This window comes from Citrus sinensis, chromosome 3 (genome assembly GCF_022201045.2).
Source record: "Citrus sinensis cultivar Valencia sweet orange chromosome 3, DVS_A1.0, whole genome shotgun sequence".
Taxonomy (NCBI): domain Eukaryota; kingdom Viridiplantae; phylum Streptophyta; class Magnoliopsida; order Sapindales; family Rutaceae; genus Citrus; species Citrus sinensis.
The window spans coordinates 24,987,501-25,106,919 of record NC_068558.1 but is presented as its reverse complement, the minus strand read 5'-3'; the positions used below and the strand labels follow the sequence as shown (position 1 = coordinate 25,106,919).

At 33.3% G+C, this 119,419-nt stretch overlaps 11 protein-coding genes across 28 annotated transcripts; 4 read left to right on the top strand and 7 right to left on the bottom strand.

The window, feature by feature from the left end:
- The first annotated feature begins 21,358 nt into the window (after positions 1–21,358).
- LOC102629007 (uncharacterized) lies at positions 21,359–27,121 on the top strand. Of its 3 annotated transcripts, none has more exons than XM_006478096.4 (6): positions 21,361–21,942; positions 23,195–23,314; positions 23,463–23,516; positions 24,181–24,344; positions 25,718–25,894; positions 26,782–27,121. In XM_006478096.4, exons 1-6 carry the CDS (start codon positions 21,556–21,558, stop codon positions 27,005–27,007), a joined length of 1,128 nt encoding a protein of 375 aa, XP_006478159.2. In that variant the 5' UTR covers positions 21,361–21,555; the 3' UTR covers positions 27,008–27,121. The 3 variants fall into 3 exon arrangements, with proteins under 3 accessions (XP_006478160.2, XP_006478159.2, XP_006478161.2); XM_006478098.4 differs by having other exon boundaries at positions 21,768–21,942; positions 23,239–23,314; XM_006478097.4 differs by lacking the exon at positions 24,181–24,344 and having other exon boundaries at positions 21,359–21,942; positions 23,463–23,539.
- A 10,863-nt stretch (positions 27,122–37,984) lies between these two features.
- Positions 37,985–39,859, bottom strand: LOC107177006 (uncharacterized). The gene has a single exon (XM_015530205.2). It carries the CDS (start codon positions 39,857–39,859, stop codon positions 37,985–37,987), a length of 1,875 nt encoding a protein of 624 aa, XP_015385691.2.
- Positions 39,860–42,712: 2,853 nt separating this feature from the next.
- On the bottom strand, positions 42,713–44,643 carry LOC102628735 (probable aquaporin TIP3-2). The gene is made up of 4 exons (XM_006478095.3): positions 44,634–44,643; positions 43,912–44,307; positions 43,471–43,721; positions 42,713–43,306 (listed from the first exon to the last, which is right to left on the bottom strand). The coding sequence occupies exons 1-4, from the start codon at positions 44,641–44,643 to the stop codon at positions 42,920–42,922; spliced, it is 1,044 nt and encodes a 347-aa protein (XP_006478158.3). The 3' UTR covers positions 42,713–42,919.
- Positions 44,644–45,568: 925 nt separating this feature from the next.
- LOC102609008 (probable leucine-rich repeat receptor-like protein kinase At1g68400) lies at positions 45,569–48,163 on the bottom strand. Its single transcript, XM_006478171.3, has 3 exons — positions 47,016–48,163; positions 46,483–46,872; positions 45,569–46,316 (listed from the first exon to the last, which is right to left on the bottom strand). The coding sequence occupies exons 1-3, from the start codon at positions 47,890–47,892 to the stop codon at positions 45,718–45,720; spliced, it is 1,866 nt and encodes a 621-aa protein (XP_006478234.3). The 5' UTR covers positions 47,893–48,163; the 3' UTR covers positions 45,569–45,717.
- Positions 48,164–63,583: 15,420 nt separating this feature from the next.
- On the top strand, positions 63,584–65,892 carry LOC102610236 (sm-like protein LSM8). Its single transcript, XM_006491504.4, has 6 exons — positions 63,584–63,749; positions 64,287–64,385; positions 65,049–65,089; positions 65,204–65,278; positions 65,428–65,480; positions 65,591–65,892. Exons 2-6 carry the CDS (start codon positions 64,349–64,351, stop codon positions 65,679–65,681), a joined length of 297 nt encoding a protein of 98 aa, XP_006491567.2. The 5' UTR covers positions 63,584–63,749; positions 64,287–64,348; the 3' UTR covers positions 65,682–65,892.
- Positions 65,893–66,596: 704 nt separating this feature from the next.
- Positions 66,597–73,040, bottom strand: LOC102628138 (peptidyl-prolyl cis-trans isomerase FKBP43). 15 transcript variants are annotated; one of them, XM_052437686.1, is made up of 17 exons: positions 72,875–73,040; positions 72,699–72,772; positions 71,654–71,889; positions 71,128–71,267; positions 70,370–70,468; positions 70,140–70,238; positions 69,910–70,008; positions 69,680–69,778; positions 69,215–69,548; positions 68,729–68,929; positions 68,177–68,377; positions 67,704–67,977; positions 67,369–67,456; positions 67,218–67,259; positions 67,035–67,083; positions 66,933–66,955; positions 66,597–66,818 (listed from the first exon to the last, which is right to left on the bottom strand). In XM_052437686.1, exons 1-17 carry the CDS (start codon positions 72,885–72,887, stop codon positions 66,760–66,762), a joined length of 2,130 nt encoding a protein of 709 aa, XP_052293646.1. In that variant the 5' UTR covers positions 72,888–73,040; the 3' UTR covers positions 66,597–66,759. The 15 variants fall into 15 exon arrangements, with proteins under 15 accessions (XP_052293646.1, XP_052293645.1, XP_052293650.1 ...); XM_052437685.1 differs by having other exon boundaries at positions 66,597–66,955; positions 72,875–73,039; XM_052437690.1 differs by lacking the exon at positions 69,680–69,778 and having other exon boundaries at positions 66,597–66,955.
- A 9,386-nt stretch (positions 73,041–82,426) lies between these two features.
- Positions 82,427–83,923, top strand: LOC127900672 (uncharacterized). The gene is made up of 3 exons (XM_052435861.1): positions 82,427–82,482; positions 82,639–83,219; positions 83,307–83,923. The coding sequence occupies exons 1-3, from the start codon at positions 82,427–82,429 to the stop codon at positions 83,921–83,923; spliced, it is 1,254 nt and encodes a 417-aa protein (XP_052291821.1).
- An 8,552-nt stretch (positions 83,924–92,475) lies between these two features.
- Positions 92,476–97,271, top strand: LOC102627661 (hypothetical protein). 2 transcript variants are annotated; one of them, XM_006478092.3, is made up of 5 exons: positions 92,476–92,741; positions 93,819–93,955; positions 95,040–95,379; positions 96,186–96,595; positions 97,088–97,271. In XM_006478092.3, the coding sequence occupies exons 2-5, from the start codon at positions 93,846–93,848 to the stop codon at positions 97,197–97,199; spliced, it is 972 nt and encodes a 323-aa protein (XP_006478155.2). In that variant the 5' UTR covers positions 92,476–92,741; positions 93,819–93,845; the 3' UTR covers positions 97,200–97,271. The 2 variants fall into 2 exon arrangements, with proteins under 2 accessions (XP_006478155.2, XP_006478154.2); XM_006478091.3 differs by having other exon boundaries at positions 93,819–93,975.
- Positions 97,272–99,035: 1,764 nt separating this feature from the next.
- On the bottom strand, positions 99,036–101,559 carry LOC102627159 (hypothetical protein). The gene is made up of 6 exons (XM_006478089.4): positions 101,435–101,559; positions 101,233–101,303; positions 101,046–101,094; positions 100,735–100,841; positions 100,078–100,160; positions 99,036–99,939 (listed from the first exon to the last, which is right to left on the bottom strand). Exons 1-6 carry the CDS (start codon positions 101,481–101,483, stop codon positions 99,684–99,686), a joined length of 615 nt encoding a protein of 204 aa, XP_006478152.2. The 5' UTR covers positions 101,484–101,559; the 3' UTR covers positions 99,036–99,683.
- A 3,913-nt stretch (positions 101,560–105,472) lies between these two features.
- LOC127900671 (putative pectate lyase 14) lies at positions 105,473–107,063 on the bottom strand. The gene is given in 7 exon segments (XM_052435860.1): positions 105,473–105,560; positions 105,562–105,638; positions 105,719–105,808; positions 105,810–105,861; positions 106,197–106,257; positions 106,260–106,548; positions 106,650–107,063. Coding segments are annotated over 7 exon segments (1,071 nt in total).
- Positions 107,064–114,970: 7,907 nt separating this feature from the next.
- On the bottom strand, positions 114,971–118,096 carry LOC102607841 (abietadienol/abietadienal oxidase). Its single transcript, XM_052438454.1, has 9 exons — positions 117,858–118,096; positions 117,068–117,406; positions 116,835–116,985; positions 116,346–116,585; positions 116,157–116,243; positions 115,964–116,042; positions 115,737–115,858; positions 115,431–115,558; positions 114,971–115,125 (listed from the first exon to the last, which is right to left on the bottom strand). Exons 1-9 carry the CDS (start codon positions 118,085–118,087, stop codon positions 115,014–115,016), a joined length of 1,488 nt encoding a protein of 495 aa, XP_052294414.1. The 5' UTR covers positions 118,088–118,096; the 3' UTR covers positions 114,971–115,013.
- Between the last annotated feature and the right edge of the window lie 1,323 nt (positions 118,097–119,419).

The following is a 119,419-nucleotide window of genomic DNA, read 5'->3' as shown; positions in this document are numbered from 1 at the left end:
TATCCATTAAATTGAAAATCTAATAAATTGTTTTTCTTATCAAAACTTCTAGGGGCCCCACTCAATGTGCCAAATGATAACAATATTGACTTGGAAGAGGAGATGTTTCATATGCTTTGAAATTATTATGGACAACCTTTTAACGCGGTGTTCAGATTTCCTGCATTATATTTGATCCTTATTTAAATTTTATAAAGATCAACCATAAGTTTGATAGAAGAGGAGATGTTTCATATGTTTTTAAATGATTACTATTGGACAAATGAGTAATTTGATTTGTAACCTAATTAAGTTTAGAGGAAGGTAATGTCCCCAATCATCATGCAACATTAATAGCACGTGGGTATTGGTAGCCTACTAGCACGAATTCATGCGCCCCCGCCCCCACCAAAAAAAAAAAAACAAAAAAAAAAAAACATTAAGAAGACAAGCAAAGCAATACCAAGTATCAACCAACCAGACTTACATGACTTAAACAATTTTTACTAATCTCCACAATTAAACAATTGTAAATAATGAGAAAGGAGATATATCCGCTCTCAATCTTACTTACATCACTTTAATCCCCCAAAATAGAGTATCAAAGAAGGTACCAGAATTGATGCCTATGAGCTTGTTCAATATCATATCTATAAAATTGTTACTAATTGTATTGCTAATAGAATGACTGGTATTCTTGGAGAATACTAGTTCGCATGATCACTTAGCTTTAATTCATTCACTAACGCTTAATTATAGACAAAATTGTTATTGGGTATTTGGGTTTACACAAAATCAGGTTTATTATATTGAAAAGAACTCCAAGCTATTATTATTTAGTTAAAGCAAAGTTTGATTATTTAAGTGTTCGAGGAGTGGGTACTAGTTAACTAGTTGAGTTGGAAAAATCTAATATTAGAAAAAGAGAGATATGAGATTCGAACTTTTCTCAAACAAGTGGGGAGATGATTGAGTCGTTGGCTAAATTTAAAAAAAAAAAAATGCCATTCGAGAAAGCAATATCTACAAGTCAACAAGTTACTTATCTTATGAGGAGCAGTGATGTTTAATTGCACAAACGGGGTGACTTAAGGGTGATAAAATAATGACTTGAAACTACATAGTTTTGCCTTTTTTTTTTTTTAAATTAACAATCAAATGAAGTTATATTGTCGGAGATTTGGGCATCTTTACGTTGAGCTCGAGATAAAGAAAAGTACAAAATTTGGCATCAAAGACTATCGGGCCATGGTAGCAGTCTACCACAAATTGAAGTGGCAGATGGAAGCCGGTGGCGAGGGACGATGAATCATGGTGATTATTAGATTTCAATTCGTTAATTAAAACAAATAAGTCATTTTTTTTTTTACTTTATTAGAGACTTAGAAAAGTATGGACCGGACCCGCTCAAGTCTAGGGAGAGGATCAACAAATAAATAAATAAATAAAACATTTTGGATTGCCTATCAATTTTTATACTAAATGCGTTTCATTTTTCATTTTTAATTTTGTTAGACTGCGAGCCATTCTCTTATTTTAGGGACGACTAGTGGGCCGTGCTGGACCCACAGGCCCATGAAACATGAGTTTGTCGTGGCACAGTAGAGTCCCATGGCCAATCAATTTAGCCCATCGCCCGTGTTGTGCTCAGATACGAGTGTACGACAGAGGTCGTGCACATGCACGGCAAGTGCTTGTTGTGCCGGCCTTAGTCCACCCTAATTTTTTAAAAATATTTTTTGTTAGTTTCTTATGTTATTTTGCTATAGAAAGTTAAAATACAAATTTAAAAAATTGACGTTCAAACTTTGAAAACTAAATTTAAGACTTCACATTTATTCTAAATTTCTAATTTCACACTGATAATTTAAATTTAATTGAATGATTTAAATTATTATTACTCAATTAAATTAAAAATATCAATATTTATAATTGTTGTTCAACTTAGATGATAACTTAGATATGGTTAAAGACTTAATAAAATCCAAAAAAAAAAAAACACTAAATTAAGGCCCGTGGATTGGTCCATGACCTACTATGGGTGTACCATGCCAAACCTCAAATTTAGCTCATGTGCTTGGCATGATTGGTGATTAATACTAGAAAGTATACATTTAATAAATATTAAAATCATCATTTTGCACTTACAATGTTGATAACACTAACAATTTTATTACATTTACAAATCCCGAACCTTATTCTATAATCTGTTTATTTTTATTCGTTTTTAAGTATGATTTTTTTGTGTTTTGTAGGAAATCCCTAAATCTTATGCTTGGATCGAAAATTTGGATGTGAAATTTAGATTTTGGATTCTCAAAATCCTTTGGAAGAATCGGTAGCCCTTTGATCTAGCATTATTTTTGAACGATTGAGATCGTGCCCATGACTGAGCTCCTATGCATCTTATTGTACTAGATTTAATACAATAAATTGGGTAGATCAACAACCTTGACAAATGAGCTCAACCACGTATACACATGAGCAAAAGGAAAGTCTTGCTTTGGCTTCAATTGTAGCCATTGATTATATTAAATCCAATGATCCATAATGGTTGCAATTTTCATTCTTTGGATTGTGCTACAAGAACTCATCTAAATATTGTGGTTGCAAGCTAACAAAAAATATCGTGTAAATACCCACACTTGATTACTCAAAATTTGCCTATATACATGCAAGAGCTCTCACAAATTAGGTATGCTAGATTTCAAAGAAAGAACGAAATGAGAGAATTATGTGGTGAACTTTAGAGTGAGTTTTTTAGGTGTAAATCTAGAGTAAATTTTAGGGGGGGGGGGGGGAATCTCTTTGTTTCTTTTTGTTTTCAATTTTTTTCTATTGTACTTCACAAGTTTATTAAATAAAATGAGCATTTACTTTCAAATATAAGTGGCTAATTTTTTAGGCCCAGTTGAACAATGAAGCTCAAGGATTTAGATCATGGAATTAATTACCCATTCAAGTACGTTTTAAATTTATTTTATTTATTACATATTTATAATTTGTATTCCTTTTTACTAATTTTTTTTATGTCATGTCAATTTATAGATCTAATTTCTCTTTTAATCAGTATGATATTTTGACATGATGTCGACACTCCGATATAGCTTTGACAGATTATATACTTGATCTCATATTAATCCATACAAATAGTTAGTTGAGAATTAAATGGCATAATAATTAACTAGCAAAAGAAATGTAAAATATAAATATGAGAGAGTATTATAAACATAATTTTAAAAATCAAGAGCGGATTTCTTAACCTTAACACTTTTCTAGACTGTTTCTTATTAATTTCATTTTCAACAATTATTTTATTTAATAATTGACTACTAGCTTTTTAAATTCCTTGTGGTTCGACATTGGCTCAGTAAATTATATTATAACTAGACACTCGTATACTTGAAATAATCAAAACTTTTGAGTTGTGTCAATTGGGCTATGCCATGCCATCTTTATCTTACATATTGACTTAGTTTGCTTAAAAAAGGAGTATTATGATCTTTCTTGGATCATGTTTTGTCACAAAATGTCCTTGATCAATCTCCAATTCTCTCTTGTTTTCAACGAGAGCAAAATGCCACTTTAACAAAAGAATTTGCTTGATCTTGAGTTTTGTTCTTTGCCATATCTCCAAAAATGGATATGGAGGATTTTGGACTTGATTCAACAACTTCTTCATGGTTTGAGCAGAAATGCATAATCAATGGCTTTGATAACATACTATATTTATTTGCTGAAATGAAAGTGGATAGTATAAATTCCTCCTACTCCCAAATGAACGTTATGTAATAGAACCGTCATTGTAAATGTTAGATTATTTTGTATTTTTAATAACATTTTTTACTGATTATTATATAATAGAACTATCATTGTAAATATTAGATATTATGACGATTCATATAGTGACGGTCATCAAATACTTTTAGTGATAGCTGTTGAGAAAAACCACTCTCATTGTTTTGTATTCTTGTAGTAATGTGGTTTTATGGAACCCAGCCATAAAAGAATTAGTTTGAAACCCTTCCGAAATTTGCAACCAATCCTCTGCGCCAATGACATGATACAAGATTGGTTCGACCCGTTGTGTTGGATTTGGATTCAATCATATCAAAAAATGACATTCAGTTGGGTATATGCATAAATTCAATGATGAAGATAAAGGAATTTTTTATATCCGACTGATCATGTTGAGGTGTATGCACACAGCACATACACAAAGTAGTAACAATTGGAGAGTTTTAAACAAGCAGATGAATTCACTAGAAGTGATTTCGCTTACATAAATGAATTTTGTTACTGGATTGCGAGTAAACTTAAACTTGATAATATCGGGAATGGCATATTAGACAGGATAATCCTCTCATTTGACGTGAGTGGCCATAAGTTTCAATAGATACAAGAGCCAGTTTATAATAAACTCAAGCATAAATTTGAGCATTATTATTGTATGATTGGTGTATACAATAAGCCCATCTCTCATTATTATTTGGGGAATGGGAGGTTGTTAATTTTTTTCTTTATTGAAACTAATATATACCATTTATCTTTGTTTTTACAATATTAAAAAATTCCATGGCACAAAAAAAAAAAAAAAGGTAAAAAGGAGTAAATGGGCTATTTTCTTGATAATTTATCTTGAGAATATAAAATATATATTTAATATAAGAAATTTTTAAAATAATAAAAAGTACAAGAAAAATATCATATTAATTTTTTAATAAAAAAAGAAACTTAATATTAAATTTTTTTTATAAAAAATAGGAACATAATGTTAAAACAAATATCATAAAAGTTTAACTTATTTTGAATATTAAATAAAATGATTTTAACATTATTAATACGTGAGATACATTTTATTAATTGTAAATCGTAGATCTATTATAACAAATATTTATAATAAATTTAAGTTTATCATTTGAATAAATATAATAATTTCTTAAATATAATAATCACGTTAATTTAATCATAGTCAAGATCTTTCATCTATATTCCATGCAGCTCGCATGGATTAGGTTTGGATATGTGCCACAAAATATGAAGTCCACATAAACTGAGCCTGGATAAGAGCCTAGAAAAATTTATAAATAAAAAATATATCAAATTAAAAAAACTAAAAATATTAACTTAATATTTTTATATATTAATATTTGTGATTTATTATATTTGATTTATTATATTTGATTAATAATATTTTATGTATTAGACTATTAAATAATTATCCTTAATTTAAAATTTTTATTACTTTTTTATATTTATTTTAAAATTAATGAAGGCGTAGGTCTGGCCAAGCTTAACCCATTTAAGTTTGGATATATTTTTAAAGGACGTGAGCCAATTCTCAACAACTTGAGAAATGTTTCTTTTAATGATAGTGTATAGGTAAGAATTTATTTTTTATTTTTTATTGGGTAATTATCCACCGCCCACCTGTTTTTTTAATTTTTTTAAAAAATACAAAAATCTTTTTTTTTTTGCAGCACTCCACGTGAAGTTAACATTTTTTTCACTGATCCACTCCCGTTATAACACTATTAGAACTTTGCTGAAATCATAAGGGTAAAATTGTCATTTTACAATGACACACTTTGAAGACAGAAGTGAACAGATGCAAAACAATATAACTTCAAGTGGAATTCGGCCAAAAAAATAATAATTAAGAATTGTGTTTTTTGAAAAAATGCAAAAAAAAAAAAAAGGTGATCGGTGGATAATTGCCCTTTTGCATTTGAAGGTAAAAAAGTCATTTATATAATATTCACTTAGTTCTCTTAACAGTTTGAAGATGAAAGTGGACAAATGCAAAATAATATAACTTCAAGTAGAGTTTTAAAAAAATTAAGAATTGTGTATTTTTTGAAAAAGTGTGAAAAAATAGGTGGTCGGTGGATAATTACCCTATTTTATTTATTAATCACCAATCATTATTTAAATTTTTACTAAAAAAAAAGTTCAGATAATGAAAGAATCACGATTTATTCTAGCCCTATTTTACTATTGGCTTCTTAATCATGTTTATAGATTTGTTACATCAACACATGCCGGCCCTATTTTATTCATTAAACGGAGAGGCAAGTTCTTTTTTTTTTTTAAAGCGAAAAAAAGGTTGCATAGCCATTGAACGTATTGCCAAAATGGCAATGAGGTCAGTGAGGTCATAGCAGTACATGCTTTTAGATGATTTAGGTATAGATAAATAGAACACGTAGGTTTTTCGCTAATATATATACTCCTCCCCATGTTGATCCTCTATTCTGCTGCTAATGCACTTGACTAGTCTCTGTCTTTCTCTGGTAGAAAAGGAGATCCTAATAGAACAACAATGCTTGTTTATTGCTATGGTTAAGTAGAAATCGTTTTGAGAAAACTCGTCTGGCGGCAGGGGTGTCGGCCTTCTGTGAGCCCCTTGGTATCTTTCAGCTGCCCTCACATCCCTGGAAGATCCTATGACATTTTCTAACACACCCGTGCTGATAGAGAGCCAAGGATATCAGCAAGAGTTCCTAAGCCTAACTACAGATATGATGGCTATGTATGAGCTCATGTAAACCATGCATGTTGCATGCAATACTTGTTCTACGTGTGGATTATGAATAGTTGTTTGTTGGAGCAAAGCAAGGGATTTACCACGTCAATTGAACGTTGCAGATTGTATGGGATTTAAATCGTGTTTGATTTTGATTATGTTTCTAGGATATTTATTTGATATTGCTTTATTTATTTTTATTTTAGCCGTGAATATTGGCTACAAATCATAAGTAGTGTTTATGTTAACTACTATAAATAACCTCCTGCTATGAATAATAAGGGAATCTGAAAATTATCTCAAACTATTATCTTGGTTGTTTGCACCATAAGCAGAACAATAGAAACTTAGCCATTGTTAGCACGTTTCTAATTGGTACCTATCATTGGTATTATAGCAAGGCTCAACAATGTCAACCAACAAGGAGCGAATTGAACGTGTCCACTCAAAGATTAGAAGTATGCAGGATAGCATGAAACAAGTGGAATTGGGCATTAACGACAAGTTGCACCACTTGGAGGGGGTAATTAGCAAACTGGCCAACTCAATTGGTAGATCCAAATGAGCAGTGAGTCAATATGAGCATGTAGGTTCATCACAACCTAGCCGAGAAGAGAATGAGAGGGGATGTCAACAGTTTCCATCTAGAGCGGCCAAGCTTGAATTTCCGCATTACTCAGGTGATGATTCCACTGAGTGGTGTAATCAAGTAACCCAATTTTTTTATTACTAGGAAACAATTGATGATCAACGAGTGGTATTAACATCCTTTCTTCTTGAAGGCGAAGCCAACCAGTGATGGTAGTGGTTGCGTAGGGCATACTAGGAAGAAGGGCAACTGGTGACTTGGGAAACCTTTGTAGAAGAATTATGGGCTTGCTTTGGACCAAGAGAATGTGAAGATTTTGATGAGGCGTTATTGTTGGGTATACTTACTAATGCTATTAGTGTCAATGTGCAAGTATACAAAATAAGTAATATAATGATAAATATTCAAGATCGTCTCAACAGCAAGAATTATGGGCTCGCTTTGGATTGATGTTATCAGACTTGCTATAGCAATTTTAACAGTGCAGATTTTGTTCTAAATTAAAATAAAACAATTAACGAAACTAATATACTAATTAAAATAAGAACGCAATAAATAAAATGCAACAAAGTAAATTATCACGTCAAACTCAAGGATAAAACCAATGAGAATATAGAGTAGTTGAGTGAATAAACTCTCTTAATGGTTTTGACTATTTTTCTAATATTTGGCTCGGTTTCTACAGCATTTGTTACAGTACTGGGCAGAATCCTTATGTATCCTCAGCTGTCGCATGTTAGATATCTTATATCTATATGCAACCTAACAGTGATCAGTTGTTATGTCAACATAAGATATTACATTAATGCTTACGTTCTATTTACCCTACAAGTGAATCCATATGTCTAGTTCATCACTAATTTTAGATTAAGTATGGTCTTTTTAGGATAAGTTAAACTCAATCTAGGAAACCCAATCTAAAACAAAGTATTGCTCTGATATGTTCCACTAAGATAGACCATTTTGTGGCTCTCTCCTAATTTGTATCATTAAATGGGTGATCAGCCGAAATAATGAATAAAAATAAATGCTATCAAAACAAAATGCTACAACAAACATGCATCAATACATATTTTCAGTCAATAAACCATCACGATTGTTTATCACTCAATTACAAATAAATTTAGTTCATGATTTGCAAAAAAAAAAATAAAGAACAAAGTTTTGACCATGAAACACATCCCTATGAATAAATAGAAAACACGAAAATAAGAGAAGGATAAGAAGGATTGAGCTCCCAATTGATCTCTGCAATTTTTCCTCTTGTGCAACCTTTAATATCTCTCTTGAATCTTGTTTTTCTTTTGTTTCTTTGTGTTTTTCTCCTTAGGTAACGGCTCTCTCTATTCCTTATGATGTGGACTTATTCTATAGCTGAAAATTAGGGTAAACAGAAGCCTAGGGCGTGCATAAGTCAGATTAGGAAACTGCAGATCGCAATTATGCAAGTATCTCACGCGGAATTTTCTCTGTCGTTGTTCGAGAATTGCTACAGCAATGGTTGCTACAGCAACTGCACTATTCCGGATTTGTTTCAATTCTTTTGTAGCCAAGTTCTTTTCCATCTTTTGCAAGCCTATTGCATCAACATTCCTTCCTTAAAATTTGAGCTTCTAGACACCTATAATTATGCATATGATTTAAGCACACAAATTATTCTAAAACAATTCAATTTATAAAAAATAAACTAAAATAGTTATTCATGCAAAATAAAACTAAAATGCAATAAAAACATATCATTTACTCTCAAAGTATTATTGATTTAAGTCTAAAAGTATTATGATAACTCTCATTTCGCAGAGTTATCAGCTATCACGAGTAAAACAAACTGGCTCGCTTCGAGAATACCAGAAGGAATTTGAAAGATTGGGCAACCGAGTGCATGGATGGACACATAGAGCATTGGTGGGGACTTTCATGGGTGGACTTAAACTTCAAATCTCGGAAGAAATATGCATGTTCAGGCCAACGACACTGAAGGAATCAATCAACCTAGAACGAATGAAAAATGAGCAACTTATACACCAAAAGAAAAGTTACTGCGACCAACATTCAGCAGCTGTGCACCATTAACACCGCTAGCCACCAACAGAAACATACCAGTTATACCTTACAAGAGATTGACATGGGAGGAGATGCAATGTCGGCGAGCACAAGGCTTATGTTTCAACTGCAACAAAAAATTCACGGCAGGTCATAAGTGTTCAAAAGCCCAACCCTTGATCTTGGAAAGCGAAGTAGCACCAGGGGAAACTGTTGAGGAGATTAATGAAGAAATCATCCGAGGAGTTGATCAAGAGGAAACCATTGATCCCAAAATCACCTTTTACATCTTTATAAGTTGGGTAGCACTTCAAACGATGTGCGTGATAGTGAAGATTGGACCCCTATGAGATCGTTGTGTTAATCGACAACGAGTCTACATATAATTTCATCAGTACCAATTAAACCCACGACAACGTTCTCAGTCCGAGTTGCGAATAGGGAAAACTTGACGTGCCAAAGGAAATATGAAAAGGTACAAATTTTGATTCAAAACATTTCTTTCCCGCTAACTATCTACGCACTGCCAATAACAAGACTAGACTTGGTGTTGGGCATTTAATGGCTTGAAAAATTGGGAACCGTATAGTGCAATTGGAAATCGCTCACTATGGATTTTAATTGGGAGAATAAACAATGACACTTACAAGGGATCAATCCTCAGTCATTGCAAACAGCTTCTATGATGGAAATCAACAAGGAAATACAGTAGGGACATGAGGTTTTTGCAATTTACTTGCGCATGAATTTGGAATAACCCATGGCACCGTAAGCATGTAAAAAATATTGAAGAATTTTGCTGAGTCATTCCACGAACCAACGCAAATACCTCTTAAGTACGACATCGACCACTGTATCACACTTAAGGAGGGAACCAAACCCGTCAATGTCAAGCCGTACCGGTACACTTATTTTTGAAAGGTAGAAATTAAGAAACATGTACATGAGATGTTAAATTCGGGATTAATAAGGCCTAGCAGCATCTCTTTTTTCCTTGCCGGTGTTATTAGTAAAAAAGAAATATGGTAGCTGGAGGTTTTGCACGGACTACCAAGCCTTCAACGAAGTCACCATTAAAGACCAGCTCCCCATAGCCGCCATGGACGACATGCTTGATGAATTACATAGGGCTGCCTATTTTACCAAGCTGGATTTACCTGCCGGTTATCACTAGGTACGAGTAAATCCACTTGACATTCACAAAACGACATTTCGCACTCACAACGGACACTATGAATATTTGGTGATGCCGTTTGGGTTGAGCAACGCGCCGTCGACATTCTAAGCCATAATGAATTCCATCTTTCGGCCTCATCTCAGGAATTTCATTCTTATTTTTTTTATGACATATGAATTTATAGTCCTACTTGGAGTTGTCATCTTGAACATGTCAAACAGGCTATGGAGATTCTAAAACAATAGAAATTTTTCGTCAAAGCTAGCAAGTGCATATTTGGCCAACAGGAGCTGGAGTACTTTGGGCATATCATCACTTGTCATGGAATTAAGGTAGATGAAAAGAAGATTGCTGCCATGGTGTCTTGGCCTAAACCAAAAACTATAATAGAGTTGAGAGGATTCCTTGGCCTAACCGGGTACTACTGCAAGTTTGCACAAGGCTATGGCATGATGGGTCGACCACTTACCAATCTACTCAAGAAAGGACAATTTGGCTGGAATGAAAAGGTAGATGAGGCATTGAACAAATTGAAACAAGCCATGACTAGTGCAATCATATTGGCAATACCGGATTTTTGCGACACATTCATTATCAAAACATATGCCTCTGGAAAAGGTATCAATGTTATTCTATAGTAGAAAGGGAAGCCCATTACCTTTATGAGCCGAACCCTTGGGGTATAAAAAAAGTCATGGTCCACTTACTCAAAGGAGATGCTGGCAATTATTGAAACAATTCGGATGTAGAGGCCATATATTCTAGGACAGAAGTTCATAATCCAAACTGACCGGCGGAGCTTGAAATACGTTTTGGAACAAAAAACAGCAACACCAGAGCAACAGAAGTGGCTTGCCAAATTGATGGGGTACAAGTACGAAATTCTATACTGGCTAGGCCATGATAACGCAGCTGCCGACGCTCTCTCATGCCGTCCAGACAACTCTACTCTTAACTACTTGTTTGTGCCACAAGTGGCTTTTGGGAAGAAATTAAATCGGTTGCTAAAGAGGATGAATATATGAGAAATATTGCTATGATTGCTCAAAATCAAGTAGCGGGTCTTTACTATTCACATAATAGATTAATGTTTTTTAAAGGAAAGGTGGTGGTCCCTCACAACATATGCGCGTACAAACGCTTGACACAATAATTTTATTGGCCTTAGATGTTTCATTCAGTTCAGGACCTACCAGCGCAATAAATCTACAACTCTTAAGCCTACGAGACTCCTTCAACCGTTATCCATTCCTTGTCAGGTATGGGACAACATTATATTAGATTTTATTGAATGATTGCCATGTTCCCAAGGCAAAAATACAATCTTGGTGGTGTCGTAGACTCATAAAATTTGCCCACTTTATGGCTCTAGCCCATCCATTCTCAATAAAAACAATAGGGGAAAGGTTTGTTAATGGATTTGTGAAATTACACGGTATGCCTAAAACTATAATTATTGATCGAGACTCTATCTTCATAAGCAAGTTTTGGCAGGAATTCTTTAAGATGCCAAGCACACAACTGAAGATGAGTTTAGCATACCATCCCCAAACCAACAGTCAAACGAAGGTGATCAATCGTTGTCTCGAACAGTATTTGCGGTGCTTCGTTTATCAATGGCCACGTAAGTGGCATGAATATCTTCCATGGGCAGAATTTTGGTATAACACCACTTATCACGTGTCCACGGGCATGACACCCTTCAAGCGTTGTATGCAGAGACCCTCCAACCGTTCCAATGTACCATGTGGGAACTTTGCCTGTACATGAGGTTAATAAGGCCTTATTGTCGAGAGATGAATTGTTATCATAACTGAACAAAAACCTAGTAGTAGCTAAAATCAGATAAAACAAGCGGCGGACAAACATCGGCGAGATGTTGAATTTCAGAAAGATGATCTAGTATTTTTTAAGCTTCAGCCGTACTGCCAAACTTCTGTATTTAAATGGGCTCATCAAAAATTGGTCAGTAGGTTTTTTAGGCGATACTGGGTTCTTGAGAAGGTCGGTTCGCTCGCTTATAAACTACAGTTACCGGAGAGGGCTCGAATTCAACTCGTATTCCATGTCTCTTTGCTAAAAAAGGTGATGGGTAACTTACCTCATAACAATATTGAGCTACAACCCATTGATGATGACGGCGTGATCATTCTTGAACCTGACTCTATTATTGACACTTGTTGGCTTAAACGAGGGAGCAAGCTCATTGAGCAAAGTTTGGTTCGTTGGAAAAAATTACCAGCTGAAGAGGCAACTTGGGAAGATACGATATTAATTCAATAGCAATTTCCATCTCTGACCATTTAGGACAAGGGTCATCATTCAGAAGGGGTATTGATAGAGACCCAAAGAGATCAGCAAGAGTTCCTAAGCCTAACTACATATATGATGGCTATGTTTGAGCTCATGTACACGTCTCATGCAAGCCATGCATGTTGCATGCAAGACTTATTCTACGTGTGGATTATGAGTAGTTGTTTGTTGGAGCAAAGCAGGGCATTTACCATGTTAATTGAACGCTGCAGATTACGTGGGATTCAAATCATGTTTGATTTTGATTCTGCGAGCAATGTGCATAATGCAAATCAATATTTGAAGACGGTATAGCTCTGTCACAGTGACTGGATATGTTTTTGGTTTCATCATATGTCATTGTGTCACGATCTGCTCAAATGACTTGACCTCAGCCCCTCCATTTGCCCTTTCCTCGAGCTATGTTGCTGTAACAAGAGTAACAGTGGGAAATAATGATAGAACAGTTGATAATATAATTAAGTTGTGAATTTTCTCGATGCCTTTATTGAATAAACTATTTTGAATTTATACACTGCAAGACTTTGCATCTTAACAACGAAAGCGCAACTAATAGCTAAAAAATAGTAACAGTAGCTAAAAAATGGCAAATAAATCAGACTTGTGCACATTATTCGGAGTAGTGACCAACTACTTTGATTGACTCAATAGAATAAAAATAAAGTGCTGCAGACTCGTAACATTCCTCCCCCCTTGAATAGGTTCTTGTCCTCAAGGACTCTTAAAGTGAATGAACCTTACCATAAAAGAATGTTCTTCCTCGCAGGTAGATTTTGATGTTGAGAGACCATCCCATTGAATCAATATTTCACACTTGTGTCCTGTCCTACGGTGTTTCAGAATTGCTGAAGGTTGGGGCTGAAGTTCTCTATTTTCATCTGTTACAGATGGAAGGCTAGAAAAGTTCGATCTTGGGTACCCAGTTGTTTCTTCAAGAGAGAGACATGAAAAAAATGATGGATTTTACTTCCAAGCGAAAGATCGAGACGATAGAAAACTAATCCAATTCTCTCCAACACTCAATAAGGACTATAAAAGCGGGGTGAGTTTATTTGACGATCTCAGAGCCAAAGAGGTCTGCTGGTAGGGTTGTAGTCATAAATACACCCAATCCCCCACAGAAAATTCTCTTTCCACTCTTCCACGATCATATGCAGCTTTCATTCTATCTTGTGCTTGTTGGAATTGAGTCCTTAGCTCTCGCATGACCCGATCTCTAGCTTGCAACGTTTGGTCTACAGCTTCTACTCTAGCTGTGCCAGGAACATAAGTTAACAAGTTAGGCGCAACTCGCCCATACACCACTTCAAAGGGAGTCTTTCGAGTAGAAGTGTGAAGACTAGTGTTATAACATAATTCTGCCCAGGAAATCCAGTGAACCCACTCGTTTGGCTTGGTACTTGTGAAGCATTGCAAATACATTTCAATAGTTCGGTTCACTGCCTCAGTTTGCCTATCCGTTTGTGGATGATAAGACGGGCTGAAATTGAAATGAGTGCCCTGTAAATTGAAAAGCTCCTTCCAAAAAGAACTCAAAAAAGTGGAATCCCGATCACACACAATTGATCTCGACATGCCATGAAGCTTAAACACATTCTCAAAAAATACTTGTGCCACTTTAGGAGCATAATAAGGATGAGACATTGGAATAAAATGGGCATACTTAGACAACCGATCCACCACTACAAAGAGAATTGATTTTCTTTTAGATGGGGGTAATCCATCAATGAAATCCATCGAGATATCAGACCATACCTCTATTGGAATAGGTAAAGGCTGAAGAAGGCCTAAGGGTGATTGATGATCAACCTTGTAACGTTGACACAAATCACACTGTTTAATATAATTCTTAAGCATCTCCTTCATGTGCTTCCAATAGAAAACTTCTCTGATTCTGTGGAAGGATTTGTAAAACCCCTCATGACTGCTATCATGGATCTCTTGGATGATTGTTGGAATTAATGGTGAGTTTTCAGGTAAGTAGATCCGTTCTTTGAAGAATAAAATGCTATCTTGACTTTCCCAAGGTCCCACTGCCTCGCCTTGCTGTAGATTCTCATGTATTTGTTGAAACTCGAGATGCGACTGATTTTCCTCTCGAACCGCCTCTAGCTATTGTGGTAAAAGGCAGGAGATAGAATTGATTTCGCCTTGCACGTCCCTTCTAGATAATGCATATGCTGCTGCATTACTCTTTCCCTTATTGTATTTGATGGAAAAATCATATCCCATCAGTTTGAGTAGCCACTTTTGTTGAGGTTCTGTCATTATTCTCTGCTCCCACAAGTATTTTAAACTCCGTTGATCAGTTCGAACTACAAAATGGCACCCCAACAAGTACGATCTCCTTTTCTTTACTGCTAAAACCAGTGCCATCAGCTCCTTTTCGTAAGTAGAGAGTAATAGATTTTTTCCTTTTAAGGCAGTGCTAAAATATGAAATTGGTTTTTGTTCTTGCATTAAAACAACACATAAACCACTCCCAGATGCATCACATTCAACAATGAATAAAAAGGTGAAATTTGGCAAGGCTAGCACTGGAGCATGAGTCATGGATTGTTTCAACAACTCAAAGGCCATGTCTGCTTCTGAATTCCAAAAAAAAAAAAAAGAATTCTTTTTTAGCATAGACGTCAAGGGAGCGGCTATGTTGCCATAACCCGCAATAAATTTTCTATAGTAACCTGTGAGTTCCAGGAAACCTCTTAATGCCTTGACAATAGATAGTTTTGGCCAGCCTTCCATTTCTTTAATTTTGTCAGGGTCAACCTTTACACCATCATTACAAATAATGTGGCCCAAGTATTTAACTTTGGTTTCCCCGAATTGGCACTTCTCCCTTTTAACAACTAAATGATGAGCTCGCAAGATCGAGAAAGTAATTCGAACATGTTTTTTATGGTCATACCATGATTTACTATAAATCAAAATGTAATAAAAAAAAAAACTAGGATGAATTTACGTAAATGAGCTTTAAAGATATCATTCATGAGGGACTGAAATGTAGAATGTGCATTAGAGAGCCCAAAGGGCATTACCAGGAATTCGAAATGTCCATGATGGGTTCGAAAGGCCGTCTTATGCACGTCATTTGGGTTCATCCGAATCTAAAAATAGCCTGACTTGAGGTCAAGCTTTGTCAAGAACCCAACACCACACAATTCGTCTAATAGTTCATTGATCACTGGAATTGAAAATTTATCTTTCACAGTTTGTCGATTAAGTGCTCTATAATCCACACAAAACCTCCAACTCCCATCATGTTTTCGTACTAATAATACTGGTGAAGAAAATGGACTCTGGTTGGGACGGATTATCCCTTAGGACAACATTTCTTCCGCCAATCGCTCAATCTCTTATTTTTGAAAATGTGAATATCGATAAGGACAAACACATATCGGCCCAGTTCCTGGTTGAAGAGGAATTTGATGGTCTTGGGAATGCAAAGCCGGCAGCCCTATTGGAGTTTAAAAAACATCACGAAATTCAGTAAGTAAGAATCCCAAATCATCATTTTGTGTTACCTCACTGGTTGCTGTTGGTTCTTTATCCACTGAAATTGAGCAAAATTGTAAAATGATCCCACGGCCTTAGTTTTTCCTCAATGTTTTCTGAATTGTGTCTCCCTCAATAGCTTTAAGTTCTGAAGTAGTAGCACCCCGTAATGTCACCTGATGCCCATCTTTAGTAAACTGCATTTCCATTTTGTCAAAGTCCCAAAGGATCGATCCAAGGGTGCATAACCATTGTGCCCCTAACACCGCATCACATCCTTCTAGAGAAAGGAGGTAAAAATCTGCTTCAATCTGAGTCCCCTGCAACTGTAACTGTACTCCCTTACAACGACATGGACTAGTCAATTTCTCCCCATTTGCAACTACCACACTGAGCAGACACCCTGGCTCCGACTTAAGTCCCGTAATTTTTGCAAATTTGTGATGGAGAAAATTATGAGTTGAACCAGAATCAATTAAAATAGTCAAAGAGGCTTTACTAATACTTGACTGAAGTCGCATTGTTTGTGGAGATTGGACCCTAGCTAGAGCGTGCAAGGAAATAGCGGGAGTCTCTTGTGTAACGTCTTTCTCCTTTTCATGTTCTTTTGGCTCGTCCCCCTCTTCTGCCTCAATCAAAAACAATTTCTTGCATTTGTGCCCAAAGGTATACTTCTCGTCATAGTTATAGCACAATCCTTGTTCCCGCCGACGTTAGAGTTCTGTTGGGGAGAACCTGCGAATTGGTAGTGTGCGGACAGCAGTAGAGTTTCTGGAGAACTTTGTTGTGCCCAATTGTGTGTTAGAATTCCGTCCAAAGTAGGAGACTGGTGTATTCGTAGGTCTTTGGGTCTTAAATTCATAAGTTCAGGTCAACCCAATAGCTGCACTTAAATTTGGAGGATTTTGTACTTGCACATCAGTTCGTAACCCATCTTTTAGCCCACTGATAAAACACTCAGCTTCTTGTTTGTCTGTTAAGTGACCCGCTCGTGCTAGTAACCTTTCAAATCGAGTTTGATACTCTGACACCATTCCTGTCTATTTAAGTTTGCACAACTCACCGAATGGATCTTCATATTTAGTGGAGCCAAATCGCTCTAACAAGCCTGCCTTTATGCCCTCTCATGTCATAAGATGCCCTTGATTCTTACGACGTTGGAACCATAATTGTGCATCCCTTTCCAAGTGATATGCTGCTAATCGAACCTGATCATTAGTAGGGTTGGCAATAGGACGTGATGGAATGGGATTTACCAATCCCAGTCTCATCCTGTATATGCAAATAGGATGAAAAAATGTCTCAATCCCGTCCTTATTTTTTTTTGGGACAAAAATATGTCCCAATCCCATCCCAATTGAAAAAATTGCCATTCTTAATCGGTAATGAGACGGGATGGGACGGAATTTGTCAATCCCACTCCCGTCCCGCATATGTAATTAGGATAAAAAAAATGTCTCAATCTCGTCCCTAAATTTTTTTATGGGACAAAAATATGTCCTAATCCCGTCCCAAATGGGATGGGATCCCGTAGGATCCCATCCCATTGGGAAAAATTGTCATCCCTAATCATTAGGAGCTGTTGCTTGAAAATTGAATAATTGCTCCGCCCTGCAAATCCATAGTGTTGGATCTTTAGAGCCATCATAACGTGGAAAATCCAACTTGGTAAGCTTTGGAGCCATCCAACCACCCACTTCACCGAAACCACCCTGTCCCTGTGGTCCCTGATTCCTATTGACGAACCCTTAATCTAGCATGTTTAATCGGGAGTTCATTGTTGTCATCATCTCCTCCATCTGTTTCAGAAGTCGTTCTTGCCCAAAACGATTCTCTATCTGATTCTCGAGTCGTTGAAGGCGCTGATCATCTGCCATTGGCGGCTCTGATACCAATATGTCACGATCTGCTCCAATGGCTTGACCTCGGCCCCTTCCTTTGCCCCTTCCTCGAGCAATGTTGCTGTAACAAGAGTAACAATGGGAAATAATGATAGAACAGTTGATAATATAATTAAGTTGTGAATTTTCTCGATGCCTTTATTGAATAAACTATTTTGAATTTATGCACTGCAAGACTCTGCATCTTAACAACGAAAGCACAACTAATAACTAAAAAATAGCAACAGCAGCTAAAAAATGGCAAATAAATCAGACTTGTGCACATTATTCGGAGTAGTGACCAACTACTTTGACTGACTCAATAGAATAAAAATAAAGTGTTGCAGACTCGTAACACACTGCCATCGCGTACGATCGATCAATAGGACGTCGTAGCTCTGCGATCAAAATAAAGACTGTGAAAGGAATGAAACTAAAGAAAGAAGTAACGATAACGAAGAAACATGAAGTTCTACAATGAGCAATCAACAAACTTTAGTCAAAATATGAAAATATCATGTCTCTCTCAAGTCTTCAACCTGATGGGATGGTGGAGGGCATGGGGTGGCGGAGGTGGTGGCATTGACATATGTTGCATCGGGGGTCTTCCAAGTAATTGTTGTGGAGGTGGTGGCAGTTGTAGCCAAACCGGGGGTTGTGCACCCGTTCCTATTGGTTGTGGAGCGGCTCCTTGCATAACTGAAGCTACTTGAGGAGGTGGCGGCGGCATATTTGGTGGTGGCCTGAACATCATATGTGGAGGCGTGACAGGTGGTGGAACACGTTGATGTCTGGTTAATTTTTTTATTAATTTCTTCAAAGTGATTAGAATTTTTTTTTAATCTGGGCTCATATTAGTTTTTAAACATTTTGTGGAATGCATCTAACAATAGTGTATAATAGGAGTTAACTTTTTAATTTTTTTATTTATTAAATACTAATTACTATTTCAATTTTTACTCAAAATAAGTTTACGAGAGAATCATGATCCTTAAGGCCATACCAACATCAATTTGCTTCTTGAAGAAATCTTGCCTTCTCCACGACTTGCCCAAGGTGTGGTTTTCTATTCTTTTCTTCTTGAAGATGTAGTGCAGGCATTGATTTTTTGACCTTCATCTTGATTTCTTGGGTGCCCATGTCTCTCGTTTGGCTGGTCGATTCTACCGTTCAATTTGCTTTGCAAATCGAATGTTTTGTTGTTTGGTTGGAGGATTTTCTTTCTGGTATTTTTTTTATACTTTGCTTACAAATTTTTGTAAAAAAAAAAAAAAATTTCTACAGCACAAGATTAATTGATAAAATATTATATGTGCTATTCATCACATAATTTATTTCTATTCAATCAATTATGTTATATTATTTTTATTTTGTTTAAACACGCATCTATTAAAGTTTATACTCAAAGTACTGAGATTCAAAACAAAAAAAAAAATCACTTTTTAGAATTAGACCTTTAACTTCCAAAATCAGTTATATTCTATTATATCATTTTATATAAAAATAATTCATAAAAGAGTTCATAACTATAATATTAGCCTGCGCGCCCTTAAAACCAACGGCAAAGCAAATTTATTAAATTATTTTAAAATTAAGTGATTTTATTGATTATTAATTAAGATGACGTAATAGCATTAGGATCCTTAATGTTTTAAATTATTTGCTAAATGGATGTAGTCTTCTAGTTTATATCAAATAGCTTCCCAATCTCTTTGCTTGGCAAGGGGCTCCAAGACCGACCCGAGCATGACCTATGATTAAGATAAAGGGTCTTAATCTTTAAAAAGTCCGACCCTTCAAACTAAGGTCAAGCCAAGCCCCAATTTTATCCGATTGAGCTCAGGCTCAATCGGTCTTTATTTGAGCCCAGCTATAATTTTTTCTTTTTTACTTTTTTTTTTAATTTTTAAATACTCTTTTATAATAGGATTTCAATTCTTCATTCTTTACTAATAATATTGTATCATTATTATTTCATTTTTATGTTGAGTTTGGTTCTAAGGAATTTAATAAATTATTTCTTATTTAGCTTAACAAAAATATAACATGTAATAATCTAACTAAATTACCAAATAAATAAATCAAATGCAAAATACTAAATTAATTCCAAATAAAAACAAATGTTAGTGGAGGAGTTGTGACTATATATGTGGAGTGTGTATTTTTAAGTGTTATTACCCAGGTCAAACCCCAAAAGTAATTGAAGCGACGTCGTTTCCTCTCTTTCTTTCTTTTTTTTTTTTTTTTTTTTTTCTCCCTAAACGACGCCATTTGGTTTAGTTAGCATCAGCCCCAATTGCTCTCTCTTCATCTTCGTTTCAGAACCGATCCCAAGTACTGCAAAACCCTTTAAGCTAAACCCACATAGATGGACCAACTGACTCCCAAAAAGAACAAAACACCCATTCATCTTGAGATTCTTCACTACTTTGACTCTTCTTGAATAATTCCAAAAGGGAAAAAAAAATTAGGTTCATGTCACATTAGAGAGCAACTTTGTACTATATATTCTTCGAGCCAAGCTAAGGAAACCGAAGTTCAAAATTATCAAGACAAATTTAGATCCATATACATTTATACACAAATGAATTATTAGCAGTAACGTGTCATTAAATTTTCACATGCACACATGCATGTTCTTTTTTGCAAAATGAAATGCACTTCATTTCTCTAAGCAAAAGCACTTCTTAGTTCGTTATAATATGCTTAGATTACAAGCTTAATTACTCTTGAATTATACCAAAAAGAAAGAAAGGAGAACTTGTTTCTAAATTTTACATTAAGTCTTGTTTCTGCCAGGCGTGATGGTTGTCGATGGTGGTGGTGACGATGGCTAGGTATGTGTGATGGTTGTCGGTGTTGGTGGTGCTGATGGATGGGTTTGTGTGATGGAACCCTACGTGATGGTGGCTGCCAAATTGATGGTTGTCGGTGGTGGTGGGTGCCGATGGTTGGGTATGCGTGATGGTGGGTGCCAATGGTTGTTGATCGCGAATGGCTGTGAAATGAAGAGCAATGGTTTTACAGAGAAATAGAAGGAGAATGACTATGAGACGAAGAGGAAGAGAAAGCAATTTAGGATTGTTGTGGTTTTGCCTTAACTAAGCTAAAACGACGTCGTTTTAGGAAAGTAAAATGAATGGAAAAAAAAAACTGAAACGGTATTGTTTATTAGTTTTGGGTTTGACCCGCGGTTTGACTTGAGGTAAATAACATTTTCCTTTTAAAAATTAATTTACGAGTAAAGGTCAAATTAAGACTTTTAATAAGGCCTTAGCTCTAATCTAAATATAATCGGACTTGATTTATTGAGGCATACTCTGAACTTAATCCCTTAAATTTGAGATAAAATCCTAAAAATTAGGACCGGGTCAATCGAGCCAAGGGTCCGGTCAGGCTTTTTGTCCCTCCCTACCAACGTTAAACGAAACTACTTATTGAAATCAGTAGCAACTAATTTAACGTCCAAATCGAGTGCGAACGAACATCTCGGGCATCAAATTGACAATCGAATTCTCTGGTATCTGAATTGGGTCGGATTCATTTCGAGGTCATGGTAGTGAAATTGATGCCTTGTTGTCCGAGCTTATCTCAGAAACCTTTACCCAAACAAGTACAAATCAGAACCCAAATGAAATACACAACAACGAGGAGGCCTGAGATTTTAACTTCTTCTGCAGCTGCTTCTTCGACAAGTGCTTCTGGGTTAAGGGTCTTTGTGCTTTCCGATTTGCACACTGATTACTCTGAGAACATGACTTGGGTCAAATGCTTGTCCACTACAAGACACAAGAAAGATGTTCTTCTTGTTGCTGGTGATGTTGCCGAGAAGTATGACGATTTCGTTTTGACTATGTCTCTTTTGAAAGATCGCTTTCAACGTGTCTTATTCGTGCCCGGAAACCATGATCTTTGGTGCCGTGGGGAGGAAAATGATTTTGTAAGAAAGTTTTTTTGTTTCTTTTTCTTGCTTTATGCTTTAGTTGTGTCTTTTTATTGTTTATGCTGTTGAATTGTATTTGAAATTTATTAACTTTATGTAGTTGTCAGAAACTTAGGATTCATGATTATTATCATACCTTATGATTCATGTTGAACCATTTTAATACAAGTGGATTGAATTTAGATTGGATTGATTTGTTAGACAAGTAGTTTGTTACTTGTTAGGCAAATATTTCGATGTGGAAATTCATCTAATTTGAAAACGAAAACATAATTTGAACCAAAAGCATGAATCTAGAACGTTTTTGGATTAGATTGATTCTTAACCACTTAAAGTATCAATTGAATCTTCTTGAAGTTAGATTGATTCTTGTCCACTTAGTGGTCAATGCTAGTTTAACTGAGTTTCGATATAATCCAGTGGATTTAAATTGAAAAACTCACCTAGGTAAAGATCAATGCATAGTGTATCAATTGTTTCTTGTTACATTTTGAGTAAATCAAGTGTTCTTGAGTCTTCCTTTTGTTAGGCCTTTTATTTTTCAGTGCTGTTAAGTGATGTCATGAATTTTGTCAATCTAAGAAGAGGCATAACAGGCTGCTTTAGCTGAATGCAGACTAAGTATCTCCACTGATACAATGCAGGCACGGTAAACTTAATTTTCTTCTAGACCATGCTTCTTCATCGTCAAAATGGGGTGGCTGTTCATTATTTTAACCCATCTTATGGATCTTTGTCTCACTTTAGTTGTGATATGTGCTCAATATGCATGGGCATTACGTGCATGGTTTGCAAGCAAAAGTGGAAGACTTGTTTAAGTTAATTAGAATTCTATTAGTTGGTGGTCTTAGTGGGTTCGGTTGGATAAGCTTTTGTTGCTGATTTTCAGCATGAATCTAGTCATGTTCCAGATTAATTTGCTATCATTTTGCTATTGATGTTCTATTTCTTAGCTTAGTGTGTGTGTAGAGTTTGGAGGCTATATATGCGTAATATGGAACGATTGGAGGGGGAATGGAAAGTTAAAAAGAATACTACAATATTTCTTCTCTCTTTTCTTCTTAAATCTCAGTTTCACTTCTTGGGTACAAATTCTACATATCAAGTTGCCATAGCTTTTACAACACTAGTAAAATTTTATCCAATGGCAGTTTGCAATCTTACAATTAGGAGAGCATTTGTTTCTTCTTGTTTAGGTTTCTGCTTTTAGAAAATGTTGTCTGAATTTATATTGTGCTTGTTCTTTCAGCCTGATTCTCTTGAAAAGCTGAATAAATTGCTTGATGCATGTAGAGGACTAGGAGTTGAGATCAATCCAGTGGTCATAGATGGCTTGGGAATCATTCCTCTGTTCTCTTGGTACCATGAGGTAATTAGTTAAGGAATTTGTGTTTCAGATCTCAGCTTCTGTTTGTTGATGACTTTATCAAAGCAATGCCTTTTCTTTTCTGTTGTTTCTGAATGTTTAAAATCCTTAATTGTGCATCCACATACTCTGTGTCTTCCTTCTTTTGCAGAGCTTTGATAGAGAAAAGGATATAAGTGGCATCCGCATTCTGCCTTTGGAGATGGTGATTCACTTTCTTTTCTCCTTGTAAGGTTTCATAAACCTTGGGATGGTGTTTGTTAAGGTTTCTTTGAACATAATTTTTCTTTTATTCTCCATGAGGTGCATATCATCTACAATTTCTCTTTTGTATTGAAGTTATTTTTGATGATGCATTTGGCATCAGATTTTTTTATTGTTTTTTATTTTACTAAAAAATGAATGCCCTTTTTGCAGTAGTTACCCACTGCATGATGACTGTAACAAACAAGTGTTACTAAATAGTGCTACATTTTTTATCAAAAAATTGTAATATCCATTAGTTAAATATAGGAGCCATGTATCTTTCTGGACAATTATGTTAGCTCATGCCAAATTTATAGCTGTTGGGCTATTTGATTTGCGTATATGGTTTTTGTGGTGGAAAATTTGATCTTCTTGTGCTGTTACTTTGGCTCTTCCTATCTGGCGATTAATTTTTATCGAGGCTTTTTCTGTCTTTATGTTTATCTAAATTTCAAATAGTTTTCTCAAACTCCTGTCTTGTACTAGGCTGTTTCCTTTCACTGTGTTTTCCATTTTCCTCCAATCCATTGCTTTTTTTTTTTTGTGATTTTTCAATTTACCAATCATGGTGACTACTGAACATTAATTCATGGGGGATCATTTTTCAATCTTTCAATGCTTAGGTATGTAGGGACTTTCACGCCTGCAAGTGGCCTGGTGATCTTTCAAGCCGAGATGCCTCCCTTTCTTTATACTTTGATGCAATGAATGAAAATAATCAGGAAGTAATCAATGAGATCCAGAGGACATGTGACCAAATAATCACGTTCTCTCACTTTGTGCCCAGGTCGGTCAAATGCTAGTTGAAATGCAAATATGTTTAGTGTTATTTATGTTCAACAAGAGGCATGCTGGTATAACCTTTAAGTATTCAAAAATGTCATTTTTTAAGATAAACCACAATCCATATTGTTCAAGTCTTAATTGTTCATTAACTGGTGTGGACATTACCAAAAACAGTGTCATATTTATCTCTCTTTCTTCTTTGTTTTTTTTCCACTTTTTCCTTTTTTCCCCCCCCCTCTTTGGTGAGGCTGTTATAGCTTTATTCTTATTCTTTGTAACCATAATGAAAAAAGTACTTGTGCAAGTTGGCTGAACATTCTTGACACTATTTGTGTGGAAATGGTGTCAGCATTAACTGCAATTACAATGGTGTGTTGGATTTGCGGGTGCAGGTAATGAAGGATTTGTCCTTGTAACTGGCTATGTTTTATGTGACCCTAGCATTAGTTTTGCAAATACTTAAAGGGCAGATCGATTCATCACCCTATATGTACTTTAGGGGCCCAAGAGAGATTAACAAACTTCCCACTTGAAGGATTAGACGGCAGAATTTTGTTCAGAACACATTGCAAATAAGCAGTTTCTTGTATTTGATTGAGCTTAAGTTTTTTGCATTTTTCTTTGGACTAGGGTTTCTTCCCATATGTTTTTAGAAAGTCCCGCTATCAGTTTTTAGTATTTGGTAGACGAGGATGATGCTTTTTGCCTTCTCTATTCTTTATCCTAGCTTGCATCAACTTATCAGACTTAGATTATGGCAGGTGTAGCATACTGATGACTATTTATTGTTTGTTGGTAAGTGTTTTTTTTTTACCCATTAACCATTTAATGTGTTGGAACTTAGTACAGTCAATTTGTGCGATATTTGGAGAGAAAGAAATAGTTGGAGGTTTTGAAGGATTTGAGCATGGGATTTTTAGGCTGGTACTCCCTTCCTTGAGATCTCTCCATAGTTGGGTGAATCAATTGTTTTTTGTTTCTGAATTTTCTTTTTCCTTTTCAAATCACTGTAAATAAAATGTTTAATGTACTCAAGGCAAACTGAATTCCCAAGAACCTAGTATTGGTCAAGCCAAAAAGAATTTTGAAGCTTCTAGTAGCATAGAGTCACTGCAATTGTTAGAAATCTGTCAATGCTCTTTTATAAAGTTTCTGGTGAATACATGTCACCTGATGCATTATGCAGTTTACAATGGTCTTAAGCTTAAGTGTAAACACTTAGAACCATTGTCAAATCAATTATTTGATCTTTAATATGTTCTATACCTTTCCAATAAAACTAAAGTTTTGTTCAATATGCCACTTTATTCAGATATATTCTGTTTTAAGTGCATCTGGGCACTGATTTATTGTTACATTTGTCATATCATCCAGGCAAGACCTATGTCCTGAGAAGAGGATGCTATTTTATCCGAATCTTCCAAAGATTATTGGCTCTGATTTTCTTGAGCTGCGTATAAGGTCTATACACGGGGCCATGGGAAGCACATCTGCATGCCATGTGTTTGGTCATACCCATTTCTCCTGGGATGCAGTGCTTGATGGAATCAGGTATTTTCTATGAACTTGGTTTCAAATGTTTTTCAATGATTTTCATTGCAATACTCTTTTTATTAGTTAGGAAAAGGTGTCAAAACATGTTACCCCTTTTAACGGATTCTCAGGTATTAGAGGTAGAGAATAATGTAGTAACTTATTCGGAACTATGATGCCTTTTTAACATGCATTTGTAGAGAAGTCTGCTTCTAATAATTGAGAAGTAAAAGAGGAATTTATTGTACTGATATCTTGAATATTTCACTCACTTCGCGCTCAGAATATAATCTCTTTATTGACTGCCATAGTGGATTCAGAAAGTATTGTTGATGAGCAAAGAATTTTGTGAACCTTCTTTTTCTTTCTTGCTTGTGTTTAAAAAACTTGTCCATGCCAGCAAATCATTTTTCTTTTCTCCACATTATTGTTGTGGAAGCCTTGAGTGGAAGTGCAGCGGGCTGAAAAAAATCACCACTTTGACTTGATGCAACAGAAAGGCTATCTAACATTAATTAGTCCATACTTTACTAAAATGAGCGCTCTCTCCCAAGAGGACTCTATGTAGCTCTCATTTTAATAAAGCTAAGATAAAAGACCAAAAACCATAAACGCCTATACACTATGTGAGTAAGAACTTCCGATTCATTTACTTGCAAATGAGATGATCATGTCTTATGCTGTGGGTGAGATTTGGCTGAGATAGTTTAGATATGTTCTTTTGATGAAATTGATAGAACAAAACCATAATCTTGTTAGCGAGTACTTTAGACAGCATTGATGATCTGGTGAACGTAGGCGCAAAGCGGCCAGATTGACGGCCAGTCATGTGAGATCAAGTGACTGCAAGCGAGCTGCGCCCAGGGTCTTATTGTTCTCATGGTTTGATTGTCTGTAAAATGCAGGTATGTACAGGCACCATTGGCTTACCCTAGAGAGCGGAAAAGAAGAATGAATGGAGGTGAAAATCAGCTTCCATATTGTGTCTATTCTGATGGGAAATTTGCTGATAAACTATCACATTGTTACTGGTCAGATTACTATGCTACTAATCCAAGATCACCTGACATCACTGAACTTGCTCCTTGGGTTGCCAGATTTTACAATAGAACTTGGAAATCAGAGTTCTAATACCAATAATCAGAAATGAATGTTAAATTATTTGTCACCATGACCAAACCCCTCTACAAACTGTATCTACGATTATGGAATTTAAATATTCAATGGAATTTAGATTTTCGTACTTTTCTTTTTTTTTTTTGAAAATTTTATTATTTTGCTATTGTAAAACTGAGCCCCCAGTATCGAATCCGCGGCTTCGCCAATACTAGCATTAATTGATTATGTACTTCATTAAGAGTTGTTTTATTTTTATTTTATTTTGGAGAAGATCGATCGTGAGAAACAGCCGTTAAGATAAAATACAAGTGCAGGTAGTACATTTTCCAGGAGGCTTTTGGAAAAATGAAGTAGAAAATTACAGGAGTCTACTCCAGCAATCTGGAAATGTACGACCAATAAGCATGCGCGTATTTTAGATGGTGGCTATTTTATTAAAATTACTAAGGTTTTAAGACTTTGAGATAAAAATAAGACTCTCTTTGAGATAAAAAATAAGATTCTTTTTTATATTGAAATTGGACAATTGTAGTTTAGACAGTACTAAAGTGTTTAATAAATACTAACTGTTATAATTTAAAAATTAAATTGGTTAATTTTATATTTATATGATGAAAAATTATATTATATATTTTTTTTAATTTTATCAAAAATTATTTAAAAATTATGTTTATTATATAATATTAATTTTTATTTAATAATTACAATTTTTTTAACAATGATTACAGGACTTCAACAACAAATCGGGGCTTAAAGCTTCACTTTTTATTTTTTTTAATCATGTATGTGTCTATATATATTTGATGTTGAGCCCACCTATTTTGCTGATTTTTGCTAATCTTTAATAGATCTAATGATACATACATGGCTTGATTGGTAGAACTTCAGAGTCGGAGCTATTGGTGGGTACCGACGGAAACAAGTATGCAACGATGCACGCGATTTAATTAAGCGTCGTTTTGGTATTTTTAAGAGATTGCTGATTAAAAGGCAATTTTTTAAAATTAAGCAAATGGAGTAATGCTTTTTGACCCTTTATGTTATCTCATCAGCCCATAATTTTTAATTTATCTTATTATTTTTTAAAATTATTTTTATTAAAAACAAAAACTTATTATATTTTATCCTATTTTATTTTCTTCTCTCTCTCCTCCCCCCTTTCTACTTAAATTGAATGTTGCTCTACTTAAGTTGAATGGTGGTTGTAGGTGCATTTTCAGAACATAATTTTTTTATGCTAAATTAAAGGATCCCAATCCTCTCTTAGATAATTTTTTCTTCTAATCTGCCTAACCATGCAAAAATCTATTGATATAAATTATAAATGAAATTAAGGTCTTATTTGGGATTGAAGTGGTGTAACTTTTAAAGTATAATTACTGTAAAAAAAAACTATAAATATGAACTAAAAATTAATATTATGTAGTAAATATAATTTTTGAATAATAATTTTGATAAAATTAATAAAGATATAATAAACTTTTCACCATACAAATATAAAATCGAATCAACTTAACTTTTAAACTATAGCAGTTAGTGTTTGCCAAACATTTTGGTACTGTAACTTAAAAACTACAGTTATTCAACCTCAATTCCAAACAGGCCTTAAATAGCTAAAGTTAAATCATACATTGAAATCTTTTTTTTTTAACTCATGGACCATGGTAACTCCAACACTTTTCTTTAACTATCACATTTTAAAGAATTCAAAACAACAGCTGCAAATCCAAAAAAGCAACTCTTTGTAGTTAAATTGGTGAACATTTTAATTTTCTCTTTGTTTATATATCTCATATAGTTATTCTGTATTGTGAATAGATGCATTTTGTTAAAATTTAGAACAGTAACTCTTTGTAGAAAAGAATTGGTTAAAGACGAGAATATGCCAAACCCCTTTACGAAAAGAGTTATGTAATGATTTATTACTTTAAAATAATTCTCATAAGATTAATTTTGGATGCCTTTCTCATAAAATGACAATTTTCTACATATCCCTTTTATAACCAACAAAATACTCCTCTTATTTGCCATGTAATACTCAGGAAAAATCTCTTTTCATCCCTAAGGTTTAATGCAATAACTCATTTCATCCCTACTTTTCAAACAATAGGCTAAAATATCCTTCCGTTAACTCACCGTTAGTGTAAAACCGTTAACTAGTTATTCATTGAGGGCAAAATAGAATTTTTCATTAAAGTGATATAAACTATATTAAAATAATTTTTTTACACAATTAAATAACACTACAAAGTATGCAAAATTCATTAACTTTTTCTTAAATAACATCAACGATGATATAATTTGATATATCTATTGAATAATTGTTATAATGAACAAACTGTAATTAACATAATATCTTTAAATCATTAGAAGAAAACTAAAAAATACCACCAATTTTTATGTGCTTGCATGTGCTGAGTACATTCTTTGTCTTCAACTCAATTCAAGCCATTTTACAGTACAATTAGAGAGTATACTTATATGAATAAGAAAATTGTGATATTTTTGGTACTTAGATATAGAGTTTATAGGGTTTTTATGCCGCCAAAATAGAAAGAAGTGAAAAAAGAATTGCTTGAAATATAAGTTTTTCATCTGGTATTTCCTATTTATTAGGATTAGATAAAATCATTTTAATTATATGTCAACTTTTATTTATTTTTCTCATTTTCTCTTTGATGAAAAATCTTTTTTTACTCTTAATGAATTACTAAGAAATGACATTCAACTAACGGTGAGTTAACGGAAGGATATTTTGGGCAATTGTTTAAAAAGTAAGAACAAAATGAGTTATTATATGAAACTCTAGGGATGAGAAGGGCTTTTTCCCTGCAATACTCCATAGAATCAGTAGAAGACAAAAATAAGAGAAGGATATTATAAAGAAACTTGCATGAGACAGTTAAACATCTTCAATGTTGCTAGTAAAGGCACATCTTAATGGTAGTAGTCAAGAACTAGTAATACGGATAAAAATTAAACATAAATTCTCCTATTAACAAATTGAAATGAAACACAATGATGCATAGGAAAGAAATTCACCATGTGTTTTCACATTTAAAATTAAAGAGGCAAAAAGAAATTACACGTCAATTTAATGGGTCCGTCTATGTTGCAACTGTGGCAACATACAACAATTTTTGTCCTTTTGTGTTTGATTATACTACACTACCTTATATTTTTGTAAAATTCAATAGGCACTAAAAGTTACAAACATTTACATATAAGTCCTTTTTTGAGATAAAATAGGATTTGAAAAGAATTTTAATTTGTTATTATTATTATTATTATTATATAAGATTATTGCTATTAAATTTTATTATTTTTATTATTATTATTTATGATTATTACTGTCATTATTATTATTATTAAAATTTTATTACTTTTATTATTTTAATTTTTATTATACCATAATTAATTCATTATTATTAATATTTATCTTATTATGATTAAAATTATTGTTATTATTGAAATATATTAATTTTATTATTTTAATTATTATTAATTATTGTTGTTATTATTTTTAATAATATTATTATAGGAAATTATCATTGCACCACATTTGTTTTGCATTATGTTCATCCAACCACCACAAAATTCTAACATGTTCTCTGCACCATTTTTTTTTTTCACATTTGTTTCAACTAGCCACTTTTGCACTAACATCGTTAAATAATTTTAATAAAATGATAATTTTACCCCCAAATAAATTAAAAGACTATGTTATCTTATAAAAACTTTAAAAAATAAAAAATTATAATCATAAAAATCCCTGGATTTAATAAAAAATAAATCACAAATAGAGGTGCTCAACTGATTTTTACTAAATTTAGATTTTACAAAATTTTAATAATTATTTTTATTAAAAATTATAATTTTGAAAAATTTTAATAAAAATAATTGAATTTATTTATTAAAAAATTATAATCTTGTAAAATTTTATTAAAATAACTGAATTTATTTCTTAAACGAATAAATCCTAAAATTTTAATAATTTAGGGGATTTTTATTAAATCCCAAAATTTTACAATTATTTTTATAATTATAATTTTATATTAAAATAATTTTTATTAAAAATAAAAATTCTAATTTTGGGATTTATTTTTATTAATTTAGGGATATTTTTCTCATTATAATAATTATTTTTTCTAATTTTTTATAAAATAAATTGGTCATTTAATTTATATGAGGGTAAAATTGTTATTTTATTTAAATTATTTAACGGTGTTTATGCAAAAGTGGCTAGTTGATACAAATGTAAAAAGAAAGGTGGTGCAGAAAACATGTTATAATAATTTGGTGGTTTGATCAACATAAGGCAAAACAAAGATGGTACAATGATAATTTCCTTATTATTATTATTATTAAAACTTATTAATAATTTTTATTATTTTAATTATTATCATTATTAATAATATTATTTCAGTTAATTTTGTTGTTGCTGTTGTAATTATTATTATTGTTAAATTTTATTAATTTTTTGTTTTAATTAACATTATTGTCGTAATTATTATTTTTAGTTTTATTATTGTTGTTGTTGTTGTTGTTTTAATTATAATATATACAAGTAATATTAGGGACACAATTAACAAATGATATTTTAATAACTTATAATAGTCTATTTCAATTCTAAAATAAAGTAAATACATCTATGAGAATGTTGTTCATTCCGATTTCGATTCCTACAGTTCAAGTAAACAACTTATTTTGATTCAAATTCCTTATTACGATTTTAGTTCGTTTTGATTCTTATTTAATAAATGCACCATTAGAATGTGTTTGGAATAGAGTATTGTATATTATTACAATATTGTTCACGTTAATTTATTGCTTACCTATGTTTGGAAGTTGTGAAAGCTAAATTGTGGTCAATTATATAATTCACTACAATGTGCTAACTTCTACCTTAATTGAAACATTAAATATATTTAAATTATATTTTTATTTTTACTATAATAATTATAATATTAAAAATAAGGATTTCTCTATGATGCTGTAATTTTTTTACAACATCAATAATATTTTAATTGTGTACCATTTGATTAAATCTAATGGTATACAATATTTGTACTAAAAAAAATTAAAAATAATAGTAAACAGATTGTTAACTGTTCAAGGGGTGGAGACATTTTGAAAAATAATTGTGACTACCCTTAGAGTTTGAAGCAATTTCACTTAAATAACATATTTTATTTAAAATTACTTTTCAACTCTCCTTTAAATTTGTATTGTGATAATCTTTTTTAAATAAATCTTTCAAAATCTATTACCATTAAGTATAAAATATAATATGAAGTATGTTATTTAACACAAATCAAATAAATAAGTTGCAATTGTAAAATTAATTATACATAATATAACACTAGTAAATAACACAACTAAATACATATACTTAAGTAAATGTCATAAGTACATCAATAAACTCATTGGTGAGATTGCTTGTAACCTAAAAAATACTTAATCACACATATTTTAATAAAATTTAATATCTTATACCAAAATATTCATTATTTTATATATTACTAAGGACTGTTGTATAATTGACTATGAAGTATATATTAATTTTAACACTCATTTAACATACCTATTCTATGAGCTTTTTATTTAGGATTTCTCTATAATATTGTATGAGTTTTTACAGCATTGATAATAGGATTGTTGTAGACTCTTAGATGTTAGGGTTTTCATGTTTACCATTCATTTGACATAGTGAATAAAAAATTAGTTATTTAAATCATAACAAGTAATCTTCATGTTGCAAGTAAATATATATATTTTTTATTTTTAATTAATTGATAAAAGAAAATTTATATTATAATGGATAAAAATCCCACGATCAATAATGGGATCATTGGATTTAATATTAGAATCTTCACCCTTAATTTAATTTTAATGGATAAGTATTTATGTAACAAGTAATCTGCAAGTTGTGATATTTTTTCATATTTTAAATTATTTTTTATCTAATCAATCGATAAATATTTTAAATCATCAAAAAATGAAAGAAATACAAATAATTTTGGAATTAAAATTATTATGTATTAATCCTCTTACTTTACAATTTTACATTTTTTTCACTTTTACATTTAGTATTAGAAATATATTTATTAGCATTGAAATAAATGTAATTAATAAGTAATGTTATTTCAATAATACTTTATATAAAGATATTACATAAAGTCTTATAATAATTTTTATTGTCTGAATTTAATTACAAACCATTAATACCTAAACAATAATGATAATAGAAGGGATTGTAATAAAATATTTTTTATATATTTTATTAGTAATATTATGAGTCACAACAAATGAGAAATATTTTATTCACCAATAAATATATATATATATATATATATATATGGCTATATAAATATATAGTGAGAAATATTTTGATTTAAATTTTTAACAAAAAATTAAACTATTAATTTCATGCAATTCAATTGTGGAGGATATGACAATATGAAATATTGTTTTGACTTTTAATATTAACCATTAAATTATAAGACATTATTGGCTCAAATATTGTGTCAAAATTTTAAGTTCAAGTATCCCAATCCATGTCTTTATAATGGAAATATAAAAACATGCAATGAATTTTTTTCTCATTTTGTCAATAAATATTATTGGATGTAATATTTTATTTATTTACTTATCATAATAAAAGCAATGACTCTTAGTAACATAAAAATTTTATAATTACAATCAAAGAATAACAATAAAATAATTTTTCATGATTCATAAACTAAAGTTAATTAGGAATATGTGTTAGATTAAACTTTTATGAAATTAACAAAGTGACATTTGAAAATAAAATCAAAACAAGCTTGTTAAAGTTAAATTTTATAAGGCTTGGATAATTTTCTACCATGTAAATAAAAATATAAAAAGATTTTCTTTCCTATTTTTTTCCACATAAATATTATTGGAGGCAATATTTTATTCATTGCCACTAATAATTACCGTAATGAAAGTAATGACTCTTAGTAATATAAAATTTTATAATTACAATCAAAGGATGTCAATAAAATAATCTTTTATGATTCATAAACTAAAGCTCATTAGGAATATATATTAGATTTAATTTTTATGAAATTAACAAAGTGATATTTGAAAATAAAATGAAAATATATAGCCTTGTCAAACTTGAAATTCCTATCATGTAAGAATATTAATTATACAATAAACAAAAATAATATATGCTTTATGATCAATTATACAATGGTCTTAGTATTATATAAAATAATGAGCATTTTAATATGCGATTTTAAATTTTATTAAAACATGAGTGATTAAATAGTTTTTAAGTTACAAGCAATCTCACCAATGAGTTTATTGATGTAACTATGACGTTTACTTGAGTATATGTACTTCGTTGTGTTATTTATTAGTATTATATCATTTATAAATTTTGTAATTGCAATTTATTTATTTGATTTGTGTTAAATAACCTACTTCATATTATATTTTATACTTAATGGTAATAGATTTTGGAAGATTTATTTATAAAAAATTATCTCAATACAAATTTAAAGGAGAGTTGGAAAGTAATTTAAAATAAAATATGCTATTTAAGTGAAATTGCTTCAAACTCTAAGGGTGGTCACGATGACTTTACAAAAATTTCTCCACCTCTTAAACAGTTAACAAATTGCTTACCATTATTTTTATATTTTTCTTTAGCAAAAATATTGTATACCATTAGATTTAATCAAATGGTACACAATTAAAACATTATTCATGCTGTAAAAAAAATTACAGCATCATAGAGGGACCCTAAAAATAAATTATATTATAATATTATTTTATTATATCATATTATATTTATATTTTAATAATTAATATAAAAATAATAATTAAATATAATTAATAATAAATTTAAATAATGAGAGTAGATCTAGAAATGATAGTAATAATTAGATAATTATGAAATATTTATAAATTTGTGGAATAAAGCAAACATAGGCTTTATTTTATATTTAACAGGTTGTGGCTCTTATAAACGAGTATTGAATCATGCATTGTAATTGCCTAATATTAATAATAAAAGTCCTCTTAAAATTTCATACTTCTTCTTTATTCATATTATTTAACAACTAAGTCAATAAATAAATAATAATAATTATGTTTTTTCCTGACATTTTAGAAAACAAGAGGGATTATAATGAAAATAACCTAAATAAATATATTGATGCCGTTGCATTTATTTTTGCCATTCTTGCCTTGGATCTAATGGCTAAATTACAAAAGGACAAAAGTAGTGGTATGTTACAAATGTTGCATGGTAATTTTTAAAAACCACCCCTGAGGTTTGCCTCTGCTACACCTAGAGAGAATATATGCATATATTGACAACATCCCCCTGGCCGTGTATAAGAGTTAGACATCTGTTAGGCAGTTGAGGGAATGTTCAAAAATGCCCTTCACAACACATTTCAAGGAATGACAAGATAATTTGATATTGTAGAAGATCTTTCTTTTTGGCACCAAATGGAAAAGAGTATTGGAAAGGCTATTATACCCTTATGAATTTATTTTTTAACATTACACAATCATATATAAAATAAAACTGAATTGAGTGTTAAAAAGACTGAAATGCCCTTTAAACCAAGTATTTTAACAGTAACAATTAGGTAGTAATAAGACAAATAGATTAAAATATTTTAAAGTAACTAATATAAAAGCAGAACTTATATTACCGTTGGTTACTGCTTTACTCTATTTAAATGGGCATAATTTGATTCTTTGTTTGCACAATACTCTTCATTTGCAAAGCATCTCAACTCTCATACTTGTCATGGCTTCAGCAAGTTCACAACAATCAATTGGATCAAGCAGTCAAGAAAGCAGAGGATGGAGGGATGAGATTAATGGCAACCTCATACGATATTCAAACAAGATATGTAGATGCTACAAAAGAGCTGCTTTGAAAGTGTCAGAATCGGATGACAACCCAAACAAGCTTTATTATTACTGTATGGATAGCAAACATGGTTGTGGCTATTTCAAATTCTGGATTCCATCTCCAAATGATTTCAACAGAGGTGCTATATTTGATGGTATAGGAACATGTCAAGCAAATTATGAGCTGCTGATGAGTATGCAAAAGGATATGAAGGAAATGAAATCAATTATGCAAAAAGCACAACAAAATAGAGTAAAATGCAGTGCTGTAAATGTAATCTTGTTCCTGAACTTGGTTTTTTTCATTTGTGCTATTGTAGTTTCAACAATAGGTGTAGTCATAGCTGCTAAATAAATGTTTAGTCAACAAATGCATTTAGTAATACCTAACGCAGCTAAATGAATATGCATTAGCAAACAAATGGATCATCAAATGCTCTTTTGTAAAATTTTTGTGTATCAATGCAGTAACTGCCCAGTGAAGCCTCCATTATACTCAAAATCAACTGAACTTAATCTCACCATCATCAACTAACATACTTCAAACTAACTTGTATCACTAGCCCACTTCAACAAAAAAAAAAAAATCACAATACAATCAAATCAAAGCACAACTGAGACTTGTTAAACTACTGGATGGTAAAGAAATTGTGCAGACAAGTTTCCATTCAACTCCAAATCAACTCAAAGTAATCTCGACATCATCATAAGATTGAAACAACAGGCATCACAACTAAATTATCAGATATTTAAAAGAAAGCGTATAAATTAAAAGTGACTAATTAGGCATAACCATCTAGATAAATTGCATTCTAGCAGAATTTAAGTTTGAACAGGCATTGTTTGGCTAGCTTACACTTAGCCTTTAAAAGAGACAGAAAGCACACCATATACATACTTACAAAAAAGCCAATTATCTTAGAAATAGTTTGCAATAACTAAGCCAATTGCTATATACATGACGAATGCAGTAACTTCACAGCGTCAGCCTATATTTTTTAACAAAATGTAATTAAAAAAAACTCAAACTTATGTGTTAGGTGAGGAAAAGATGATACATCATCTTTCGACGTCCCGATTCTTCAAAAAATGTTGCATCATCTGATCCCCGCAAAAAAATAGTGTATGGGGTCAGGTTATGTGCTTTGTCTTATCATAAATTTTGAGCATAATGTTCTACACACTGCTGGATGCTTTAAGCTTCAAATCAGACTTCATTCTTGAGTCAAATGTCCTACAAACATATTGCATATATTCAGATTCTAGAATGTTTATTTGACAACTAAAAAAACGAAGGCAAAGAATAGAGTTATGAGCTGAAGTATGTGAATTAAAACTGAGTGAATTGGTTTTAGTTACACAAGTTATATCTAATGATTTTGAATCTTCTACATAGTATATACTTTTGCTTTTAAGCTAACAATATAACTAACTTAGGACTCGTTAGCTAAGTGAGCTGGGCAGCAGTAATAAACTCTGCTAATTAGATTATGCTGAGGTTTTTCATTCTAGTTACCTTAACACATATTCATAATAAAACAAAGTGATCCAAATAAGGATATTATATCAGTTGGAAGTATTTTAAGGATTGAAGAGATACTATTATTCTGGGTAGATGACTGTGTTTGGCTGATTTGAATGTCTATATATTGTGAGCTCATATCAGAAACTGGTGCCTGCAAAATAGAATGAAAATCATATAATTATGTTAATATTTTACAAGTTAAAGCGTAATTACGAATACATCTAAGTATAATTTTTAACATTTACCTTGTCTTTTTTCATTTGATCGTTAGTTGCTCTTAGACAAGTTCTCTTGTTATGGCCCCAGTGGTCACATCGAGAGCACTTAACGCTTAAGCTTCGCTTGAATGTTGAAGATTCACCCGCTTCTCTCCTTCTCTTGGTTTGAGGTCTGACAATAGACCTTATAATTACCGGTGGCTGTAAATTATCATGAAGTAAAAGTGGCCACCTTTTCTCATCAGGAACTGGTATGATTTGATGCTTGTAAGCGGCAATATAAGCTGCCTTTTTCAGAAATGGATGTACATAGTCTTCAACATTATACCTCTTTGCATCTATGCATTAGAGGGCATGTTTGTAAGGCATTCCAGAAATGGCCCATTCACCACAGTCACACTTTCTCTTCAACAGATCAACAACAACAATCTTGGTCACATCTTCAAGGATCTCGAATGTCTCATTATGCCCAAAAATGACAGAAAGTGATCTTGCCTCTTCTCTTCCCTTAATAACCTTTCTTCTCACCACTGGTGGCAGCTCATTATTCCATCCAAGGGCTGCCTCATGCCTCCTATGAATCAAGCGCATAGTTTTCCTTCGTATCTCCTCAAACATCCTCACAATTGGTAAACCTCTGAAATTATTAATCCAATTGTTAAAAGATTTAGTCATATTATTGGTAACATGGTTGCATTTAGTATGTGGAGGGAATAGATGCTTTGCCCAACACACGGTGGGGATTTTCATGAGCCATTCATACCCTTCAGGAGTTATAGTTTTCAGTTCTTCCATATGGGAGTTAAAGTCGGCAGCATTTGAACTTCTACAGGCTCTCCAAAACACTTTTTTCAGCAACAATCCAGGAAACTTTTGCTTGAAGTTCGCATAGATGTGTCTGCAGTAATATCTCTTTAATGATAAAGGGAATATTCTATCTAAGGCATTGATTACACCCTTTTGCCTATCACTAATAAAGCATAATCCTTCACCACCATTACAACCCACTTGATCATATAGTTTATCCATAAAATATTGCCATGAGTCATTGTTTTCAGTTTCAGCCACACACATTGCCAAAGGGTAAATGCCATAATTTGCATCAATACTCACAACTATTAAAAGAACACCTCTGTACGGTCCTTTTAAGTGACATTCATCAACCCCAATCATTGGTCTACATCCTTCAAAAAATCCTCTTCTACCGCTATCAAAACAAATGAAGAACCACTTGAATATTGGAAACTCAGCACCACCAAACCAATCCATTTCAAGAGATACAGTAGAACCAGGGTTTGAATTCAATAAGGCATGCATGTATCTAAATAGTTTGCTGTAACTAGCCTTATGGTCCTGACCATGCAACTCAAATGCTTTTCTTTTGGCTCCATACAACCTCTGATTATTACATTCAATTCCGTACTTTTGCATTAAACCAGCTGCAATAACAGAAATCTTGATGTCGGGGTTGGCTTTGAATAGATGTAGATACGTGGCTGCTATCCAATTTGAAGAGGCTTCAAAATTATCATCAACTCTAGGACAAGTGTGGTCTGGACAATGAGTCTTAATCTGAAATGACTTCTTATTCCAATTAAGGCTTGCGTGGATTCTCCAAGTGCATCCTACTGTTACACACATGCATGTCACTCTTGTTTTCTCATTTTTCAGCCTCTTCAATCTAAATCCGTTCCTAATAGCAAACACTTTTAAAACTTTTCTAAACTCATACACACTGACAAACAACTGTCCAGGCCTCAATACTATCTCATCTCCAACAGAATTGAACTCAAAGCCACCGGCATTTTTTTCATATCTAATGCAAGCTTGTTCTTCAAAATCATCCTCTGAATCATCTCCACTGTCATCCCCAGATTCATAATCGTCAAGATCATTGTCACTGTCACTTTCACTTCCAAATAAATGGCTTGAATCATAATCATTTGGATATGATCCATCTACAGTAGCCTCATACTCATAATCATCTTCAAATTCATCAAGTTCATTTGCAAATCCAGCATAACCATAATGCAGCTCTTCATTTCCATCGTCAGCCTCATTATTCAATTGTTGTGTGAACTTATCTGCTGAGGTTTCATTTTCATTCAAATATGGAAGCACTTCTGTTGCTGCCTCACCGGTTTCATCATTATCCCCTTTTGACAGCACTTTTGTTGCTGCTTCACCTAGATATTTATGAACAATAGACATGGTATCCATAGCCTCTGCAAAGTCAATCCAATCGAACTCTATGTCTTTGTTTAAATGAATTGGGAACTAATCTTCAGGTGTGACACACTGATCAACATTAGCAGATTTGTTGCTTGCCTGGACCACTGATGAGAAAGATGAGACACAATCTTCATTAGCAGTTACTGCAAATTTAGCCCAGTTGTACCCTTTTACTTTTAGTTGATTACATGCCTCTAGCAAGTCCTTATCAGATAGTATTACTTGCTGCTCAGATTGCCATGGAAACATCACTTGAACCTTGATCCCATTTGCATCCCTAATAGGGTGACCCCAACAAACATCCGTAATATCAGTCCACATCTTGTGCAAACTATATTGCTCTGGAATAGCTAAACCAACTACAAACACTTCACCATCAATTACTGCCTCAATGTCAAAGTACACTAAGCTGCATAAACATTAACATAAATAATTAGCTTAACCAGTTCAATAAATGCCATCTTTTATATGAACAATCTTAAATGTAGCAATACAAAATTATATAAGTAATGGCATGAGCTCTAACATTACAGATTATACATGAAGAAAGATTATCATTGAACCTGGAAATATACATTTTGGCTGTAAAATTTCAATAAACATTCACAGATCATGGTCCAAAATCATCAAGAATTAATCCGTTTTCAGAGTTTACACAATATATCCAATGATTATCAACTTAAAAATCAGTTCATTTTCAGTCATTGCTTCAATTTGTAAAAATCTTAATTAACTATATAAAAAAGTCAAGTATCTAACTAGCAACAATTCAACAAAATCCAAGAATATAATAAAACCCAACTTCAGTTTTAACTTTTCACAGAAATACACACCTGCTACGCTCTTCAATCACTGGCTGTTCAGATGCCGGTCATTGCCGAAATTCAGATAGAAGCATAGTTGATCTTATAAACTTGTTAGCTAAGTGTATCACAAAGTGCCTCTGCTATTGCTAAATTCAGCAGGTGTTAAAGTTATGTTCAGAAAAAAGAAGAAGAAGAAATGAAGATAAGCATTGTCAGTGTCTTTGAAAATGGGTTCTACCCCCTCGGGTTTCACTAGCTTCAAAGCCATGTCCATTCTCTAGCTGCTCTTGTCTAATCAATTACTTTATATCAGCTTTTGTAAGATTTAAAAATAAAAAAATAGGCCACTTACGTTATTGCCCTCAACTGCCTGACGGATGTCTAACTCTTATACACGACCAGGGGGAATGTTGTCAATATATGCATATATTCTCTCTAAGTGTAGCAGAGACAAACCTCGGGGGTGGTTTTTAAAAATTACCCAAATGTTACAACATAGGCGTAAATTGATAACAATTCTATCAGAAGTATTTACCCGAAGCAAAACCCTTTGTAATGACTCATCATTATCATAAAGGATGGGCGATTTCTCATATTTGTTCTTGCAGGTTCATTGAACCTGTCTCGATTGTGGCGACGAGAGCTTTCAGGGATGCTAGCAGTGCTTGTTCTTAAATTAGAAAGGCGACTGGCAGCTAGCTAAAATAGCAAATTTGAATCCATCCAGTGCTTGTTCTTAAATTAGAAAGGCGACTGTCAGGCGTCAGCTAGCTAAAATAGCAAATTTGAATCCATCGCCAATATGCCTATTTTCTTTTTAATTTCCTCCGATATTTTAACGCAACTCTCATTTATTTCTATAGGATAAAAGAATTTTCAAAAAGATGTAATAATTAATCTACTTTATTGCTTTCGAGACAGAGGTTTTATCCTCTTCTTTGGAGGAACTGAGACATATTTATTATTAACATCAAATGTATGACAAATAGAATTTCGCAAAATATTAATGCCGCATGAAAAAACAAAATACGTGTGTCTTTAAATAGGGTTAATTCCCATCTCATCCCTACAATATGGTCCCGTACACATTACCTTCATATAGTTTGCCAGATAACTCAACACATCCTTCCTAAAAATATTTAGCATAATCTGAGAGTTCTGCGCTTAAGGGATTTGTAGAAAGGGTCAAAAACTATATCCAGAATTTTCTAATTTACATTAAATTTGGATAAATGAATACGAAACTTTATTTTCATTATTAAATCACAAAATACTGTCTTGAAAGTAAACACTCAGATATATTTTGCAGGCCCTAAATATTAAAAAATGATTTTTCTCTCTAATTCCTATGTATATATATTTTTTTTAACTTCTCTCATATGCTAAAAAATAAAAATCCCTCTTTTTTTCTAATAATATTTTGTCAATTTAATTTTTTAATTACGACCTTTTGTCACCAAGTAAAAAGCTTTCTTTGTCTCAATCTATTTTTTCCTTTAAACAAAAAACCAAGGATGAAGCATCTAAGTAAGTTCATGGTACGGTATTCTAATCTTAACAAGAATCGTTTGCTTGTGTTTCACCGTTAAAAAATCATATATCTCTATGTATCAATACGATTTTAAAAAATTGGGAAAAATTGTATACGATAGGACTACTTTTCATTGCTAGGCATTGAGAGATATATTATCAATTTTTTTTTTTTTTGTTTTGATGATGATTTCATGGAGAGTCATTTTGCTTGCCAATATGTTTATATTAAGATATTATGAAAATAGTGACAATGAGAATTTTTGCATGTATTTGTTCGGAAGCCATTGCCTGACACCATCTTCATCTGCTTAAGTGAAAATAACAGGCAATTAGCTGGTTGAAATGGGAAACAGCTTCAACTCCCTGACCAAATTTTTAGCAATTATCCTTCATCAAATTGGAATTTTTGGGTTGCCTCTCTTACAGTACTAGATTTTCATATTATCTATCATATAGAAACAGACATGCGTGTATGAGAAAGAACTGGAAGCAAATACGTAGGTAAAGAAAATAAGAGGCCCCCTTTTTTTTATTTTGATGGTAATATAAGACAGAAGATGACAACAGTTGCACAAAGAGAGAATAACAGGAAGAAGACACAGAAAGATTAAAAAAGATCAACAAACAAAAAAAGGTTCAAACAAAAAAAAAAAGGCCAGGCAGAGAGATTCATGTGCAAATGATTACAGAAACAGAAAGAAACAGATCACTAGTAATCTTCAGGAGCCAAGGGCTGGTGAGTGTGGATTGGTGGCTCTGTAGGTATCACTATGTACTCGTATATGAGTGCCGCAAGTCCTGCTCCAATGAATGGACCGACCCAGTAAATCCAGTGGTTCCTCCATCTCCAGCCCACGAGTGCCGGTCCGAATGCCCTGGCCGGATTCATTGATGCTCCGTCAAACGGTCCACCTACCAGAATGTTGGCGCCGACGATGAACCCGATGGCCAGAGGTCCAACTATCCCCAGGCTTCCTCTTTTGGGATCAATCACTGTTGCGTAGACAGTGTAAACCAAACCAAATGTCATCACTATCTCCAGCACAAGCCCGTGCCCTTCTCCAACCCCAGATGCCACATAAAACCCCACTGGTCTCTGCAAAATAGACCTACAGTTAATGCAACCTTCCTGAGCGCGATGCAAATTAAATCGATATAGGGCTTTATATATAGTCATACGGTTCACATAACCGTCCTGTGATATTATGAGCGCGATACAAATTTTATCAAATATACAGCTGTGTATATAGTATGTTTTACCATGCCATTGGTGGCGAATCTTAAGAGGAGGGCAGCAACAATGGCACCCAAGAGCTGAGCAATCCAGTAATAGATGGCGCGAACGACGGAGATTCTTCCACCAAGAAGTGCACCGAAGGTAACAGCAGGATTGACATGGCCACCGGAGGTGTTGATGCTCGAGGCCACCGCCGCAAATAGGGCTAAAGCATGTGCAAGTGCTATCACCACCAGATCAGAAGGTGATGTAGTTGTGGCCTTAGATATCTTGTCTGCATCAAGTTATTGCAAATTAATCTTGTTTAGACCCTCTCTCAACATAAAGTGTTGCTTAGCGTCTTTGCATGTGTGAGCAAAGGGTGTTACAAAATCAATCAAAATAAATATATATATAACGCTTTTCATATATGTAAAGGAGATGACGAAAATCAAAGAGCTAGGGTGAGCAATGCATATATGTACCTAGAGCAAGTATAGAGCCTTCGCCGGCGAAGACAAAGATCAGAGTGGAAACAAATTCAGCCAAGGCAGCTCTCATGGTGTCTGGATGAGCAGCCTCATCAGCCCTCCCAATTGCATATCTACGAGGTGGCATGTTGGCTATGTACACTCGTGTTGAAGTAATCTTTATATCAATTTTTTTAATTTCTTCAAAAACAACAATCAGATTATCCCCACCAAAAAGCTGCTTCTGCTTCTGCTTATGAGAGTTTGATTTTGAAGGTGAAAAGGTAAAGAGAGGAGTGTTAATGGATGATGCTGCGGCTTTTTTTAGTATTTTTATTTTCCTACTTCTGTTGTTGGGTGTGTGCTTGGAAGCAAAGTGGAAGTGTAATCGCTTAAAATGGCCAAAGGAAGCTTGGAGTTATGTGGGACACTTGGGGGATTGAAATGCATGAAAAGTGACACGTGCATGTATGTGTTAAGCAGCTGCTTGTCCAACTGGAGGCTGCATGTATGTACATGAAACGGTGTGTCTTATTAATTCTATATTTCTAATTATTATTATCATCTTTTTATCTCTATCTCTTTGGTCTTCCCTCCAATCCAGACTGTTGTTGCTTTGCTCTTAAGATATACATGGATTGAGTATACATGGACATGTTTGGCTACTGGACTAACTTCACTCATCCTAATCTTCACTCTTGATTTAAACCCAAAAAATAAAAAATAAAATTATTTACTGCTCTTCATTTAACATCATGCTACATTAAATATGCAAATCAAATATCACTCCTGCCTTCATAAGGAAATGATTCTCTTCACCTATTATGACTTCGTTGGCAAAGGATTAATTCATCCACTCTTATCCCGCTACTCGTTTAAGTCCCACTAAAACCAGATTGTCAGTACATACACAATAGTAAATGGGATTGGTTATATGATATAATAATGTATTCTTTTCATTTTTTTGTATTCTTGTCTTCAATGTTTGATATTGTACATTGAGGGTGGACTTCTAAATTGAATTTTTAACCCTTAAGATTCGAATTTGATGATTACAAAAAATTCAACCAAATTCTTGAAGACAATGCAAAAATTCAAATCCAAATTTTGTAAAATCTGGACATCTGAACCTGAGCATGACTTGAACTTTAAATACTAAGTCCTTATCTAGTAACTTCAAGATTTGGGTCACTTCATTGCACTGCATTAACTATCAAATTACTAAATCAAGGTGCCAAGTTATATTGCAAAACTTTTTTTTATTTTTCCAAGAGTTTTGTTAAAAACAAAGTACAGAATTCATTCTTATTTTCTTTTCTACAAGAATGATTAACTATCAAATTACTAAATCAAGGTGCCAAGTTATATTGCAAAACTTTTTTTTATTTTTCCAAGAGTTTTGTTAAAAACAAAGTACAGAATTAATTCTTAATTTCTTTTCTACAAGAATGATTAACGATCAAACTAGTAAAGAGCAATCACCAAACAATCATGTATTGGCTAGCCAATAAATTCATCCAGGCAAAGAAAACTACTCTGAGTGTTCAGTGTTCTGCTGTAGTATTATTTCAAAAGAACATATTACAAAAGTGAAAACACTATCTAGTCTAAAATATGCACTCAGTTTAATTTATTCTTACAGTTGAAATACAGAATATAATCACTGGACAGATTCTTGATTATTTTTTACAATCGCGCAGTTAGTACAGTTAGAGTTGAGTGTAAGCTGTGCCCTAATCATGAATTTCTTAGCGTTGTTTCCAGTATCTCTATGCAAGAAATGAATCCAAAATAATCAAGAACTTAAAAAATAAAAATGTTTCAATCATTTTCTTCAATCATTGGCTGAATCTCTTCAATTCTTCTCAACACTTCACTCATCTTAGGCCTCTTTTCAGGTGCAATATCTGTGCATTCTAAGGCCAACTCTGTCAGCCTCAACATTTCATTTTGCCCTTCTCTTGCTGCCAATATTTCGACATCCAATATATCCGTCGACCAATCATTGTCCACCACCATCCGAACCCAGTCGGAAAGATCACCCGACGTTTCATTGTTGCCAGGAGAACCATTCCCCGGAATCCTTCCAGTAATAACCTCCAGTAAAATGATACCAAAACAATAAACATCAGCCTTGTGTGTCAGCCTTTTTCCTTCAGGAAATTCTGGTGATCTGCCAATAGCTAGATTTTCGGAGGCTTTACGCGATGGAAGCAGAGGTAGGAATCCAAAGTTTGTGAGCTTAGCGCGATAAATGTCATTTTCGCGAAAGATCAGAATGTTTGAGGACTTCAGGTTTGCGTGAGGCACCTTGTGGGAATGTAAAGTTTGGTGAAGAAAAGCTAGACCTTTAGCTGTTTGTTTGATGATTGACAGCCTTGTAGTCCAAGCCAAAGGTATTCTTCCAACTCCTCTGCTTTCTAAAATCATTTTTACAAGTTTTCAGGTATTAAATTCCATTATAATTTTGTTGAATTAACATTGAAAATGAGGTTGAAGACATTGGCTAACAAGAAATATTTTATTTTAAAAAGAAAAGAAAAAAAAAACATAGTCAAATACAGCTATAAAAGAACCTGAACTCACCATGTAAAAGATCAAACAAGCTTCCATTAGGCAAAAACTCATATATGATCAGCTTCTCCTCTTTTGAATAGTAAAATGAGACAATCTTGGCAAGATTTTCATGCTTTAATTTTCCCAGCAGTTGCATCTGCTGAACAAATTCCTTTTTGCTCAATGCATTCATGTTCTTGACTCTCTTCACAGCAACAACAGCACCTGATTCCAATGTCGCTTTATATGTACTGCCTACTTTCCCCTTGCCTAACACTTCTGCTGATGCTCTTAGCAAATCATCCAAGTCAAATACCGGAATGGTCTTGTCGAAAAATTCCAATTCTACCCTTCTTTCTGGATCCTCCATGCTCCAAGAATCCGGCATTTTCTTCTCAGACAAGTGTGCTGATCCTTCCCCTGCCTCACAAATAAATCAAAACCAATAAAGTTCAAATAATGTACACCCAATATAAAAAATTACAATGTAAACATTTTTTAATATGCGGACATATGCACTAGTAAAAATGATTTCAGAACTTTTCTGTAAAAATTAGTAATACCTGCTTGCCCCTCATTTGACTTTTCTTTTTCATGAACTTTTTTGTAACAACACCAGAATAGAAGCATGACCAAGAAAGGAACCAGGGCTGAACCAGCTGCAATCAAAGCCACACTCCATATTTTCAGACTCTTCTTCTTGTCTTCCTTTGGCGGGGGAGGAGGAGATGGTGGTGGAATGGCCGGAGATGGAGGCGGAGGAGAGATTGGACATAATTTCTCCAAAGGTCTGCCACAAAGACCAGAATTATGCTCAAAAGAACTGCTTGGAAAACTCTGAACGACTCGAGTCTGAGGAATTGGACCGTCCAGATTGTTATACGAAACATTAAAATCTATCAAGCTTGTTTGATTAAAAGGAGGAATTTGCCCATCCAAGTAGTTTTCTTGCAGCTCAAGCTTTTTCAGCTTTGGCAGATCAATGTAGCCGAAAGGGATTCCATCCGAAAAGTGATTCTGGGAGAGGAAAACAGTTTCCAGGTTCACAAGATTGGTCAAATTCGGAAGAGAACCTGAGAGCAAATTGTTCCTGAGGCTGAGCTTATTCAAAAACGTAATGTTCTGCAAAAACCCTGGTGGCAGAATTCCTGCAAGTTGAATTTCTTCAAGCTCAAGGCTCACAATATGCCCGTTTGAACAAGAAACACCAAACCAATTGCTTACATTATCTATGCAAGGAGGGCCCGTCCAACGACTGTGCAAATTTGCGGTAGAATTGAGAGAGTCTCTAATCTGCAACAAGTCATATCTTTCAGCTGGGTAATAGTCTGCGATTTGCACAGAAGCTGCAACAAGCACAACATGTTTTGGCAACAGAACGGACACCATCATCATCAATAGAAGCAAATATAATGTTTCTGCAGCTGACAAAATATTCATGATTAATATGGGTTATTGGATTGAACATTAAAATAGCACTTTTGATGATGATTGTACCAAAAGATGGGTAATGACCTTTCTTGGTGATCAAATAAAAGCACTTGTGATTGCGAAGTATGCAAGGCAATGATTGCTTGAAATTGAATGGAGGGAACAAAAGCGGAGACAACAAAGGGAACATCAAAACAAAGACTTTGTAATAACTAAGTTGACAGCTTAGGCTTCATTCATTTTTGAGTTTTAAATCTCTGTTTTTATTATGTCTTTGGAACCGGGCTGTTCATGGGAAAACATGACATTATAAATTTATAATATTATAATTAATTAGTTATATTGTCCTTGTTGGACTTTAGGATTTGTCTTTCATGTGAAAGCTTAATCCATCTTAATTTGATTAAAATTTGAATGCAGATAAATTATGAATAAGTAAATATGCTTAAGCTTGTCAAAATCTTTTGTTGGAGCCCACAGTGTCCCCTAATCAATCAATTTTAAATTAAATATCCAATTGATCTTCTAATCATGATCACATTGAACCCACATCTCCCTGTTCATTTTACTCTTTTCGAGTCCTTGAGTAATATGAAAAAAAAATATTAAACTAGACTTTAATCTAATACTAATATTGATATAAAACATATGAAATAGATAATATATTGATAGAAGATATTAAATAGATGCCATATTGATATAAGATATAATTTTTAATTCTTTGCCATATTTTCGTGAGAAGCAAAGAATGTAAAAGGAGTGTATCCATGGAATTCTTGCAATGTAACAACTGGTTATTGGATGACCAATCACTCTTGCTAATGTACAGCTCAACATAATATAAAACTATACTTTATATTATATTATATGATTGTTAGAAAAATGAAGCGAAATTATAGATATGATCCATTTATTAATTATATTGGCCTATTTAACACATTTATATTAAAAAATTGAAAAAATTATTGAAAAAAATGACAAATTTGTCAACATTATTTTTAAATAAATTATAAATGGGTTAACATGAATTCAGTACATCTATGACATTACATAAATGAGTAATTCATGGGTAATATTAGTTATTCTTTTCAATAATATGATCATATATTAATTGATATTCATGTTGTAAATGGCTAAATGAGCTAAGGTAATTCAACACAGATACGACAAGATTATCTCTTGTTTTTTGTCATGCCATGCCAATTTATATTAAACTAAATTCAAAAAAATCATGTAATGTCCATGGATGTAACTGCGTCTTGACCCTAGTTCAATGATATAAAAATACTGATCATAATTAATAATAATAATAAATTTTTAGGAATATTTTATGTAACTTAAGTGTCTGTAAAAAGTGGAAATTCAATGAATTTCCTCGTTAAAGGCAAGATCTAAAATCTGCCATAATCAACAAATTATGAACGTTGTAAATGATTCGATTTCGTTAAATTTTGACTTTTGTGATTTTGTGATATTAATATTTAGCAATATAATTCCATAACTTTTTTTAAAACGAAAATTAATAGTTTCTTAAATCTCCTTGCCATTATTTATTTCATAAACAAAAGGTCAAGAATTCGAACAACTAAAATAATAATAATAATAATAATAATAATAATATTATAAAAAAAACAATCCATGAGAGTAATTAATAATAACAATCACCATATTTTAATATTTTGATTATATTCTCGGGCAACTGAGAACTGAGAAGCTTTATAAAATCAACATCTTGAGAAGCTATGATGACTTCTTCTCATCTTAATCAATCCAAAATATGCAGCTTTCAGTCACTACTTAATTTAAGAACCAAGAAGATGTCTATAACTCATTGATGCATCAGGCAAGTGCCACTTACTTTGACTTAATATTTAATTTTATTTTCATTTTCAGATTTGAAGTTTTGTTAGTGCATGTAACAAAAACCAAAATCACTCCTCAAATTAAAAATAATCAGATGGAAAAATTTAAGAATTCATGAGAAATTGATTCCAACAATAATACAAAACTCATACAGTACTGCCTGCAATCCACAAAATTCAACTGTTTTGACTTAACAAAATGTACACAAAATTCTACAACTAATAACAATTAAAGAATGTTAGATCCCATATCCACTAGATACGGGATTAATTTGTCATTTATTAACTCTAAGGCATCCTCCTCTTACAACCCATTTAAGAGTGAGTTGTAACTTGTGGATTCGTAATAATTAGTATTAGAGCAGTTCAATTTTCTAAAGAAGTTAGCCCTTGCCACAACAGTTCTACCTTCACAACCTTGGGGTGTCACATAGTCAGGGTGTGAGATCCCTTGCCGTAGCGGTGTTGTCTTCGTGACCTTGTGGGTGTCACCTATTCAAAGTAAGTGAAATAATGGCAGTTCAGTCCTCTAAAGTTGGCTCTTGCCACAGTGATCCTGCCTTTGTGACCTGGGGATGTCACTTAGTCAGAATGTGTGAACTGTCGTGGATGTTAATTTTGACGAAGGGTGTAATGCTAAGATCCAACATCGACTATGTATGAGACTAGTTAGTAGTTTATTAAACCGATGTGTGAACCGCTGTGGACGTCAGTTTTGAAGAAAAGTATAATGTTAGAATTCCACATCAACTAGTTACACCCAATCGAAGTGTGTGAAACGATGGCAGTAGGAATGGCAAGGGAAGGGGAGGGGACCAATCTCCCCATATCCGTTCTTAATATTTTGCGTATGTTCCCGTCTCCGTTAGAATTACTTGAGAGAATTTTTATCCCCTCCCCGAATAATAACAGGGGATCTCCGAGAGTCCCCGATCCCCGAATAACTAATACATTTTTTTGTTTTCGATTTTAAGTTAATCATATTAAAATAAAAAACTCAAAAAAAAGTAAAGTTCAAAATATATTTTACATTAATATCCATTACAAAAGTCACATACATTAAATTAGTAAGTAACGCAACATGCAAAGGATACAAACTTCTTTTACAAACTATTATGAGCAAATTAATAGTCTAATACAAAATTGTTACAAATAAAATCGAATTTAGATTTAAAATTAACTTTTTCAATGGTGGGCACTTTATAAATGTGGATTATTCCCTTTACAGCATAATAGTTAAATCGAAGCAAATCAAGAGCAAATATTATATTAGATTAGATTAAATATTAAAATTGTGATTCGTTGTGAGCAATTATAACATCTAAAAATAAATAAAAAATAAATTTAAGTTTAAAATATTTAATGAATATTAAAATTAAAACAAATTTTTGGGCTAATAGAATATACCCGGTCTTTTTAATGTCCTAAATAAAAATTTAGGACTTTAATTAGTTAATTAAGCCTAAAAGTTTAATAATAAATATTTTGATATTTTTTATTTTTACCAACATTTATAATTTTATAATTCAAAATTTATTATTTATTTACTAGTAATTTTAAAAAATAAAATTAAAAATTAAAATAGGGAAATGGGGAAATGGGGAGGGGTGAAATACTAATTAGGCAACCCAAGAGGGGGATAAATTGAGATTTTAAAAATTAAGCTAAGCAAACCACACAACAATCCAATCTAATGCTTTAATAAATTCGAAAATAATAAATTCAATGAAAGCACAATAATAAATGAGCAAGGGAAGAGAAAGCAAACTCAAGGATTTTTACGTGGCTCGGCAATCCCGCCTTCAAGCACACCGGACTTGAGGATTTCAGTATCCGAACCTTTCCAAGGCTTCAAACGTTTACAATTGACTTCAATGTGTCAATAAACCTTTACAATAAGAGATTATCTCTCCAATCTCTTCACCCTAAGTATTTCTCACACTTGTACACTCACAATTTGATGAGAAATGAAAACTACAACAATGAAACTCTCTTTAAGAATGGATATACAAATTGAAGAACAAAGATGATTTAATAAATGATGATTTAGGAAATTGAAGCTCAATATATGTTGTGTGCACTTGTTTTTGCTTGCCAAGATTATCAAAAATGAATTGGTTTTGAGTTTATATAGTTTGAGCTAAAAAATTAGCCGTTATGCACTTTTTGGTCATAACCGGCTTACCGTTTATGAAATCCGGTTAGCCGCTTGTATGTTACCGTTAAGGCAAAAATTTGAATTTGAGAATATCTGGCATAACACTTTTCATATCCGGTTACCCGCTTTTGAAATCTGGATTGTCGCTTGCGAAATCCGGATAGCTGTTTATGCTCCAGAAGCTTACTGCCTAAAATCCGGATTGCCGTTTACCATATCCAGTTAGTTGCTTGCTACAGTAAAATATTTTTCAAATTTATAGTTAGACCCCAAAACTTTATAAAATTATAATATAACCTAAAATGTTATGAAAGTTTTCAAATAGGTCCAATTTCAGAATTTCTAAATAATACTTTGTCAATCCCAAAATTTTCTGAAGTTATGATTTCACCCAAACTATGTGAAATTATAGAATGACCCAAAATATTTAAATAGTTTCAAATATGTCCAAATCTGAAATTTTGAAACAATATCAAAGGTTTTTAAATACTTTCATTTTAGTCCAAAATACTTTAATTCCATAACATCATTTTTTTAAAAAGCACAATTTATAAATCTTTGTTTAATCAATACATGTGGTTTGTTATCATCAAAATCAATATCTATAGTCATATAGGCTAACAATCTTCCATTTTTTTATGATGACAAAACACATTATAAAAATTTAATATAGTTATTAAAAGCTCCCCCTTAATCAATGCAAGTTATTAAAAAGACTCCCCCTGCATACATGCATATTTTTATAACACTTTTTATAACACATATTAAATTATTTTCCCCCTTCATCATCAAAAAGAAAACTTAATTGGTAAAGAAAAAGAGTAGCAAATTTTTATAAATTTAAAACATGTATTCTGCTCCCCTTCATCATCAAAAAGAAAACTTAAAGGAAAAGAATAAGAGTAGCAAATTTGTTACCTATGTTGTCCGAGTAGAAATTACGATGGAATCTCCCCCTAACAACAAGCATAACCTCAAATACAGGTTTAGTAATATTACTCCCAAATTATCATCATCATATAATCCATCAACCATAAAATGATCATGAACTATTATTCCATTAATTATCAAATCAACAACTCAAAACATAAAATCATCATATAAAAAATCATGTAATTAAATCACCATCATACTCAAAATCATCACCATAAGCACATATTAATCATAAAAAAAAAATTCAAAGTGCATGTTATTATCCCCCTTTTGACATCATCAAAATGATTTATTACTTTGTCTCCCCCTTTGGACAATAAAAAAGTTAAAAATACATATTATCCAAAATAGAACAAGTAATAAGCTAAGCAAGGGAAGGCAAAAGTCATAAGAGCATAATGTCAACAATCCAAGCCCTATAATTACTAATCACATTTTAGAAATTAAGACAACTAAACTGAACAAAGATCTAATGTGACATTTTAATAAAACTTTAAAAAAATTCATATGCTTAAGAATTTTAAAGTATATGTATTTCTCCCTTACATATCATATTTCCCTCTTCATCATCAGATATAGTAAAAAGCTCCCCCTATCAATCATCAAAAACTCAATATGAGCACATTAGTGCCACATTATCCGAATATAAAACATCTAAATATCAAACAATAATCATCTTCAATCCACAATGAAAGCAACAATGCATATGAAAATATAGGTGTATAATATAAATAGAGAACTATGGTAAAAACCATAAGGAGAGCACACTATGGAAGTAGTAATTTGAAATAATCAAAATGCACAAATTCGGATTTTCAAGATATTGAGTAAAATGGGTAAGTTTGAATCAATTAAAATGATTTTAGAGATGCGATGTATGATGTTGATTAAAAAGAAATGGTGGATTTTAAAGAGAGAGAGAAAACCGGTTGACGAATGATGAATGCCCGAATCCGGCTTGCCGGATTTCACTAGCTGGTTAGTGTCCAGTGAGGAGAGAAACGAATTCGGTTTACCGGATAAAAGAATCGGCTTTTCGATTTTGAGGCAGAAAAAGAACTTTGCAAATCCGGCTTTCCGGATTTCATAACCGATTGACCGGTTTTTGCCCAGAAATAAAATTTTCTCAAACGGCTTACCGGTTTTCCAATCCAGTTATTCGAAAGTCGACCCGAGAGCAACCATAAGCAAATGGCTTGCCGGGTGGTTACATGTGGTATGCCGGTTGTGCCTTAGAGATCATTTTGCCTCTTATTGAATTTTGGTTGACCCAAAAACTTGTATTGTACACACCAATTTATTTTAAAACTTGATCAATTTAAAAACATTTTGTGATTCAAAACTTTTCAATAAGCCAATTAATACATGAGACATAAATGCATACAAGACCAAACATATGAAATCGTATCAAACAATGATGTCAATTTTATAAATGAATGATGATATAACATAATTAATGGCATATGAATTCACACATATATAAGAGATGGACAATGATGATAGATAATTAAGAAGATGAAATCAAAGACCATACAATCATCAAAATCAAACAAAGGCATTATGATAAATCACTCAATGTTATACACAATGATAATTCTATCATGTAAACATACAAGCATACTTTCGTAAATTCATTTATCATGATTCATTCAACAAAATTAATATGGCAAGAATTGTTACCAAAACAATTAAATCATCTTGCCTCATCTTTTTCTCCTAGATCATACTCAAGTGATTATCCTCACAAGCTTTCATCAAGGAACTCTCCATCATTCCTTGATTGTGGTACCTACAAAGAAAACATTCACGTTGTGCCCTTTGGTACCCAAATACTCTTGGGTCCTTGAGTGTTAGTAATGGTTTCTGTTGGAACCCAAACACATTTTACTCCATAATATACTTTTCTTTTAATAGGACAACCAAGCTTTATGTGACCGTTTTGATTACAATAATGACATACAACTTGATTGTTAATAGATGTACTTTTCACAAAATAATTCTTATAATACTTTTGTTTCACATTTGGCTTATAACCAAGTCCTCCTTTATCAAACACACATTTTTGTGAATTAATCAAGTTATCCAACATCTTTTGTCCATTTGTAAATTTTAAAACAATCTCATTTAACTCATTGTTCTTCTTCTTAAGCATTTCATTTTCCTTTTTCAAGTCATCTATATGATATTCTAGATGCTCATGTGAAGTGCTAGGTTTCTCATTTGATAATGCAACTCTATCATGCAATGTTTTATTCTCTAATTCTAGGCATGTAATCTTTGCACATAGAGATTCATTTTCATTTTTTAGCTCTACCATTTTCTTTTTAAGACATGCATTCTTTTTACCAATTTTCATCCATTCATCATGCAATTCTTTAAAAGCATCATGTAATTCATCATAAGTAGGAAGATCATTTACCTCATCAAGTTCATCATCCGATTCATCTCCAATTGTCATAAGAGCTAGATTTGTCATTTCTTTATGCTCTTCATCATCACTTGTTTCCTCCTCGCTATCATCCCATGTGGCTACCATTGCTTTCTTCTTGAGCTTGTTGAGAAGAGGGCATTCTGATCTTATGGCCAAGTTTCTTGCACTCATAACATTTGATTAGTTCCTTCTTCTCTTTTCGGTTCTTGAGGTCTCTAAATTTTCTTCGCTCACTGGATTTCTTAAAAAATTTTCTGAACTTCCTAGCCAGCATATCTATCTCCTCCTCATCTAGCTCGCTTTCCTCATCACTCTCATATTTTGAGGCTTTGAGAGTAATGCTTTTCTTCTTCTCCTCATTACTTTTTTCGACTGCCAAGTCTTCCTCATAAGAAATAAGATAACCAACTAAATCATCAATAGGTAAGATATTTAAATCTTTGGCTTCCTTAATAGCAGTCCTTTTTTGTCTACATTCCTTAGGAAGCGACCTAATAATTTTCTTAACTTTCTCGCTATTTGAAAAAGTCTTTCCTAGGGCTCCTAGAGTGTTCACTATGTCCGTAAATCTAGTATACATAGAATACACACTCTCATTTTGTTCCATTTGGAACAATTCATATTGCCGAGTGTACCTACTAATTTTAGACTCTTTCACTTGATTCGTGCCTTTATAAACAACTTCAAGTTTCTGCCAAATTTCATTAGCACTCTCTCAACTAGATACTCTATGAAATTCTTTTTTATCTAGTGCACAAAACAAGGCATTCATAACTTTGGAATTTAAAGTACCTTTTCTCTTTTCCAATTCATTCCATTCCCGTGAAGGTTTTGGAATATCTTCCCCAACTTCATTTTTAATCAAAGACATGAAAGGACCATCACAAACAACTTCTCAAATTTCATAATCTAGTGCTTGTAAATAAATTCTCATCCTAGTTTTTCAATACGGGTAGTCATTTTCGTCAAAGAACGGTGGTTTAATTATGGACTGTCCTTCTCTAAATATTGAGTCATATTGGGTTGCCATTGATCTTTAACTCTAGATGGTTAAGTCTACACAAGAGCACCTCGCTCTGATACCAAATGAAATACTAACTAGGCAACCCAAGAGGGGGGTGAATTGGGATTTTAAAAATTAAACTAAGCAAACCACACAACAATCCAATGTAATGCCTTCATAAATTCGAAAACAATAAATTCAATGAAAGCACAATAATAAATGAGCAAGGGAAGAGAAAGCAAACTCAAGAATTTTTACGTGGTTCGGCAATCCCCGCCTACGTCCACGCCTCCAAGCACACCGGGCTTGAGGATTTCACTATCCGAGCCTTTCCAAGGCTTCAAACGTTTACAATTGACTTCAAGGTGTCAATGAACCTTTACAACAAGAGATTGTCTCTCTAATCTCTTCATCCCAAGTGTTTCTCACACTTGTACACTCACAATTTGATGAGAAATGAAAACTACAACAATGAAACTCTCTTTAAGAGTGGATGTACAATTTGAAGAACAAAGATGATTTAATAAATGATGATTTACGAAATTGAAGCTCAATATATGTTGTGTGCACTTGTTTTTACTTGCCAAGATTACCAAAAATGAATTGGTTTTGAGTTTATATAGTTTGAGCTAAAAAACTAGCCGTTATGCACTTTTTGGTCATAACTGACTTACTGTTTATGAAATTCGGTTAGCCGCTTGTATGTTACTGTTAAGGTAAAAATTTAAATTTCATAATATCTGGCATGCCGCTTTTCATACCCGGTTAGCCGCTTGCGAAATCAGATAGCCGTTTATGCTCCAAAAGCTTACTGCCCAAAATCCGGATTGCCGTTTACCATATCCAGTTAGCCGCTTGCAACAGTAACTGCTACAGTAAAATATTTTTCAAATTTATAGTTTGACTCCAAAACTTTATAAAATTATATTATGACCCAAAACGTTATGAAAGCTTTAAAATATGTCCAATTTCAGAATTTCTAAATAATACTTTGTCAATCCCAAAACTTTCTGAAATTATGATTTCACCCAAACTAGGTGAAATTATAGAATGACCCAAAATATTTAAATAGTTTCAAATAGGTCCAAATATGAAATTTTAAAACAATATCAAAGGTTTTAAAATACTTTCATTTTAGTCCAAAACACTTTAATTCCATAACATTATTTTCTTAAAAAGCACAATTCATAAATCTTTGTTTAATCAATACATGTGGTTTGTTATCATCAAAATCAATATCTATAGTCATATAAGCTAACAAGGGGATGGGGATTCCACCTCATCCCCGTCCATTCCTTGAATAAGAAATTGGGTAAAAAAAATTTCATCGTCCTTTCCCCGAATAAGAAATTGAGTATGAGATTATCCTCATACCCTCCCCAAATGGGGAAAATCCCCGAGGGTACCCGTCCCAGTGAGGATTTTTGCCATCCCTAGATGGCAGTCCGGTCCTTTAAAGGTGACCCTTACCACAACAGTCCTGCCTTCATGACCTTGGGGTGTCGCCTAGTCAGAATGTGTGAACCGTTGTTAGTTCTGAAGAAGGGTGGAATGCTAGGATCCAACATCAACTAAGTATGAGACTAGTTGATAGTTTATTAACCCGATGTGTGAACTGCCATTGACGTCAGTTTTGAAGAAAAGTAGAATGTTAGAATCCCACATCAACTAGTTATGAAACTATAGATGACCAACAGGTCGTGCCGTGACAGCTCAGGCCCATCAAAGGAAGCCCACGCGTGCTTATGCTCGTGTCATGTCGTGCCCACTATGTGTTTCATGTCATGCCGTGTCTAATTTTTTTTTGCTTAGGCCTAGCCCAGCACACGTGTTGTGCGCACTCGTGTCGTGCCCACACTTGCTGTGCTATGCGTCGTGTCGTTAGGGATGACAAACAGCGGGCATGGGCCGGGCTTTTTCAAGCCCATGTCTAGGCCCACTGTTAGTTAAGTGTGCAGGCCTGGGCTGGGACTTGGGTTTTATTTATTTATTTTAAATTTTTTAAATTATTGTAAATTTAAAATAAATTAATAATCAATAAGTTATTACAATCATAGATAAATTAAAGAAAATGAATATTTTAAATTAAAATAATAAATAAAGCAAATAAAAGCTCATAACTTTAATTTTCTTTAATACTGGATTTTTTAATTCAAACGCTCTCTTAATTAATTGACACAAAAAAGAGAATTTGGTACCATAATTTTAGCTTTTTTGAATCATAATTGATTTATAAGTTAAGAATTTAAGTTTTCTTTTTTATTTTTAAATTACTTTTCAATTTTAATTATATTATTCTAATTTATAAAATCATTTTTTTTAAAAAAAGTAGTGGGCCAGGTCTAAGCCCGCGGACCCGGGCTGGGCTTGGGCCGGCCCGGGCTTTTTTGCCACCCCTACGTGTCGTGCCATGCCGTGCCTAAGGAAAAAAGCCCACTAAATTTTTCTCCTTCTTTATTTTTTTAAAGCGCATGCTAAGTTGTTATCTTATTTTTTTTCAAGCATATGTACTTTTTTGGATCCATGTGCCTTTATTCAAATTTAATGGAATCAAAAATTCAAAACTCAAGTCCATATTCAATAATAATAAGAGAATGTAATATTAGTTACTAAGTTTGACTATTTGGTGTTAGAATTCTTTTTTAGTACTTAACAACAACAATAATAATAATTTTTTTAAGGGTTAACTTAATTGTTAACTTGGAATTACGTAGAGTCATATGTCATAGTTTATAATAATATTAATACATATTTATAAATTCATGATATTTATAATTTTATTTATTAAAATCATGATATCAATTATTTATTTAATAAATTATAAACATAAATCAATTATTTTTTTTAAACTCAAAATTAAATAAATTTAAAAAACTTGAGCTAATAAAATATATTAAAAGATTCAATTTCAAGTTATTAATAAAATCATAAAATTTTAAATTTACTTTCATTAAAAAATAAAATGTGATTATTGCGTGCTTTTTCGCGTGCCGTGCTTTATCACATCTCTAATCGTACTGTACTTTTAAGGCCCACGTACCTAAAATTCTAAGTTCAGCTCAGCCCACGTGCATGACGTGTCGTGCCGCATACTCTATCGAAACCGTGCTCTTGCAGTACCATACTGTACGGACACGTGCCATCCTCGTGCCTTGTCTCGTGCTGTCCGGCCCATTAGCCACCGCTATATGAGACTAGTTGGTCGTTTATTAATCCCAAAGCACTCTTCTCTTACAAGCTGTTAGAATGTTAGGATCCCACATCATAGTAGCAAGATAGCTGGACCCCATATTCTGATATTATCTTTCCATCTTAAAAATAAATAATAAAACACCACAAATCATACAATTGAGTACTTGCCTTCTAGAAAGTTTTCAAATGAGGTTTCTCTCACGTTTTAAAATATTATTTACCCAAAGACTTTGAAAAAAAAAATTGGTTTCCAATAATTATTCCTTTGAAAATTTTAGTCATCATTTGAAAATGAAAGCTAAACCATGTTCTAACTACATGTAAAGTTAATCTATTAACTATTTTAATTCAGATTTTTTATGTCATTTATTAATCCATAATCTATAAATAAATTTTTAATAAAGTTAAAAAACAAAAATCGTGTGGAATTTTTTTTAAATTTTTTGATAATTAGTAGTTTCTATTAAATTTGTTAGCTAAACCAAATGAGAGAGAAAAATTAAATGTAGCAAATGGTTTGGGCTCAATTGGGCTGGGTTTGGAATGACACCGCCCACGTACTAAGCCGAATACACTCACCCGCTGAATTTGCTAAAACACTGTACGTAACAATAATTTTATTACATTAGTTAGGTATATTTAACGTTAAAAATGAAATTAGTTTTTATATTTAATTCAAGATTAACTTAGTATTTTTTTTTCCTATTAAAAAATCTAATTTGATTGGATCGCATCCAATAAATTTGGTTTTGACTAAAGTCTTAGACATTGTTTGCGGTTGAAGTTGAAACAATATAAGCCGCTTATTTAATAAATTTAGACGGAAAAGGTATTTGGTAAATTTCTAAAAATAAAATTTTCTATTTTGATACTAGTTTTTAAGAATAAGTAGGAGTTTCTCTTTATTAGCCACATATTAAATAGACCATCACACTTTTTAAAAACTCATATTATATACTTAATATTTTAATAAAAAGACAAATTATATAGGGATGGCAATGGGGAGGGGAGGGGAGGGGACCAATCTCCCCATACCCATCCCCGATATTTTGTTATGTCCCCGTCCCCTCCCCGTCCCCGTCAGAATTACTTAAGTGAATCCCCATCCCCTCCCCGAATACTAACAGGGGATCCCCGAGGGTCCCCGGTCCCCGAATAATTAATAGTCTAATACATTTTTTTTTTCGATTTTAAATTAATCATATTAAAATAAAAAATTCAGATAAAAATAAAGTTCAAAATATATCTTGCATTAATATTGATCCATTTCAAAGTCACATTCAAAAATATAAATTATTAAAATAATTATCTTTGTCAATGACTCAATCTTCATAATCCTACAATAAAAAGAAAAAAAATTATTTTTATATCGACAATAAAATAAATGTAGATACTTAATTAATATTTTTAATAAAACTATTTACCTCCTGCTCCTCCAGTTCTTCCTCGAGAAATGTGGCAAATTGAGAGCTAACCTCAGATTTCAAACCTAAAACAATGAAAATGATATAAGTAACGTAACTTATAAGCGCAAATATTAATAACTGTATAATATAATTACAATGTAAAATAAACTCATACTGCTATTGTAAGCTCGTAACCAACTTTGACAGCATATTAAGGCCTCCAATGTGCTTGGATGAAGTTTGTTACGGTGTGAGCTCACAACTCTACCACCGGTGCTAAAAGCTGATTCAGAAGCAACTGTTGTAATTGGAATTGCCAAAATATCTCTAGCAATTCGAGCTAATGTAGGATACGAATTAGGATTAGAACTGTTGTAAATTATAATTAGGCAGCTCTCTCCTGTATCATTGTGGTTTGGATTAAAAATTTAAGACTTTAATTAGTTAATTAAGTTTAAAAGTTTAATAATATAACTATTTTAATATTTATTATTTTTAACAATATTTATAATTTTGTTATTTATTTATTAGTAATTTTAAAAATAAAAATAAAATTAAAAATTAAAATGGGGAAATGGGTAGGGGATGGGGATTCCACCTCATCCCCGTCCCCTCCCCGAATAAAAAATTGGGTAAAAAATTTTCCCCGTCCCCTCCCCGAATAAAAAATTGGGTATAAAATTATCCCCGTACCCTCCCCGAATGGGGAAAATCCCCGAGGGTACCCGTCCCCGTGGGGATTTTTGCCATCCCTAAAATTATATCTTTTTTTCCTCATTGACCCTAATATATAAATAAAAGTCAAGGGTAAGGTCATATGCACTCTAAAAATTTCTCTGAACACTCTATTACTATGTACACTCATCCATTAATTTTAAAAAAATAAATTATACTTTGTACACTCTTTAAAATGCCAAAAAAGTCCTCACTTAATCCTCTTTAAATTAATCATCTTAGTTACTCTACACACTCATGAAAATACCATATACACTCAAACAAATAAATCAATTAAACAATATATCCTTTGGCCAAATCAAGGACACTATTTGCTCTACTTTGCAAATTCGGAGTTTATAATCGGAAGAGAAGTGAAGATGAAATTCTTAGTCGTAGTAGTTGATTAACTACACTCAGCAATCACGGGCAAGACACGTGGTATGGGAGCTGGTCACAAGCTGAAGTCTCACCATAGGACTCAAAGGTGGGCTGATAAGTCATACAAAAGGTGTCACCTCGGCAATGAGTGGAAGAAGAAATTTGCTAGTTCTTCCCATGGAAAGAAGATTAGCACTTTTGTTCCCATGGAAAGAAGCCATTTGAAGAAAATGATGAGGTGTTGATTGTTGGATTTGGACGTAAGGGACATGCAATTGGTAACTTATTTCTGGATTATTATTATTTTTTTCCTCTGGACTATTTTGTTTGGTAACCCGCAAACATGTCTGCGGGTTTGTAATACCTTAGTGTTGCAGGCTAGCTTATAAGGATATGAATAATTGTTAAGTTATTCTAATATTGTGGAATGACACACATCTTTTGGAGACAAAAAATCAAAAAACAAAACAAAAAAAATTCAATGTTATTCTAATATTGTCACTTACCTAACCATTGAGGAAGAACAATGAAAGATTATTTGGGCTATAAACTAGAAAATTAAAAAGATCACACATACCTCATTAAAGTTAAAATCTTCACATATTGAGTTTCTTTTGTAAATATTTATTTAAGATATTTGGAAGAAAAAATCTAAGATTTAAAATAATAAAAAAATTAAACATTAATTGCAGTGCCCTAAATGAGTGTCCAAAGTAATAATATTATATATGCTCATAATAAAGTGTCATTAATAGTAATTTACATCATGAACATTTTTGTAATAAAAATATTTATAAAAATATGAGTGTTCAGAGTAATTTTTAGAGTACGTATAGCACCACCCAAAAGTTAATTTAAATTTATATCTATTTTAATTTTATCATTATAAACTAAAAATATTTTTGTTATAAAATATTTTAAATGCATGTACTTTACTTTTCAAATTCACAACAACTACAACAACACAATTTACCAAGCACTGAGTTACTTTTTTAACCAGTAGTTTATTTCATTTGCACAGTAAAAGCAGATTATTTCATTAACTACTGCAATCTAAATTAGCCCTTAATTGAGTAACAAAAAATTTAAAGAGATCATAACATTTTCAAACTATAAATTTGAAGCTAATCCCGAGTTTCAATTAAAATCTTTATGTTTTTCAAAAAGGTTTTTTTTTTTTTTTTTACAATTTTTCACTTGGTCAATGGTAAATCTTTTCCCTTCTCGTATGGATATAAGTTGGAAGTTTCATGTCAGCATTAATTTTATAATATTAAAAAGAAAAATTGCTTGGTAACCACTTGTTTAAATTATAAAAAAACGCATGTTTATATTAGTTGATTTATTTTTATGTATTAAAGAATAAATTAACGCTATTTTGAGTTTAAATATTCTGACTAGATGTCTCAGTTTATTTAAGGGGGTTATCTTAGATTTTTTTTTTTTATTGGAAATATCGCTGTCATGTAATATTAAAAACAAGAATCCAATTTTGAATTTTAAGGAATCATACATAAGCCGATTGAAAAATAAACATCTTTGCAATTTCTATCCTCATTTGATTATTTCTACATGACGAACACGTGCACCGCACGAGTAGAGGAGCATTTCACATTTAAAATTTTTTTTTTTTTCATTCCTTTTTATGAAAAAGTATTTAGCTATATAAAACCCTTAAAAAAAAAAAAGCATGACGGGAGTGAAAAGGAAGAAAGGGTTTTAACTTTCAATCGTTCTACTACAGTGGCTGAAGCTCTGCGCATACGAGCTCTCTGTCTCTCTTACTGTAAGCTTTCTTCTTCTGTTTGTTCTTTGCATATTTTCTATTTGCATTTTAGGGTTTTAATTTTATTCAGCTTATACTTGATTTTCATCAGTAATTTCACGACATTATTATGTACAAATTTAGTTATTTTGCATTCTGATTGCTGGTGGTAAATGGGTTTTTAGGCTTTGTTCTATTCTATTAATCTTTCGAGATTTACGCTTCTAGGGTTTTATGTTGTTGGTTTTCTTGGTCTTATTTTATTTAATTTTTTAAAATCTAAATAACAATGTTATTGAGTTATGATTAATATTCTTCTCTTTTTGGCCTCTCTGTAACGTGATTGGTGCTTGCTTTGACCAAATAGTCATGGTGGGTCATTTTCTTTTTGTTAAGGATGCCAGATAACTTTGTTAAATTGACCATATTTCTATTCCATTCTATCTTGCATAGCCGCTAAAGATGCTATACGTTGAGTATTTATTATCTATACTGTTGTCAATATCATATATCTAATTTGTGTTTTTGCTCTCTCATGAAATCAAACTTGCTTTGCAGAATTTTTGTTTGCTACCAGTCTCGTGAAGGATTTTTCAATTAAGGGTTTCTTAAGTTGCAAAATGTCAGGCGGCCCTGGGCTTGAGTCTCTTGTAGATCGTATGTGCTCATTATTTTCCCATTTTATCACTGATGTCTTTCATGTGTCATTTTTGTATGCAATAGAACAAGGTGTCTAAGAGTCAAGCTTTTGGAATTTTGCTGATCTGATTTTTCTTTTACAGCTTAAAAGCAACTCTTTTTTTATTTTTTTGGTGGGGGGGGGGGGGGGGGGGGGGGATTTCTCAATTGTAACACTCCTTTATTCTGTTTATCTTCGTTGAAAGTATATTATAGACCTAAATCACTGTCTGGATTTGAGGTGAAGTGTAAAATAATACCTAAGGTATGGTTAACATACTTGAGGGAACATTAATTTCCTTTAATAGAATAGAAAGAGACATGATAAAAAGGTGTTAATGAAGACATTTGCTCATGAGTCTAGGCTCATAAAGCAGGAGTTTGTTTGCTTTGCTTGTAAGCAGTAAGGCTGACTAGACTTTAATAAGTCTTAAAAATTAGTTTCCTGGAGTTGGTTGTGAGGCTCTCAAAATATTTTAAAATCTCCTTTTTCATTTTTTTTCCCAACTTTAACTTTTGTTGGGGGAAGCAGTTGGAACTGTACATGTAGTTGTTGACGCTTTGTCCTGCACTTTTCAGCACTCTGTTGGGGCATAATTTTCTTCTTATCTGTAATTCTTGATTGTTTTCCTTTTTCTGCAGAGCAAATATCAGTTATCACAAATGATGGACGTAACATAGTGGTATGTTACAACACTAGCCCCGTAAATCTACATGATCTTTTAGAATATTAGTTCAGTGATCTACATTGTCTTTATCATATAATTCCTAAGGTGCATTTTCTATAATAAATGTAGGGAGTCTTGAAAGGATTTGACCAGGCTACAAATATAATCCTTGATGAATCTCATGAGCGTGTTTACTCGACTAAGGTATTTATCCTCATCTCAATGAGCTACTTTGTAATCCGCTTGCTGCCTTAGTAATTGGAGGTAAAATGGGTTTAAAGTTCAGTCGGTTTCCTTGGGAAAACCAAATGAAGCATTACTTGTGTTGAATCTGGCTGATTTTGTTATTGCAGGAAGGTGTTCAGCAACTTGTGTTGGGATTGTACATAATAAGGGGTGACAACATGTAATGCAATTTTCTTATTGTCATTACTTTATTATAGCACTTATACTTGTTACCTAATCTGTCATTATGTTAATAAAAGAATGACGAATTGATTCTTTTGATTATTGCAGAAGCATCGTTGGGGAAGTTGATGAAGAGCTGGATTCTCATCTTGACTTGTCCAATTTGAGAGCTCATCCCCTCAAACCAGTGATCCATTAATGGACTGTTAAAAGATGTAGAGCTGTTGTGGACTCAATGAAGGATTAGAACAAAAACTGATAAATTTTATGCATTAGATGTATTTATTACTTCTGAAGTCTTCGTTTTGATGTTACTGAAATTTGTATATTATTGATGTTAAAGGACCAGTTACCGAACGTTGGGGCAAGATTGATATCAGCTAAATCATAGTCGTCTGCGCTTATTCATATTTTTAAGCAATGCAGATTGCATGAAGTATAAGGTAAACCACATTATATGTGAATATTTGTTAACAGCAACAGTTAAGATCATTCCTAAAAGGATTGCAAAACCGAACCAGGGAAAAAAAAAAGGAGGAAATCATAAACAGTGATTCTATTTCATATATGTACTTAAATGTACAAAAAGGCAATCTGCACGTAATGTTTTGGTTAGGGGTGGGCAAAATCGGGTTCGGGTCAACCCGATCGGGTTTCGGGTTGTTCGGGTTAGACAAGGAACAATCCGAACATAACCCGAATTAATGACCCGACCCGAACCGACCCGAACTATATTCGGGTCGGTTCGGGTCGGGTCATTAATTCGGGTTATGTTCGGGTTGGATCGGGTTGGGTTGGATTTAAAATGGGTAGAATTGAGTTCGGGTCAATTTGGGTTAGTTCGGGTCAGTTCGGGTCAATTCGGGTCAGTTCAGGTCAGTTCGGGTCGATTGAAATCAGGTCAATTCGGGTCAGTACGTTTTTTTTTTTTTTTAAGAACCCGATCGGGTATTCGGATCGGGTCGGGTTTGACCCGAACCGATCACAACCCGATCGGGTTTGTAAATTTCAAACCGATCGGGTTTTGATCCCGACCCGATCCGACCCGAACCCGAAATTTATCGGGTCGGGTCGGGTCGGGTAAAATGCCCACCCCTAGTTTTGGTGTTGAAAATGAAACACAGAAGTCTTCTGAAGTCAAATCAGTAGCTACAGCAAGCATTTGTTGACAAGAAAACAGAACCCCAGCTTTCCGCGGCAAAAAAATTCAATAAATGAAATTCTCAAGGTTTAGTTGATGTAGAAGAAACAGATTCCCGGTTTTCTTGAGGCAAAATTTACGTCACAAAAATTCTCAAGATTTTGAACGCCGTGAGCCTGCTCTTCAAACCAAAATCTGCATGCAAAACAGTATGTTGACATGGGAAACAAGCAGTGGAGCAAAACTATCGATGGACTTTGACCAAGTCGACATCAAATTCCAGCCATGAGTAAGGTGGAATATTCTTACTATCATCTCCTCCACTTCCGTAACTACATTAGAAATAAACATGTCAAGAAAGGAATTGGCTTTCAAAGAAAATCAATAAGGAAAAGAGATTCAATCACATACCCTAGAGAGGGAGGGATGAGTAGCCTTCTCTTTTCACCAACATGCATACCTGATAATACCAATACATGCATAAAAAAGCGCAACAAAGAGTTACAATGGAGAAGGTAACTAGTAAATAACTAAGAATAGCTGCCTTCAATCATGTTAAAGGAGAAACAAAAAAATGAGTCTAAATGATTATACCTTCAAGTCCGACATTCAAGCCCTCTATAACTTCTTTTCCACCTGTTATTACCAACATGATCAAATGGATAAGACATAAGATTAGAAGAAACAAAAAAAATTAATACACCATATCATTGCAATCCAACATTTCATTTTAACAAGATATCACCTAAGTGGAACTTTAAGGGGGTGCTCCCAAGATTTGAGTCAAATACTTGTCCATTTTCCTTTAACTTTCCAGTATAAAGGACACTGATCTGCAATCAAAGAGAAGACCTTTCAATCAACAAAAATTCTTTAACATCGTCTACAGTGTGCTATAGCAGAATGTTCAAGAAAAGGGAATGAATCGACAGATAAGATGGAACTCTAGATGACAATGAATAAAAAAACAATACAAAACTCATAACTCTTCCATCATGTCATCTGGTAAGATGAGATCGGATGAAAGATCAAAACATTTTGCCCACCCCCTTAGCTGGACACAGATTCAAGAGAACTTGCCTTTTTCCCGGGTGCAGCTACCTTGCCATCTGGTTTCCCTGTTCCTAGCTTCTGAATGACTAATCCATTAGGCAAGGTCCTGAGCAGAGATAACTTGCCTTCAGCACTGCTGTTCTCAGTGACCATAACAGATCCGCTCATTGCATCCATTGATAATGGATGTGTTTCCATGTTCGAATCCTTCCCATCCTCTTCAGTTCTTCTCTTCTTCTTCTTTTTCTTCTTCTCAGGTTGAAGTTCAGCAACAGATTGATCAACATCATTCCCAGGAATCCTGCATTTAGTGTATAGAGAAAATTAAAATACTAAACTAGCCAGAATATATGCCCTTTGCATTAAAGGTAGCAAGCACATCCGTTGCAATTTAATAAACACCATTTATGAGACTACCTCTTTGAATTTGTGTGTGAGATGCAACTGCACAAGTAAAAACTATAATATAAAACATAAAAAAAAAAAACCATAATACTCACACATCAGTAACTTGCTGCTCATTTTGCTCAACTCTTCCAGGAGTATCCTGGCCCATCCTGTCATGCTTCACCTCATCATGAAGGGCTTTATCCCCTTTTATAACATTGGTACAGTCAACACTGTCAGCTTCTAGACTTTTCTGTTGCTCTTTTCTTTTCCTCTTCTTTGGCTTGGCATTATTTACAGAACCCACATTCTCGCTGCCAGATTTTATCAGAACAATAGAGATAAGTTAGATGACAAGAAGAAACAAATAGATTAGACTCCCTGATTAAAAATATTTGCAAACACGACAATATAGATCATGAGAGAGAGTAACTTATTTGCTGTTTAGCATTATTAATTATACTTAGATGCATTTTTCTTTCATTCAGTCAAAACTATGTAGCAAATGAGTTTGTGTTTGGCTTTAGTATCAATTTAGAGGAATAGTTTATTTCTTTTCTCTTGCAAAGACAGAGAGAGGATTTTTAACTAGCCGATTTATAACTGACCTATATGATTTCTAATATTCCGTAATGCAAGAATGAAATGACAAGAAGAATACTTACACATGATTAAATGTCTTCTGATTTTCTTTATTTGGAACAGGCAAATTTTGTATGATTTTGTCAGTCTCTGTATCATTTTGGAGGCCTTTTTCCTCCACTTGTGTGCCCTCCTGGGACTGCACTTTCTTTTTCTTCTTAGGCTTTACACCATTCTCCAGGCCCACTTCCGCAGAAGGCAGCACAGAATCACACATGTCAGACCTGCTTGTGTACACCAAATAAGTTGGACACACAGATTGATTAATAAGATCCAAAATCCATTGCCATTATTCATTAATCTATAACTAATGTTATATTGCTATTGAACTAAAACACAATAAGATGGAGAATGACTCATTTCAAAACTTTTGAATATCCAAAAAAAAAGAAAAGAAAAGAAAAGAGAAAACTCTATGCCAACATGGTTTTCTGTAGAATGACAAGGCATGGCCTGCACTGGGAACCAGCTAAAACAATTATATCTTCAACAGTTATACACACTCTCACCTTTTGGGCTCACCATTAACATCATCATCACTTCTTTCTTCTGACAGGATAAAGCAATTTCCTTCATCTTTCGCCTCATAAGTGCTGGTCCCACCAGATTTCCTGACATTTTTTTCTCTTGTTTCAATGTTTTCTTGTTCATCTGAACTAACCTTACAAAGAGAGGAAATTGGCTGCATATCTTCACTTTCACCATCTGATGCTGCTGCAGCAGTACTACCATCGGCTAACATTTGTTTTTGAGCACTCACATCATCATCAGAATCAATCAATTGGTAATTCTTCCTAAGCCGCCTGTGGCTTCCTTTTTGCATGTCTGGTATCTCCTCAATTTCTGGAATTAAAGACCAAAAAGTAAATATCAAACACCTTCAAATATTTATTGCTTACAAAAGCAACACCTCCAAACAAGTACCCTTTAAACTGATAAATGAAAATGAATTAATGGGGAAAAAAAAACTCAACCTTTTTGAGCACTAGCATCATCGTCAGATCCGCTCAATTGGTTCTTCTTCCTAAGCCGTCTACGGCTTCCTTTTTGCCTGTCTGGTATCTCCTCAATTTCTGGAATTAAAGACCAAAAAGTAAATATCAAACACCTTCAAATATTTATTGCTTACAAAAGCAACACCTCCAAACAAGTACCCTTTAAACTGATAAATGAAAATGAATTAATGGGGAAAAAAAAACTCAACCTTTTTGAGCACTAGCATCATCGTCAGATCCGCTCAATTGGTTCTTCTTCCTAAGCCGTCTACGGCTTCCTTTTTGCCTGTCTGGTATCTCCTCAATTTCTGGAATTAAAGACCAAAAAGTAAATATCAAACACCTTCAAATATTTATTGCTTACAAAAGCAACACCTCCAAACAAGTACCCTTTAAACTGATAAATGAAAATGAATTAATGGGGAAAAAAAAACTCAACCTTTTTGAGCACTAGCATCATCGTCAGATCCGCTCAATTGGTTCTTCTTCCTAAGCCGTCTACGGCTTCCTTTTTGCCTGTCTGGTATCTCCTCAATTTCTGGAATTAAAGACCAAAAAGTAAATATCAAACACCTTCAAATATTTATTGCTTACAAAAGCAACACCTCCAAACAAGTACCCTTTAAACTGATAAATGAAAATGAATTAATGGGGAAAAAAAAACTCAACCTTTTTGAGCACTAGCATCATCGTCAGATCCGCTCAATTGGTTCTTCTTCCTAAGCCGTCTACGGCTTCCTTTTTGCCTGTCTGGTATCTCCTCAATTTCTGGAATTAAAACCAAAAAAGAAAATGTAAAAAAACCTTCAAATATTGATTTCTTACAAAGAAACACCTCCAAACAAGTATCGTTTAAACCGATAAATGAAAATTCTTTATTGGCAAAATAATTTTAAAAAAATAACAGTCTAACCAGAAAATGGAATGCATTCAAACCACATAATGCAATTAATAAAACTCAATGGCCAATTCTGGTAAATCTCAGTGGAAGCATATGGAGCACATTCATCCAAAATAGCTGACAATGTCGATGTGCCAAATTGAGGTATTTCTGAATATATCCAGAAAACAGTACATTTTAAATAATAATATTCAACTTCTCACAACATCTAACTCTAATACACATTCACTTGTTACCATATCAAATAATTCTAATTGAATTAATAGTCAAAGTTTGCTTGAAACGCGGTCAGAAATTGCTTTTTCAAATGACTGAGCAGTATAACGGCTGTACTTGGACTCTTGGTACTCTCAGAAAATGTACAAAAGTATGCAAATATTTGACGGGGCCAAATTTTTTAGTTGAATTAGGAACTTAACATTTTACTTGATCAGATATTTGACTTTGGTGCTAATATCCCAAAATTTAACTTTGATATCAAGTTCATGTATGTTCACTGAAAACAAAGAAAAATAACATAATATACCTCCACCACCAGAAACAGGGGAGGGTGGTATGATGTCCAGATCAGCATCATTGATGAAACTATCGTCATATTTATCTTCATCACTATGGCCAGTGGATCTTTCTGTCTCTGTATCCGCAATATCTTCTCCATAGGATTCTCTTTCAGCTATAGTAAAGGAAAAACAAATGGAGGAAATCATATAAAAAATACCAACAACACTTACTTTTTCCCCTTTAATTGAAATAACCTTCAACTGACTGTTTAGTGTTACAATGGAGACGAACAAAAATGCAATATAAAATTTTCTGTTGGTTTGGTTTCTGTTATTGACAAGTTACCATAACAGATTAGAAAGAGATATACAGGCTCAATTGGTTAGAGTAATACAATTTTATATGGACCACCCACAGTACCCAAACTGTTCACTCGTTTTTTCTCTTTTTCTATATATTTCTAGCACAAAAAAGCAAACATGTATCAAGCATGCCTAAGGCCAAAAGCACCATATGGAAACACTATTTTTCCTGAACCCATTAAAGGATACAATTCATCATTAAGATTATAGCGCTGACCACTAGCACCCAAAAAGTAACCAGTGAGGTGAACACTTTGTGGACCAATAACCGAGAACACAACTTCATCAGCCTCCTCAAATTCTAAATTCAGTTGGCATGACTCAGCCTTCTCAGGAAACAAAGAGCACAGAAAAACAGGACTCTTGTCCCCAACATTACACTGAACCACACTTTTCTTGGGGGCAGTACCGATCCCAAGTGTTGCCTGAGTTAAACATAAAGCAAAATTATTAGCCATTTTACCACAAACCATTTCTCAGAACTAAAAACTCAGCCATTTAACTCCAGAACACCTATAAGAAAAAAGAACCAAAACACAAACGAAGATGGTGAATCCACTTGGTAAAGGAGTGCGAAGATCAAGTTTGGCTTAAAATTCTGTTATTGATGGTTATTTAAGCCTATGTGGCATTTGGTGATTAAGCAAATGAAGGGGGCCACCAGAGCTGTTAAAGTTAGTTACAATTTTAAGCTGGTCACCAGTGTATCTTATGTGTGGATTTTCTTGTAAATCTGGTCATTATTAAGGAAACTTGTGTAGGAATGCTTTGTTCACTGGAACATGTTAATTCATTCTGTATTAATCACCAATAATTAAAGGTCAAGCTAAAAGCTGTTTTCAGCCATGGATGTAGGTACTCTGTGAACCGAACCTTGTAAATCCAAGTGTCTTCTCTCTTTGTATAAACTATGTTCTTCACTTCGGTTAGGATTGTTTTAGTGATTTCTACTTCTTCGTTTTTTCCTATCATCAGCAACTTGTTCGATCAAGATTCAATCTTGATTGGAGTCAAAATACAATAAATAGAAACCCCCCCCAAAAAAAAAGAATTTCATTTAAAAAATGTTATTTAAACAATAGTTCTATCGAAACCCATTAAAGAAAACTTATAAAAATCATATATACTCAACAAATTAACAGAGACAGGAATCAGCACAAAGAAGCATTAGCCCTGGAAATGAAAATAATATTTATTTTAAGGGAAAAAAAAGAGTTAATTGGAAATTGGTTACCTGTGAAATGTGAAGCCTTCCTCTTGCATCATCAGCAGTATGAGTGAAAGGTTTTCCGGGTTTCACTTCAACTCCTGCAAGAAAATTTAGAAGATTCCCAGACCGATAAATAAAAACTTGAAACAAATAACATTATAAAATTATATATTCGAAAAAAAAAAAAAAGAAACGGTCACCCCAGAAAGCCATTGAAGTGGAACAAGAGAATTTCTTTCTCTGCCTGTTTTTCTTAAACCCTAATCAATGAAATTGAAATACTTTCTTATATAGCCCTCTCTCTCTCTCTTATTTTGCGTGATTTTATATAATTCCAGAACGCGGGTTTCTTTTGATAAATGAGCCCTATTTACATTTCAAAATAAATAAATAAGAAAAACCTATTTATAAGTTAATAACATTTGAATTCCTACATTGTTATAGTTTTTCAAATAATGATATATTTATCTAAATTGTATCATTTAGGTCCATTTATTATTTGGTAGAGGGCATCGCTGGATAAGTGCTTAAATGAAAAAAAAGGTAAATTTGTCTGGGTATTTGGCCCGAATAGTGTGACATAAGGGTGATAAAATGCTTTATCTGTTTCTTTTTTTTTTTTTTTCCCGGAGGCAATTTGTCATCTTTCGGGCCAAATAACGCCTTTCTAATAAAATGATCATACTCTCATTTACATTTTTTTGAAAATCAAGAACCTTGTTGTTGTTATTATCATGTCGGGAAAAATTTTAGTCCCATCAATCATCCTAAAAGTTTTGTAGTTCAATAAAAGTATTTTTAAATCTCAAATAAAATCTAAGCCGTCAAAACCTTTTTCTCCCTCTCTTTATTTTGCAGGAAAAAAAAAAACCATCAATTCTATTTTCATACTAATAATAAAACGACAAATAGGTGTCTTGTCTAGATCTCTTTAGTGCCTCTTTGAATTAGCTTAATTAAGCTCTTTTTAAATTTTTAAAATTAAAAAAAATCTTTTGGAATTGTTTGGATGTCAAACCAAAAATTATTTTTTAATCCAAAAAGTCTTTTAGAAAAAGGCATGATTTCTGATTTTTTCCAAAAGACCTTTTGAAAAGCTATTTTGTCATTTATTATATTTTTTATAATTCATAAACGAACCTTAAATTTACAAAGGAACAAAAAAAATTACATTCATATTTAAACTCTTAAATCCTATTTCTTACGTATATTTTCTTGTTTTGTCTCTTCATTGTTCCACCAAAAAAAAACAACAGAAGGAGCACAATCACCACACCAATCTTCTTTCAAGTAAGAATTTTTTTGTAATCTCATGTTTTGATTTGCATCTTATTTTTAATTTTTTCAGATGATGAAGAATCATCAACTAACATCAATGTTGATGAAAATGAAGTAAGTGAAATGAGAGTGGTTCGTGAAAATATTGCTCGGGAACTTATACTTAGATAAATTTAATCTAGTTATTTTTTTTTCTTTTTTTATAAAGAAAAACGGTACTTTAATTTGTAAAAGTTTAACTAGATTGATTAAATAATTATTTTGTTTGTCATTAATTTTTAAATTTGATAAGTATTGTTAGACTCAAATATTTAAGGATATTAATGACTTTATAATGATTAAAATGTATTTTTTATATGGTCATCCAAACACTTTTAAAAGAGATTCTCATTAAAAAAAAAAGATTTTTTTACTATAGTCATCCAAACAATAAAAATAAGTTAGAGCTTTTACTTATCTTTTACTTTTAAGTAGAAGTAAAAGCAAGAGCTAACCAAAACAGGCCCTTAATGTGAAATTTTATCTTTTTTATTTTATTTTATGAGAATATAATTTTATCTATACTTTATTAATTTCTGTGGGACTCATATCTCTTTTTTAAGTTAATGTTATTCCTACTTTGTTAATAATATTTGTGAGAGATATTTTTCTAGTTTTAAGTGTTTTGTGGATCGATTGAAATTGAAGTCTCCCTATTTTCTATCAAAATTAATGTTTTGTTACTCAAACTTCACTTGGACAATTATCTTCCTTTTAGTTGGAGCTCTTTTAATTTATGCAATCCACCTTTTTGTCATAAATCAATGACGACTTTGCTCACCTATTATCCATTTTTTCCATATATTTTTATGTGATATCCTGTACACTTTAAGAAATCTTTGTTATCAAACAATAGCCAAAACATATGTTGAGTAATTAAACAAGATAAAGAGGGTTTTGTGACAAGTGATCTATTCTACAAGTTGCTAATTGGACTAAGATGTTAACATGTATATGTTAATAATATTGATTTTGATGATAACAAACTTTAAATGTTTTTCATTAAAATATTGGAGCTATTCATTAATAAACGAAAGTCTTATAATCATTCCAATTATATTCATAAAAGTTGGATAACTGTTAAACTTGAAATTGGAAAATGATTCTCTCCAATATCTGGCTAAAACTGTGATTCTGGAAATAAACGATGAATCATTTTCCTTTAAACGGTTAACTGAGTAAATCCAGAGAGTAACCAATTGCTTAAGCTCTAACTGGTTAAGAAAAACGGAAAACACAAAATGCTGGGAAGGCTACTGGAATTAAACTGTGAACCGTTTATTGAAACGGTTAACCGATAAAATCCAGAATGGAAGATTGTACTTATCTTATTACTGGAAAAAAACGGCGAACCGTTAATTACAAACGGCTAACTGATAAATTCCAGAAAGGTTATTTCGTGCAAATTTTTAACCGTTTAATGTAAATAGATAATTGAAGTTTATCTTAAAGGTCTCTGGAATTTAACGGTGAAAGGGTAAGCCTAAACGGCAAACCGTTTATTTGAAATTTGGCCCAATGGTAACTTTGACTAGTTTAAATGGTTAACCGATAATGGTCAACAGTGAACCGTTTTCGGACAGACAGTTTGTAATGGCTAGTTTTTCAGCTCTAACTATAAATAAGCTCATTCAAATTCAAATAAGGTTGATCAAACCACGACTATTGAGCTTATATTCAAAAATACAATCTTCATAGAGCTTTAAACACATTTTTGCTTCATTTATTCACACATTGGGCATTAATTTATAATATTTTATTTTGAGTGATTGTAAGTGTTGGGATACACTTGGGTTAAGAGATTATGAATAATCTCTTGTTGTAAAGGTCCATTAACACCTTAGAAGTCAAGTGTAAGCATTTGAAGCCTTGGAGGCTTGCTTAGTGAAATCCTCAAGCCCGGAAAGTTTGGAGGCGTGGACGTAAGCGAGGTTGGCCGAGCCACGTAAAAATCTTCGTGTTTGAATCTCTATTCCCTTATCTTTTTATATTGTAATTAATTTAATTTTAATTGATTTAATTGTTATTGCTCTAAACTCTCTTTAGATTTGCATGATAATTTGTTTTAGAATTAAATAATTTTTAGAATCCCAATTCACCCCCCTTCTTGGGTTGCACACTTGTATTTCATTTGGTATCAGTGCTTGGTTCTCTTGTTAGGACTTAACCATCTAGAGTAAAAGATTTATGGCAACCCAAAATGACTCCACATTTAGAGAAGGACAGTCCACAACTAGATCATCGTTCTTCGACGGAAATGATTACCCATATTAGAAAACTAGGATGAGAATTTATCTACAAGCACTAGATTATGAAATTTGGGAAGTTGTATGTGATGGTCCATTTATGCCCTTAACTAAAGATGAATTTAGGGAAAATATTCCAAAACCTTCACGGGAATGGAATGACTTGGAAAAGAGAAAAGCTTCTCTAAATTCCAAAGCTATCGATGCCTTGTTTTGTGCACCTGATAAGAAAGAATTTCATATAGTATCTAGTTGTGAGAGTGCCAACGAATTTGACACAAATTTGAAGTTGTCTATGAAGGCACAAATCAAGTGAAAGAGTCGAAAATTAGTAGGTACACTCGACAATATGAGTTGTTCTAAATGGAACAAAATGAGAGTGTGTACTCTATGTATACTAGATTTACGAACATAGTAAACACCCTAAAAGCCCTAGGAAAGACCTTCTCTAATAGTGAGAAAGTTAAGAAAATCATTAGGTCACTTTCAGAAGAATAGAGACCTAAAAGAACTGCTATTGAAGAGGTCAAAATTTTAAATACTTTATCTCTTGATGATTTCATTGGTTCTCTCATTTCATATGAAGAAAATTTGGCAATAGAGAAAGGGCATGAGGAGAAGAAGAAAAGTATTGCTCTCAAAGTCTCAAAATATGAGAGTGATAGGGAGAGTGAATCAGATGATGAAGAGTTGGCCATGCTAGCAAGGAGGTTCAGAAAATTTTTCATAAAAACTGGTGAACGAAGAAAATTCAGAAACTTAAAAAACCAAAGGGAGAAGAAAGAGGTAATCACATGCTATGAATGCAAGAAGCCTGGCCATATAAGATCGGAGTGTCTACTTATTAAAAAACTTAAGAAGAAAGTCATGATTGCAACTTGGGATGATAGCAATGAAGATTCAAGTGATGAAGAAGAGTCACAAGAAGTATCAAACCTAGCACTTATGACAATAGGAGATGATAATGATCTCAATGATGTAAGTGATCTTACTTATGATGAATTGTATGATGCTTTTACAGAATTGCATAATGAGTTGATGAAGATTAGTAAAAAAAATGTATGTCTTAAAAAGGAAATGGTAAAGCTCAAAAATGAAAACGAATCTCTAAATGCAAAAATTACATGCCTAGAAGTAGAGAATAAAACATTGCATGATAAAATTGTGTTATCAAATGAGAAACCTAGCACCTCACATGAGTATTTAGAACCACACATAGATGATTTGAAAAATGAAAATGAAACACTTAAGAAAACGAGCAATGAGTTAAATGAGATTATTTTGAAATTTACAAATGGGCAAAGATATTGGATAACATGTTCAATTCACAAAAATGTGTGTTTGACAAATAGGGTATTGGTTATAAGCCAAACTTGAAACAAAAATATTATAAGAACTACTTTGTGAAGAGTACATCTAGTAGCAATCAAGTTGTATGTCATTTCTGTAATCAAGATGATCATATGAAAAATAGGTGTCCAGTAAAAAGAAATGCATATTATGATATAAAATGCATTTGGGTTCCAAAAGGAACCATTGCTAACTCTCAAGAACCCAAAAAGGTTTGGGTACCTAAAACTTGAAATTTTCTTTGCAGGGCACGAAGAAAAAGAAAAATAAATGGTACTTGGACAATGGTTGTTTAGGGCACATGACCAAAAACTATGCATGATTCTCAAGCTTCACTAAAATTGAAAATGGTGGAGATGTATCTTTTGGAGACAACTCAAAAGGAAAAATTCTCGAAATTAGAAATGTTGGTAAAGTTTCCTCAACCCTAATTAAGAATGTATAATTGGTTGAGAACTTGAAACACAACTTGATTAGTATTAGTCAATTATGTGACAAATGTTATAAAGTTTTTTTTTGATAAATTTAGTTGTGTTATTGAGAATTCATGTGATGGCAAGATCTTCTTTATTGGAAATAAATGTGGTAATATTTATATCATTAACATAGAATGTGCATCTACTTTTGATAAATGTTTTTCAGCATTGTATGATGATAGTTGGTTATAGCATAGAAGATTAGAACATGCAAGTATGGACTTGATTTCAAAAATTTCAAAAAATGATTTAGTCAAAAGTCTTCCAAAAATCGGTTTTCAAAAGGATAGAATTTGTGAAGCTTGTCAATTTGGAAATCAAATCAAAACATCTTTTAAAAACAAAAATCATATTTCCACTTCAAAACCACTTCAACTTCTTCACATAGATTTGTTTGGACCCTCAAGGTATGCAAGTTTAAATGGCAAATATTATGCATTTGTGATTGTGGATGATTATTCTAGATTCATATGGATATTGTTCTTAGCTAATAAAGATGATGCCTTTGAGAGATTTAGAATTTTCTGTAAATAGGTTCACAATGAAAAAGGGTATTCTATTACTTGTATTAGAAGTGATCATGGTAGAGAATTTGAAATCATGCATTTGAAAATTTTTGTAATGATTTTGGTATTGAGTATCAATTTTCATCACTTAGAACTCCACAATAAAATGGAGTGTTTGAGAGAAAGAATAGATCTATTCAAGAAATTGCTAGGACTATGTTAAATGAAAATTCATTGCTTAAGTATTTTTGGGCGGAGGCCGTCAACACCGCTTGTTATGTTTTAAATCGTGTGTTGATTAGACATATTTTTAATAAAACTCCATATGAGCTTTGGAAAGATAGAAAACCCAACATTGGTTATTTTAAAGTTTTTGGATGCAAATGTTTTATTTTGAACACAAAAGATAATCTTCGCAAATTTGATCCAAAATCCGATGTTGGTAGTTTTCTTGAATATTCAAAACTTCAGCAAAGTTTATAGAGTTTATAACAAAATAACTCTAGTTGTAGAAGAATTTATGCATGTTACATTTGATGAGTCTAACCCATTCTTTGAGAAGAAAAGAATTATTTATGATGATACAGATGAAGAGTTACAAGAAGAATTATCAAATGATAAATAAGAGAATGCACCACAAAGAAATCAAGAGGATGGACAAGAAGAGCAAACAAATATGGAGCAACATGAAGGTACTTCTCAAACACTCCCCAAGGAGTGGAGGTATGTTTCTTCTCATCCTAAGAATGTAATTTTAGAAGATCCCTCACGAGGTGTTACAATTAGATCATCACTTAGGAACACTTGTGAGCATAATGCATTTATTTCTCAAATTGAACTCAAATCCTTTGCGGATGTGAAAAATGATGAATCTTAGATTATGGCAATGCAAGAGGAGTTAAATCAATTTGAGAGAAATAATGTGTGAGAATTAGTTACTAAGCTGGAACATCAATCCATTATAGGTACTAAATGGATATTTAGAAATAAGATGGATGAATCTGGTGTGGTTGTAAGGAATAAAGATAGATTAGTGGCTCAAGGTTACAACCAAGAAGAATAAGTTGATTTTGATGAAACATTTGCACCCGCAGCTAGACTAGAACCAATTAGAATATTGTTGGCATTTGCATGTCATAAATATTTCATTTTATTATCCAAGCAGTGATGGGAGTTTGTCGGTGATTATAAACTTGGAAAACAATCACATACAGCTCTTCAAGAAGTTCTTTTACGGGATCTTTGAGGAGTAAAAGATTCTTGATATTGAATCATTCGCTGATATTTCTATGATTGATTTGTAATTTAATAAATTACGATGCTACATACATACGTAGAATCGCATTCATTTGTGTGGCGAAGAAGATTTAATTTTCAATAATATTTTGTTTAAAAATAAAATCAAGCTTCTCTATTACGTCTTGTCTTTTGGCAAGTTTGGTTTCGTCTTGTCTCTCTGACAAGTTTGATTGGCTCTAAGTTGGCTCTAAGTTGGCTCTGTCTTTTTCTTCTCGTCTTCTCAGCCCTTGCTCTCTCGTTCCTCTATGGCTGGTTCGAGTAACCGAGGAACAGCTGATTTATAGAGAGAATGTGCACGTCTGCAAATAGATGAAGAGGAGGAGGGTGGTCTTGAGGTGGTTGGAGCGGAGGACGAAGATAATGGGAGGGTTAAAGTTGATTCCCGATATTGTCTTATGGGACGCTTCTTAACTGATAAGGTGATCAATTTCGTTGCAATGAAGAATACTATGGCAGCCTTATGGAGGCCGGGAAAGGGTGTATGCATCAAAGATTTATCTCCTACTCTGTTCTTATTTCAATTTTTTCATGAAATAGATGTAAGGAGGATTCTCGATTTCGGGCCGTGGACTTTTGACCAACATATCCTCCTTGTTCACAGATTAGGTGCTGATGAGCAACCTCAAAATATCCCTTTGCTCCTTACTACTTTTTGGGTCTAAATTTACAACCTGCCATTGGGTTTCCAGTCCGAAAGCATCCTGCAAAGCATTGGCAATTACATTGGTTCGTTCTTGGAATCAGACGAAAATAATCTCAAAGGTGTTTTGAGGAATTATATGCGCCTGAGAGTGTCTCTTGATGTAAGGAAGCCCCTCAAACATCGAATGCGGTTGAAATGAATAGGAGGGGAATGGTTTTGGGTGGATTTTAAGTATGAACGTCTCAATGTGTTTTGTTTCATCTGCGGTCTTCTAGGCCATATCGAACGCAACTACCCTTCTTTGTATGATTGCACAGAGGGTAACGTTGATAGGCCCTATGGTAGTTGGATGAAAGTGCCCCCTAAGTGAGGTATGATGAACTTCGATGAGCGTTGGTTGAGGTCTGAGTCACCAGAGATGGAGGCATGCTTCTCTGGAAACTACCTCAAACCAGGAGTTGCTAGGATAGTAGGTGAGAATGGGGCCACAAAATCCGCGAAGGATGGGTGCAAATCGCGTGGAAAATAGCAAATGGTTAGACAGGTGCCTATTGTTTCGGCACTTTCTAACCCTGACATAACTTGTAGCCAACTGAGCATTAATGGCAAATAGATGGGTGCTTCTGCTAGCAGTATGGTTATATTAAAAGCTAATGAAGTTAAGTATGATTGTCAATTAATCATATCCGATGCAAAATGCAAAAGATCAGGAAATGGGCCTCTCCCAATAATGGGTCCAGAAGAGGTGGACACATCTACAAGCATGGAGGATTTAGATGCTCTAAAAATGGACCGGCGGTGGGACCTGTAAGCCAGGCCCACAGAAACCAATAAGTTGCCTAAGCTGGAACTGTCGTGGTTTAGGTCACCCACGTACAGTTCAGGTTCTTGCTGACCTTGCTAAGCAGTATAATCTTGCTTTTATCTTTTTGATGGAAACATTGTGCCATAGAGACAAGCTCGAGAAAATCAAAATCCAGCTAGGCTATGTTGGTTTGTTTGTAGTGGATAAGGTTAGCCGAAGTGGTGGGCTGGCCTTATTTTGGAAGCCTAATTTCATTGTTCAATTAATCAAGTTTGGGAAGACTTTTATTGACGTGGCTGTCCGGAATCCAGAGGGGAAGTGTTGGCAGGTCACGGGTTTCTACGATTTTCCAGAAACCTCCCAGCGTCGTGAATCTTGGAGGTTGCTCCGTTCTCTCGCTTTGGTCTCCCCATTACCTTGGATTTGCATTGGTGATTTTAACGACCTCCTCCACTCAAGTGAGAAGCGTGGGAAGCATGGGAAGCATGCTCAACCGACCTGGAAATTGCATGGGTTTCAGGAAGCAGTTCTCGAGTCAGGGCTCTTCGATTTGGGTATGGTGGGTTATCCGTTTACTTGGGAACGATCTCGGGGCTCTGATGAGTGGGTAGAGGAGCGTCTTGACCGTGCCCTAACCTCTAATCCTTGGATCCATTTGTTCCTGAAAACAAAGGTTTGTAGTCTGAAAGCCTATTGCTCTTATCATCTCCCAATTTTCCTTGATCCGTCTCTGGTGATGAATCCGCCGAGGAATAAGAAGTTTCAGTTTGAAAATAGTTGGCTCCGCGAGTTTGATTATTTAAAGATTGTGAAGGAGAGCTGGGCTTCGTCTGTTGGGGTGCCCATTCAAAGCAAAATAGCTCATTGTGGTTCTGCTCTGGTTCGGTGGGGGGGGGTCATCTCACGCGGGACTATCGAGCTTGTATTGCAGCCTGTAAGGAGAAAATGGCTTTGTTACGGGGCAAGCGTGATTCGGTTAGTGTGGATAGTTTTATTGAAGCTCGGAAACGCTACAACGAATTACTTCACAGCCACGAGACCTTTTGGAAGTAGAGGGCAAAATCAGTTTGGCTTAAAGAAGGTGACATGAATTCTAAATATTTTCATGCCATGGCTTCAGCTCGGAAGAAGAAAAATAAGATAGGGAAGCTTCGAAATGCTCAGGGGTAATGGTGCACTACCTCGACCGACATTAACAAGATAATCATTGATTACTTCACTCAGATTTTCTCTTCGGAAGGTGGCTCCTGTGCTGAAGTCCTCCAGTGTGTAGAGCCTAAAATCTTAGCTAAGTAGAAAATTTCGCTTTTGGAGCCCTTCAGTCCTGCAGATGTTCGAGCAGCGATCTTCAGCATGCACCCAGACAAAGACAAGTCCCTTGGCCCCGATGGTATGAACCCTGCTTTCATTCAAAACTTTTGGTCAATAGTTGGTGATGATGTTTCTGCTGTCTGTTTGCAATTTATTCATCATTGTATGTTTCCTGTGGATTTGAATGAGACCCTAGTAATCTTAATTCCTAAAAAGCCCAACCTGGATTATATAACTGATTTTCGGCATATAGCTCTGTGTAATGTTCTGTATAAAATAGTCGCTAAGATGTTAGCTAGTCGGCTTAAGTTGGTTTTGGGGTTTATTATTTCGGATTCTCAAAGTGCGTTTATTTTGGGTAGAAGCATCACTGATAACATTATGATTTCGGCTGAGGTTATGCACTATTTGAAGAGGAAAAGACAGGGTAGGGAAGGGGCAGCAGCTCTTAAAATTGACATGGCCAAAGCTTATGACAGAATCGAATGGACTTTTTTATCTGCTATTATGCTCAAAATGGGGTTTGATCCTGAGTTTATTAAGCTGATTATGTTATGTGTATCCACTGTATCTTATAAGTTCTCTCGTGACGGTATGGATATTGGCCCTATTATCCCTAGCTGTGGTCTTCGGTAAGGGGACCCTTTATCGCCTTATCTCTTTATTATATGTGTGGAAGGCCTAAGCTCCCTTATCCACCACCACGAAAAAGCTGGTCTGCTTCATGGGGTCAGAATTGCGAGAGGAGCTCCAAGCCTCACTCATCTCTTCTTCCCTGATGACTGCTTCTTTTTCTTTAAAGCTAGGGACCAAGAGGCCCATGTTATGAAGTCTATTTTATCTATGTATGGGGCTGCTTCGGGTCAAAGGATTAACTACAACAAGTCCTATATTTCTTTTAGCGCAAATGTTAACAATGAGGCTGCCCATTCTATTTGCAACCTCCTTGGGGTCCAGGCTAATGGCATCCAAGGAAATTACTTGGGGCTTCCTTCTCATATAGGCAGAAGCAAGATTGTTATTTTTAGATATATCCAAGACAGAGTTTGGAAGCGTTTGTACGATTGGAATCAAAAGTTGTTGTTAAGAGTTGGTAAAGAGATCTTTCTCAAGACAGTAGCCCAAGCAATGCCCAATTATGCAATGAATATCTTCCTCCTTCCCCGAGAACTTTGTAGAGAGCTAGAGAAGATGATGAACTCCTTCTGGTGGGGTAGAAATCAAAATGGCAGTAGAGGGATTAATTGGATAAATTGGGAAAGAATGTGTAAGCCCAAGCCTCATGCATTTATTTAATGTTGAAATGCTTGGTAAGCAAGGTTGGCGCCTCCTAACCAACCCCAATGCTCTTGTGACTCTCCTTTTCAAGGCTAGGTACTTCCCCTCCTCCTCTTTTGTTGAGGCTCGGCTGGGTAGCAATCCTAGCCTTGTTTGGAGATCAATCTTGGCTGCTCAACTGGCTATTCTTCGCGGAGGCCGTATCCAAATTAGAAGGGGTCAGCAAACAATTATTGGTCATGCCCCATGGTTACCAGACAAAAACAATGGCTTCATTTCCTCTTCACTTCCAGTAAATATAGCTTCTTCATCAGTGGACAGCCTTATGATTCCTAACCAGCGCCGTTGGGACTATGAAGTGGTGAATGATATTTTCAACACTAGGGATCGGAACCTTATTCTCCATATTCCGCTAGGAGCAAGGCATGACAAAGACTCTTGGTTTTGGCTGCCGGATTCCAAAGGCCTTTACACGGTTCGAAGCTGCTACAGACTGCTTAACTCTATGCTTTCTCCCCCTAGTAGCAGAGCTTGGCGTAAATTATGGCAGCTCTCTATCCCAGCAAAAGTCAAAAACTTCCTTTGGCGAGCAATGTCTAATGTCCTTCCTACTGCCGACAACCTTTCGTAAAGGCGAGTAGAGGTACAAGCTTCTTGTCCCATTTGTCATTCTTCTCCTGAATCTATTTTCCATGTCCTGGTTCATTGCCATTTTGCTAAAGCTTGCTGGATTTCCTCTGTGATTGGCTTTAATGGGAGTTGTTTGAATTTTACTCATTGGATGGAGGAGTTGTTTAGTCACTGTAACATAAAGGAGTGTAGCATGGTTGGTATGATATGCTGGGGGTTGTGGTTGAATAGAAATAACAAAGTATGGAATGGTGTCAACGGAAGGGTCCAACCTGTGTTGAACACTGCTGGGCAGAATTTGTTTCTCTGGCAGCAATCTCCCAAGAATGCCTATTTTTCCCTTATTCCTAATACTCCTGGTCATGGTTCTGCTTGCTGGTTTATGCCCTGTGAAGGGTGGTATAAGTGTAATGTCGATAGAGCTATAGTTAGCTCAAGGGGAATGATTAGTCTGGGGGCTGTCATCGAGTCTGCTCAGGGTGACTTCATTGCGGCAAAAAGCGACATTTTTCCGGGAAGTTTTGAAGCTAGAGAGGCTGAAGCGATCGGACGTAGGGAAGCTCTTAGCTGGCTTAAGAAGTTTGCTTTTCATTCTGTAATTCTAGAGATGGATAGTTTACAAGTTTTCAATGCTTTACATGATAAGACTATTTATCCTAATGGTTTTGGTTCAATTATTGATGATTGTAGAGCCTTGGCTCGCTCTCTAGGAGAAGTAGCTTTCTCTTTTGTTCGTAGATCTGCGAACTCCGCTGCCCACACTGTGGCTCAGGTGGGGGGTTCTATGTCAGGTTCGGGTGAGTGGAGGTTTGTTCCACCCCCTTGGTTAGTTGAAGCTTTGGCTGTTTAATGAATTCCATTTTTTTCCTAAAAAAAATTTCATTTTATTTAAAATAGATGTGAAAAGTGTTTTCTTAAATGGTTATATTATGGAAGAAGTATATATAAAACAACCCTCTGGTTTAGAAAATGAAAACTTTTCAAATCATGTTTATAAGTTATTTAAAGCTTTGTATGGATTAAAAAAAGCACCTAAAGCATAGTATGATAGACTTAAGAATTTCTTGTTAGAAAATGATTTTTCAATGGGTAAAGCAGAGACTACTCTCTTTGTCAAACATAAGAACAAAGACATACTTATTGTTCAAATTTATGTTGATGATATTATTTTTGGTTCTACTAATAAATTGTTGTGTAAAGAATTTTCATCTTGCATGAGTAATGAATTTGAAATGAGTATGATGGGAGAGTTGAAGTACTTCTTTGAGCTGCAAATAAAACAAAATGAGGAAGAAATTTTCATAAATCAGGCCAAGTATGTAAAATATCTACTCAAAAGATTCGGCATTGATGACTCAAAGACCAAAAATACTCCGATGAGCACAACAACCAAGCTTGACAAAGATGAAAAAGACAAAGAAGTAGATATCAAAATGTATCAAGGTATGATCAGATCTTTATTTTATTTAACTACAAGTAGACCTGATATCATGTTTAGTGTATGTTTGTATGCAAGATTTCAATCATGTCCCAAGGAATCCCATTTACTTGCTGTAAAATGAATCTTACGCTATTTAAGTGGAACTATAGATCTCGGCCTTTGGTATCCTAGGGGAACTCATATAGATTTAACATGCTATTCGGATGCGGACTTTGCCGGTTATAAAGTTGATAGGAAAAGCACTAGTGAGACTTGCCATATTCTAGGTCACTCACTTGTTTCATAGTTTAGAAAGAACCAAAATTCTGTTGCACTTTCAACTACCGAGGCTGAATATATAGCTGCAGGAAGTTATTATGCACAAGCTCTTTGGATGAAACAAACACTTAGAGATTATGATATTAACCTTAAACAAATTCCTATTAAGTATGATAATACTAGTGCTATAAATCTTTCAAAAAATCCTATTCAACACTCTCAAACTAAGCATATAGAAATAATACATCATTTCTTGAGAGATCATGTTCAAATGGGAGATATCGCATAGTTTTTTTCTACGGAAAAACAACTTGCCGATATTTTTACAAAACCTCTTAGCGAAGAACAATTTTCAGAAATTCGGCATGAACTTGGGGTGATAAAATTTTTGTATTAACATTTCTATTTATGATATAGAGTCTATTAAAATTGATTGGTTAATGTTTTGATATCTATGAAATATTTGTAAGTGATATGTTTGTGTTATCTTTTGGTTTATATATGTATATTGATTGTTTGACTCATATGCTAGTTGATAAATCATGCATTGAACTGGCCTTTAACATGTTTCATATTCATGAGATGATCTTGGAACATATTAATTGTTGGCCAAATATTGAAAATAAATGTGCGAAATCAAAATACAATAAACGGATAACCGTTTTTCAATAAACAGTGTACCGTTTAATTCTAGAAATTAGGATATTCTCTTTGGAAATTACTCTTTAACCACTAAACGAACTAACCTTTCACCATTTCCTATTAATTGCTCTCTGGAAGTTACTCCCTAACCGTTTAAATAAACGGTTAGCCGTTTTCGTTAGTATAAAACTGTTTAAAGGGTTTCTTCTCCATCTTCATTTGCCCTCTTACCGTTTCAACCATTGTTGCACAGCTGAAGTTTTCTCTATCCTCAAACCTCCATTTTTCTTGATTTCCTTGGCAAATCACACCTATAACATCATTTCCCATCATCATTAGATCACTTTCACGGATTACAATCTTCAAATCGAGCCTGAAATTGAAAAATCCCAAATCAAAACCCTAAGTGCAGCTGGTCGGGTTTCGTGATTTTTTACCTGATTCTTGTCCTTTTTCGACCACATTGAGTCTCAAAATTGTATCCTCTACCCATCCTTAACCAAATAATCAACTCATTTTCTTCCACTCACATCACCCGCAGATTTTCCAAATTCTCTTATTTCTCACCATGGCTGAATCCTCTCGGAGAACTCGAAGGAGGAAGGATACGCCTCAAAGGAATCCCATTCCACCATAGACAGTCTCTGAATTTGAAAGAATTCATTTTCCCATACCCTCATTGGCCAAGTGTTTCGAGGACCGCTTCAATGGTAGAAAGGTGCTGGATTCTTTTTATGTTGACATAGACGACTTTAGAACTTTAATTGTGTGTGGTAAAAGTGTTAGAAATATGCTTCAACTTTGGGAGTCCGCCATTGATTTTGATGACTAAGTTTATCCTAACTTAGTGTGAGTTTTTTACTCAAACATAGAAATCTCTGCAACCCGCCTAAATAGGATAGTTACTCAGGTTGGTGGTGTGCATATTGAATTTGATGTTGAGCTCTTGAACAATATTCTAGGGATTTCTAATAATGGACATAGGGTTTATACATCCAGGAAAGCACTCTCTTTTAGTAGTTTTTCTCATCATCGCGGTGTCCGAAACATTTATCGTGACCTGACAAATGACATTTGTAATTTACCATTTCGGTCTCAACCATTACCTCTACAAGTTCGTATCCTGCATACTATTTTACAACATATCATTACACCTAGGAAGGGCCACTCAGATGAGGTAACACGGTTGGATGTTGGGTTATTAGATAGTTTCATTACTGGGAGACCTATTAACCTTAGCTATGTTATTATGAGACACATGTTGAGTACTCCCACGGTTAACCACCGCTTGCTTCCATATGGCAGTATCATTATTAAGATACCGCGACGCTTTGAGGTGTTTATTCTAGATGCAGGCTATACGGAGACTAGACAGATTGGCTCAGAGGCCATGACTAGTATTGGTTTTTCTAGAAAGAATGGGCAATGGATTAATACTAAAAACTCCAAAAACTGGGATACCTTGATTGCTCGAGAGGATAATCGGATGCTCAACGATATTTATTCTCCCGATTAGCTTCCAAATTTTAAATTAAGGCCTCATCCTCCTCCTCCGCGTCGCCGTTCTGTTCCCCAGCCTCTAGCTGATTCCGATACAAAGGAGCGTGAGATGGATGCTGATATTCCATCTACTTCGATGCCACCTCCAGCTCCAGCACAGCCTTTTGCTTCCGAGCTATCTGCTGTTCCTGAGCAGCCCTTCGCTTCTGAGCCACCTTTAGCTCCCAACCAGCCTCTTACTTCAGTTCAGCCCCCTACTTCGGACGCTTTGTAGCAGTTGGCGGATGATGTTCGCAGGATTTTGGAGAGGCAGCAGCTGATTATCGATAGGTTGGACACTTTCTCCAGCGACCATCAGTAGCTTCGTTCTGATTTTCAGACCTTCCAGTAGTAGAGCATCGATCAGCAGCTTGAGCTTATAGCTGGACAGCGCACTCTTCTTCGTTATTTCGGTTATGATCCGGGGAGCACATCTTCACCACCTTCTTAGTTTCTGAGTCTCATATTCACACATACATGTCATATTTTATTTCTTTGTGTGTTGCTATTTATATTTTGGGTATACATTGCTATTTCTCTATGATTTTGATGATGAATTGTTTTTGTGCTGTTGGATGATTTGACATTGGATGATTTACTGTTAAATGATTATATATTGGCTGATTTTATATTGGATAATGGAGTTGTTGGTATGTTGGATGATGGAGTTGTTGTTAATATATTTGGAAATGTTTTTAATCTCATTTTGTATTAGCGGATTTGTTCCATTTTAAGGGGAAACTTTGCCAAAATTATTGCTCGCCAAAACTAGGTAATTTCTTTCTCACCTCTATGCTTTACATCTTTCTTTTCTCTCTTTTCTTTTTTATGATGAAGAGGAAGAGATTATGTTATGCTCCTGTATTTTGTGTATATTGATAAAAGGGGAGATAGCGAAATAAGAATAAAATTCACTTTTGAAATGAATTTTGCTTTTAAAATACTTTTTGCAATGAATTCTTTTTAAAAATGTTTCCTTGAGCAAAAATCTGTTTATTGGACATATTTTTAATTGGCCATACATTTAGGGGGAGCATATATTAAGGGGGAGCAAAATATTGAATGAAGTTTGTCATCATCAAAAAGAGAGAGAATGTTAACATGTATAGGTTCATAATATTAATTTTGATGATAACAAACTTTAAATATTTTTTATTAAAATGGTGGAGCTATTCGTTAATAAACGAAAGCCTTATAATCATTTCAATTATATTCATAAAAGTTGGAATTGTTAAACTTGAAATTGAAAAATGATTCTCTGCAATATCTACCTAAAACTGTGATTATGGAAATAAACGGTGAATCATTTTTCTTTAAACGGTTAACCGATTAGATTCAGAGAGTAATGAATTGCTTAAGCTCTAACTGGTTAAGAAAAACAGAAAACACAAAATGCTGGGAAGGCTAGTGGAATTAAACCGTAAACCGTTTATTGAAACGGTTAACCAATAAAATCCAGAATGGAAGATTGTACTCATCTTGTTACTGGAAACAAACGGCAAAAGTTTAACTGAAACGGATAAGGCTAATTTTGTTCTGCAGGTTACTGGAAACAAACGGCGAACCATTAATTACAAACGGCTAACCGATAAATTCCAGAAAGGGTATTTCGTGCAAATCTTTAACCGTTTAATGTAAACAGATAACTGAAGTTTATCTTGCAGGTCTCTGGAATTTAACGGCAAAAGGGTAAGCCTAAATGGCAAACCGTTTATTTGAAATTTGACCCAACGATAACTTTGACCAGTCTAAACGGTTAACTGATAATGGTTAACGGCAAGCCATTTTTGGGCAGACAATCTATAACAGCTAGTGTTTCAGCTCCAACTATAAATAAGCTCATTCAAATTCAAATAAGGTTGATCACAACACAACTATTGAGCTTATATTCGAGAATACAATCTTCATAGAGCTTTAAACACATCATTGCTTCATCTATTCACACATTGGGCATTAATTTGCAATCTTAAATATTGTGTGAGAGAAAAATAATTTATAATTTTTTATTTTGAACGATTGTAAGTGTGGGGATACACTTGGGTTAAGAGATTTGGGATAATCTCTTGTTGTAAAGGTTCGTTGATACCTTGGAAGTCAAGTGTAAGCATTTGAAACCTTGAAGGCTTGCTTAGTGAAATTCTCAAGCCCAGAAAACTTGGAGGCATGGACGTAGGCGAGGTTTGCCAAACCACGTAAAAATCTTCGTGTTTGAATTTCTCTTCCCTTATCTTTTTATATTGTAATTGATTTAATTATTATTGCTTTAAATTCTCTTTAGATTTGCATGATAATTTGTTTTAGAATCAAATAATTTTTAGAATCTCAATTCACCCCTCTCTCTTAGGTTGCACACTTGTATTTCATAAGACATGTGCCTAAATTAGCTATTGGCTTATATGGGCCTTTCCGTTACCTATTTCACAAGTTCCAAATACTCATAATGGTGTATTTACTTCCTAAATTAAGGAATCGGAATTTAAAATAAAAATAATTGATGGTGTTTACCTACTAAAATAAAAATGAGATTGAAAATGAAACACACGAGTCCTATAAATTTTTAGGATTAATGATCTTCACATCAGGGGGTAGGGAATCAAGTTTCCATTTCTTAAACTTTCCATTTTACCTTCACCCAAATTTTATAATTTCTATTTTATCTTCAAATAAAATATTATTACATTGTATCATTTTATTATTAAATAATATGAGTAATAATTTAACAATAACAATACTACTAATTAATGATAAAAATTAATAATAAAAATTAAAAAATAATTATAACTAATAATATTAATATTAATTAATTAATAATAATAGTAATGATAATTTTTAAAAAATAATAATCATTATTACTATTAATGTTAAAATTATGATTATAATTATTATTTTTCATTATCATCATCATCATCATCACCATCACTATAATAATAATAATATAATAAATTAATTAATTAATGATAATAAAATTAATAATAATAATGATAATAAAATTAATAATAATAATAATTTTAACTAATTATATTAATATTAATTAATTAATAAATATAGTAATAATAATTCTAACAATAATTATAATTATTAGTTTCATTATCATCATCGTCGTTGTCGTCATTATTAGTCTTATTATTATTAAAAATAATTATTTTGAATAATAATAATCATCAAAATTATTATAACAAAGAATGACAGAAATTTATTAGTAATTTGCAACAATTTATTACTATTTTAAGACAAAATAAACACATCAATGATAATATAACTCATTCCGATTCTGATTCATATAACTAAGTAAATAATTTATTATGATTCTCGTTCCCTATTCTGATTCCCTTCTATTTCAATTCCAACTCATTTTGATTACCGTTGTAGTAAACACATGATAATAGTAATGCTAACATAATAGATTGGGTCTATAAATATAAATACATGTCTTTTGTCGTTTTGTCAGATAAGGTCAAGGGCTAGTTATTGGGTCTAATATCGATTTTTAAGTAACAACAAATTTAACTAAAACTTGAGAACAAGATAAAAATCTTAAGAATCAAAATGAAAAATTTAGTAATCATTGGATTGCAATTTATCACTTTATTTTCCAGTCCAACATCCTTGTTCATAATGTAAGAGTATTAACGATATACCAATAAAGCCTACTGCTAGTCTAATGTTTGTATTTAGCTTAGGAATAGAAAATAATTGGTGTTAAATCTCAAGGTTTCACCGAGTAGTTTTTAATTATAAAATTCAATTTAATATGAATATGTTTACAAATAAATTGATGGCCATATCTAATGGAATCCATTAGCCAATCAGATGTTCAGTTAATTATTATAACATTCGATCTTAATCATTACAGTTGATTTTGTAAAGACTAGGTGTGATAATATTCAAAGTTATTTGAATGAGTTTAAAGTTTGTGGAAAATGGTCTGTTTGAATAACCGTAAGGGTATTAGAAGGTTATTCTGAAACCTTGGGGGTATTATCGAATTTAGGCTAAACCTCAATGGTTGCCATAAAATATTACCCAAAAATTACAAACCCGATCGGCTAGAAATCAAATAGTCAAAAAAACGAAACCGCTCTGGAAACATAAAAATAAAACCTTAATATCATCGAATCAAAAACCCTAAAAGCTAAAACCCTTGATTTAAAAATTTTAACAAATAAATAAAAAGAACCCTAAAACCCTTTCTTGTAAAACTCTCTTGCTCTTTTGAATTTGGGTGTAAAATAAGTAAATGGGTGGGATTTTGATTTGAAGAAAGGATGCTGAAGATTGTAAGAACCTCTCCTGCTCGTCGGTTTCTTCTTAATAGAAATAGAATCGGTAAAGAAAACTGCAACCACTCTCTCTTTCTCTGTGTTTGAGTTTGTTTAGATATGAAGGTTTTTTTATGCTTTTGTATTTTTATTACTAAGCCGTCAACTGAACATTTTGTTGCCTTTTTTTTCTTTTTTTAACTAGCATTTGCTGGAAATGATGAAGTAAATATTGTGATTTTGGGATGTTTTTAGTGTATTAGATCAATATTAAAGAAAGGGAAAACTAACTGATGATTGGCCATGGACAATATTGGTGGAAGAAGCCATCTTATTTTGCTTATTGGTAAAAAATTAAGGGAACTTTCGATTCTAAGCAGAACAATGCATGTGGTAAGTATGTAAAGAAGTATGATTGGAAACGTGAGGCGTAAAATGATTAAAGCTATGACTTGTTGGAAAGGGTCGCACAAAGATAAAATGTTAGTCACAGCAACCTATCTTAGGAAATGATTATACATGTGTGTTTCCGTACATGTTTAAGAATATATTTATGTACTTGTGAAAAAATTATATACTGTGAAAAGCCTACAAAGTTTTGCTGATCCGTCAGTGCATGAAGTAATGAAGTCTGATAGCAAATGTAAATGTAGTCTCATTGGTAATGTCAGACACGACAACTTCCTGGATTTGGCATAAGGAAATGAATAGACGTGTATTTCCGTGTTCCTGTGAAAAATAAATGTAGTATATAAAAACCTATAGATAGTGAAAAGGGCTGAAAAAGGTTGCATTTAAAACTTTCGTTGGAAGTTGCTTATGAAGGATTTTAATAAATAAAGCTTAGCTTTTTGTAAGGGTCTATCTGACTAGCGTACATGGTGATATAGCCATCTGGGTTCAGCTCAGCTGGCCGTGAGTGCACTTTGCACCCACTGTTACCTGAGATCAAGTCATAATAGAGAGTAAGAGTTGGTGTTTAGTTGGTCAAGTTTCTCATACCCATCCGTTTTTCCTTTTAAATCTTTAGTATTCATTTGTTGGGTTTCTAGTTGATGCAATGTATCACGTCTTTCCTTTTTAGTTTTGCGTTTTCCTTATGTCTGAATTTTCTCAAATTATTTGCAACCTTGGTGCTTGACAGTTCTCACTGGGTTAAACAATGTTGTAAATGGATCAAATATTCAGTGGCGTGGAAAGTCATATGCTGCCTCTGTTCCTTCTGACGCACCGAAATCCCAGAGAGGTCGGAGGCTTCCAAGAGATGAACGAAAAGCTATGGTGGAATCTTTTGTAAACAAGTATTTTTTTTAATTTATTTTTTTATATCTTCTTTAAACAGCTACATCAAGCTGTATTCACACCATGATTATTTTTTAGATTGACTCTTCTTGAGGGTATAGTTGTTAGATTTTTTTTCCGATAAGAGGGTATAATTATTATACGAACACAAGGAAATTGTGTTTTGCTTTTAATGAATGTGCCAATTTTGAAAAGGCAAATAGAGCATTCGGAATGAATGAATTTAAAGCTTGGCTTTTTGAGGAAGTATACGGCAAGGAGATATCATAGCGGACTATGATTTATTCATTTATTTACATTTTAAAAGGACTGTGATTATCAAAAACAAGGTGAAAATATATATGTATATTTTTTTTGGTACTTACAACTTCATCTTGGCAGAGATTGTAATTATCTTAAAGCATTCAAAAATTAGGTCTTTGATTCTTTGGATGTCCTGGTTAATCTATAGGTATCCTGTTACCGAGTATTTGTATCTTGTTCTTTTTCCAATTTAAACTTTAGTAATCTCATCTAACTGTGTGGTTTCTTTTGGATGGGGAAAAGAAAGAGAGAACAGATTAATAGCCTTTTATCCCTTGTACCTTGGGGAAGATCAATGTGGAGGAGAAAAGGGGAAGATGAAAGTTACTTTGTTCAGCAGATAAAAAATTATTATCACTCTGTGGTTTTATGAAGCTACTGTTCCATAGAAGTCAAGTAACACCATCCCTGGATCAATACACCAACAGTGAAGAAGCTATAACAAAATTATGATTTGTCGCTTGGGAAGCTTTCTGAAATGGGAAATTTTTACAGTGTTTAGGAAGACAAAACTAGTAAATTCCATTGATTTTTATTTCTTCACATTTTGTTGGAACTTGCCGGTACGATAGATTTTGTGTTGAGTTTTCAGTTTGCTGGTAGCCTGAGAAGTATGGTCCTTAAGTTTGTTTAGAAACATATCTTATGTTCTCTGTTTTATATCATCATCTTATTGCTATTGTTTGTTGTTTGTGATAAAGAATAATACAAAAATCAAAGCTTTTGTGTTGAATCTTACCATTAATTTAATGTTGTACAGGTATAGAGTAAGACATGATGGGAAATTCCCAACTGCATCTGATGTTCGCAAGAATGTGGGTGGTTCTTACTATGTTGTGAAGATCATTCTCCAGGAAGTGGTGCACAAATGTAAATCATCATCTCCTGATGGGACTGAAAATTTAGTAGGAGATGGACTACTTAAAGAGCACGAAGTATGCATAGATGGGGGAACTCAAAATGAGGTTGATAAAGTAGCTGCTAATAATGTGGAGATTGGTGATGTCAGTGAAAAGCATCTAGAAGTAGAGGGTGGCCCATTCACTTCCTCTGTAGCTGAAAGGAACATCTTTGAAGAGGTTGAAAATCCCACAGCTCCAGTACGTATTTGACATCTTTCACCTTTTGTTTGATTGTTTGCATTTTTTTTTTTTTGGGTGGAAATGGTAGTTACTCTGTCAAAAACATAATTAGATGAATCAGAAATTTTAAAGCCTTTTAGGGTTTATCAACTGAATTGTGGGTTCATGCCCATGGAGGTTGGAAGGTTGATTGTAGGAATTCCTCTGCAGTTGAAATTAGAACACTCAATTGATAGATGTATTCTGCATCATGATGGAGAATATCTTGACATTTTTTTTTAAAAATATTTTTCTCTGATTCTTTTGTTATGGTTTGTTACTTTTTTAATGGCAAAAGTGTGGTGCTGAAAACAAACTGCTGTAAGATGATTGTGGAAGAAGCAGATTTGGTACATAAACTATGTGTGTAACGTACATGTGTGTGTGTGTGTATACATACATCCTCCCCATTCTTGGGGCAAACAGAAAAAATGATAAAATGAAATTATTTGTTTTAACAATTTTAAAGAAGTCCTGGATGCGTGCTTGCCACGACAATTGCATCGAAATGGGGCTTTGATAGTCATATTTTTTCTTGTTAATAACAAATGGTTGTCTATTTATATGCCAAGATAGCTTTCACAGATCTTGTCTTATGATCTTATCTAAAAGCTTTGCATCTTCAATGTAGTTGATAGGAATTTTTGGTGACTTGTTGATTTTTTTTTCTTCTTCTCCTTTGGTCTTGAAATCCTTGATGTTATTATTATTATTACGTTTTCTCTTTCAGTTGCTAGAGTGGAGTCTTTTCTCTGCCTATTATAGTTTATGTTTTGTTCTTGCAGGATGGTCAGCCTGGTCCTGTTAATCTGATGACAGAAAATAGTAACAATGTTAGTTATCCCCAATTTATAGAACCGGCGGGTGCGAAATTGGAAGGAGCTGGGGAAAATCATCTGGATTTTGTTGGAAAGGAAATACATCCATTCAAAGAAGTAACTGATAAAACTTTTTATCAAGGTCAAGATACAGCAGAGAACAGGAAAAAAGAGGAACCTGAGGGTGCCCCTTCTAATTTTGTTGCGAGCGAAAGTCCTCTGCCTATAGGAGAAACTGAGGAAGTTTCTCATCCTTCAGCTGGGAATGCAGATGAGAAAGAGGAACAGGTTGTATCTGAAGTTTCAGTGGAGTCTGGTGACACACAGCACAAAGTTGAGCAGTCTAAAGGGTCTCCTGAGCTCGAAACAAGTGCAATGTAAGTTTGTTTCTATAACAGTTGTGAGTATTTGTACATCTTGGAAGTAATGTTTACAAATTCTGAAATAGTGTCTACTTTGCCTAGGATTTGTTCCATTGAAGCTCAATAGGGAGCACAATGAGCAAAAGTTAGAAAACAAAGGAGTTTCTAGATTATGTCTATATAGATGTGGAAGGTTATTGTGAACAGTTAGTCTTAGCTAGCCCACAAGGATTTTGATATACAACACGTTACTGCTTTGGAGTTCTTGAATTTTAGGCTTCGAAAGACTTAGTGACTTCCCGATTTGTGGGACATGACTCTGATAGTGCTCTTATGGGTTTCTCACACATAGTTCAGTTAACTGGCCTTGAACATGGCTTAGGTTTTAAAACAGACTCTTCGAACATTTTTATCTCCACTTGAACCATATCATCTCTGTTTCTTGTTTTTCTAAATTTTGGCAATCCCTTTAATTTACCAAACTGAAAAGCAAATTCTGTTCTGCAGTGACAGTTCTAGTAGGCAGACCGATGATGCAGAAGTTCCAAAGAAAACTACTCTGTGGGACAATCTGAAGTCATTTGCAGATGACTTTTTCAGTATGTGGAGAAAATCTTAAATCATTGTCGATAACTCGAGAACTGTGATATTGGCATAAGAGATTAGTAGATTGCTAGCTCATTTTCTTGAATGTCATTGTGTTATTTGTATAGCATATGCATTTTTTTCATGATAAGCCCTATCATTTGCAAAAAGATAGCTGCTGTTACATGGAAGAAGTCAGGATCACAGGGGGCAACTTTATTTTAGGAGCAACAAAATGTGTCCATTTAAGGAATGGAACTGAGAACTGTGGATTCTTGGATGAGCAAGGATATTGAGGTAAATCCATCGATTGGGGAATAAATCAATTGGTTAATAGTGAAAAATTTACGTTGCATGGATTTAAATTTTAAAAAATATTATTGTCATCACCATTTAACAAATAGAATGTCACTGGCTGACATCCTTCGTTGCTGCCGAATATCCAATAATAGGTCATATCTCTCAACATTCAATAACTGAAACTTTCTTTTCTATTGGTATCTTTCATTCACTGGTAAAAATTCCTCTACTACTACTACACCACAACCAAAAGAACTGACTACTAATTTTCTTTGCTTATTTGCTTTCTTTCTTCTCCTACTATTAAATCTGTCTCCCTCTCCACTTGTCCAATAGCTCTCTATTCCACTCTAAAGCCTAAAACAGCACCTGAAAGAATGGCCAACTTCTTGACATTTTGCAGTAGCTCTTTCCATTGCCATTTTTTCATTCCTACTTGCCATGAATGTGATTGATCAATGTTGGGGAAGGAACCCTGACCGGCGGAGGCACCGTTATTGGCTTGCTACATGCTCCCGAGGCATTTCATGAAAGATGATCAATAACGTTGGTAAAGATGTGATAAGTTACAAAGTTATAGATCCTAGTGATCACCCTTTAAGCCCTAAACGCGGAACCTGAAGATATGTCATGGATCATTTTCCAAAAGAACATTAACATAACACTCCTCAAAACTGCTAATTATCAGTTGTTTAATTGCCATTGATGGTCGTGGTATAAACATACACATTACAGCAGCTGCATGCCTAGGGGTGTGTAAGGTAATCGACACCATCTCATTCCCTGTTTTCATGCAATAGTTTTTCAAATGAAATATGCAAAATTTTCTATTTTCTATTTTCTATTGATGAATTCTTCGGGCAAGTAATGTATCACTCAGACTATACATCCACCACTGTCAAGCTGTGGGGTCAAGCTTTGTGATGGGTTACAAACCCGAAGGTAATGCGGCTAGGGAAGGTTGATGGGGATGCAATCAGGTCGTTGACAGCATCAAAGGTTTGGATAGATCACAGCACAGCTTGACGGATGTAACCGTCCATAACAACTGGTTTAGCAACCAGGACAAAGTTATGCTGCACCTGACATGATAATGGATATATATGAGACAGGAACACGACGGTGACTATTGCTTTCAACCATTTTGGACCTGAATGCAATTAACAAAGGCCGAGGTAATATACTTGCGTCTTGCTAAATTCTTTATCTCTATCAATAATTTGGCTACATTACATAAAGGTATCGATACCCAAAAGTACAAGAGTAAACTTCCAGCATGAAAGATTTTCAAAACTCTGAACTCAGAAATTCAAAAGGCAAGAGTCTGAACCATGCGATGCAAGTACAAGAAATATAAATCATTGTAAGACATCAAAACTTTGCAGGGTTTGCAATGGATTTGCTCACGTAGTCAACAACCTGTACCAAGAAAGGACACCAAATGCAATTGGGGGAAGAGTGAATCCTAGTACAACCTATTTATTGCACCAAAATCTGGAAACAAAGAGGTAAATGCAACACTTCTTATAACTATTACAAAAGAATAGCAAATGGAAAACAAAGAGTAACATCAGAGGAATTATCTTTTTTTGAATCATATAACAGTTAAAAACAAAAAACTAAAACAAAGAGAAAAAAGCCTTCTAACTAATCATTACAAAAATTTAAACAGATCGCAAGGAGGCAAGGAGACTCGTTAAAAACAAAAAACTAAAACAAAGAGAAAAAAGCCTTCTAACTAATCATTACAAAAATTTAAACAGATCGCAAGGAGGCAAGGAGACTCATGGAAACTTTTTGCTGTTGAAGATGTCTTCAAAAACGGAGCTTCTTTCCAAGAAAACGGGTTCTGGAAAAGCAAATCTGCAGTATAATGAGGAACAAAAATTTCAAGCTGCAGATGCCAGGTCAGAACGTCCGTTGACAAGTTCATCAAGTGCTTTCAAGTGCTCCAGGCGACTTAGGTGCTAGGTCGACTAAGAGAATATAGATAATGAACAAAAATACTAGGAATTTTTTTTTTTTTTTTGGGTTTCAGTCATAGCATGTAATCTACAAGTTTCTACTTTGGCTTTGTAGAACACAGAATTCATCAAACAACTAGTCTTGTTCGGACACTGGAACACGCCACACTAATTAAGAAAGCAAGCAAAAGTTATCTATTACAGAAAAATGAATGAATATGGGCTGGCTCTAGCGATACCCCTCAATTCTACAATCAATCTTCATCATCAGAACTTGCATATGCTAAGCCTAATAAACTTTTAACAGGCTTTTCAACCTCATTCTGACCTCCTGGTTTGTCTGATTTTGATGTAGTTTGCTCTTTCTTCTTCACCTGGTCAACCTCAGGCTTGATATTGTTTGCTGCTGAGTTGCTAGAAATTGCTTTGGGCTGATTACCATCAGATGGGGTTGAAACTCTCGGTTTCTTTGGTTTGACTTCCAACACCTTTTTCAACAGATCCTGCTGTCTACAATTACAACAATCATATCAGCTACACAAAAGAAGCAATTGAATAAGCAGAACTGCAAATTGTAAAGACAATATAGGTTATGTTTCTGTTTATGCATGTGTGCGTACGTGTCTCTGAAAGAGTAAACACACATACCTAATCCCACTCCTCGGCTTGGGCTCAACACGAAGTGGCAAGGGAACAGATGCAGGTGATGAATCTGCTAAACTTGCAGCTTTGTATCCATTGGTTAAGGAGCAAAACTAATAAGCTGATCTTTGAAACCAAAAGCACCAGATTATGGAAATGATTAAGAAATATACTATTAGTATGCTGCAACATGTTTAAGCCCATGACTGAGTCAGCAACTTTCAGATTTATGAGATTCTAGTAAAAGTATTAATACTCTAAATTTGTGTTTTTCAACTGTTATCATCATCAAAACAAACAAAACTTGAATGACAACAGAAAAAGAAGATGATGCTAGCTCTTAGTTTCAAATAGAAAAAAATGCAGGGCAACAATGAGTCGTGTCATTAGATTCTGCAGTAACTGCAAAAGCAGATATTAAAAAAACCTAGCAGATGGAATAAAAAGACCCAATTTGGAGTTCCAGTTACACACATTTAATTGGTTTCCACAAGAACCAGACAATTAGTTCACAATGAAGCCCATGCTTCAACTACATCAAAGATGCAACAGGACGAAGAAAACACACTGGTTTCACATGCTATTACCTCCATGGCCTCCCCAAATACTAATTTATCAACATAACAATGATATAACATAGAGCATATAAAAAAGAAAGGATATCTTAAAAGCAGCAAAAGCCCGTTTCTCAGTACGCCGAAGGAGGCGTTCAGCATCCTCCTCAGCTTCCATCTGCTCCTTGAGGTAGAGCAAATCATCACTGTCCAAAGCTGCACAAACAAACCTCAACACACTACAGATATGTTTCATATTGAAGAGCTAGCCTAAGTGGGCATTCACCCAACTGCTTTGACTACCTTCCTTTCAAAACTAAGCAGAATTACAACAATTACAAACATAACCTCGATATAATGTAACAAAACCACAAATGTACGCACATACATGACTACACAGAAAAGAGAGAAGGGTAGTACCTCCACGGCCATGAAGATAACCGCCACGTTCACCAGCAACTTCTTGCATCTGCTTGCATTAATCACCCAATAGGACAAAGCCAACATCCCTGCCGGGGCATGTGATCAGAAATCTTCCCAATTTCTTTAAATTTTTTGGTCACAATAAAATTAAACACAAAAAAAAAAGAGAGGGAGACAGTCTAACCTTGGCAACCATGCGCTGAAAAGTGATGTCTTCATCGTCTATTTTGTCTTTCCCTTTACCCCATTTCTTGTCTGTGCATCAAAATTTAAACAAAATCAAGAAAATATTACTACTTTTACGACGACGACGGGGCACTACAGCAGTTTTAACATAATTATGTATAAATTTAACCAGATTGAAGGGGTTTAAACGTAATTACTACCTTTTGGGTCGCTGAGATTTGTGTATTCTCGCACTTCTCTCCCCGCCATCTCCTTTCTTTCTTTTTGTCTTTCGGAGTTCTCTTCCTGTGTTTCTGCTTCGACCTTTTTGAGGATTCTTCTGGATTTTCACAAAATACAAATAACTACGATGACTTGTATTTTTTGGGCTTCTATTAAATGGGCTCTTTACGGGCCAACTTTTTTAAGTAATTGGGCGCAATAGAGCGGCCCAAATAGTTTTTGATTTCATATGTAATTATTATCTATCGATACCCTTTTTTCATGTTATTAATTGATGTGGCATAACAATTATTTGATTTGTTTCAGTGTATTCTCAATAAATTAGTACTCTTGGTCCCAAGAAAAATTTATTCATTAAGAAAATTTTAATTACTCAAAATATAATTTAGCACGTTGTTCCTAAGTTGAGATTGACAAAATATATTATTTAATCGAAATATCAATTTATAGAGTATTAATTTATTGAGATTTTTTTGAGATTATATGGACATTTCAAAATAATAATGTACCGCATTAGAAGGAAGTGAGAACAATTACTTTTGTGTTTGATTTGAAATTAGTTATATGTTTGGTTTAATTACAAATTAAATTAGAGTTTAATAAGGCAAATTTACATGTGATCTAGATTAATCAAGTTGAATTAAATTATGAGACATATTACATATGGAAGGCTAATTCAAATTATTCCAGTTGACTTTAAAAAGTCATCCAAGTGCAATTCAAACTTAAACTCGATCTAAACATATTCAGATTGAATTCAAATTAGGTGAATAATTTGGATTAATTTGGATTCGGATCGGATCGATAATATCATACCGAATTGCATGTGTTCGAATAAATCAAATGAATCTGGAACACTTGCAAGTTGAAGCACAAAATTGAAATTGCAGCAAGCTAGCAAAGGGAAAGGGGAAGACAAAAAATGAAAGTGTGTTCATTTAACATCAATTATTTTATTAAGGACTTCAATAAATTGCATCCTAAAAGCAAGAAAGCCAAATCAAACAATTAATTTTACAATCACCAAAAATAAGGAGAATGATATGTAGTCAAAAACAAATTCACAAGAAATTCAAAAGACCAAACCTCTACAAGTTTTTCAAAGTCAAAGTATCTATTCTTATAACCTCTGCAACTCACAAGTTTTGATGGATCCGACTCCATTTGAAACTTTTGTAATAAACAAATAAATGCAGTGGCTAGGTTTAGGACTTTTACAATGTGAGGTTCACGAGCTCAGCAGTTGTCAGTTGCATCGTCGTTTGTGTACAACTAAGGCGTCGACAACTAGATAGCTGGCTGACTTTCTCTCAAAGAGAATGGATGGGTTCATAGGTGATGCGGCTGAGCTGCTTATTTGATTCTTTTCATTTTGATTTGGGAATTTAAGGATTAAGGTTGTCTTATTTCTTATTTATATTTAAGTTGTATATTCTTTCTAATTGTAAGTGCAATTCGATCAGATCTGATACAAATAAAAACCGATAAAATTACAAAATTTTTATCCGATTGGATTTAGATCAAAATCCGAATTCGATAAAAAAAAAAATAGTTCAGATCAGATCAGACAGAATTGGCCAAATTCAATCTGATGCCCATCGCTAACTGAGTTTGAATAGTTTTTTTTTTTTTTTTTTGAGAAGGAGTTTGAATAGTTAAGATGTCTTTTAGCAAATCTTTCTGTTAACATTTATCCTTATGTTCTTGTGTGATTATATTATGATTGCCATGCTATTATTGTGAAGGAAAAAAATAAGTAATATAATGGGAAAAACAGATAAATTTGTCTGAGATATAGCATTGTTTCAGCAGTTATTAGATTTTGGAATTGTAAGCCTAGGTTTGTGATGTCAGAGTCAAATTTGGTCAATTATATGATAAAACCTCTAAACAAGAGGCTAGTGGCAAATAAGTTAAGGGGAATGGGACTTTATCTAGAACCAAAGACAAAAATGATGGTAGCCTTACCTATGTGATTGGAGATCTTATAAAGTAAGTTCATAAAAGTAATAAAAAATCACTTGTTGTCTTGTAGCACTGTTGATTTGTTTTAGTCCTTTCTACAGTGACATGGTTGCTTACTGTAGTCATTAAGTTTTGAGTAATTAGGCTCTTAAGGAACTCCTTAGCCCCACATTTTGTGTATAATGGTTTGTCAAAGTAGCATGACACACTTGCAAGGGATTTACCTATATGAGTATGAAATTGGATCCATTCCTATGAGAGCAAGATAGGCATCTTAGAGCACTCATGAATTCCATGAAGCACATGGTCATTAAAGCATCATACTACTGAATAGCAAAACTCTTATAAAATTTAGTGTGGGCATCTAGTCCTCTTCGTTACACAAAGAAACATTAGTTTATAGAAACTCTAAGTTTTATCAAGTTTTTGTGAGACAAGATTAATTGTTCAATAGCCTATTCATAGCCTGAAAAAAAATAGTTTAGATATCATACTATTAAACATAAAAAGAACCTATACAAGATTAATTTTATTTGGGCTTAATTGTTATATCCATGAGATGACATAAATTGATTTCGAGTTGTCACTTTAAAATTGAGAATTAATTGATAATTAGATAATTACTAGTTGAATAGTGGTAGATTTTGAAACCTTGGTAATTTTTGTCTTATTGAATTCTCCTTTGTTTTAGTTGTTTTCTTAGTTTAATTGGTTTAATTTTCTTAGAAAGTCAATTTGCTCAACTTGGTTAGGATTAATAGTAATTTTAGATTTAAATTGGACTTTTTAATTTATAACAATCTATGTGGGTTCAACCTCGTTACCACTATTCTATTTTTGGATTCGTGCGCTTGCGAGTATATTAAGTTTTTCACAACAACTACTTTCTTTTGTTCGTCCTTCTTACATTGGTAAATGTTATTTTGAGGCACAAAATTTGGTCTTAAGAATAAGTGCTCTTGCACACCTTGACAAATCCTCTATATGTTGGTCTAGTGTGTCAATTTCATCATTATGGGATACAACTTTTGTGTCCATGGCTACAAATTCTCGAGTGCAACTTGTGGGTTAAATAAGCCCAAGTGGCCAGAGCCACTCCCTCACAAATGTGAGGGAAGTGGTTCGAGCCTCCGCAGACGCATTGCAGGGGTTTAATTTAAATTTCCTTCCTTGGAGTCCCAGAGCTTGAGTGAAGGCAGTCTTTCTCCCAGGCTGGGAGTTTGACGTCCCTCAAATATTTGAGAGGGTTAAAAAAAAATCTGAGCGGTGCCATATAAACATTAATGTCAACAGGTCTCAGTATATATATATATATATGATTGTACATATTAGTTATATTCTCATATAATATGAGTTGTAATTTGAGCAATAGTCTCATGTCATAAAAAATATATATATATCTATATCACTATTCTCAATTGTTCATCTTGCGAGCAATGGATTAAAATATCTTGCAGGCAATTGTTCACCGCCATTGTGTTTGCTGATTGGAATTTCTATTCCAACTTGTTTAATTTGGAATTCAAAGAAATAATATTAACTCATATTTCCAATAGATTCTACTATATATTATATATTTTCATTTAACTCATACTATTGTTGTTTTTCATCAATTTATATAAAATACACAACGAAGTAGTTTAAGCAAAAAATATGGTAACGAGAGAAAAATAATAATGTTAATATTAAAACACATTGTCCGAATACTGAAACATATTTAGTTCTTTGACACAATATTGTTGTAGGTATTGTTGTAACAGATGTCAACTGAAACTAAACTAACTTGATGAGCTAGATTACAATAAATGTTCTCATATTTAAAATAAATATTATGAGAATCACCTATATGTGACAAGAAATTAAAGGATAATATATACAGTAGGGAAAATAATATGAAGTATATTCTATATCCAATTTATCATTTATCTTGAATACAAGAAATCAATGAATTCAAAGTCCGGAAAGAAAACTCTAATACAACTTATATATTTCTAGTATGTATATCTATCAACAATTATTGGACCCTTATTTGATTTAACATCTAGATCTCCTCAAACACTTGATTCACTTGTCAATGACCTCGCAGACTTGGCATCTGCAACTTGAAATGTTTGTTCCTCGGTGTAATTCAAATATATGTTTCTGTGAGGAAGCACCATTTTTAAAAAGATCCCCTACTGGGAAAAATTTCTTTGAGTCTCCTTGGCTCCATGTAATCTGTTTAGTTTTGCACAATTAATGATTAACTCAAAGATTTTTTTCCCTCTCTTTAAGATTTAGTGTTGAATTAAGTTTACTTTTTTGTTTCCTACTTTTGGTGCAATTAACAAGTTGGCTTGACTCTTGATGCTAGGGTTCATGCTTCCCCCGATTGCGTATTGTGTCTGTCCATTTTAGGTACAAATTGTTGGCTACATGTGCAAATCCATGGCGAACCATGTAGGGTTTTCAATTTGTTATATAAAAAAAGTTGACCTAAAGGTTTAAATTGATAAGTAAGAGTCCAATAGTAGTATTAAAACAAATTTTCATAAGTCTTCTTATTTGAAACATGAATTTAGACTTGAGCCAGAAGATCATAGATGGGTAAAAAATGTTTGAGCTAGAAAATAAAGAAATAATCAAATTCGAAAGAGTTTGTGCATAATACAAATAAACCTTGAGGCATTGGTTTTCATACCATGTTAAAAAAATTGCTTGACTAAAAAAAATAAATTAATATGTAAGAGCTCCACATCGGTATGAGAGATGAGAGTGTAGCAAGATACATACCCTGGCAATCTTTGGTTCCGATTAGGGCCAAAATGATTATTCACAACAATGACCTTCATGTTTTGTCTCTTATGTATTCATCATCATGTCCAAAAAGCTTGACCTTCTCTTGGTTTCTAAACCAGTTGTTTGAGATGGTGACATCTGTCGAGCCACGTCTTACATCGATCAGCCCATCCTGACATTCATATCGTATGTTGTGATCTATCCAAACCTTTGATGTTGTCACTAGCCTGATTGCATCTCCGTCAAATTTTCCCAATTGCATTATCTTTCTGTTTGGACTCATCACAGGGCTTGGGCCCTTCGCTCAGCAATGGTGGATGTATAGCCCATAAATGATCACATTGCTTACCTGAAAAATTAATTAATTCATCGATGGAAATAATGTAAGAAAAATTATTAAAAAAATCATTGCATAAAATATTGGAATGTGATGGCATGCTGATTAATTACCTTGTATACCATAAGGCATGCAATGCCTGTAATGTGGATGTTGACACCTCGATGGTCAATGGTACTTAAACTACTGATAATTAGCGATTTGTGGAGTGTGATGTTCATGTAATTCTAAAAAGTGATCCATACTTTTTGTGGAATCAATGTGGCTCCATATCTTAGGGTTCCAAGTTTAGGGTTTATAGTATCATCACCAGGATCAGTGACTTTGTAATGTACTATGTCTTTACCAACATTATCGGTTATCTTTCCAGAAAAACTCATGGAACATGTAGCGACCTGGCATTGATGCATGTGCCAGTTAGGATTTTTCCTCCAACATTGATCAGTCACGTTCATGGGAAGAGTAGATGTAGGGATGAAAACAATGGCAATGGAAACAACTATAGCAAAATGCCACAATATTGCCATGTTTGGAGGTCTTGTTCTTAAGGATTTTAGAAAGAAATTAGAGAGATTTATGAAGAAGTGAAAATGGGAGAGAGATTTTACAGTAAAGAAAATTGGTAGTCAGTTTGCTATAGTTAGGGCTCCTTTGGTTGGAGTATAAAATGATGGGATTAGATAATTTTACCCTAAAATTATCCTAATGTAGTGTTTGGTACACAAAAGGAATTGTAGGATAAAATTAATGGAGTCCACTATTTAATCCAATACGGTATCCGAATTTTATAATGAGGGGAGGGTGGGATAAGCTAAAATATAACATATCACTATTCACTGGATAAGAAAAAATCCCAAAATTTCTCTCCATCACTCTCACCGCCAAAGTCTTTCTTCTCGCCAAATTTCCTCTTCATATAGTAAGTCTCCTTAAATCTTGACTAAAAAAAATCAATTTATGTTAAATATTTTTTTATTCGTTTATTTGTTTGTTGTAATTATTTAATAGAATGAATTTTAATTTTTTATATGGTAGTTGAGTGTTTCTTAGTTTCTATTAATTTTCATGTGTATAAGTCAATTTTGGAGGTTAATCGTTTGTGTTGAGTGAACTTGTTTATGGATTAGTTCATGGGAAAGAGTAGCTCCATGAATTTTTTGGGTTTTGACTAAAATTCAAGCTGAATTAAAAAGAGACATTTTCGTGGAATTTCTTTTATTTTTCCAAATACAGTAATGGGATTGTTCATAAGCTAGCAAATCTTGCTATCAATTTCTACCCATATGGTCCAGATTCTTTGTTAGTTTATGTGATTTGCTTTTGATTAAAGCTGGATCTTGTCATTTTGTTCTTTAGTGAATTTATTCTATTTAAAAATAAAAACCAATTATGGAAATTGTTTCTTGAGTAATTCTAGAAATTTATTCTTGGCTCTAATGAATTTACTTTACTGCTTGCTATCTAATAATAGAACTTTATCTTCGTACTTTTGATGAAAATTGTATATTGTCATTTCATTTTTTTTAGTGAATTTCTTCTATTTTAAAGAAAATAAGGATAGCAATTCTGGAAATTGTTTCTTAAGCAATTCTAGAAATTCGTTCTTGCCTATAATGAATTTACTTTACTACTTGTTCTAATAACAGAACTTTATTTTTATACTTTTGATTAAAGTTGTATCTTGTCATTTTTTTTAGTGAATTTCTTCTATTTTAAAGAAAATAAGGATAACAAATCTGGAAATTGTTTCTTGAGTAATTTTGGAAATTTGTTCTTACCTATAGTGAATTTACTTTACTTCTTGCTTTCTAATAATAGAACTTTATCTTCATAGTTTTAATTAAAGTTATATCTTGTCATTTTGTTTTTTTAGCGAATTTTTTCTATTTTAAAGAAAATAAGGATAGCAATTCTGGAAATTTGTTCTTGCCTATAGTGAATTTACTTTACTGTTTGCTATCTAATGATATAAATTTATCTTTATGCTTTTAAGAATACAATAATTAAACTGTCTCTTATGTTGACAAGATTTAGATATTTTGAAAAGAAAATGGTTGCTTTATAAGTTTCTTAGAACTGAGCTAATAACTTGTTCACAGGGAATGTATCTTGATTAGTTCCTTATCTGTCCAGTTATGGTAATTCTTTATGTTGATATCTACTTCACTTTAATATCCATGTGATATGCTCGCACTATATATCTTCCAATAACTAGATATGGATGAAAGAGAAATTATATTATTCTCTCTTATATACGAGTCACGTTTACAGCATTTATGTTTGTGTGCATTGGCGACCGTAGTTTGGTATCGCAGAAGTCGACAAAATGAAAAATATATCGTTGCAAATTGCACATTCATTAGGCATGCAACACGCCTCATTTATCTAGAAAGTATAATAGGCAATAACATAGAATGTGTGAATCAACTACTAATAGATAAGAGGACATTCAAATTATTATATGAGCTACTTCGTATAAATAGGGGTTTGAAGGTTGATGGTACAGTCTCTGTTGAGGAACAAGTATGCATGTTTATACATATACCTGCCCATCATGTAAAAAACAAAACAATTCATAGTAAAGTTCTATGTTCAGGAGAGATAGTTAGTAGATACTTCAATTTGATTTTAATGCAGTTTTACAATTGGAAAATATCTTATTGAGAACACCTAACCTTATAACTGAAAATTGCACGGATGAGAGATGGAAATGGTTTAAGGTACGACATGCTTAAATTCTTGATTTTTATTTTCTCTTTTAATAAAGAGAGTTTGCCATGTTATATCATAATTTTTTTATGGTCAAATGGATTAATAGAATTGCTTGGGGCATTAGATGGTACACACATCAAAGTACATGTACCTGAAGTTGATAAACCACGATATAGAACAAGAAAAAATGCATTGCGGCTAATGTCTTAGGAGTTTGCTCACGAGATATGATGTTCATATTTGTGTTTCCTGGCTGGGAGGGTTCAACTTCAGATTCAAGAGTGCTTCAAGATGCATTATCTAGACCAAATGAATTAAAAGCACCAATTGGTAAGCTAATAAATTAATAATGCATAATATTATTTCGATATAATGCTTTATTAATTATTAATGTTTATATAACTGACTTATGTTTATTAACATTTTTTTTAACATTTGATAGGCTATTATTACTTAGTAGATGCTGGGTATGCAAATACTAAAAGATTTCTTGTACCCTATAAAGGAACAAGATATTATTTATCAGAATGGAAAGATAGATGTGCCCCAATTAATCATGAGGAATACTTCAACATGAAATATTCATCAGCAAGGAATGTAGTAGAGCATTGTTTTGGATTTCTCAAAATTCGTTGGGTAATTTTAAAAAGCCCTTCTTTTTATCCATTAACGATGCAATGCAAAATAACAACTGCTTGCTGTCTTTTACACACAATCTGATTAGGAGAGAGATGTCAATAGATTCAATGGAACATGAGATATACCAACTTGTTAATAGCGAAAGCCATGTTGACTTTAATACTATTAATGAAGTTGGTTCTTTAGAGCAGTGGTCTACAGGGAGAAGCAACTTAGCTTTACAAATGTTTAATGAGTGAAGTGGAAGTCGTAGAACTTAGAATTTCTCAATTAAGATTTTTTTTTTGTATTTGAATATTAGAGTTGTTTTAATATATAAATATATATTTGTTTTCATATTAATTTCATATATGAATTATTCCTTAAAGTTATTTCTTGAAATTTATTTGATTATGTAATATCTTTTATTGGTTAGTTATTGAACATGGGTGCTATTTTTTTGTAATATATATATATATATATATATATATATATATATATATATATATATATATATATATATATATATATAAGAAAAAATTTACAAAACAAAAAAGCTTGATTTTTTTCAAAAATGATTATGTAATAAAGACTGAAGAGCGAGATATAACTCTTTCAAAGCCATTTGAAACAATCCAGTTGTTTTCAGAGCATTCATTAAAGAAATTAAAAGAAAAGAATTTTAATTATGTTCATATAGGACTAATCCAAGTTGGCATAAAACCCTTAACCAAACCCTAAACAAACCAGATTTTCTAATAAACAGTTGTGCTCAAGCATTCCTTTATTAGAAAGAAAATTTACAAAAATCCCTTCTGTTATAAATCTCCCTTACCAACCAGTAAAGAGTCAACCTATGTTTTCCACTTCGGATATACCTAGTTCCTCTATACGTTATGTTGACTATACCACTAGTGTTCCATACCCAATCTATACTAGTAGTCAACATGAACAAAGACAGGACGAGAAAGAACCTTCTCCTCCAACTTCTCCGACGTTTTCTGCTGTCACCGAAAATGGGTGTTATATGTATAATATTATCATTATAATGAAAAGTGAGTGAAATTAACATTGTTTAGGAATGGAAGATGGAGGTGGTAATGCTCAAGTCAATGAATAAGACAAAAAAGGGAGTAGGCGTGTATGGACTAGGGAAGAAAAAGAAGCTTTAATGGATGTGTTGGAGGCAATAGTGGCAAATGGTGGGTGTGTTGATATAGTAGGGCCTACAAGAAAAATGGAGGTGAAATTGTAGCAGTTGCTTCCTGAATTTGGATTGAAGGCTAGCCCCTATATTGATTCCAAAATGAAGGCTTGGAAACGAAAATATTCAATCATTTTTTATATGTTGAACACAAGTGGATTTGGATGGAATGATGAGAAGAAGTGCATTGAAGTTAACAGTGATGAAGCGTGGGAATCTTATGTGTAGGTTTGCAATAATTTTTTTTTAAATAAACATTATCATTTAGTTTGCATTATTTTTAATTGTTATATGTCTTTATGTATATATTTATTTATTGTAGAATTATAAAGATGCAAAAGGGTGGAGAGGCAAACCATTTCCTTTATATGAGAGGTTTGCTAAAATAGGGGGAAAAGATCATGCCAATGGAAGGACAACAAGAACTCCCAATGATATGGCGATGAATGCTAATGAGGAAGGATTTTATGGTAATGAATTTGATTTAGCTATGGGTTTCTCTCTGTTAGGATCAAGCGCTTACCATTGGGCTAAAAGCTTAAGTTGATAGCCAAGGTGCAACTTTATTTCCTGATACAATGGAAGCGCAGAGCCCCACACTAAGTGGTGGATGGACATGAGGGGTTACACACATTTATAATTGTTTCAACGCGTGGGGCAGTTACGCCCTAGGTAACCTTAATGTCACTTCAATGGAATTACACAACAGGCCGGGTAGTTACGCCCTAGGTAACCTTACTACCACAGAAGGATGTTACACTCACAAGCGCACAAAAGAATTGTTGGGGCCCTATAACCTCAACAACCCCCCTCCCACAAAATTGCTTCTGTGGCGGCTTGAACCCGTGACCTTGCTCTGATACCAATTGTTAGGATCAAGTGCTTACCATTGGGCTAAAAGCATAAGCTGATAGCCAAGGTGCAACTTTATTTCCTTATACAATGGAAGCGCAGAGCCCCACACTAAGCGGTGGATGGACATGAGGGGCTACACACATTTGTAATTGTGTCAACGGGCTAGGCAGTTACGCCCTAGGTAACCTTACTGCCATTTCAATGGAATTACATAGAAGGATGTTACACCCACAAGCGCATAGAAGAATTGTTGGGGCCCCATAACCTCACTCTCCATTGTCACCTAATCAAATTGAAACTAACTATTTTATGAATCAAAATGAATCTCAAACTATTGATAAGAAGTGAAAGAGGTCAAAAGATCCAGTTGACAATACATTTGAGAATTTTGTTGGTGTATTTAAAGATGTTGCGGAGAGGTCAAATGAAAATGTGGCACAACTAGTTCAAAGTATGACCAAGGAGAAAGAAAGTGAAAGCCAAAAAACCACTGATCATTGGAGAGAATGGAGTTGCCATTTCATGATCGAATAAGTTAATGAAGAAATTTTTAAATGAACCAAATAGTGTCGAGATTTTTAAAACACTACGTAATGACCATGACAAAATGGAATTCATTATGTCAATTGTGAGGGGTGGATTTCATGGTTGACAAATGTAGTGTTGATATATAATTTTTTTGTAACCATATACGTGGCTGACATAGATGGATATCTAAGGATGGCAATGGATCGGATCTGATCCATGATCCATGTGATCCAAATCCAATTGGATCGGATTTGGGTCGGATTAAAATGGATTTGGATCGGATTTGGATATCGATGCGTGGATCTAAGGCGGATCTGGAGCAAATTCGGATTTATCTTAATATCTAGATCCAAATTCATATCCACTCACTATTTAATGTAATTTTATTTTAAAAAATTCTTAACAATTATGTAATTATAAATGATGATAAAATTTATTCATTAGCATGTATTTAAGAATTTTAAACTTAAAGGTACTTAATTGATAATAAGACAAAAATTTATTAAGTGTGAAATAAAATTAGGATAGCTTGCCCTCATTTTTTTAAGTTTTTCACTCTACAATTTAGTCTCTTTTTTCCTCTTTAGTTTACTCTTGCTTCTCCACTTCATTTGAATGCTTGAATAAGTTCTTTAATTGTTAGGAAAATCGATAGACTTGAGTTTATTTTTCTCTCATTTTCTCATAATCTTATTTATTTTGTATAATCACTAATCAATGGTGGCTATCAACTATAAAATAATTATGTTATCATATATTTAGTTAATATATGATCATAATAAAAATAATAAAGCACTAAATATAATAAATCATTTTTAACTTATATGTTATTATTTAATGATATTAGAATGATGATGGTGTACAGTGGATATCAAGATGGTAAATGAGACATTAGAATATTTTAATGATTTTATTTCTGCAATTACTTTTGATCGATATTTTATTATCTTTCTTATTTATATATTTTGGTGTAAAAGTAGAAGCTACAATACTTATTAGATTTTTTATACAAAATATACAATTTAATTTTTACCAATGCATTTTAGTCTTAAATTTTCTTTCTAAAAAAATATTGATCTCTTATTATTGAGATTTAAAATTCATGATGGATTTAGAGCAAATTTGAATTTGAATTTTTCTTTTTGGATTTGGAGCAGGATTTAGAGCAAATTTGAATTTGAATTTTTCTTTTTGGATTTGGAGCAGATATAAATCTTTATTTTTTGTTTCGGATCTAGATATGGAGCGAAAAATATAGATCCATGACTGATCTGGAGTAGATACGGATCTTAATTTTTATTACGGATCTGGATATGGAGCAATATAGATCCAATCCATATCTGCTCCATTGCCATCCCTATGGATATCATGTGTTCAATATGCTGCAAGATATGACTTTTGGGAAACTTGATAATAGTTTAACTTGCTGGCACCTTTGTGTTGTAATTTCATTTGGGTGATGACTTTTGGTTTTTTGGTATGTCATCATCCAATGATAGTATTTATGTTAGGACACTCTTTTATATTAATGATATGTAATATTTTCATATATACAGCTAGTGACATTATTATGTAATTTTTTATTTATTTATGGACTGATGTTCTTATTATATTTGTTGGTGATATTCTTGTTATGTTTATGATGATATTATTTAGTAAAATATAAGTTTAAAAACTATAGCATGTTAAATATAAAAAAAAAAATTAAGGGAAGATTTTGCATTTTTTAGAAATTTACCAATAATTATTAATTTTAGTTAGATTATATTCCATGCCATTTTAAAATAAATTTTTTTTTTTTGATAAACTCATATATAAGACATATTATTAGTTATTAGCCAATCTCATGACATACCAAACACAAGATATGGTATTATATATAATCTAATATTATCCAATTCAATTCTATCTTATCCAATCCAATCTAATCCAATTTAATTCAATTCAATTCAATTCGACATACCAAGCAAACCCTTATGGTGGTAGTGCATGATAGTGGGAGTTTTATAAGTGAATGAAATATGCAAATATGAAGATGAGTTTAAGTTGTTGAGGACTTCGACTATTTTAGAAATCAAGAGGAACATGGAGCATATGAGCACATGATATTACTAATACACTAAAAAATACAATAAATATACCACATTTGAAATTTGCAATTTAGCTCATAGATTCAATCAATAACCAAATTTTTTTAAAACTATATTTTAGAGGCCATAAATGTAATTTTATAAGGTGTGTTTCAGACTCATATAAAAATTTTATTACATGGGAGTTATCTTCATTGTCCGTTGAGATAATTTTTAGCAAAATAGATCATAATGATACTATAGAATATTACATTTGTATATATGATACGAAAGGAAGAATTTACAAATCATTCATTAAACAAATGGGTGTAATAAATTGCCAACTACATATACATATTTATGTTCTAATTCAGGATCCCACGCTTTATTAAAGTTTAGAAAATCATATGACTTAATATCTTTTTCAGATTTTAACAAAGTCTAAAATCTTTATATATATAAAGTTAATTGAAAAAAAAAACTCGTTTCTTTCACTTTGATTTCATTTGTTCATCATGTCTATTCATCAAACGAATTTGAAAGCCATTCACCAAGCGAGCAGATGGGAAAAAGGACATCCGATCTCCCTTCACTTGAGTCCATCTGATTAAAAAGAAAAATTCAAAGAATTAATTTAATAAATCATATAAGCTCAATGTAAATTAGAAAAATATTAATAATTAAATAATTAGATTTTTCATGTAATTTTTGTGTGCTGAGGTGCCATTATTAATTCATCATTCATTTGTTAAATGATAAAAGTCCACATTTATAAAATTAGATATTCAACTATCTTATCATCTAACAGATAAATATCATATCATATGTGGTAAAATTTCTTCATATATTACTTGGAAAATTTAACTATTACCCATAACAATTTATAAAGAGAAAGAGAGAGGTAGCACCTGTATGTAGTTATAAAGTAATGAAGAAATAGAGCAATTTGAAGCCTAGCCAACTCTGCCCCAGGACAAAACCGAGCTCCCCCTCCAAATGGGGAAAAATATGGACTATTTCTCCAATTTCTCTTTTGCTACAGACAAATTACATCAAATTAGCTAACTAGAAATTCCAAATACTAACAGGGACCCATTTGATACAAGCAGGAAAACTATGTCCAAATTGAGAAATCTATAGAAATCAGGGACATGAATGATGATATCCCATGTTTTAGTGCTCTAAAAGGTGAATATTAAATAGATTTTTCTAACCTCATTTTCAGGATCCATCCATCTCCAGGGATTGAAGGTGACAGCATCCTTGTACAAATTCTCATCCAAATGAACTGCTGACATAAATGGAATTACAGAGCACCCTTTGGGGATAACGTAATCTGCCAAAACCAATCAACAAAATGAACAAAATTTTAAAATGCAAGAACTTCAAAAATATTTGATGATTTATGACATTAAGTATATTAATGAATTGAAGTATAAACCGTGGTATGTAACATCTTCTTTTGCCTCCCTGATTAGCCAAATTGCTATGCCCCCAATCCGAAGTGTTTCATCGATAACCTGCAATTATCACGTTAACTTCAGGGATTAGTTGATTCGACCGGTAAAATTTCTTGAATCTCGTTCAGTCAGAACTAGGGTAATTATTGGACTTGATATCCAATTACAGCTTACACATTGAGTGAATGGCATTGCTTTGTAATCTTGCCAGGTTAGCATTTCTTCTTCAACAGAGTTCCTCTTTAGATTCTCTTGTTCGTCCTGTTGGGCCAAAAATAAAAGCAAGAAAAGGAAGAATTGTTGGAGACACTATAATTTTTGAGTAATGCTCTTATGAAAAAGATTTCAGTTATTGGTCAGTACCAGAAGCTGCTTCATGGCTCTAGGATTCTGAGTGAGAAAATAAATAGCAAAAAGCATTGTTTTCGCAGTTGTTTCATTTCCGGCAAACAGAAGATTGATAATGAAATCGGATATACTTTCATCCGGCAAGCTTTCTTCATCTAATAATCTTCCAAGTAAGCCGTCTCCGGATTCTGATGACCCTTTTTGCCTGTGCTCATTAATAGTCTTCTTAATCTTGCTTATTATTTTCTCCCTTGCCTGTCAAAGACATGACACATTCAAATATCAGTTTAAATGTTTGACAAAATAAAAGATTACTTAGCCTACAAGAAAACATTTTGAATATAACTTAGTGGTTGATGTTTTTTTATTTTAATTACAACACTTTTCCGTTTCAAAAAAAAAAGGAAATTGTTTCTAAAAGTTTGGTGTCCATAAAGTGTAATTAGGTTGCATAAATCAAGGTTTAATTAATATAAAAAATTTCAGAAAATGAAATTAAGTTACCTTCATGGCAGTATGGTAAGTGAAACCTGGAAAATCGACAGGAACAGAAAGACAGCCATCAACAAAATCAGAAAAAAACCGAGCCATCTGATCAATTTCTGACTCGCTTGATACGCCTAATAATTGATTAACCATCAAATTGATAGCAATCTGAAATGAGAATTAACAAAATTCAGCAACCTAGAATTAGAATTTTTTATCCTTTTAAGTACAAACTTGACTAAATAGGAAACAGAATTCTACTTGCCTTTCTGCAAACATCCTGGAGAAGAATGACTTGATTTTCCTGGAACTTTTTCAAGGTGTGAAGCATAACTATCTGAATGTCCTTCAGGAAATGGAATTTCAGCTTCTCTAGTCTCATCATATTCGCAGCAATGCCATGTAGTTTCCTGTGCTGCTCTCCTTGAACTGTAATCACCCCATTTTTACCAACCAAATCTCTGAAAGATTTCGGATAACTTGACTGAAAAAATTTTCCTTCATTTTGCATTACAAATCGATTGAAACTGGGGTCTGCTGAAACCACTGTCCATTTGCCAAACAAGCTGCAGGAAAAAATATTTCCAAACCTACCGAAGAGAAATTGAAAATTGAAATCAATGATCAGTGGTAGAACCGAGATTTTGGTTCAAAGAAATGGGATAAAATCAAAGTGGAAAAACTACTAACTTGAAGAGGATTAAAATCGAAATTCTATAACTGAAGAGTCCAAACATAATACATTCAAAGAATGGGCTGAATTTCAATTAAGATTCTTATCTTCTCCAAAAAAATTTTGACTTGCGGTCCAAAGCCCTCATGCCACAGCCATGCATGCATAGGTTAGCCTCTTGATACTATGTTAGAGAAACTAAAAACTTGACTCGAAAACTTCTTTCTCTAACATTGCATCAGACGATGTTCTTTAATTAATAAACTTTCAAGTGACTTGAATTAACAAGTGAAGGCAAGCTGAGTTTTAGCTTCCCTGGAAGATAAAGCATCAGAATTTTCCAGGAAAATTAGTTATAGATTTTGTACCTTTTGACTTGTTCTTGAACAAAGCTAGGAGGGTGAGAGCCAGCAACAGCATTGTAGAAGTTGAAGCTATCACCAACTAACGGCCAGCCTCTTCTTCCTGGAGGCAATTTGTATGAGATCTTTTCAGGGTTTTTTCTCGTGCTGCATAGAAACTTTCCCACGAATATAATGAACATTAGTGTTGTGAGAATGGTGACAACAGGCCATTGTCCTGGAAAAATTTCCCTCATTTTCTGTGGGAAAATAAAAAAAAAAAAAAAGAAATTTGTGGAATGAGAGAGAGATAGTTGAATTTAAACATGCAAAAACAGTTCATCATCATCATTAATATAGTGGTGAGCTAAATATGAATATTATAACAGAAACTATTAGAAAAATAAGCAATTAATTAATATTATTTAAATTGCAAACAAGTTTCGTTGACCTCAAGTTTATATAAAGATCTAGCAAAGCCACGTCGAGTAAATTTTCTTTGATAATTTTTATACTAGAGATGGGCCAGGATCCTGTACTTAGCTTTTACCTTACCAAATATATGGATGTCATTAGTGGTATATAAAAATAAAAGTAATAAAAAAATATTTTTTCTTTCCAAAATACATAATAAGGAGTGAATAAAAAATGAGCAATGTTCTTGAGACACTTAAGACTTTTTCTAAATTATACATAATTAATAATGTATATGTGACACAAGATTTTTTAAAAAGTAAAGAAAGCCAAGGTGAATGGAGAAATCCATAGGATATATAGTGTCTATAAGTAATTTTCTCAAAATTCAAACTATAATTTTTAAATTTTATCACATATTACCCACTTGTAGTTTTTATAATACTTCCTTACTCTTTTTACGTCAAAATTTTAATAAAAATCAGGTTGTCGTTCTACCATATATTGAGATGAGTTTTTAGAAAAAAAAAAAAAATTAACATGATTAGAGCAATGACATATTAAGGGAAATGTAAGGGATCGGGGGTAAAACCTAAAAATAATATGAGAAATAAAGTGTCATTTAGTACTATCTTTTTGAAATCAAATTGATATAATGTTCAAATAGATGTACTTATTGATAGAGGAAAAATAAATAATAAATAAAGAAAAAGTTGCTCAATAATGTTAAAAAAAAATTGCTATTTGGGTTAATTTAAAGTATCACACCTGTGTTCAACTGCAAAAGCATAAAAACAAGAGAGTAATCTTCAAGTTGAAGAGATGCTTCACTGCATGCATAAAGTTAGCTCAAGTTTGACTTGAATTTGTTACTAATGTCTTCTATTTATTATGTGGTTAAATTAATGAAATTGCAGGTTTCATACATCGACAAGTTGAGAGCTCGAGGTCGGCCTGCGATTTATGGCCGCCCTTCATTCTTTGCCATGTTCTTGCACAGTATCATTCTTGAGCTACGTACGCATATCAAAATTCCAAATGTGTATAGCATAATCAGTAGTTGTTATAGGGGATATTTGACCGACCTTTTTCATTTTCAAATATTTTAGGAGAATATTTAACGTCCATCACTTTTCTCTAATCATTCTTAGCAAATGTGATCCTAAGGGATCCTC

Coding starts and splice junctions, on each gene's coding strand:
- LOC102629007 (XM_006478096.4), top strand. CDS start 21,556: ATGGTAGTGAAATTGATGCCTTGTTGTCCGAGCTTATCTCAGAAACCT. Junction 23,517..24,180: donor GCATTCTGCCTTTGGAGATG/GTGATTCACTTT, acceptor TTCAATGCTTAG/GTATGTAGGGACTTTCACGC. Junction 24,345..25,717: donor TTCTCTCACTTTGTGCCCAG/GTCGGTCAAATG, acceptor CATATCATCCAG/GCAAGACCTATGTCCTGAGA.
- LOC107177006 (XM_015530205.2), bottom strand. CDS start 39,859: ATGGATACCATGTCTATTGTTCATAAATATCTAGGTGAAGCAGCAACA.
- LOC102628735 (XM_006478095.3), bottom strand. Junction 43,722..43,911: donor AGGCTCTATACTTGCTCTAG/GTACATATATGC, acceptor AACTTGATGCAG/ACAAGATATCTAAGGCCACA. Junction 43,307..43,470: donor GATTCGCCACCAATGGCATG/GTAAAACATACT, acceptor TCTATTTTGCAG/AGACCAGTGGGGTTTTATGT.
- LOC102609008 (XM_006478171.3), bottom strand. CDS start 47,892: ATGAATATTTTGTCAGCTGCAGAAACATTATATTTGCTTCTATTGATG. Junction 46,873..47,015: donor GTCAAATGAGGGGCAAGCAG/GTATTACTAATT, acceptor TTTGTGAGGCAG/GGGAAGGATCAGCACACTTG. Junction 46,317..46,482: donor CTTGTTTGATCTTTTACATG/GTGAGTTCAGGT, acceptor AAATGATTTTAG/AAAGCAGAGGAGTTGGAAGA.
- LOC102610236 (XM_006491504.4), top strand. CDS start 64,349: ATGTCAGGCGGCCCTGGGCTTGAGTCTCTTGTAGATC. Junction 64,386..65,048: donor GCTTGAGTCTCTTGTAGATC/GTATGTGCTCAT, acceptor CTTTTTCTGCAG/AGCAAATATCAGTTATCACA. Junction 65,090..65,203: donor ATGATGGACGTAACATAGTG/GTATGTTACAAC, acceptor TAATAAATGTAG/GGAGTCTTGAAAGGATTTGA.
- LOC102628138 (XM_052437685.1), bottom strand. Junction 68,930..69,214: donor GTTAATGGTGAGCCCAAAAG/GTGAGAGTGTGT, acceptor GTACACAAGCAG/GTCTGACATGTGTGATTCTG. Junction 66,956..67,034: donor CTCATCCCTCCCTCTCTAGG/GTATGTGATTGA, acceptor TTTCTAATGTAG/TTACGGAAGTGGAGGAGATG.
- LOC127900672 (XM_052435861.1), top strand. CDS start 82,427: ATGGCTTCAGCTCGGAAGAAGAAAAATAAGATAGGGAAGCTTCGAAAT. Junction 82,483..82,638: donor AAGCTTCGAAATGCTCAGGG/GTAATGGTGCAC, acceptor GGAGCCCTTCAG/TCCTGCAGATGTTCGAGCAG. Junction 83,220..83,306: donor TTATAAGTTCTCTCGTGACG/GTATGGATATTG, acceptor TATGTGTGGAAG/GCCTAAGCTCCCTTATCCAC.
- LOC102627661 (XM_006478091.3), top strand. CDS start 92,681: ATGCTGAAGATTGTAAGAACCTCTCCTGCTCGTCGGTTTCTTCTTAAT. Junction 93,976..95,039: donor GTGGAATCTTTTGTAAACAA/GTATTTTTTTTA, acceptor AATGTTGTACAG/GTATAGAGTAAGACATGATG. Junction 95,380..96,185: donor TTGAAAATCCCACAGCTCCA/GTACGTATTTGA, acceptor TTGTTCTTGCAG/GATGGTCAGCCTGGTCCTGT.
- LOC102627159 (XM_006478089.4), bottom strand. CDS start 101,483: ATGGCGGGGAGAGAAGTGCGAGAATACACAAATCTCAGCGACCCAAAA. Junction 101,304..101,434: donor AAATCTCAGCGACCCAAAAG/GTAGTAATTACG, acceptor TTTGATGCACAG/ACAAGAAATGGGGTAAAGGG. Junction 100,842..101,045: donor TTATCTTCATGGCCGTGGAG/GTACTACCCTTC, acceptor TTGTTTGTGCAG/CTTTGGACAGTGATGATTTG.
- LOC102607841 (XM_052438454.1), bottom strand. CDS start 118,087: ATGAGGGAAATTTTTCCAGGACAATGGCCTGTTGTCACCATTCTCACA. Junction 116,986..117,067: donor AGAAAGGCAAGTAGAATTCT/GTTTCCTATTTA, acceptor ATTCTCATTTCA/GATTGCTATCAATTTGATGG. Junction 116,043..116,156: donor CAATGCCATTCACTCAATGT/GTAAGCTGTAAT, acceptor TGATAATTGCAG/GTTATCGATGAAACACTTCG.